Genomic DNA, 144,179 nt, shown 5'->3' with positions numbered 1-144,179 from the left:
TGGGTGGTAGTATGCAGGGTGGTGGTGGTAGGGGGATGGTAGTATACAGGGTTGTGGTGTTGGTGGTAGGGTGTGGTAGTATACAGGGTGGTGGTGGTGGTGGTAGGGTGTGGTAGTATACAGGGTGGTGGTGGTGGTGGTAGGGTGTGGTAGTATACAGGGTGGTGGTGTTGGTGGTGGGGTGTGGTAGTATACAGGGTTGTGGTGGTGGTGGTAGGGTGTGGTAGTATACAGGGTGGTGGTGGTGGTGGTAGGGTGTGGTAGTATACAGGGTGGTGGTGGTGGTGGTAGGGTGTGGTAGTATACAGGGTGGTGGTGGTGGTGGTAGGGTGTGATAGTATTCAGGGTGGTGGTGGTGGTAGGGTGTGATAGTATTCAGGGTGGTGGTGGTGGTAGGGTGTGGTAGTATATAGGGTGGTGGTGGTGGTAGGGTGTGGTAGTATACAGGGTGGGTGTGGTAGTATACAGGGTAGTGGTGGTGGTAGGGTGAAATAGTATTTAGGGTGGTGGTGGTGGTGATGGTGGTAGGGTGTGGTAGTATTCAGGGTGGTGGTGGTGGTAGGGTGTGGTAGTATACAGGGTGGTGGCGGTGGTAGGGTGTGGTAGTATTCAGGGTGGTGGTGGTAGGGTATGGTAGTATACAGGGTGGTGGTGGTGGTAGAATTCAGGGTGGTGGTGGTAGTATTCAGGGTGGTGGTGGTGGTAGGGTGTGGTAGTATTCAGGGTGGTGGTGGTGGTGGTGGTGGTAGTATACAGGGTGGTGGTGGGGGTAGTATTCAGGGTGGTGGTGGTGGTGGGGTGTTGTAGTATTCAGGGTGGTGGTGGTGGTGGTGGTGGTAGTATACAGGGTGGTGGTGGTGGTAGGGTGTGGTAGTATTCAGGGTGGTGGTGGTGGTAGGGTGTTGTAGTATTCAGGGTGGTGGTGGTGGTGGTAAGGTGTGGTAGTATACAGGGTGGGTGTGGTAGTATTCAGGGTGGTGGTGGTGGTGGGGTGTTGTAGTATTCAGGGTGGTGGTGGTGGTGGTGGTAGGGTGTGGTAGTATTCAGGGTGGTGGTGGTGGTAGGGTGTGGTAGTATACAGGGTGGTGGCGGTGGTAGGGTGTGGTAGTATTCAGGGTGGTGGTGGTAGGGTATGGTAGTATACAGGGTGGTGGTGGTGGTAGAATTCAGGGTGGTGGTGGTGGTAGTATTCAGGGTGGTCGTGGTGGTAGGGTGTGGTAGTATTCAGGGTGGTGGTGGTGGTGGTGGTGGTAGTATACAGGGTGGTGGTGGGGGTAGTATTCAGGGTGGTGGTGGTGGTGGGGTGTTGTAGTATTCAGGGTGGTGGTGGTGGTAGTATTCAGGGTGGTGGTGGTGGTGGGGTGTTGTAGTATTCAGGGTGGTGGTGGTGGTAGTATACAGGGTGGTGGTGGTGGTAGGGTGTGGTAGTATTCAGGGTGGTGGTGGTGGTAGGGTTTTGTAGTATTCAGGGTGGTGGTGGTGGTGGTAGGGTGTGGTAGTATTCAGGGTGGTGGTGGTGGTAGTATTCAGGGTGGTGGTGGTGGTGGGGTGTTGTAGTATACAGGGTGGTGGTGGTGGTGGTGGTGGTAGGGTGTGGTAGTATTCAGGGTGGTGGTGGTGGTAGGGTGTTGTAGTATTCAGGGTGGTGGTGGTGGTGGTAGGGTGTGGTAGTATTCAGGGTGGTGGTGGTGGTAGGGTGTGGTAGTATTCAGGGTGGTGGTGGTGGTGGTAGGGTGTGGTAGTATTCAGGGTGGTGGTGGTGGTGGTAGGGTGTGGTAGTATTCAGGGTGGTGGTGGTGGTAGGGTGTTGTAGTTTTCAGGGTGGTGGTGGTGGTGGTGGTGGTAGTATACAGGGTGGTGGTGGTTTTAGGGTGTGGTAGTATTCAGGGTGGTGGTGGTGGTAGGGTGTTGTAGTTTTCAGGGTGGTGGTGGTGGTGGTGGTGGTAGTATACAGGGTGGTGGTGGTGGTGGTAGGGTGTGGTAGTATTCAGGGCAGTGGTGGTGGTGATGGTGATGGTAGTGTGTGGTAGTATACAGGGTGGTGGTGGTGGTAGGGTGTGGTAGTATACAGTGTGGTGGTGGTGGTAGGGTGTGGTAGTATTCAGGGTGGTGGTGGTGGTAGGGTGTGGTAGTATACAGGGTGGTGATGGTGGTAGGGTGTGGTAGTATTCAGGGTGGTGGTGGTGGTGGTAGGGTGTGGTAGTATACAGGGTGGTGGCGGTGGTAGGGTGTGGTAGTATTCAGGGTGGTGGTGGTAGGGTATGGTAGTATACAGGGTGGTGGTGGTGGTAGAATTCAGGGTGGTGGTGGTGGTAGTATTCAGGTTGGTCGTGGTGGTAGGGTGTGGTAGTATTCAGGGTGGTGGTGGTGGTGGTGGTGGTAGTATACAGGGTGGTGGTGGGGGTAGTATTCAGGGTGGTGGTGGTGGTGGGGTGTTGTAGTATTCAGGGTGGTGGTGGTGGTAGTATTCAGGGTGGTGGTGGTGGTGGGGTGTTGTAGTATTCAGGGTGGTGGTGGTGGTAGTATACAGGGTGGTGGTGGTGGTAGGGTGTTGTAGTATTCAGGGTGGTGGTGGTGGTGGTAGGGTGTGGTAGTATTCAGGGTGGTGGTGGTGGTAGTATTCAGGGTGGTGGTGGTGGTGGGGTGTTGTAGTATACAGGGTGGTGGTGGTGGTGGTGGTGGTGGTAGGGTGTGGTAGTATTCAGGGTGGTGGTGGTGGTAGGGTGTTGTAGTATTCAGGGTGGTGGTGGTGGTGGTAGGGTGTGGTAGTATTCAGGGTGGTGGTGGTGGTAGGGTGTGGTAGTATTCAGGGTGGTGGTGGTGGTGGTAGGGTGTGGTAGTATTCAGGGTGGTGGTGGTGGTGGTAGGGTGTGGTAGTATTCAGGGTGGTGGTGGTGGTAGGGTGTTGTAGTTTTCAGGGTGGTGGTGGTGGTGGTGGTGGTAGTATACAGGGTGGTGGTGGTGGTAGGGTGTGGTAGTATTCAGGGTGGTGGTGGTGGTAGGGTGTTGTAGTTTTCAGGGTGGTGGTGGTGGTGGTGGTGGTAGTATACAGGGTGGTGGTGGTGGTAGGGTGTGGTAGTATTCAGGGCAGTGGTGGTGGTGATGGTGATGGTAGTGTGTGGTAGTATACAGGGTGGTGGTGGTGGTAGGGTGTGGTAGTATACAGGGTGGTGATGGTGGTAGGGTGTGGTAGTATTCAGGGTGGTGGTGGTGGTAGGGTGTGGTAGTATACAGTGTGGTGGTGGTGGTAGGGTGTGGTAGTATTCAGGGTGGTGGTGGTGGTAGGGTGTGGTAGTATACAGGGTGGTGATGGTGGTAGGGTGTGGTAGTATTCAGGGTGGTGGTGGTGGTGGTGGTAGGGTGTGGTAGTATTCAGGGCAGTGGTGGTGGTGATGGTGATGGTAGTGTGTGGTAGTATACAGGGTGGTGGTGAAATGTCGTTCAGAAATACAATTCTTCCTCTAAATGTATCTGAAATTATGAAGGCCATAGTCTTTTCCCAAGAAAATAAAATACCTGCTAAGGATATTAGAATTTTTCCATTCCAAACTGTCCAAATTGTTTAAGCCTTTTAAGAATACATTGCCTACATGCGTTGTCCTCGCAGCTCTTGTAACTGCCCTCTTCACCACCTGTGTAGTAAACATCACCTGTCCATGGTTGTGTCTCCGTCTCCGCCAACCGACGTCAATGGAAGAAGTCATTCATCACAATAAGCACTCTGTCATTAACACCAGCTGTCCTCAGGACTGTCAATGGCAAAAATATGTTGTTCTCCCCTCACCTCACTTTACACACAGGGTAATGTCCTGATGTACCCCCATTCACTTTCACCTTCTGCCTCAGTGTATCCTTGATATATTGTGGCCTTTTTGTAAAAGATGTGCATGTTGAGGCTAAATTCTGAGTAAATTCTGAGTGCTTGTTCCTGTGAGTTGGAGGTTTCACAGTGTATAGCGTGTTGTTGTATGAACACCAAACTGCCTTTCTCCCTCTACAGCTAGCAAGGCTGTAGTATAGGAATGGTGTTTACTGTCCCAAGCAAAGTGGACCCAGTAACACTGTTGCTGCGCCACTTGATCAAGGCCTCACAAATCCCCCCCCCACACACACACACACACACACACACACACACACATTCACACAAAAACATATTCCCTCCACCCCCGTCCTCCTCTTCTCTGGCCCCGCTCCTCATTGGCCGCTCGTGTCGTCACGGAGACAACAGCTGTGCCCAGGATGAAGAAGCTTCTTTCGGGGTGCCAGCCAGTCTGCCGGTCTGCAACTGGAGAATCCCAGAGTCCCTCATGGGCTTCCAAACGCACACGGACAGAGGGATACATGATGAGCCAACACACACATACACACACAGCAGGGACAGTGCCCTCTAGAGGCTGTTAGAAGACTCATCATTTTAACTCTGTCATTCACATTGCCCTTGTGTGGAATCTTTTTCACAATAAAGGAATGGGATTTGACAGAGAGAAGACAATTAATAATGTTTTTATTAACACACCATCTTTAGTCTGCATACAAAACCATTTCATCACTTCCCCCCACTGTTGTCAGGCCCTATAGACCAGGACCAAAAACAGTTTGTCTTATCGATAGCACACACTGGATATTCATCCTGCCTGAGATTGCTGGCTCACTGGAGTGTTTCCACAGTGAGGGTGTGTGCGTGTTGTGGCGGACAGTGGAGGCATTTCCAACTGTGGCAGACTGTCCTCCTGTCTGTACAGGACCCCACTAATCTGCATTTGTCTCTCACACACTGTCTCTCTCTCTCACACACACACACACACACAGCAGCCGACCTGTCGATCTGAGAGGCTTCATAAGTGCCAGAGCGACTGAAAACCACACTAACTGCATGACTCCCAAAGGCTCACCCACAGAGTGGCCTTGAGACCCTGTAGCACGCTCCTGTTCTGTATCAGGCCCCTGTCCTGTAGCACGCTCCTGTTCTGTATCAGGCCCCTGTTCTGTAGCACGCTCCTGTTCTATAGCACGCTCCTGTTCTGTATCAGGCCCCTGTCCTGTAGCACGCTCCTGTTCTGTATCAGGCCCCTGTTGTGTAGCACGCTCCTGTTCTATAGCACGCTCCTGTTCTGTAGCACGCTCCTGTTCTGTAGCACGCTCCTGTTCTGTATCAGGCCCCTGTTCTGTAGCACGCTCCTGTTCTGTAGCACGCTCCTGTTCTATAGCACGCTCCTGTTCTGTAGCACGCTCCTGTTCTGTAGCACGCTCCTGTTCTGTAGCACGCTCCTGTTCTGTATCAGGCCCCTGTTCTGTAGCACGCTCCTGTTCTGTAGCACGCTCCTGTTCTATAGCACGCTCCTGTTCTGTAGCACACTCCTGTTCTGTAGCACGCTCCTGTTCTGTAGCACGCTCCTGTTCTGTAGCACGCTCCTGTCCTGTAGCACGCTCCTATTCTGTAGCACGCTCCTGTTCTGTAGCACGCTCCTGTTCTATAGCACGCTCCTGTTCTATAGCACGCTCCTGTTCTATAGCACGCTCCTGTTCTGTAGCACGCTCCTGTTCTATAGCATGCTCCTGTTCTGTAGCACGCTCCTGTTCTGTAGCACGCTCCTGTTCTGTAGCACGCTCCTGTTCTATAGCACGCTCCTGTTCTGTAGCACGCTCCTGTTCTATAGCACGCTCCTGTTCTGTAGCACGCTTGTAACGGCAGTCTAAGTCGTCCTCCTCCTCAGACGAGGAGAGGCGAGAAGGATCGGAGGACCAATGTACAGCGTGGTAAGTTTCCATGATTTAATAACAAGAAAACTAGACAAAATACAAAACAACAAACGTACTAACTGACACAGGAAACAACCACCCACAAATCCCCAACACAAAACAAGCCACCTATATATGATTCTCAATCAGGGACAACGATTGACAGCTGCCTCTGATTGAGAACCATATTAGGCTGAACACAGAAACAGACAAACTAGACACACAACATAGAATGCCCACCCAGCTCACGTCCTGACCAACACTAAAACAAGCACAACACATAAGAACTCTGGTCAGGACGTGACAACGCTCCTGTTCTGTAGCACGCTCCTGTTCTGTATCAGGCCCCTGTCTTGTAGCACGCTCCTGTTCTGTAGCACACTCCTGTTCTGTAGCACGCTCCTGTTCTGTAGCACGCTCCTGTTCTGTATCAGGCCCCTGTCTTGTAGCACGCTCCTGTCCTGTAGCACACTCCTGTCCTGTAGCACACTCCAGGGAGTTTTACCAGTTTCAAGGGACGGTCCACTGACAGACGGACAGACAGACAATTGGAAGGACACCTCATTTTCCACGAAGTATGAAGAAAAAATACTTGAGTACAAGTCCTCAATCGACCACATATGCCTGGACCTGTCCACCATTTCTTCTGGTCAAGTATTCTTAGCCAGCAGCCTCTATGAGTAAGAGTGCCTCAGTGATCCATCAATTTGTTTTCTCCTTTACGATTTAAGCATTCAAATGTTGTGAAATACGGTGTTGTAGTCCTCTGGTTATGTGGAGACAGACATTATCTTGGTTGAAATGAGTTGTGTTGTATCTACAGGACTCCTTTTACCGTGCTGAAATAGTATAGGAAGAACGTTTTCCAATCTCATTGCCCTCTGCCTGTTGGCTGTGTAAAACTAATTTGGAGTAGATGACACTATCAGGCTTAACTGTTTCAATTAACTGATTAAACAGTGACTTATCTCTGCACTCATGTACCCTCTTCACACACAGTTTCTCTCTCTCTCTCTCTCTCTCTCTCTCTCTCTCTCTCTCTCTCTCTCTCTCTCTCTCTCTCTCTCTCTCTCTCTTTCTCCCTCTCTCCCTCTCTCTCACGTGTGTCCACTGAGCCACAGCCCTCTGTAGCCACACGTGCGGAGTTGTATGTTGATTGACAGGTGGGGCAGGTGTGGCCAGTCGGTCTGTTTCCAGAAGCCCCCACATAGCCCACCTGTTCCCTCAGTGCTCCCCTTGGCCCTTGACCCCATGACCAGTTTCCCTATCCCCCTGGGCACTGCAAACACCCCATTATCCCTGGCAACCACATTGACCCAGGGAGCCGAGGCACAATGAATAAGCCATCATCCAAACACAGCTCAGCTCTAGCCTATAGCCAGCCTACCTGACTTTGGGCCGAAGAGGGCCAGGGCCCACCATGGTGTTTACAACCTCCCATCCCACTTAAAGGGGAGAGTGTGGTATGTTGAGCCATTTTTTACATTCAGCATCACTACGTCAAGGGAAATGTAGTATTCTTTCTAACAAAGATATCTACATACAGTGCCTTCAGATAGTATTCACACCCCTTGACTTTTTCCACATTTTGTTGTGTTACTGCCTGAATTTTAAATTGATTAAATGTAGATTTCTGTCACTGGCCTACACACAATACCCCATAATGTCAAAGTGGAATAATCTTTTTTTAAGTGTTTACAAAATCATAAAAAATTAATTGATGAAATGTCTTGAGTCAATTAGTATTCAACCCTTTGTTATGGGAAGCCTAAATAAGTTCAGGAGTAAAAATGTGATTAACAAGTCACATAATACGTTGCATAGACTCACTCTGTGTGCAATAATAGTGGTTCAAATGCTATTTGTATGACTACCTTATCTCTGTATCCGACACATACAATTATCTGTTAGATCCCTGTCGAGCAGTTCATTTCAAACACAGATTCAACCACAAAGACCAGGGAGGTTTTTAATGTAAGGACTGTGGGGTTTATCAGGAAAAAAAAGAAACAAAATAGAGCTAAGCACATGCAAAATATTAGAGGAAAACTTGGTTCAGTTTGCTTTTCACCAGACAATGGGAGATGATTTAAACTTTCAGCAGGATAATAACCTAAAACACAAGGCCAAATCTACACTAGAGTTGCTTACCAAGAAGACAGTGAATGTTCCTGTGTCCGACGCTACAGTTTTGACTTAGATCTGCTTGAAAATGTATGGCAAGACCTAAAAATGGTTGTCTAGCAATGATCAACAACCAATTTGACAGAGCTTGAAGAGTCTTGAAAAGAATAATGGGTAAATGTTGCACAATCCAGGTGTAGAAAGCACTTAGCTCTTAGAAAGCTCAGAAAGACACAGCTGTAATCGCTGCCAAAGGTGATTCTAACATGTATTGACTCAAGGGGTTGAATACTTATCTATTAGTGCTTTACAAATGTTTGAATTTTTCTTACACTTTGAGATTTCAGAGTATTTTGTGTAGATTGTTGATAAAAAAGGACAATTACATCAATGTAATCCCACTTTGTAAAACAACAAAACGTGGGAAAAGTCAAGGGGTGTGAATACTTTCTGAAGGAACTGTATATTTCAGGATGTTGTGTATCCCTGGAAATAATCCGAATTAATGTAAACAGTTTTGGAAAACATAGCTTTCCCCCAAAAAAGTTGTCTCTTGGAACAATTAACCTGGGGTATTGATTAAATTGATGATAGGGACAGGGTAAGTTGAGCCACCTTGGGGTAAGTGGATGGTGATATCCTGTGACAGTGTGTGATGGTGCTGTTAGGCCAAAGTTTCATTCATGGAATGGGGGATGTAGTATATTGTATCTTTAAATGTATGCCTAGATTCAGATACACTAAGTGTAGAAAACATAAGGAACGCCTTCCTTATTGAGTTTCAACCCCTTTTCCCTCAGAACAGCCTCAATTTGTTGGGGCATGATATTGAAAGCTTTCCACAGGGATGCTGGCTCATGTTGACACCAATGCTTCCCACAGTTGTGTCAAGTTAGCTAGATGTCCTTTGGGTGGTGGACCATTCTTGATACACACGGGAAACTGTTGAGTATGAAAAACCCAGCAGCGTTGCAGTTCTTCACACAATTAAACTTCTGAATGAGACACATACAGTATTTGGTCACATTATTAATTTTGTGTATGGTATTGCTAGATTTTTTAAATTCTAAAAACCTGTTTTAGCTTTGTCATTATGGGGTATTGTGTGTAGATTGATGAGGAAAAAGAGATGTAGTGTCTCTTACCCCCGTAGGGACGTAGATGTGTTCTAGATGGCAGGTAGAAGGAGCAGATGTTTTTTGTTTGTCACATCTGTGACGTTGGAGCCAAGGGAGGCCGAGGATTACGTTGTGTACGGGTGCAGTAGTGATGAGGAAGGGAAGGCTTTCCTGGTGCATGGGTCCCATGGTGAGGGTGAGGGGTGCTGTGATGTGTGTGATTGTGCCGGATCCCAATGGTCGCTTATCCAGGGTACGGACCGTAAAAGGAGAGGAGAAGGGGTACGAGGTTATGTTCAGGGAGGAGACGATGACCTGGTTGATGAAATTCCCTGCGGTACCGGAGTCCACTAGAGCCGTAGAGACAACACCAGCCAGTGAAATGGAAACCAGAAAGTGTTTGGCGGAAAACGACGATAATGGAATACTCGCGCCTACCCTGGGAGACGGAAGATCATGTGTGGACCCCGGGTTGGGACGTACCGGAAACCGCTGAAGTTGTTCCCCCTCCTGTCCGCAATAGGGACAGAGCCCCTGCTGTCTCCGGCAAGGCCGCTCTGCCACGGAGAGGTGTGTGGCCCCTACCTCCATGGGTTCAGGCTCTGCCTCAGGACAGCCAAAGGAGGGGGGCGAGTGGCGAGGTGGGCACCAGCATTCCCGAAGAAGGTTATCCAGATGGATTGCCAACGCAATGAGTGCATCCAAGGATAGGTTGTCATCCCAACACGCCAACTCCGTCTGGACCTCTTTGCGCAGTCCTCTCTGGCTCATTCCATCCGCTGGAGACTGCCACAGTCCGAAAGGTGAGGGCATACTCCGCAGCGCTCTGGGCACCCTGCTGGAGTTGGAGAAGTCGCTCACCTCCCTCTCTGCCCTCTGGAGGATGGTTGAAGACCGCCCTGAACAGAGCCATGAACCTCTCATAGGGACCCAGCTCCTCCTCTCCTCTCTCCCATATGGCCGTAGCCCACTCCTTCTCCGGAAGGGACAGTCGGCATCGCTGACCTGGGCGGACGACTGGGTAGGCTGAGGGACTGGCTCACTGTGATGACCAGTGGTAATAACAAATGAACAAAACAGGAGATGTGTACTGAACATGAAAGCAAACCAATACTGCCTGATGACTGAGGATACTGAGGGCTAAATAAAGGGAAGGTAATCAAGGTGATGATGAAGTCCAGGTGTGCGTAATGATCGTTTCCAGGACAGGTGGTTAGTAGACCGGCGACGTCGAGTGCTGGAGAGGGGAAACGGGAGTAGGCGTGAGGGGTCTGAATACTTTCCCAATGCACTGGTCATGGCATGGGGTGGGGGATGGTGGGGTAGGTTGCCATGGCCTGGGGTAGGGGAGAGTGGTGTAACTTACCCCACTCTCCCCTACCTCAGGCCATGGCCAGAGTGCTGGTAGTCAGATGCTCCTCATTACATGGTAACCCAGTTGGATGACTGTCAGTGTTATACGGTACTTTAGTAACGGCAGTTATCGAAGAACTATACGGCCCGTCATCTCAGTCACATCACCACAGTGAAGCATGTCTTCATTATTGATGATAATTACTGTATATGAGCTCCCCAATTCCCAGCTAATACTGACTCAGTGTTAAAAACTATATCATATGGTTTGTGATGTTTCTCAGTGAGTTGTGGTTTGAATCACAGTAAGTGAGGGAGCAAGAATGAGTAAGAAAAGGAAAGAAAAAGAGGAAGTGTGAAGAAAGCGTTCCCATTTGGACGAAGCTGGACTGTTTGGTTGTTCAGGGTGGCCTAATTACCATCTCTCTCCCTACTAAAGTGGAAAGAATGTCTCTCTCTTTGGAACAGGCCGCTCTCCTCCCCTCACCATCCGTGTATAATGGGGTGAGGTAATCACCGCTTTTACAAGCTATGACTTTACTCTCAAAGCATGAGAACATGTCATCGTGATGACTACTGTAGATAAAAGGCAAGTAGAAATAGTTTTGAATGTTCCCCCTTGCCTTCTAAAGCTTGCCAGCATGTTCTGTGTTTTACAAAAAATTATATGTGTAACTGTCATACCAGTTGATATGCAATTTAAACTCTAAACTGTTTTGGGTTTATACTGTGTGTGTTTGTAAATTGCCTCCAGTGTGTCAAAGTGCACTCTGGGCCATCGTAAATTCAGAGCGTTATCAGATTGTCCGTTAGTAAATTTAGAGAGTGTTTCTCTCAGAGAGTGTTCAGTGCACACACTGGATGCTCTGGCCCCGGAGTAGGTTGGATCAGAGCGGTTTGATCTCACCCAATCTAACTGGCTAAAGTTGGCTAGCTTGCTAGTTACTTCCAAACACAAATGAGAGAACACCTCAATCTACTCGCCCTAGCAGAGCTGGTTAGACTGTTTTCATGTTATCAAGAGGGTTAGTGACTGTAACTGTGTCACTGGCATTAATTGAATTCCATTTTTTTGCCAACGTTTACTGACACCTGTCGTAGAGCACGCCCGTTTGTAGTCTTTAAAAAAAGGAAATTATACCTCTAGTTCGTTCAGCCATTCCTATACTCTGAGTTGATTTTCACGTCCTAAGAAGGAATTCTCCTTTACCACGCCCACAAATTGGGGGAAACAAACATTCTTTCCTATTGACCCTCATTGTAAAAGAAACAACTTCGTCGTACATTTTTGTTGTTGTACCGAAATAACAAAACATGACAAAAAGCTACTGTGTTGTTCAATGTACATGTAATCAGGTCAAAAATCCTGACCTTAGGTTTGAAATGCTCTTTTGCTTCAGGCTATTCAGCGTGGGAAATGTGGGGACCCGGTTTTCAAGTAGGTTACACATAGCTCTGCGTGTGGAAAACATTTCATAACAAGTAAGATATTTAACTTGTTTAGTGTAGTCCATTTGTAACGCCACTCACTACTTGTAGCTGTACAGTCTGATTGTTTGTGTTGTTGGTCTTGCCTGGCTTAATGTTCTGGTCGGTAACTAGCTAGCACTTACTCACGTGGCTGCTAGCACCGGGCCTGAGGCAAGCCCTATGATATTACGTTTTTCTGAGGAGCAACGCTGGGGAGCAGGCAATGATGAAAAGTCATCTTTATAAATCTTATACTTTTCTTAAATGTAGTGTTGTAGTTCACAAAATGTGAAAAAGGTGATGTTTTTTGTTGTGAGTCAATGGGGTAACCTAGGTAACCACAGGTTGTTTTCCCCACAAGCGGGCAGGGCCGCAACGTTCTGTCTAATAGCAACTGGGACTATGGACGGAAATAAATGGGGAAAGAAGGGGGTTTTGGAATAAAAGCCAAAAATAAGGTTAACACAGGCTTAGGAGATCGTATACGTTTTGTTCTATGAGTTAATATCAGTCAGTTAACATGACCTTCATGAATTATTACGTTTTTATGTACTTTATGTGCTTATTTTGATTACATAAATGCTTCAAAATGATCTCATAAAACAAAACATATAAGATCTCCTAAGCCTGTATTTAGCACAGACTTTATTTTCAGTGTTTATCCAAAAACCCATTCATTTCCCTATAAGCTTTGGCCAAAGAGACATGGCAGAGTTAGCCTCCATTAGTGCCTACAAAAAGACACCAATAACAACCGAGTTTAGAGTGTCTGTAAATTCATCAATTATATTGCGCTCAGGCACTCTCAAACCAAATTGGAGTAGATTGGCAGTGTGAAATTACAAACGCACCCTGTGTGATAATGGCAATGAATGTGTCATAAATAACAATATATTCCACACACAGTCTGATGATACTAGGGAACATACACTCAGTGCTAGTGTATTAGGGTTTGTTGTTGTGTTGTGTATGTATGATGTATGTGTGTGTGTTGTGTGTATGTATACTCACCAGCCGGTGTATTAGGTACACCATCCCATTCACCCCATACAGTACAACAGTGGTGTGCAGAACGACATCTTGGAACGCACAACTCGTCGGTCCTTGTTCGTTCCGAGATGCCGTTCTGCACACCACTGTTGTACTGGGCCGTTATTTGCATGTTTGTGGCCCGCCTGTTAGCTTGCACGATTATAGCCATTATCCTTCGACCTCTCTCATCAACGAGCTGTTTTCGCCAACAGGACTGCCGCTGACTGGATGTTTTTTGTTTGTCGCACCACTCTCTGTAAACCCTAGACACTGTCACGTGTGAAAAGCCCAGTAGTCCGGACGTTTCTGAGATACTGGAACTGGCGCGCATGGCACCGACAATCATACCACGCTCGAAGTCGCTTAGGTTACTCATTTGGCCCATTCTAACAAGCTGTTTTCGACAGGTTTTTTGTTTGTTGCACCATTCATGGATGGGCTATTGCAGCAGACAACCAGTCCATGGCCCCATCCTGCCTGGTGTCAATGGTACTGGCTGGTGGCGGTGGTGTAACGGTATGGGGAATGTTTTCCTGGCACACATTAGATCCCTTGATATCAATTGAGCAATGTTTGAACACCACACCTTGTAGAATCCACGCCCCGAAGAATTCAGTCTGTTCTGGAAGCAGTGGGGGTCTGACCCAGTACGAGATAGGTGTACCCAATAATCTGGCCACTGAGTGCATATTCTAAAGCACCCCACTGGGCACAGACATCAATTCATTGTCTATTCCACATTTCATTGAAATGACGTGGAAACAATGTCAATTCAACTTGTGTTTGCCCAGTGAGACTTTTGTTCTTTTTTCTTCTCAACTTGAGTACTAGATACAATACCATTCAGAGACTTGTCTCATTCAGTGTTGAGTTGTATCACTTACAGTAAGATTCATGTCTCTTTTCTGAGAGAAGCACTCCTAAAATATAGCTGAAGTCACGTCAGAGTCTAAGGACAGAGAACCCAACAACATGCCGACTGTTCCTCACCTCTCCTCGCAGGTCCCAGTTTGGGTGTGTGACTGGTCCGACCGGCACGCTGAAGCCTCGCCAGCCCACAAACACTCACCCTCCTGGATTAGCCCCCAGCCACGCCGGAAAAGATGTGTGAAATTGTGACAGGCTTGAAAATAAAATGACGAACTTTGTGAGGGTGTGTGTGGAGGAGCATGTTAGGCGTTGGCATGCATGGTGGTGTGTAAGCTGATACGTATGCATGTGTGCGTGTGGGATGTCATTGCTTTAGGCTCGTTTGTAAAGCCAGCCTGCCTGCTGCCCAATGCTGACCACTGTGAGTCAGTCAGGGCCAGTCAGGGCTTGGGAGGACAATAACACTGTACTCAGACTCAGACTGGCAGGTGCTGTAAAATGGAAATGTGATCCCTACCACACACAAGTGCTGTATTTATAACAAAAATAAGGGGTTAAATACATGTACATATCTCTCAGATATAGGATATAGGACAGACACTTCAGAACAAACTTCCTTTAGACATTTTGGGGGACTATCTGTTGCTCCATGTAGTAAATCTGTTATTTAATGTGTTTGTATGGGCTAACAGTAAGCATGAGAGAGCTAGCAGGCCAAAAATACTTTTCTTCAAATCATTTTTGCGTGATATATTTTTTGATACTTCAAGGGGTCTTAAAATTCAAAATCAAAGAGCTAAATGATCCTTGGTATAACCTTCTTAAAACAATTCCATAGCTTAGTAGAGCCCCCTCCCCCAGCGTAGACAGGGCTTAGACTCTTATGGCTTAATTTATTGTTTTATTACAGTCAGGGTTTAGCCATATGGTCCATTATGAATGATCAGAGATTCGCGTGTGCCCTCTGAATGCGTTATTACTCACTGAGATCCCCCTCTCTTATATCTCTCTCTCTCTCCTTTCTTTTTCCTTTTTTTCTTTGTTTCTAATTGCAAATAAACTGATAAATCACCTCACATGCAGAACATGACATCTTGAAGACCCAGATGTTAAACTGGCTTTTGAGCTCCTCTTTAGCACCTTTCCATTACTGTCTCTTTACTGTCACATCAGTATCCTCCTGAGAGGGTTGAGCGGTGGTTGTGTATTCATTCTCCTTATGTCTTCATCTCACCTCCTCTAGCTCCTGAGCATGTGTCCCCATTGACACCATTGTCTCCTTTGATGCAACATATATTCACATACAGCTAGAAGAGAGAAAGTGATCCCAGGAACTGGCTCTCTCATGTTTGCATTGCTAATCAGGATGTCACCAAGGTGTCACAGTGTGTCACTAGCATTTAGATGTTAATGACATTATTAGAGAAGCTGTCACTTTGTAATCGTTGACATAAATGGACTCCATGCCATACATTTAGCCACAGACTGTGATGTCGTTGCAGTGGTTTCATTCATTGTTCTGCAGATTAATCCCTCCAGCCTCCACCCTGCTGTTCCAGACATCTCTGACCTCCAAACTCCACGCAGCTATCTTCACTCTGTTAAGCCCCGTCTAATGAAACCTTACTTGTCAAGGTCAGCTAAATTCATAACATGGAGAAATTATCCCCAAAATGTCACCTGTGGGTAAGCTCCTTGTGGTCGTCGGCTTCAATGTGAGATATGCTTTTAGCATCCCTTATCCATTCATTTCCATATGGCAAGTCGCCAATTTAAGGGACAACTTACGGTAAACATGAAAATACAAGTGTTTGGTTTTGTAAACTTGTCAGTGGGACTGTTTTGATCAGGGGATGAGGAAGTCTTGCCTGAGATTAAAGGATTGGTCAAGAATGTCAATTCTCCCCGGCCGGCCGGCAGCACTAGAGTGATGTAGTTTGGTGTGGGGTGAGTGAGTGAGGACAGAGTGGGTAGGGAAAAGGAAGGGTATTGGGTGACTGAGGAGAAATTAATAAAATAATAAGGCGCAGTGCGTAGTAAATTGTAACACTAATACCTACAGTATAGTAGTTGAAATGATAAATCATTGAAATCAATGTTTTATAAGAAATCCATATTTTGAAATAGCATGTTGAACAGAAGAGCAGTTCACAGACACACAGACACAGACACACAGACCCACACACAGACAGACACGCACACAATCAGAAGCACTTCACAAGCTGTCTCTCTTCAAAAACTGCCAACAGCCGCACCGACCACCAAATCCAGTAGAGCATCTGTTGCTTATCAAACATCGTTGTTTTTCTGTCTTTGTCTTTTCTCCCCCATTCTTTCAACATTGTTCAGCAACACTAGCTGGCCAAGGCCTGTATGGCTGGCAGCTTTCATTTCAAAAGCCTCCACAGCATTATATTGTGAAAAATGTGCTATGGAATACAGCTGGTTTCTGAAGACTTTGAAATTGGATCCGGCTACAGAGTAGTTTGCTTACCGTTTGCGAGCGGCGAGTGGATTCCGAGGGACAAGCTTAATTAATGGACAGGATTGCAGATTGGGTCCCATGAGACATCACTTCCCATTTCGTCTGGCCTCACCAGTCTTCTAAACATTTTAACATAACTTTTAAAGTGACTCGTAATTCGCCTTCGGTCTTCTTTGTTGCAGGACACGTGTCAAATCAAAAGGCCTCTATGCCACTACTATCATCATGTATTGTGTGACATGCTGAACAATAACCCCTAAAGTTCGAAGCTATCCCGTATTTCCTGTGTAAAATAACGTTTTGTTGACTTTGGATGTTTTTAAGTTGTCATTTATGTGGATTTTCCATACACAATGTCGCCTCATCGTAGAGACCATCATCAACCCCCAACTGGTTGTGTCTAGTGGCTACTGTTGATGTTTTGTGCTGTCAGGCGTGCGTAACAGTTGCTGCTGTATAGTGACAGAGTGAATGTTAATGACACACAGCCAACACACACAGCTGCTGTTGCTAGGGCCGTGGTGTCTGGGCCTCAGCTCGTTTGACCACCACCCACACGGAATGAATGCATATGCATTTTCATATGTTTTCATATGTCTCTGTCTGGCTGTACCCCAAAGGGCTTATCAGTGCTTACGCACAGCAGTGTTCACTTTCAGTCAGTCAACTTTGGTACAACATACTATGGGGAGTCGCACTCTCGCGACTTCCGTTGAAGGATCCACAGGTGATAAGCCTAAGGCTCGGATTCATTCCTTCAAGTATTCCGCTCTTCACCTTGGAACAGGAGACTGTCTTACATTGTGCCACCTAAACTGTCCCTTAGTGGTAGAGCGTGCTCACCCCCTGGACTTTGTGTGCTAAAGATTGTATGGCTCTCATCATTTTCCTAATCATTAACAATTAGTTATTCTTTGGATTGCTTGGCCTGGCTATTGCAATAAGTCATTTTATTTATTTAACCCTTATTTTACCAGGTAATTTGACTGAGAACACATTCTCATTTACAGCAATGACCTGGTGAATAGTTACAGGGAGGGAGGCAATGAATTATTATTATTATTATTATTATTATCATTATCCAAGATGGCATAGCAGTCAGACGTCCTTTGTTCTCGTCTTGTCGTGTCCCGTGTATACAGTGGGGAGAACAAGTATTTGATACACTGCCGATTTTGCAGGTTTTCCTACTTACAAAGCATGTAGAGGTCTGTAATTTTTATCATAGGTACACTTCAACTATGAGAGACGGAATCTAAAACAAAAATCCAGAAAATCACATTGTATGATTTTTAAATAATTAATTTGCATTTTATTGCATGACATAAGTATTTGATACATCAGAAAAGCAGAACTTAATATTTGGTACAGAAACCTTTGTTTGCAATTACAGAGATCATACGTTTCCTGTAGTTCTTGACTAGGTTTGCACACACTGCAGCAGGGATTTTGGCCCACTCCTCCCTACAGATCTTCTCCAGATCCTTCAGGTTTCGGGGCTGTCGCTGGGCAATACGGACTTTCAGCTCCCTCCAAAGATTTTCTATTGGGTTCAGGTCTGGAGACTGGCTAGGCCACTCCAGGACCTTGAGATGCTTCTTACGGAGCCACTCCTTAGTTGCCATGGCTGTGTGCTTCGTGTCGTTGTCATGCTGGAAGACCCAGCCACGACCCATCTTCAATGCTCTTACTGAGGGAAGGAGGTTGTTGGCCAAGATCTCGCGATACATGGCCCCATCCATCCTCCCCTCAATACGGTGCAGTCGTCCTGTCCCCTTTGCAGAAAAGCATCCCCAAAGAATGATGTTTCCACCTCCATGCTTCACGGTTGGGATGGTGTTCTTGGGGTTGTACTCATACTTCTTCTTCCTCCAAACATGGCGAGTGGAGTTAGACCAAAAAGCTCTATTTTTGTCTCATCAGACCACATGACCTTCTCCCATTCCTCCTCTGGATCATCCAGATGGTCATTGGCAAACTTCAGACAGGCCTGGACATGCACTGGCTTAAGCAGGGGGACCTTGCGTGCGCTGCAGGATTTTAATCCATGACGGCGTAGTGTGTTACTAATGGTTTTCTTTGAGACTGTGGTCCCAGCTCTCTTCAGGTCATTGACCAGGTCCTGCCGTGTAGTTCTGGGCTGATCCCTCACCTTCCACATGATCATTGATGCCCCACGAGGTGAAATCTTGCATGGAGCCCCAGACCGAGTGTGATTGACCGTCATCTTGAACTTCTTCCATTTTCTAATAATTGTGCCAACAGTTGTTTCCTTCTCACCAAGCTGCTTGCCTATTGTCCTGTAGCCCATCCCAGCCTTGTGCAGGTCTACAATTTTATCCCTGATGTCCTTACACAGCTCTCTGGTCTTGGCCATTGTGGAGAGGTTGGAATCTGTTTGATTGAGTGTGTGGACAGGTGTCTTTTATACAGGTAACGAGTTCAAACAGGTGCAGTTAATACAGGTAATGAGTGGAGAACAGGAGGGCTTCTTAAAGAAAAACTAACAGGTCTGTGAGAGCCGGAATTCTTACTGGTTGGTAGGTGATCAAATACTTATGTCATGCAATAAAATGCAAATTAATTATTTAAAAATCATACAATGTGATTTTCTGGATTTTTGTTTTAGATTCCGTCTCTCACAGTTGAAGTGTACCTATGATAAAAATTACAGACCTCTACATGCTTTGTAAGTAGGAAAACCGGCAAAATCGGCAGTGTATCAAATACTTGTTCTCCCCACTGTATACAGTATATCAATGATGTTGCTCTTGCTGCTGGTGAGTCTCTGATCCACCTCTACGCAGACGACACCATTCTGTATACTTCTGGCCCCTCTTTGGACACTATGTTAACTTCTTACGGCTGAAATCCCGTTAACGGGATCGATTTGACAACAGCCAGTGAAAGTGCAGGGCGCCAAATTCAAACAACAGAAACCTCATAATTAAAATTCCTCAAATATACAAGTATTATACACCATTTTAAAGATAAACTTGTTGTTAATCCCACCACAGTGTCCGATTTCAAAAAGGCTTTACGACGAAAGCACACCATCTGATTATGTTAGGTCAGCGCCTAGTCACAGAAAAATACAGCCATTTTCCAGCCAAAGAGAGGAGTCGCAAAAAGCAGAAATAGAGATAAAATGAATCACTAACCTTTGATGATCTTCATCAGATGGCACTCATATCAAATCAAATCAAATCAAGTTTATTTTATATAGCCCTTCGTACATCAGCTAATATCTCGAAGTGCTGTACAGAAACCCAGCCTAAAACCCCAAACAGCAAGCAATGCAGGTGTAGAAGCACGGTGGCTAGGAAAAACTCCCTAGAAAGGCCAAAACCTAGGAAGAAACCTAGAGAGGAACCAGGCTATGAGGGGTGGCCAGTCCTCTTCTGGCTGTGCCGGGTGGAGATTATAACAGAACTATGCCAAGATGTTCAAAATATTCATAAGTGACAAGCATGGTCAAATAATAATCATGAATAATTTTCAGTTGGCTTTTCATAGCCGATCATTAAGAGTTGAAAATAGCAGGTCTGGGACAGGTGGCGGTTCCATAACCGCAGGCAGAACAGTTGAAACTGGAATAGCAGCAAGGCCAGGTGGACTGGGGACAGCAAGGAGTCATCATGCCCGGTAGTCCTGACGTATGGTCCTAGGGCTCAGGTCCTCCGAGAGAGAGAAAGAAAGAGAGAATTAGAGAGAGCCAAGATTTTCAAAATGTTCATAAATGACAAGCATGGTCAAATAATAATCAGGAATAAATATCAGTTGGCTTTTCATAGCCGATCATTAAGAGTTGAAAACAGCAGGTCTGGGACAGGTAGGGGTTCCATAACCGCAGGCAGAACAGCTGAAACTGGAATAGCAGCAAGGCCAGGCGGACTGGGGACAGCAAGGAGTCATCATGCCCGGTTTGCCGTGACGTATGGTCCTAGGGCTCAGGTTCTCCGAGAGAGAGAAAGAAAGAGAGAACGAGAGAATGAGAGAGAGCATACTTAAATTCACACAGGACACTGGATAAGATAGGAGAAGTACTCCAGGTATAACCAACTGACCCTAGCCCCCCGACACATAAACTACTGCATGTATGTTTTGTTCGACAAAGTTCATATTTATATCCAAAAATCTCAGTTTACATTGGCGCGTTATGTTCAGTAATGTTTTGCCTCCAAAACATCCAGTGATTTTGCAGACAGCCACATCAATTTACAGGAATAATCATCATAAAAGTTGATAAAAGATACAAGTGTTATGCATAGAATTAAAGATATACTTCTCCTTAAATACAAGTAAAACTAAATGCATGCTCTTCAACCAATCGCTGCCTGCACCTGCCCGCCCGTCCAGCATCACTACTCTGGACGGTTCTGACTTAGAATATGTGGACAACTACAAATACCTAGGTGTCCGGTTAGACTGTAAACTCTCCTTCCAGACTCACATCAAACATCTCCAATCCAAAGTTAAATCTAGAATTGGCTTCCTATTTCGCAACAAAGCATCCTTCACTCATGCTGCCAAACATACCCTCGTAAAACTGACCATCCTACCGATCCTCGACTTCGGCGATGTCATTTACAAAATAGCCTCCAATACCCTACTCAATAAATTGGATGCAGTCTATCACAGTGCCATCCGTCACCAAAGCCCCATATACTACCCACCACTGCGACCTGTACACTCTCGTTGGCTGGCCCTCGCTTCATACTCGTCACCAAACCCACTGGCTCCAGGACATCTACAAGACCTTGCTAGGTAAAGTCCCCCCTTATCTCACCTCGCTGATCACCATAGCAGCACCCAGCAGGTATATCTCTCTGGTCACCCTCAAAGCCAATTCCTCCTTTGGCCGCCTCTCCTTCCAGTTCTCTGCTGCCAATGACTGGAACGAACTACAAAAATCTCTGAAACTGGAAACACTTATCTCCCTCACTAGCTTTAAGCACCAGCTGTCAGAGCAGCTCACAGATTACTGCACCTGTACATAGCCCATCTATAAGAAGAGGTAGTTGTTTAGCCCAAACAACTACCTCTTCCCCTACTGTATTTATTTGTTTATTTTGCTTCTTTGCACCCCATTATTTCTATTTGTACTTTGCACATTCTTCCACTGCAAATCTACCATTCCAGTGTTTTACTTGCTATATTGTATTTACTTCGCCACCATGGCCTTTTTTTGCCTTTACCTCCCTTATCTCACCTCATTTGCTCACATTGTATATAGACTGATTTTTCTACTGCATTATTGACTGTATGTTTGTTTTACTCCATGTGTAACTCTGTGTTGTTGAATTGCTTTGCTTTATCTTGGCCAGGTCGCAATTGTAAATGAGAACTTGTTCTCATCTTGCCTACCTGGTTAAATAAAGGTGAAATAAAATAAAAAATAAGGTGTGAGGTCAAGTCAGATGCAACCTCAACCGAAACGAAACGACAAAGGCTGACATGCCGGGTTCGGGATTGCTACCATGCCCCAATGAATTAAAAGATACGTTTGTTGTCTTGTATGTCTTGGCTCGGTGCATGCTCAGGCTGCCCTCGCTCAAATCAGTTTGTGTGTGAGACTAGGGGCACTCTTCCCCTGCTAGTGTGAGGAGCAGGTTCTCTTGACAATCGTGTAGCATTCTTTAACGGGCTTGGTGTTTCCTATAGTGACTTTCTCTCCCTGGTGCCCATACATCGGCTGAATCTGAGTTGCGGAACGCGGAGATGGATTGGGTCGTTGGTTGGGTCAAATGTCTCCCGGCTCGGATGCGCTCTGTCGCCGGTTAGAGGTGGCTACTTGTAGAGAGTACTGTGGGTATCCCCCCGCCGCCTGTGTCTGCATTGTTTAAGCACTGCTTGTCTCTTCCCAGAAGGGTCCGGGTCCCACTTAGGTATTCCGATGAGGAAGTAGCATCAGGGCACTTGGCTCGGTAAACCCCGGAGTGGGAGGCCTTATGACCAACCGGTGCGCCCCTCCAAAAAAACAATACTGTGATTTCAGTGCCCACACGTTATGGTTATGGCCATCGCCTGTGTCCATGTAGGTCTGGGCTTCATCCAGGCTATACAGTCTCACAGAAGCACAACTTAGTGTCCCCTCTCTTTTGGTAACCAGTTCTCAATGTTCACGGAGTTCAAGGGGTATGTCAATCTCCCCAGGGTGAGAGTATTAAGTTGGGCGATTTGCTCTCTATGCACAAGGAGACACTCCTCCCCCATAGGTGGCTTATTACTGGGATTCATTGCTGATTCCTGCCTGTAACTAACTAGTACCTATGAGGTGCTTAGTGATACAGGTCATGGGTTGTATAGGTGATTGGTGTCATTCCTGGGAATTAGGTTAAATTACAATTATCGACCCTGTATGTTACTACTAAAGGGGTAAATCTTTCAGAGCTGTCTGTCCTTTTCCCAGCTGGGTTACAAGGTGGGACAGGTACCTAGTGGGTATGATAACCTTCATAATATAGTTTTTTCCCCTGGGTCTATTTTTAATGGTTGTGGTCCAGCGTGAGTGCCAGCCGGTTATTGGGACGCATTTTAACGCCTAAACCGAGTGAGGCTCGATGTGACAGAGGTAACACTAAGGGGCACTGCCAATCGGTGTACGTAACTGATTGCCGGAGCTCCTAAACACAGAGTGGAACGAGCTTCAGGCAAGCCTTGGCGCATAAACACAGTTCTGTCAACCCAAAGTTCCACAGTGTTCACGGGTGTCAAAACTGTTGCGTCTCCCACATGTGGGTTCAATGAAAAGTGTCCCTTTTCCACCTTCAGACACGTGGGGGTCGAGGGGAAAATAACCAATCTTTCCCAGTCCACAAGGTGACGTCCCACCCTTTCAGATGGCACTTGAAGGGAGGCTTGCTGTCTGCTCCAACCAATGGCGTGCATGCACAGTGTTGCTATGGATCATGTGAACAGTGACGTTGGGGTACAGGCTACAAATTGTTCTATGTCCCCCACGCTTCAGCCGTGTCATCACATCAACTGTTCCCGAGGCCCCAGTGCCAGTTTTATGAGAGGCAACAGTTTTTAAGGGAGGATTGCCTGCCTCAAGGTGCGGGCAATCCGAGTGGTTTCTATGTCGGATCCAGGGTGACTGGTACAGCCGGTATTTCTCACTCTGCGGTCCAACTCATCCCAAACCATCTCAATTGGGTTGAGGTCGGGTTATTGTGGAGGCCGGGTCATCTGATGCCGCACTACATCACTCTGATTCTTGGTCAAATAGCCCTTACACAGCCTGGAGGTGTGTTGGATTATTGTCCTGTTGAAAAACAAATGATTGTTTCACTAAGCGCAAACCAGATGGGATGGCGTATCACTGCAGAATACCTAGGTAGACATGCTGGTTAAGTGTGCCTTGAATTCTAAATAATTTAACAACAGTGTCACCAGCAAAGCACCCCCACACCATCACACCTCCTAGTCCATGCTTCACAGTGGGAACCACACATACGGAGATTATCCATTCACCTACTCTGCATCTAACAAAAACATGGCAGTTGGAATCAAAAATCTAAAATTTGGACTCATCAGACCAAGGGACAGATTTTCAACGGTCTAATGTCCATTGCTCGTGTTTCTTGGTCCAAGCAAGTCTCGTCTTCTTATTGGTGTCCTTTAGTAGTGATTTCTTTGCAGCAATTCGACCATGAAGGCCTGATTCACGCAGGTTCCTCTGAACAGTTGATGTTGTGATGTGTCTGTTACTCGAACTCTGTGAAGCATTTATTTGGGCTGTAATTTCTGAGGTTGGTAACTCTAATGAACTTATCTTCTGCAGCAGAGGTAACTCTGGGTCTTCCTTTTACTGTGGTGGTCCTCATGAGAGCCAGTTTCATCATAGCGCTTGATGGTTTTTGCGACTGCCCTTGAAGAAACTTTCAAAGTTCTTGAAATTTTCTGGATTGACTGCCCTTCATGTCTTAAAATAATGATGGACTGTATTTTCTCTTTGCTTATTTGAGCTGTTCTTGCCATAATATGGACTTTCTTTTACCAAATAGGGCTATTTTCTGTATATCACCCCTACCTTGTCACAAGCCAACTGATTGGGTCAAACGCATTAAGAAGGAAAGAAATTCCACAAATTAACTTTTAACAAGGTTAAACCTGTTACTTTAAATGCATTCCAGGTGACTACCTCATCAAGCTGGTTGAGAGAAGGCCAAGATGGTGCACATTTGTAATCAAGGCAAAGAGTGGCTACTTTCAAGAATCTCAAATATAAAAATAAAACAATTTTATTGGTTACTACAAGATTCCATATATGTTATTTAATAGTTTTGATGTCTTCACTATTATTCTACAGTGTAGAAAATAGTAAAAATAAAGAAGAACCCTGGAATGAGTAGGTGTGTCCAAACTTTTGACTGGTACTGTAAATGCTGGTGTCCTATACTCAGTCTCAAGGCTAAACCAGAAAAAGAGCTGTTTGACTTCATCTCAGCACATTCCGTGCCTGCTGGGAATGATGACTTCCATGATAGAAGCCGTTCCCCTTGGGCTATTGTTGCTGCGCCCTTCCATGATAGAAGCCGTTCCCCTTGGGCTATTGTTGCTGCGCCCTTCCATGATAGAAGCCGTTCCCCTTGGGCTATTGTTGCTGCGCCCTTCCATGATAGAAGCCGTTCCTTTGGGCTTTTGTTGCTGCGCTATTCCATAATAGAAGCTGTTTCCCTTGGACTATTGTTGCTGCGCTCTTTCCAGCGCTGAGTGCTAGCGCTAGTACCAGCCTAAACCGGTGGTTTGGAACGTATTCATCGGGCCAGGGGTGGGACCCCCTCTAATTGTCAGGGGGCTCCAACGGTTTCAGTTGTACCCGCAGGATGATCAGGCCAGACGCAGCCCCCCGAAGGTGGGGTGCACTGTATGATGACAGCTCAATTCGGGCGGTATGGACAGTGGCGCTATGCACACTGGATATCAATTATTTTGGTATGGTTACATAAGATATAGATGGTTGGTTCAGGCGAAAACATAAGTAGGGTGGTTGGTCGGGGTGGATGTGGGTGCATATAACACAGACGTCTAGAAATCCACAGGTTGCGAGTTCGAATCTTTTAGATAATTAGCAACTTTTCAAGTACTTTTTAGCTACTTTGCAACTAGTTAGCATGTTAGCTAACCCTTCCCCTAACCCTAACCTTAACCCTTTAACCTAACCACTAAATGTAACCCTAACCTTTACCATAACCCCTAGTGTCACAGCTGTCTTCCTCTTCTTCCTCTGAAGAGGTGTAACAAGGATCGGACCAATACGCAGCGTGGTAGGTATCCATGTTTTAATATAGAAAACTGAACTATGAACACCAATACAAAAACAATAAACGTGAACAAACCGTAACAGTCCCGTGTGGCACAAACACTGACACAGGAAACAATCACCCACAAAATACCCAAAGAACATGGCTGCCTAAATATGGTTCCCAATCAGAGACAACGATAAACACCTGCCTCTAACTGAGAACCAATCTAGGCAACCATAGACTTACATAAACACCTATAATGAACACACCCCCATAACTCTACAAAAAAAACCTAGACAGTACAAACACCCTAGATGAGACAAAAACACACAAACCCCCCTCGTCACACCCTGACCTAACCAAAATAATAAAGAGAACAAAGATAACTAAGGCCAGGGCGTGACACCTAGCTCCTAGCCTAGCTAGCTAGCGTTAGCTAGCTAGACACCTAGGTAGAATTTCATACATTTTGCAAATTCTTAACAAACAAGTTTTGCAATTTTGTAACATATTTCCCTTTTTTCTTCCTCCTTTTGCTTCTGAAGAGCAAGAGTGGTTGCATGCCCTGTGTCTGGTACAAGATTTACGCATGTAGATTGAGTGGACTGGGATATCCGGTTATGTGACCAGCTTTTTGTCTGTTTTGCTAATCTAGCTTGAGGCAGGGCGCTCTCTAAGCTCCTATCTCTCACTGGAACATTTCCTTGGCAAATAGCAGCAAGGGGCAAGGGTTACCTAACAGTGTACAAGCGCACTCTACCAGGGGTCTGGCAGCATATTGGGCATTATTTAAAGGGTTGTTGACTGTATGAGATATTTGTGCTGTGGCAAGTTGGGCATCACCACACACTTTTGTGAGATTTTACTGATTGGATGTCACTGCTCCCAGTGTACTTACAGCTGGGACAGAGGAAAGTCACTAGGCAGCACGCCGTGTGCACAATAACCAGACTGTGACATCTTGCAGGGTCAGGTCTTTGTGGTCTGCTATCGGCCATTTCATTTAGTATCCGCAGGGGTCAGCTTGGGGCATTTCTATTTCCCCATAATATGTTGTACTGAAGTTGACTGACTGAAATGGAACTGCTCCCTGAAGAGGGAAACAAGGTACAACACCTATTTGGCCCGCACAGGCCATTCCTGTGGTCATTGAAGAATGGTATTCAACTGAAGGAATGATTCCGAGCCTCACATTTATCACCTGTGGAAGGCGGGGCTTCCAGAGGGGAGTGGATTTCATTGGCCTTGTCAGGGTGATTTAAGATCCTTCAACCGAAGTCACGAGAGTGCGACTCTCCATAGTGTGTTGTATCTTGTTTCCCTCCTTCAGGGAACAGTAGATATAGCCATAACGTTACATTGTAGAATATTGGACCACTGGCTTTCATACTTTTCTAATTGTCAGCGCGGCTCAAGTTATTTCTCCAACTGTCAACACATTCAAATGAATACAAGACATGTACGTGGAGCCACGTTGGTTGGGAATTTTGCAGAGGTGCGGATTCGGGCTGTGTCTCCCGCAGATGGGGGTCTCATAGCCATGTAGGTATGTCACAATAGGACGCCGGACTATCGTGTATCTGCATCTGTGGACTCTGAATTAGGCTTCAGAAATGCTTTTGACTTTAATGTTTTTAGCAAGGCTATTGCTATCTCTGTCTGTGAAGATCATCCTGCCCCAAGCAGTCAGTGAGATTGGGGGAGTGGGCGTGTTGGGGGATTGTAGGAGAGGATGGGGGGTGGCACAGAACGAGGTAGCACAGCTAACAGTGTTTGGCTGGGCCCCTCTCTCATTATCCAGTGCAGATGTTCTCCACAGCCCGCGGTATCAGGTGGCCTCAAATATAATCGATATCAAAACTCCAGCGGGAGAACCCTAAGCCCCTCTGACGGCTCCGATTACGCCCTGTTATAAGACCAGGAGACTTCTGACAAGCATTGCGGGTCGAAACACAAACTGTCCTCACATCAAAGGATGTGGGCATCAGAGAGAATGTCTCGATCCTCCCCAGCCCACCACCACCTAGGAAGATCCTCCGTTCTGCCCTGTTTTCCTGGATTAGATCCTTCCAGTTATACGACTAATTTGTGACTTAACCGCCTATTCACATTATTCATGCCGGGGCTTTTATCTCCTTGGTGGGGCCATTTGTTTTGGCACGGCTGTAACACAAGCATTAATAAATCAAGTTAAATGATATTTGTCCCAAGCTTCATAAACAACAGGTGTAGACTAACAATTAAATGCTTACTTATGGGCCCTTCCCAACAATGCAGAGAGAAAAACAGAAAACTTATAGAAAAAATTTCAACACAAGGAATAAATACACAATAATATTACTATATACTTGGCTATATACATGGGGTACCAGTACCTAGTCTAGGTTATTGAGGTAGGTAAAGTATGTAAATATACTGTAGGTAGCGGTAAAGTGACTAGGAAACAGGATAGATAATAAACAGTAGTAGGAGTGTATGTGATGAGTCAAAAGATTTAGTGCAAAAAGGGTCAATGCGGATAGTCCGGGTAGCTATTTGGTTAGCTATTTAGCAGTCCCATGGCTTGGGGGTAATGGTCCTGCTGATTCCAGATATGTAGCATCAGTAACGCTTGCCTTGCGGTAGTAGAGAGAACAATCTATAACTTGGGTGGCTGGAGTCTGACAATTTTTAGGGCCTTCCTCTGACACAGCCAGGTATAGAGGTCCTGGGTGGCAGGGAGAGATGTACTGGTCCATACGCTCTACCCTCTGTAGTGCCTTGCGGTCGGATGCCAAGCAGTTGCCATACCAAGCGGTGATGCAGCCAGTCAAGATGCTCTCAATGGTGCAGCTGTAGAATATTTTGAGGATCTGAGGGCCTATGTCAAATCTTTTCAACCTCCTGAGGGGGAAGAGGCGTTGTCGTGCCTTCTTCACGACTGTGTTGGTGTGTGTGGACCATGTTAATTCCTTAGTAATGTGGACAATAAAGCTCCCTACAGAAGGTTTTGACTAGGTGGTATACAGCTGTGACTTTTCCGTAGCAGGTTAGGAGAACTTACACTGCAGCAAGGAGAAATAACCTAGCAGGTTAGGAGAATTAGGTTAAGATTAGGAAAAGGGTTGGGGTTAGCTAAAATGCTCTTCTAAACTGCTACGAAAAGTCACTTCCACTTGTAGCTGTACTCCATCTAGTCACAATCCCTATAGAGAGCAATGGTAATGGCATCTTTTTGTAGGCACTAACGAAGGCTAACTCCGCCATGGCTCGTTGGCCAAAGCTTATGGGGAAATGAATGGGGTTTTTGTAGCGTTTTTGTATAAACACCTAAAGTAAGGTCTGTGGTAAACACAGGCTTAGGAGATTTGTTCTATGAGATAATCTTCATCAGCTAACATCCTTTTTGTGAAATTTGAAGCATTTATGTAATCAAAGCATTTATGTAATCAAAGCATTTATGTAATCAAAGCAAGTAATAAGCTGACGTTGTGCTAACATGTAAAAAAATAAAACTATACCTCAGGTCTTATGCCTTTGTCTAGCTAACATGCTTAGCTTACCTTATCAGACGGACCCACAGTCTCCTCTGGACAACATAGTTCGGGAACTGATAAAACAAGCACCTTCCCGCTGAAGATATACTGTATGGTTGCAGCCTGGAGCAAAACAATATACCATCCTTGCATTTTCGTTCGAGCTGATAAGCAGAAAGCTAACTAGGATAACTAGCTTTCTGGCGGACTAGTGTAGTGTAGACTGGTTTGCATGGTCGGCGTAGTGACGTGAACAATTTTGGCATCTAATGTTATCGTTCCATTTCTTTAACAGTTAGCAACTCGTTAGTAACTGACTTACATTATTTTGAGCACATAAACGCTTCATAATTCATAAAGGTCCTGTTAGCGGACTGATATTATCTCATAGAACAAAACGTATAAGATCTCCTAAGCCTGTGTTAACCTCAGACTTTATTTTAAGTGTATATCCCGAAGCCCCATTCTCTTCCCCATTCAATTCAGACCAGAGGTAGAACATGCTAACTAATTTCCGGTTGTTAGGACTACAAGCTGGCAAAATCTATTGGCACAACACTAACAGTGAGTTTAATATGGAAAAGTGATCCCTGTCTGGTGTTACAATGGGTCTGGGAGAGGGGAATTGAAAGCTTAAGGAGAGGATGCGAGTGTAATGACTTTAAGGCAGATAATCCACCACATCTGGGTCCGGACATTGTTTGATATTTATGGTTGATCATCAGACACTAGTAGGTTTATTATTTTTATCATGAGCAGAATATGAGTCGGTTGGGGCCCAATTTGTTTTGTTTTAATATGGGTGCTTTGTTCGAGCCATGGTGATCAGTTTCAGGAGGTTGGACTGTTTTTTTTTTTATTCTGTGTTTTGTGGTGTGAAGGGAACGTGGAGGTGCCACTGAGATACCAGAGGGAGGAGAGTCAGGCCTTTAAGCTGACAGAAAAGCACCAGCACCTCTTCTCCATGTCTGAGACTAAAATAAGATTAGGTAGAATGAAGTTGTGGGAGTTTCTCAACTAGAAGTAGATGGACATTGCACATATTATGGATGCTGTTCACATATCAGCTCCATACATTACCGTACAAAGCGTTTTTACACATGGCATAAGACATATGACATCAGACGTTACATGGTCATGACAGTCTGTGGAGCCTCTATGTCAGCCACATAGCAACAAGGGCAGATATGGTTACCCAGTTATCTGACAATATTGATCTCATTGTCTCCCATTTTAGCCTCTAATTTTTACGTCTCTCTTTCTCTTTCGCCGTCTCCCTCCCTCCCTCCCACTCTCTCTCTCTCTCTCTCTCTCTCTCTCTCTCTCTCTGTCTCTCTCTTTCCATACATTTACTTTAGTTTTGAGACGTCATGGAGACATTCATGATTGAAGAGCAGTTCAGTTTTTTTATGTGTAAGGTTCCACCATTGCTATCCCTCGGTGCCACTGGCTGCCAGTGCCTGACCCTTGACCTACTTGCTTGATGGATGACTTTATGACACTATTTTGGTACCCAGCGTCACAGCCAGCCCAACCACAGAGAGCAGAGAGGGCTCTGTGACCTTTCTCTTGCTACGTCTTGCCTGGATAAGATGGCAGCAGAGGACGAGGTAATACTTAGTGAATCCACAGATCACGTCGAGCATGCATGTAGGGAGCTCCACTAGAATGTTCCAATCTCCACCCTGGAAAGTTCCACTCCACTATGGCCACCCATGAAGGTTGATACAGTTGAAGCCTAGCTATAACCTGGTAAAGAGATGGCAACTGAGGTTTCACATGAATTCATATCTCAACATGGCTTTCATGATTTGGCTTCCATAAAAGCAACTGGGGAAAAAAGACTTGAAGAACTTTGAAGATTTTTTAAACATTTTACATTAGGTGTCATACATTGGGGGAAAACGACTTGTGTAGGAGACATTATTTACATTTTTTTTACTTGAATAAGAGGAAGCCTTGCTACACATTCACCATCTATCTCGGAAATTCTCAATACTTTGTACCACTAGATGGCACTCCTCCTTACTTAGAGAGTATGAATGTATTGTACGTAAGCTCCCCCTCATAATGGTTGAATTTAAACATTACCATGAAATTCAATGTTCCAACTTTGCAATACATTCCCATTTGAGCTAATATATTAGAGTCGTGTGAATCGTATCTGTATTATATGAAATGTCTTATAACAGACTATGAATGCTGAGTGACTAAACTCTACATCTAGCTGTTGATGAAATCCCCATGATGAAGCATGTTAGAGCTGTAGGCAGACAGACAGACAGACGATCAGACGGACAGACGGACAGACGGACAGACGGACAGACGGACAGACAGACAGACAAGTCCTTGTCCTTCATCAGACGTGTGTTTCCCCTATGGGGCTGGTGACAGCCACTGCAGTATGTTTTGTCTGGTCAAGCCTCTAACTGGCATGGCATCAGTGGCATGCCTGTAAATGTGTCTATTAATACCATCTGAGACCAGGGTCATACCAAGAATGTATGGTCAAGGAACGCCACCACGCCACCTCACAAATAGACCCAACCCACCTCGGTCTGCTTTCATGTGGTCGCCCCCGTCAACAACAAAAAGGTAATGTGTTGACTGGTCAGCTAAGCGTCAGCAAAGATAATGGACTTTCTTTTGCTATTTTGATGAGAGACAGTTAGACAATACAGTCAGACATTAAAATGGAGTCTGGGCATTAGGTTATACATGATCTGGACTGAATTTGTTGTTGACAGAAACTGTACCAAAAAGACAATAAAGGGCATAGCAAAAATGTGTTTACATCCCTGTTAATGAGCATTACTCCTTTGCCAAGATTATACATCCACCTGACAGGTGTGGCATACCACAAAGCTGATTAAACAGCATGATCACTACACAGGTGAACCTTGGGGACAATAAAAGGCCACTCTCAAATGTGCAGTTTTGTCACATGACACAATGCCACAGATGTCTCACATTTTGAGAGAGCGTGCAATTGGCATGCTGAATGCAGGAATGTTTACTAGAGTTTTTGCCAGAGAATGCTATGTTAATTTCTCTACCATAAGCCATTTTAGAGAATTTGGCAGTCTAACCGGCCTCAAAACCGCAGACCACATGTAACCACACCATCCCAGGTCCTCTACATCCGGCTTCTTCACCTGTGGGATCGTCTGAGACCAGCCACCCGGATAGCTGAGGAAACTGTGGGACACTGTGGGTTTGCACAACCAAAGAATTTCTGAAAAACTGTCAGAAACCGTCTCAGGGAAGCTCACCTGAGTGCTTGTCGTCCTCACCAAGGTCTTGTCCTCGGTGCAGTTTGGCGTCATAAACTACATCAGTGGGCAAATGCTCACCTTCAATGGTCACTGGCATGCTAGAGAAGTGTGCTCTTCAAGGATGTATCCCGGTTTCAACTGTACTGGGCAGATGATGGTGTTGTGTGGGCGAGCGGTTTGCTGATGTCAACATTATGAACAGAGTGCCCCATGGTATTATGGTATGGGCAGGAATAAACTATGGACAATTGCATTTTATCGATGGCATTTTAAATGCACAGAGATGGCGTGACGACATCTTGAGGCCCATTATCGTGCCATTCATCCACCGCCATCACCTCATGTTTCAGCATGATAATGCACGACCCAATGTTGCAAGGATCTGTACACACTTCCTGGAAGCTGAAAATGTCCCAGTTCTTCCATGGCGTGCATACTCACCAGACATGTCACCCATTGAGCACGTTTGGGATGCTCTGGATCAACGTGTATGACAGTGTGTTCCAGTTCTCGCCAATATCCAGCAACAGCCATTGAAGAGGAGTGGGACAACATTTGACAGGCCACAATCAACAGCCTGATCAACTCTATGCGAAGGAGAAGTGTTGCGCTGCACGACTCAAATGGTAGTCACACCAGATACTGACTAGCTTTCTGATCCACGCCCCTACTTTCTTTTTTTAAGGTATCTGTGACCAACAGATGCATCTGTGTATTACCAGTCATGTGAAATCCATAGATTAGAGTCTAATAGATGTATTTAAATTGACTGATTTCCTTATATGAACTGTAACTCAGTAAACTCTTTGTAATTGTTGCATTTATATTTTTTGTTCAGTGCGGTTTACAAATTTCGAGAGAAAAAATGTATTGTCTTAATGACATCCCTCTTGTGCTTTGCAGCAAACAGCAGGTAACTGAACAGTGTTATTCTGCATTAATCCATATTTCATCTTGAGGACGTGTGGAGGATGGTGTCACATTTAGGCTCTGGGGAAACTCTCGTACAATTTGGGCCTTGGTCAGTGGGACGTGCAGCGTGCAGTTCTGCTCAAACATGGCCCGGCACCCTGCTGGGTGCTATGCATCGTTAGGTTCTCCATGCATGTTCTGTTCCTGGTAGAGCGTTTCATGGAACAGATCTTGAGTTCAGGGTGAGGAATCTTCTGTCTCCCCGTCCCTCATTCTCTCCCTCTCTCTCTTCCTTCCTTCCTTCCTTCCTTCCTTCCTTCCTTCCTTCCTTCCTTCCTTCCTTCCTTCCTTCCTTCCTTCCTTCCTTCCTTCCTTCCTTCCTTCCTTCCTTCCTTCCTTCCTTCCTCCCTCCCTCCATGTGTCATCATGCCAAGTGGCTGAGTGCAGTGATTCACTGTGCACACTGAACAGATTCACTGCGGGCTTGAGACACACATTGTAGAACGTGTTTTCTTTCACACAGCTGCTCATTAGTTGCCTTATTTTGTTTAGTGGAGAGAGCGAATGCTAGGCTACTAACTTTTACTCTCCATTGTCAAGTGGGCACTGAGAGCAGTTCCATTGGGTGCAGTTCCATAAACAAATTTCTAGACGGATTAAAAAAATATTTAAGCAGTCATTATAAAACAAAATTGGGTGTGGGAAAAACCTTGATGAGTTTTACTTTTTGAGTAATTTTGAGCTGAAATAAGTAACCTTAAAATACCTTTGTGCTCAATCTTAAAATAAGGGATCAAATTAGCCTCATTCATGACTTGAACACGCAAATGCAATTACCGTCAGGGGATTTCTACCCCTATTAACAACATGCCATGACTGTGAACTACGTGCTCTTTATCTAAACATTACAGCGGTATCAGATTTTACATTTAAATGCTTAGTTACCTTCTTTTTTGATTTTCAACCAGTTCTACTGTATTGCTCTGAACAGTCTGAGACAGACAGACAGACAGACAGACAGACAGACAGACAGACAGACAGACAGACAGACAGACAGACAGACAGACAGACAGACAGACAGACAGACAGACAGACAGACAGACAGACAGACGCTGTTGGGGTTTATAGTACAATGTACAATCATTTTACAATTTGAACGGTGTACTAAAGTATTAGTTTGGCCAATTTGGCAGGGCGGCAGTGTAGCCTAGTGGTTAGAGCGTTGGACTAGTAACCGAAAGGTTGCAAGTTCGTAATCCCCGAGCTGACAAGGTACAAATCTGTCGTTCTACCCTTGAACAAGGCAGTTAACCCACTGTTCCTAGGCTGTCATTGAAAATAAGAATTTGTTCTTAACTGACTTGCCTGGTTAAATAAAATATAGATCCTTTTTCGAACCTCTCTTGATTATAACCGAATTATGATAAATTTACCGTATAATGTTTTGGATCTCCAAGAAATACAACTTTTACATTTCAGTGTAGTTAATCAATAAAAGGGACCGACGGAGTAGCGGACATACTCTGTATTCATATCCAGAAAATGTTTTATCTCACTACAAGGAATGCTAATAGAAAGTTAGCCAAATTAGATAAGCATTCGCTACCATGTAAAGGACAACACCTGTATATTTCTCATAAAATCACCCTGATTAATTCATTAGTCATATCCCAGTTTACCTACAGTGCATTCGGAAAGTATTCAGACCACTTTACTTTTTCAAAATGTTGTTACGTTACAGCCTTATTCTAAAATGTATTTAAAAAAAAATCTTAAATCTACAAACAATATCCCATAATGACAAAGCAAAAACTGTTTTTTAGAAATTTGTGCAAATGTGTTAAAAAAAACTACTGAAATATCACATTTACATAAGTATTCAGACCCTTTACTCGGTACTTTCTTGAAGCACCTTTGGCAGCGATTACAGCCTCGAATCTTCTTGGGTATGATGCTACAAGCTTGTCACACCTGTATTTGGGGAATTACTCCCATTTTCCCCTGCAGATCCTCTCAAGCTCTCAAGTCAGGTTGGATGAGTCGGTGTGTCCAAACTTTTGACTGGGTACTGTCTATTTACAAAAATATATATTGGGCGATTGGAAATGATGCAGCCAATTACACTGATAGAAGCCACAATCTATCTGCAATATTAAAGCTGATCTACCCCCCCCCCCCAAAAAAAATTAATAAATAAGTTTAAACATGAAAAGTTAACCTAGAATGTCAAATCAAACTAAAGTTTTAGAACAAATACAACTTTTTGGTTAACCATAACTGGTGGCCGATACAGTACATGAATCAAAGGTTTAATCAGTAATTCACGCTATAAGCCTACTTTTGTCCCTACTGTTATCTTCATGTCAAGGCATGTGAATTAGGAATTATATGGACATACATTATCTTGCTTTCATGTCAGCTTGCTTTTATCTTGCTTTAATTTGGTTTTAACACAGAGGCATTCTCAGAACCTCTGTGTGCCAACGTTCTGCTGATGCGTGACCTGGCTGGCGGTAAGCGTGCCAACTGCACGGCCTGTTTGGATTGTGTCCGCTTTCAGCACCCCCCCCCCCCCTATCTATCAGAAGGGCACACTGCACCGCACTGTACGCAGTCCTCCACCAATCCCCAGTCTCTGGCCCCCCTGGGCTCACCTCCCAGCCTCCTGCCTCCCCATGGTGGTAATCTTTCACTGTTGAATCACTCGTCTTAGACCATGCACTCAACCCCTCTGACATGCCCCCTCACCCTGTGCCTCACTCCCCTAAAACCTCTGGGCCCCTACACCCGCCTCCCGTTCTCCCCCCTCCACATCACCCCATTGGTCCAGCACAGGGCTGTGAAGTTTGCTCTCGCTCCCTCCGTGACATTTGTTCTTGCAGCTGAACATGTGCAGGAGGACAATTTCTCGATTCTTCCAGGGGCGGACAGCTGCAGTGCACATTACACTAAAGCTGTTGCTTTGGGGGGGATTAGGGTGGTGCAGTTTGTGTATGTATGTGTAAGCAGGGGTCCAAGAAGCACCCCCATGGGGCACGTTAACGTTGTGAAGCCAAAGGCCCGTCCTCGTGTCACGTATGCAATGTACTGTACTGTTCATCACACTTCCTCTCTACAGAGATAGAGATAGAGCCCTGCTGTAAGTAGCCTACTCTCATTGCGACAGAGGGTGTTTGTTTAAGCCGCTGGCACAGCATCAACCAATCATCTCTCTCCCCCAAAAAGGTTTTTCCATCTCTTTTCTCTTCATAACAGTGAAAAAAGGGATATAATTGACGTAAACACGTCTTCACATAAGGTCTAAACCTTTTTAAAGCGTGAGCGTCTGATGCTGAGTTGAGTTCACCGTGTTTCCGACTGACCCCTGACGACCAGCGAGAGGAGAGGTGGCAGGCATTGGCTCTGGCTCTCTAGGTTGGGTATCTTACCCCTCTGTGTGAGTGCTCTTCTGCCTTCACCAGTTGATTATGGCCAGCTTTTGGTTAGTGCTTATAGATGATAGAGTAAACGTCCAAGGTTTAATGTTTTGGTTCAGAGTTTTATATTGTAATAAATATGCCCAATGGATGCCCTATTATTTGCCCTTAAATAACATACAAAATTGGATAGGTCTCTAAAATGAACCATTATCATTGATAGACTCATTTACTGCTACTGATATTGGAGGGACATTCTTGGCATCTATAATTAACACCATTTAATAACATTCCGTAAATCTGTTTTTAACATCCAGGGAGTTTGACACTGTCAGTCCAGGAGTATTTTAACAGTGAAACCATATCATTGCCTCTGTATGGTCATTGGTGTAACGTGTCTGTCTCTGAGTAAGTTAGAAGGGATTTGTGTTTTACCTGTTATAAAAACCCTCAACCCAAAAGGTTAGAGGTCAATGGTCATGGTTTGTGGTGGGCAGATGTGTGGCCACATGTGGCCATGTGTCTGTAGCCAGTGGAGCACGGTAACTGAGGTAGAATGACATCACAGTTGTAGACTAGGCTCCCAGTGCGATGAAGACATGCAGTTTGGGTGATATGGTTGGAAGATGGTTTTGGTCCATATTCCCCAAAAGCTAGCATATATTGTGACATGACATGCAGGATATTGACTTAGCAGATACTTTCGATCAAGGTTGCCACTGAATGAATTGGAAGACACACATACACACACTCTCTCCTCCCTCCTCTTAAAACCTTATGCATGGATGACTTCCAATAAAACACCAGAGAACAACATTTTTCCACAAGCCTCATTGAAGATGCATGTAAAGACAGTACTTGACCTCAGCCCAAGCAGTGGGAAATCCAACACCAGCCCCCAGTACATTACAAGGTGAATAAAACCTGTTAGAAGTGCCACATCTGTGCTGAGACAATCGTATGGGCCTTTTCAGACGCTTCGTTATTGAAACACAGGCACGCAGCTCACCTCAATAGTGAAAAACCATTCTGGGGGTGCGGAGGGTTATTGTCTCTGATGGAGGAGGAGGGGGAGAAGAGGAGGACCTAGGCCAGGGCGAAGGTAACAGGCTTTTTAACTGGGCGGGTTATGTGTGTGGCAAGTGGCAGCGGCCCCGGTTGACACGAGGACAGGTTTACGACTGAGTGCCCACACAGGGGGATGTTTACAGACCTACTAGGCCTCTGGTTTGAAGGAGAAGAGAGGCTGCTCTGCTCTTTAAGGTCACTTTGTTAAGGGCATTTTATAGCCAGCGATCAGTGGCGGCACGGGGAGACGCAGGAGATATGGGGATCAGCTAGACTGAGAGGCGCGTGGGTGACGAGGAGGGCCTCCAAGGGGTGCCTGCTATGATGATCTAGACTACGAAGCTACAAAACAAACAACTGTTCAGGTTATGGATGTTTTAAATGGTGTGTGTTTTGTAAGGTTGGGACGTGTAAGAATGAGTCACTGGATGACAGAGAGGAAAAATATCAGCTCCTGTACCTATCCCCATAGTACCCACTCCTGCCCATCTAATAATTCTAGGGAGAGAGAATGTTTTTGTAATGTTATCTGTTCCCCTAATGTTTGAGTGCCAAGTTTTACGTTAGTTAGGGGAACGTTCTATCTATGTTAGTAAAAAAAACTTCTGAGGACCTTTTTAGCGTGTTTTGGCGTTAGAGTTAGGAGAACATTCCCTTAATGTCAATCAGCGCTTATCTAGAACCTGGTTACAATGTTCTCAGAATATACAACATTAATGTTCTGGATGCTTTTTATGGGACATTGCCAGAACGTTCATGTGTCCAGTTTTCTGAGAGTACATCGTCAACGTTCCACCAAACATACACAAAACATGTTGTAATGTTTTCAGAATGTAAGATATTAATGTTCTATACACGTTTCATGGGAACGTTGCAAGAACATTTCTGTGTATCAGTCCCAAAGAAGCATTCTCATTTCATTATCACACGTAATGTGGTACCACATCTTTGGCAGTGATTACAGCCTCGAGTCTTCTAGGGTATGACGCTACAAGCTTGGCACACCTGTATTTGGGGAGTTTCTCCCGTTCTTCTCTGCAGATCGTCTTAAGTCTTAAGTTAAAAAGGTGAAATCAATGATCAAAAATGAAAGACAGGGCTATGTTCAAGAACACAAAGAAACAGGGCTACATTCAAGAACACAACGAAACAGAACCCAAGGTTGACTAAGAAAATGAATACTGAACCTTACTTGTAAGGTTTAAAACATGAAAAGGGGTAAATGCCGATGGTCCGGGTAGCTATTTGGTTAACTATTTAATGAACTATTTAGCAGTCTTATGGCTTGGGGGTAGAAGCTTTTAAGGGTGCTGTTGGTTCCAGACTTGGTGCATCGGTCATGGCCCTACGGTCTTGTGAATGTTAAGATTGGTGGGTCCCCTGCGGGACGGTTGAACTAACATAGGCTAATGCAATGAGCATGAGGATGTAAGTAACAAGAACATTTCCCAGGACATAGACATATCTGATATTGGCAGAAAGCTTAAATTCTTGTTAATCTAACTGCACTGTCCAATTTACAGTAGCTATTACAGTGAAAGAATACCACGCTATTGTTTGAGGAGAGTGCACAGTTTTGAACATGAAAAGATATCAATAAACAAATTAGGCACATTTGGGCAGTCTTGAAACAACATTTTGAACAGAAATGCAATGGTTCATTGGATCAGTTAAAAACTTTGCACATACACTGATACCATCTAGTGGCCAAAATCTAAATTGCACCTGGGCTGGAATAATACATTATGGCCTTTCTCTTGCATTTCAAAGATGACGGTACAAAACAATATACAAAACATTTTTTGTTTTTGTCTTTGTATTATCTTTTACCAGATCTAATGTGTTATATTCTCCTACATTCCTTTCACATTTCCACAAACCTCAAAGTGTTTCCTTTCAAATGGTATCAAGAAAATGCATATTCTTGCAAAAATTGAAAAAAAGGGACCGATTCTTAAGAGATCCTTAACCTGTTCGAAGGTCTTACTCACATCGGCTACAGAGAGTGTGATCACAAAGTTGTCCAGAACAGCTGGTGCTCTCAAACATTGTTCAGTGTTGCTTGTCTCGAAGCAAGCATAGAAGGCATTTAGCTCGTTTGGTAGGCTCACATCACTGATGCCAGTTATACCAAAACAATAAACAACACAGAGTTCCATCTCTAGGTTTTCATGTGGAAAAATAGACAAATTGCAAAATAATCACTTAGGACCAGTGCTGGGGGTAATAAATACTTACAGTAATATGTCCCTAACCTTGCCAACAGACAGAGCTGTGAATGGATCAGTGGTTCACCAATCAGGGCCTTGATTGACTCGGCATTGACACATAAATGTTCTTGCAACATTCCCATGAACTGTGTCTAGACGATTAATATCTTATATTTTGAGAATAATGGCAACCATGTTCTGTAGAGTATACGTTTGGTGGGACGTTCATGGAATATTCCCTGCAATGTTCTCATTTGTGTTTGTTTTTGTATTTCTTATGGATCCCAATGATCTGCTTTGGCAGCATCTACTCATCCTGAGGTCCAGCCAAATGAATGCAGTTATACAATTTTAAAAACATCACAAACATTCTCTGTGTGTTTGGTGGGACATTAATGGAATATTCTCATAACCCACAGACAACTGGACACATGAATGTTCTTCCAATTAATTGTTTCTAGAACATTAAAAGCTTAAGTTCTGAGAGCATGGTAACCACGTTCTGGGTAAGTTCTATTTGACATTATGGGAATTGTTTCTTGGAAACATTCCTTGCACATCACAGGAACATTCCAGTGAAAACGTTAGCTAATGACTTAATGAGACTCTTAAGGGAACATTCTCTAAAGTTGTGGGAACATTTGTTGTTAGCTGGGTGGACACTAACATCCAAGAGAAGTTGGTGGACATCTGAATCATGTCCACTTTCACTTTCATGCTTAGTAAAAAAAAAAAACACTCTACACAGACAGACCTAGGGGATAGATAGTCAGGCCTCTTTACTCTCCAGACTTGGGTATGGATGAACAGAGAGCACAGATCAGGGGTCTCTACTCTTTACAGAAGGGGTTCGGCCACAGGCCGGGCATAGAGGGAGGGGGGCCGTGTGGACCGCAGTAGCCGCGCCAGAAGTGACAGCTGCAGGTGCCGACAGACACAGGGCTGGAGGGAGCAACAGGCAGAACGAACGGCAACTGTTGGCCTAATGCCTGGGGATAAATAATAAACCAACTGTGAGATAAGCACTGTTCTTCAATCGGGGAGAAAAGGCTTCTAGAAAGGGGGGAAAATGCATGACTTGATGCAGAATTGTAAACCCCTGGCACCGGCGGTTTGGCACAGAAGATTAGTATCTGAAGATTAATTAAGCAGATGTCGCCATGAATATTTCAACTTTTGAGTAACCTGATATTGGACTGCGGGGTGATGTAATATGCACAGGGATCAGTAAATAATCCAGAGAGCACGTGCAAAATGGTCTCTCTCTGGTTGGATCAATTTCATGCTCATCTTGAAGCAGGGCGTGTGTGGACTGTGGAGAACAATCCATTCAAAGGACATCAGGACCGTATGTGTGTGTGTGCGTGTGCGTGTGCGTGTGCGTGTGTGTGTGTGCGTGTGTGTGAATGTACATACTGTGGAGATAAACCCATTCAGAAAGCATCACGATAGACTGAATGCCCTCCATAGGGTGACCTCCCCAAGATATGCCAAAGACTCATAATTGTGTCATTGTGTTATGCCACTTTGTATTGAATAAGGAATGTGTCACTAACATTCATGAAATTCAGCATCATCAGTACAAACATTAATGGTGTCAGCCACATGGAAAATGAGATGGAGTGATGTGTGATACTGCTGCAGAATCAGAATGCAACACGGAAATGTCCGTTCTAGGGTTAGGTTAGGTTTAGGCTTAGGTTAGGGTTAGGTTTAGGCTTAGGTTAGGGTTAGGTTAGCTAGGTTAGGCTTAGGGTTAGGTTAGGGTTACAGCAAAGCAAAATATGACCAGTCTACAACACATCCCATATCTGCACCCTCTACTTGTTTCACTGTGGGGGTCGCAGAGAACGATTCCTTGCACGGTACAGAGCTCCATGTACATACAGTGCAGGCGACCAAAATTACCTCAACATGCAACATTCAAACATTGTATCATCATGACACCTTTTCTGCAGTGTCGCCAGAATAGTTGAGGCTCTTTGCCCCTGTTGCTACCTTAGACCCTAGAGGATGTCACCTTCTTACCCTAACCCTTTGAGCCTTGCCCCTCTCAACCCTTTTTCTGGGCTGCAATGCCAGGCATCCAGCTCTGTCAGCAGGGTAACCCTATCTACCTCTTTTCCTGTGCCTGTGTGTGTGCGTGTGTGTGTGCGTGTGTGTACACTGCACTGCGGTGGGTACACTGTGGCTGCACGACCAAACCCCCTAGAGTCGATGTACACGGCCTCACTGAAATCGAATTAGCATAATAAAATAATAAAACGTTTCAGCTAAATATATTTTTTGCATTTGATGCGTCTCAATCCACCACATCCGCCGATGTCGCACTTCCGTATCTGCGGTGAAAAGCTACAGAGCTACAGCGATGTTCGTCAGACCATGAGACATCTCGAAAATCGGTCTTCTCACAAAATCGTCTGTAGCGTCTGAACATTTTGGGCTACAAACCGTTATGACCCCTCTATGGAAAGAGGTGTCTTGGGACGCATCTGAAGTCGGGAAAGGTGAAACTCTCACAAACATGTCTGTTGTTTTGCTCTGATGCCCACAGGCCTCAGAAGACTCGTCTGAAGGTCCCCCTGTACCAGTAGAAAAAATATATGGAAGTATATATGGAGACTGTATTGTTCCAAAAATAAGGGGTTAAATACATGGAGGAACTTCCTTTAGATATTTTAGGAGTCTATCTGTTGTTCCATTTAGTGAATCTGTTATTAAATGCATTTGTATGGGCTAATAGCAGTACGGCCACATTATTCATCAAATAATTGTATTTGTACTTCAATTCAAAATCAAACCACTAAATGATCCTTGGTATGACCTTCTTAAAACAATTCCATATAGCTTAGTAAACCCCCCGGCCCCGCCCCGCCCCCCTCTCCCTCCCAGATTAGACAGGGTTTAGACTGTAATGGGTTAACTCTAACAAGTCCTGCAGTATTTTTAGCGTCTGTAATTACCCATGTCTCAGTATGCCCCCCTCTACGACACACCTCTCCCCAGAAACCTCTGACCCCGTCCTCCGAAATGTAACTGGAACCTGGGATCAGACAGTTAACGTGACGTCTGTTTCTAAACACCATAGTAAATCTACAGCAAGACTTCACCCCTTTCCTCCAGCCAGATCACTCTGCTCAATGCAACAAAACAAAACAAAAATTTAAAAAATACATATATTTTACCATTATTTAACTAGGCAAGGCAGTTAAGAACAAATTCTTCTTGACAATGACGGCCTACATAGGGTTGAAACTAGGCCTAGTTCTCATTCGATCTTGCAGACAAGACCAGACTGCCTCTGGAGAATGCCGAGCCCAGAAGGGGATGTGTTGTCTCTGCCCACTGAACAGCTGGGTGCCTGGGGCAGACTGAGAGGACAGACAGGGTGAAGATGTTAATGAAAAGGTGGATGGGTGGATGGGTGGGAGGTGGGTGGTGGGTTGTGTACCATCCCTTGTTGCCCAGCCATGCATCCATCACTCCCTCCCTCCATCCGTCCCTCTATCAGTGGAACTCCACTCCCCACATCTCCACATGCGCCCTCGATGAAAGAGCCGCGACAGGCACCACCACACCACCCTCTCCACATGCAACATGCAGCAGCAGGCCACTTGGCACTAACATAAGCTGTCGTGTCTCCCTGAGGCCGGAGTGTGCCAGGCAACAGCTGCATGGATCAGGCCCTGGGCCCCGTGCCCCGCCTGCCTATTGGCCCCCTGTTGGACCTCACTGGTTGGCCCTGGCTGGTCTCCGAGGGCCGGGGCTATGGGGGACCACTCTGTACTTCTCAATAGGAGCATTGTTCTGGGGAGTGCTGGATAAGCCCCCATATCAGAGAGCTACAGGGGTCATGGTAGAGCGGGTACATGGTGTGTTAACAGTTGGAAGAGAGAGTGGAGACTGGCACTGTGGATCAGATGAGCTTGATATATTGGTTGTGTGTGGGTCCATGGGTCCATGTCAACCAACATTGACCCTACTGCTGACTCACAAACGTGGGGAAAGGAATGCAATTGTTACCTCGAATGTCAAATCAAATCAAGTTTTATTGGTAACATGCACATATTTAGCAGATGTTATTGTGGGTGTACGAAATGCTTGTGTTCCTAGCTCCAACAGTGATATCTAACAATACACACAAATCTAAAAGGAAAAGAACGGAATGAAGAAATATAGAAATATTAGAAATACAGTACCAGTCTAAAGTTTGGACACACCTGCTCATTCAAGGGTTTTTCTTTATTTTTACTATTTCTACATCGTATAATAATAGTGAAGACATCAAAACTATGAAATAACACATATGGAATCATGTAGTAAACCAAAAAGTGTTAAACAAATCAAAATGTATTTTATAATATAAAATTCTTGAAAGTAGCCTTATGACAGCATTGCACACTCTTGGCGTTCTCTCAAACAGCTTCACCTGTAATGCTTTTCCAACAGTCTCGAAGGAGTTCCCACATATGCTGAGCACTTGTTGGCTGCTTTTCCTTCACTCTGCAGTCCAACTCATCCCAATCCATCTCAATTGGGTTGAGGTCGGGTGATTGTGGAGGCCGGGTCATCTGATGCAGCACTCCATCACTCTCCTTCTTGGTCAAATAGCCCTTGCACAGCCTGGAGGTGTGTTGGATCATTGTCCTGTTGAAAAACAAATGATAGTCCCACTAAGCGCAAACCAGATGGGATGGCGTATCACTGCAGAATGCTGTGGTAGCCATGCTGGTTAAGTGTGCCTTGAATTCTAAATAAATCACAGACAGTGTCACCAGCAAAGCACCCCCACACCATCACACCTCCTCCTCCATGCTTCATGGTGGGAACCACAGATGTGGAGATCATCCTTTCACCTACTCCGCGTCTCACAAAAACACGGCGGTTGGAACCAAAAATCTCAAATTTGGACTCATCAGACCAAAGTACAGATTTCCACCGGTCTGTCTACTGCTCGTGTTTCTTGGCCCAAACAAGTCTCTTCTTATTATTGGTTACCTTTAGTAGTGGTTTCTTTGCAGCAATTCGACCATGAAGGCCTGATTCACGCTGTCTCCTATGAACAGTTGATTTTGAGATGTGTCTGTTACTTGAACTCCATGAACCATTTATTTGGGCTGTAATCTGAGGCTGGTAACTCTAACAAACTCATCCTCTGCAGCAGAGGTAACTCTGGGTCTTTCATCATAGCGCATGATGGTTTTTGCGACTTCACTTAAAGAAAAGTTAAAAGTTCTTTACATTTTCCGCATTGACTGACCTTCATGTCTTAAAGTAATGATAGACTGTCATTTCTCTTTGCTTATTTGAGCTCTATTTACCAAAATATGGACTTGGTCTTTTACCAAATAGGGCTGTCTTCTGTATACCACCCATACCTTGTCACAACACAACTGATTGCCTCAAACACATTAAGAAGGAAAGAAATTCCACAAATTAACTTTTTACAAGGCACATCTGTTAGTTGAAATGCATTCCAGGTGACTACCTCATGAAGCCGGTTGAGAGAATGCCAAGAGTGTGCAAAGCTGTCATCAAGGGATGGGGTGGCTACTTTGTAGAATCTCAAATATAAGTATATTTTGATTTGTTAATCACCTTTTTGCTTACTACATGATTCCATATGTGTTATTTCATTGAGTTGATATCTTCACTATTATTCTACAATGTAGAAAATATAAAAAACTTAAGAAAAACCCTTGAATGAGTAGGTGTGTCCAAACTTTTGACTGGTACTGTATATAAACAGTTTACATACTGTGATAGGATGTATAGACAATATGGACAATATATGGCTATAATATGTGTATATCTGAATAGCATACAGTTTGTACAGAAACAGTTAAATAGGATAGGCCTTGACTAGAATACAGTATGTTAACATTATTAAAGTGACTATGTACATAGGGCAGACGCCTTGAAGGTGCATGGTTTGAATAACTGGCTGGTAGCCGGCTAGTGACAATGACTAAAGTTCAGGGCAGGGTACTGGTACTGGGCGGAGGCCGGCTAGTGGTGACTAAGTCTGTTGTCCTTGAGAATGAAGACGTTTTTCCCAGCTTTTTATGCACCTGTACTGCCCTCGCCTTCTGGATGGTAGCAGGTTGAACAGGCTAGGGTGACTTAGGTATTTGAGGAACTTCCTGTAACTTCGGTGCTCCATCCACCTGGAGGGCAGGCAGTGAGCCCCCGGTGATGCCCACCACCCTCAAATACTTTGAAAAGTAAGCTGAAGTTAAATAAATATTCAGTAACTCTTAGGGAGATGAGAATGAAAGTGAATACCTACGGTATATTATGTTAAATTGTTCAAACCAACACATGCCTACTGCTAAGGTGTCAAACACACAGATGCGCCTGAAGTTAAGCACAGCAACAGCTAAATAAAACCAACCCGTGGCCTTGTGGTTACGTAAGAGCAGCAGGCGGCTCTAAAAGTTATTGTATGTATTGATGAAAGTGAGTGTTGTATGTGTTGAAGGGTAGTTCCATGAAATGAGTGCCTTTTGAGTCCCTTTGATATTTTAAGTAAAATTTTGAATTTTAAAAGCCTGTTATATTAAATGAAGTGCCCTTTATTATAGACCACATGGAAAATGCAATAAATCAGATTTGATATATGAATTGCTAGTGCCAAAATTCTGCATTGTGAAGTCCCTCTATGCATCCTCTGTGACTTCCACTTAATCCAAACATTTATCCAAGTTTTCACCATCATTGTAAAGCCCTAGTTATTTTCTTGCTTTGACAAAGTCATTTCTGAAGATTCTTATTTATTTAATGTGATTATATATATTTAATAAATCTAAAGCTGTCTCTCATTTTTAGGTCAACCCTGTTATGTGAACTGAACCCTCGTTTAAAAATGTTGAAACTATTCCTTTAAAAAAAAAAAATCTGAAGAAATATTGAACATCTAATAGTTCTCATAATAGTCAAATAATAGTGTAAAAGCAGGTGAGCTGGTTCTACTCTTTTTGGTCATTTTCTGATGTTTTGTGTTGGAAAACTGAGTGGGTCGAAAACAACACGTCAACCCTGTTGCCCATAGATTAAACAGGCTAGAAATATTTCAACAATATAAATGATTTAAGATGAAGTAGTCAACCCTGCTACCGTCGAAACTGTTGCTCTATTTTTCACTTAATAGGCACTTACTATAGTATTTTTGAAATGGGAAAACATGTTTTCTATTAAGTTGAACATGTGCTCTCTATGTCAGAAAACAAAAATTCACCAAGGTACTGTACACTACTCAAAATGCACCTAATTGGTGGAACGACCCTGCAGTTGTTACGTAATGCCGCATTCACGTGCTAGTCGAAACTAGGACACTCAGAAATGTCAGACTTGCTAACTAGTTGCAGTTATACATGTGATGCGTTCAACCAGTTAGCGAGTCAGATTCAGGCACAAACTGTTTTACCGGCTACTAAGTTGCAGTGAAAATATTGGACATTTTTTATGTATTTCTACAGCTGACCTATATTTTGACAATACATATCGTATTCAGGAAGTACACAGAAATGTTACTTCTAATTATTTTCAATACCGGAAACATAGGAATTGGGTTTACTCTCTGAATTGACTGGAACTTAAATGGAATTGACCTCAACATTGATAACCACACTTTGGACATAACCACACTTTGGACATAACCACACTTGGGACATAACCACACTTGGGACATAACCACACTTGGGACATAACCACACTTTGGACATAGCCACACTTTGGACATAACCACACTTTGGACATAACCACACTTTGGACATAACCACACTTGGGACATAACCACACTTTGGACATAACCACACTTTGGACATAACCACACTTGGGACATAACCACACTTTGGACATAACCACACTTTGGACATAGCCACACTTTGGACATAACCACACTTGGGACATAACCACACTTTGGACATAACCACACTTTGGACATAGCCACACTTTGGACATAACCACACTTGGGACATAACCACACTTGGGACATAACCACACTTTGGACATAACCACACTTTGGACATAACCACACTTTGGACATAGCCACACTTTGGACATAGCCACACTTTGGACATAGCCACACTTTGGACATAACCACACTTTGGACATAGCCACACTTTGGACATAACCACACTTGGGACATAACCACACTTGGGACATAACCACACTTGCGACATAACCACACTTGGGACATAACCACACTTTGGACATAACCACACTTTGGACATAGCCACACTTTGGACATAGCCACACTTTGGACATAACCACACTTTGGACATAGCCACACTTTGGACATAGCCACACTTTGGACATAACCACACTTTGGACATAGCCACACTTTGGACATAGCCACACTTTGGACATAGCCACACTTTGGACATAACCACACTTTGGACATAGCCACACTTTGGACATAGCCACACTTTGGACATAGCCACACTTTGGACATAGCCACACTTTGGACATAGCCACACTTTGGACATAACCACACTTTGGACATAACCACACTTTGGACATAACCACACTTTGGACATAGCCACACTTTGGACATAACCACACTTTGGACATAGCCACACTTTGGACATAGCCACACTTTGGACATAGCCACACTTTGGACATAACCACACTTTGGACATAGCCACACTTTGGACATAGCCACACTTTGGACATAACCACACTTTGGACATAGCCACACTTTGGACATAACCACACTTTGGACATAGCCACACTTTGGACATAGCCACACTTTGGACATAACCACACTTTGGACATAGCCACACTTTGGACATAGCCACACTTTGGACATAACCACACTTTGGACATAGCCACACTTGGGACATAACCACACTTGGGACATAACCACACTTGGGACATAACCACACTTTGGACATAGCCACACTTTGGACATAGCCACACCTGGGATTTTAACTCGCAACCTCTGAAAAGGCAGTAACCTGAGTTGCCTGCTTCGCCACCAGGTCTGTGGCCCTGATAGAGATCACCCACAGATTTATTGGCAAGAATACATTTCTGCACTTTGCTAAAAGTTGCCTGGAATGAAGTCAATAATTGTGTGATTATCTGACAACACCAACTAAAAAGCAGCAATGCTCATGGAAACTTGCCAGTAATGCCTAGATTCAATCAGATCAAGCGTTAGCACATGCTAGCCGACATCCACATAGCAGGTGTTTTGGCGGTGTCGGAGGTGTAACTGCGTTAGCGCTGTCAAATCGGTGAGCGGCTGCTTGTGTGGTTATTGTCATGAAGCCACACCATCCTACTCGTGTTAGAAGTTCAGAATGAGAAAGTGTAGGCTATATAGAAATAATGACACTCAAATAGAAAATCACAAAAGAAAATCATTAAGATTTTGATGAGTCATATCGTGGTGTACATTACATATCATATTCCAGTGTTTCAACTTGTAAACAAGGCTGCATGGGATTTCTCTTAATGCAGCACCGTGCACCGCCAAAAGAACCCCTATGCAGATGTCTGCTACAATCTAGCCCTAAATGTGCATAAACTCTCTCGGGATTTGAACTTGCAACCTTTAGGTCTGGAGTGCATTAATGTGTCAGCAGTGCCACCAGATGGTTATTTGTTATAATGAACATATATTCACACAGTAAAAAAAAAAAAGAGTACAGTTACGGTATAGTGTTGTTCCCTGGTGCACAAAAACATCAAATGTACACTCAGAGGTACACATAGGAACTCACATGGTACTGGTCGGTACCTTGAAGGGTACAGTATATGTGCGGATAATCTAGTGTAATGGTACATTTATTTACCCAATATATTAAATATAAAACTGTGTTCGTAGCCATGTGGGAGTTGGGAATGTACCAGTTGTGAAGTCGTAAATACCAGTTGGAGTCATTCATGTGGTTTGAAATTGTTGGGAAATGCCAATTGGGTAATTACCAACAAGCTGCATCAACCATACACTAAAAGTACAGCTATCATGCTTGTAAACCAAGTATGGAGTTAAAAAAACAAATTAATAGATTTGTTTTATAAATAATGTTCTGTTGTTACATTTAACTGCCGAAAATGCTGTTATCGAGGTAATTTTCTTAGTAGCTGATGTCAGAGATCAGCATGTGGGAGAAGTTGTAGCTCAGGGATGATAGACGTGTTTCCCACTAGTAATTACCAGTCAAGAGGCTTTTTCCCAGTTGTATGTTGTAAATTCCCGCTTCCCACTTGGTTACGAATGCAGCATTAGGTACAATCATTACTGCACATTGAAATGTATGTGGAGGCAATGTGCTGATGGGGTATCATTAGCATATTTAGGGGCATGGTCTAAAATATGTTGTATTTGTGCCAACCATCAGTAGATGAAGTTTGAGCACCTGTTTTGACATTGTCAGTGCTGCAGTTTTTGTAAGAACTTGTGACAATTAAGAGCTGCACTGTTAAGATGTTGTTGTGCATTTTTCAGTAGCTTAATGGCAGCTACCTAACAGGAAGGTAATGTTTAAAGTTCAATAACTTAGTGTCAACTAGTTACAAGTGGGTTATTGTAAAATTCACAGTAATTTACTGTAGCTAATCCATCACACTAACTGACCTGACAGTCTGGTAGGGAAGTGAATGTTATAATTACATGCAGACTAGCTATAAATGAAATATTGTATGGCTCTTTGGAATAACCTGCACTTATGACAGCCTTCAGAAATGCTACAGAACTGACAGTATACAAGCTTAATGTTTATGAACAGAGCACATTAAAATAGGATGACATTCCCGCTTACGGAAGACCAAAAACAGCTAGCTGAAAGCCACACTTCAAATAAAGCACAGCTGGTTACAGTATGCTGCCAATCAGCAAGTGATGTGCATGTTGTCAACAGAAGAGTCAGTGAAGGCACAGTAGGTTACAGGCAACATTTTGCAAGTAAGTTATTGTGACTTTAACATAAATTAGAGACAGATAGTTTCTAGTTAATAATTGACAATTTCACAGAGCAGCTCATTATTGACACATTCAGAACAGAGGGTGTCAACGTGTGTTGCTTGCATCGGCATAACCATGAAATACTTAAACACTTCCACTGACGGTTAGCACAAATACACATATATGTGACCACACCCCAAAATATTCAAATGTAACCCACCTGTACATTGCTCCCACCTATGAAAGCACAGTGATGATTGTACCTTATATTCAAAATATTGGGTAAAAAAATATCCCATTATAACTACAAGGTACCAAACTGTACAATATGAGTTCATACGTGTACCTGTGAAGTATACCTTTGACCTTGTTGTACCCCAGGAAACAGCACTGTAGTATACCCTAACCACATGCTTATTTTTCGATAGTGTGATAATACATGTTCCAAGAAACATTGACGCACTCTCAACCAAGAGGTTGGAAGTTCAAATCCTCAAATAATTGATGTACACTCTACGGACAGTTTTATGTTGGTGATAATTGGACAATTATTTACTTGATTCTTGGCCGGTTTTAGCAAAGTGCAGAAATGAATTCTTGCCAATAAGTCTATATGCCTGGCTATATCTCTGTCACACTCACAGATCTTGTGGTGTAGAACTACACCGTAGCAGGACATCTTAGGTTGAGTTAAAATCCCAATTTAAGGCTGATTCACAGTAAGGATCTCCTAAAAATATCCTTGGGGATGCACCTGTAACAAACTGGGAATGAGACAAAACCTGCTTTGGGACCATGACTGCTAAAATGTAATTAATGTAAAAAAAAAAAAAAAAAAAAAAAAATTTACCAGGTAAGTTGACTGAGAACACGTTCTCATTTGCAGCAACGACCTGGGGAATAGTTACAGGATGAATGAGCCAATTGTAAACTGGGGATTATTAGGTGACCTTGATGGTTGAGGGCCAGATTGGGAATTTAGCCAGGACACTGGGGTTAACACCCCTACTCTTACGATAAGTGCCATGGGATCTTTAATGACCTCAGAGAGTCAGGACACCCGTTTAACATCCCATCCGAAAGACGGCACCCTACACAGAGCAGTGTCCCCAATCACTGCCCTGGGGCATTGGGATCTTTGTTTAGACCAGAGGAAAGAGTGCCTCCTACTGGCCCTCCAACACCACTTCCAGCAGCACCTGGTCTCCCATCCAGGGACTGACCAGGACCAACCCTGCTTAGCTTCAGAAGCAAGCCAGCATTGGTATGCAGGGTGGTATGCTGCTGGCCATTATGCCTGTCAAAGTAAAATATTCTAAATTACATTTGACACCTGGGTTTTCAAATGTTGTCCCATGTGTAGTGTCATGCACATGTTGAAATTGTGCATCCCCGTGTTGTCACATTTTTGTCAAGTTCACATTTTTGTCAAGTTCATTCTCACGTGTGCTCACATATTGTATTGTCACGTGTAGTTTTATGTTATGACATGTTGCTTCACATGTTGTCACATGTTGCTTCACATGTTGTCACATGTTATCCCATTAACTTCACATTAAATCACGCATTCATAGAGAAGGTACACCTTTATGTCCTCCTGTACGGCCAGCTCAAGACCGCTGTCCCAACACTTTTTACTAAGATACATTTTAATTGACCCAGAATAAATTCCTCAGGTTCTGTTGCAATTCGTATGCTTCTTTTCAAATTAGAATGTTTTTACAATTAGTATGGTTCGCACAACGATTCAGGGTAAGCTTGTTCTTACATTCATACGTTTGTCTGTGCAGTTTTCCAGTGTGGGTGTATGCCATGTAACTGGGGGTGATTTATCCTTTCACGCTGTGTTTTGGGCCAAGAGCACGGCTCTGGTTGCTGCAGGGGCGAACCAGACACCCAGGCCACCGTGAGTTACTACAGGTGTGTCACTAAACCTAACCTCTCAACAGGGACACAGAAACGTCCCGACTCCCAAATGCACTGTACAAAAATAAGTCTTCTGAGAAAGTTAACTGGAGTAAAATGCTCTTTATTGTCTTATTGGTGGGTGGGAGCCATTATTTTCCCTCTGTCTCAACATCCCAGAATGAACACCATTCAGAACAGAGAGTGTCACTTTTTTATCCTAGGTTACAGTACTGCTTGCTGGGGTGAATTATTCTGTAATGTATCCATATCCCTTCACGGAGATATACACCTGCATGTTTCCTCACATGCCAGCAGAGGGAGCTATTGTCTTGACTTCATTCTCTACCATGGGCAACTGAGAGGACTGTGTAATGTGGGTTGATGGATTTAGCTCAATGTATCATTTTAGCAATTTACCATCTTTGGTTGGTGCCAAAGGCTCCATTTGTGGACTGCAAAACCATTTCAAAAAAAACGTTTGGGAGTCTAAACCCTATGCCCTACTCAAGGTCATGGTCTGAATATGAGATACTATGAGATCCCATAGGCCAGGAGAGTAGAAGCTTAGTGCTCTTCTAATAGTTTTTTTTAAGGAGATTTTAAGGAGATTAGTCTTAAAGACCCCCTACTTGACGTCCCACTGATACATCCCTTATCACTTAGCCTCACTGCAGCACTCTCCAAAGTTGTATCAAGACAAAAGTACAAACACGCATAGATTATCCTAATAAATATTTTTTTAATCGCTTTGGTACTATTTTCACAAGTATGTGGTAAAACTCGAAGTACAAAACTCAAAACAGATCATCATAAACAAAAAAAATTCTCTCACAACTTTAAGCACATTTTCAATTGACTAAGTACATCACACAAAATCACACAGTAACATTTTGACCAAACCTAATCACTGTTTCGTCGAGAAATACCTTTCTTATAAAGTAATTGCCTTTCACAATGCAATGCTCACAATACTTTTCGTGTTATTCTCTTCTCATTTGTTTAAATACATTTGACCATCACTTAAATCCAACAGCGCTTAATGGTTAAAATCACTTAACCGTTTGGTAAACCTATAGATTTAAACTGGTTTGCTATATATGTATTTTGAGAACTACCGAAATAAAATGTACAGTCGTGGCCTAAAGTTTTGAATGACACAAATATTAATTTCCACAAAGTTTGCTGCTTCAGTGTCTTTAGATATTTTTGTCAGATGTTACTATGGAATACTGAAGTATAATTACAAGCATTTCATAAGTGTCAAAGGCTTTTATTGACAATTACATGAAGTTGATGCAAAGAGTCAATATTTGCAGTGTTGACCCTTCTTTTTCAAGACCTCTGCAATCCGCCCTGGCATGTTGTCAATTAACTTCTGGGCCACATCCTGACTGATGGCAGCCCATTCTTGCATAATCAATGCTTGTAGTTTGTCAGAATATGTGGGTTTTTGTTTGTCCGCCCGCCTCTTGAGGATTGATCACTAGTTCTCAATGGGATTAAGGTCTGGGGAGTTTCCTGGCCATGGACCCAAAATATCGATGTTTTGTTCCCCGAGCCACTTAGTTATCACTTTTGCCTTATGGCAAGGTGCTCCATCATGCTGGAAAAGGCATTGTTCGTCACCAAACTGTTCCTGGATGGTTGGGAGAAGTTGCTATCGGAGGATGTGTTGGTACCATTCTATATTCATGGCTGTGTTCTTAGGCAAAATTGTCAGTGAGCCCACACCCTTGGCTGAGAAGCAACCCCACACATTAAAGGTCTCAGGATGCTTTACTGTTGGCATGACACAGGACTGATGGTTGTGCTCACCTTGTCTTCTCCGGGACAAGTTTTTTTCCCAAACAATCGGAAAGGGGATTCATCAGAGAAAATTACTTTACCCCAGTCCTCAGCAGTCCAATCCCTGTACCTTTTGCAGAATATCAGTCTGTCCCTGATGTTTTTCCTGGAGAGAAGTGGCTTCTTTGCTGCCCTGTTTGACACCAGGCCATCCTCCAAAAGTCTTCGCCTCACTGTGCGTGCAGATGCACTCACACCTGCCTGCTGCCATTCCTAAGCAAGCTCTGTACTGGTGGTGCCCCGATCCCGCAGCTGAATCAACTTTAGGTGACGGGCCTGGTGCTTACTGGACTTTCTTGGGTGCCCTGAAGCCTTCTTCACATCAATTGAACCGCTCTCCTTGAAGTTCTTGATGATTCGATAAATGGTTGATTTAGGTGCAAACTTACTGGCAGCAATATCCTTGCCTGTGAAGCCCTTTTTGTTCAAAGCAATGATGACGACACGTGTTTCCTTGCAGGTAACCATGATTGACAGAGGAAGAGCAAAGATTCCAAGCACCACCCTCCAATTGAAGCTTCCAGTCTGTTATTCAAACTCAATCAGCATGACAGAGTGATCTTCAGCTTTGTCCTCGTCAACACTCACACCTGTGATGTCAGCTGGTCCTTTTGTGGCAAGGCTGAAATGCAGTGGAAATGTTTTTAGGGGATTCGGTTCATTTGCATGGCAAAGAGGGACTTTGCAATTAATTGCAATTCATCTGATCACTCTTCATAACATTCTGGAGTATATGCAAATTGCCATCATACAAACCCTGAGGCAGCAGACTTTGTGAAAATGAATTTGTGTCATTCTCAAAACTTTTGGCCACGACTGTATGTTTGTAAAGTATAAACATCTAAATTTCATGCATGATACATGATAACTATACATAATGACTAGTCATTATTGCTAATTGATTTCACAGTGTGGTAACCACAACGGTCACCATATAATAGGATGTGTGTGAACACTTGCAATTTCTTCCAACATGGAGCAGATAGACAGCAAGGGAGAGGAAGAAATCAAAGAGCTCATGGACAAGGGGCCCATCAGAGAGGTGGGAATGAGCCTGTCAAAGAGGTGGGCGTGGGCCCTGTCAAAGAGGTGGACATCAGAGAGAGGGAGGCAGACGGCAGGGAACTGTTGTGTCTAATTAAGTCCGGGCCATCTTCGTTGACCATGTGGTAAACAGAGGCCTTACCATGGCAGAAGCTGCCAGATTAGTTAACCCCAATCTGAAAAGATCAACTGTCAGTTTGATCATGAGAACATTCTACCAAGAAAACCAGTAAGTCTGCAGGATATGCACTATGCTTTACCTTTACATTTACAGTAAATGACATATTTCAATGCATGTCAATTCACAAAACATGTTACAGTATTCGTACAGTATGATCTATTGACTGTATACTTTGTTCTACCCTCAGAATTGACAGAAGACCCCATGGTGGTGGCCGTGGCCGTGTGCTGACCGACCAGGAGGAGTGGGCAGTGGTGGAAATGGTGAGGGCCAGGAATGACATACGGCTGTCCGAAATAAAGCAGGCCATTGAGGAGAGCGATGACACCTTTGCTGATGTGGCATCCATCAGCCTTTACCAACAATCGCCCGCCTTTAGAAGAGGCACCATGTATCTATGAAACACATTTACCTGGTGCCTTTTGAGAATCAACGACCTGATGAAACAACCCGCTGGCCGAGTATGTTCAGGTACAGCACTATATACTGTGTTACTGTTACTGTTAATGCACATGGTATTTCACAATATCATACTGGAACTATACTGTAAAAATAGCTAATCAAATACATGTTTAAAGGGTGTTGGTGCTTGATGCTGCTGTGAACCATTCCATGTATATCTTTGTTGATGAAGCGGGCATCAACCTGGCCAAAACTCAGCACAGTGGGCGGAACCTCATCGGCCAACGGGCAACCGTCCAAGTGCCTGAACAACGTGCGGGAAACATTTCAATGTGCGCAGATATCTCTGAAGATGGTGTGGTAGGATGTAGGCCATTACTTGGATCCTACAGTGCTGCACACCTCATTGTGTCTCTCAATTAAATTGAGCAGGCCTGTCAAGGTGAAGGGGTCACCTATGTCATTGTGTGGGACAATGTCAGGTTCCAACATTCAGAAGTGGCCCAGGCATGGTTTAGGGCCCATCCCTGATTCGTCACCCTACAGTAAACCTTTCCCCATACTCTACTTTCCTCAACCCTATTGAGGGTCTTTTTCAGCATGGAGGTTGAAGTTATTTGATCGCCATTCCCAGGAGCGTGCCAAAAGGTTTACCTCGTGGTGCATGAAGAATGAGGACATTCCCTGTGATATGGATGAGAATTTAAGGTCAAATACTGAAGACAAGCTGGATGCAAATTAACCTTTAGCACGCATTGTTTTATGTATTTTAATTTGTTTCATTTAATTTCTTACATTTGAATTCAGAATGTACACCTACAGTGGGGAGAACAAGTATTTGATACACTGCCGATTTTGCAGGTTTTCCTACTTACAAAGCATGTAGAGGTCTGTAATTTTTATCATAGGTACACTTCAACTATGAGAGACGGAATCTAAAACAAAAATCCAGAAAATCACATTGTATGATTTTTAAGTAATTAATTTGCATTTTATTGCATGACATAAGTATTTGATACATCAGAAAAGCAGAACTTAATATTTGGTACAGAAACCTTTGTTTGCAATTACAGAGATCATACGTTTCCTGTAGTTCTTGACTAGGTTTGCACACACTGCAGCAGGGATTTTGGCCCACTCCTCCTTACAGATCTTCTCCAGATCCTTCAGGTTTCGGGGCTGTCGCTGGGCAATACGGACTTTCAGCTCCCTCCAAAGATTTTCTATTGGGTTCAGGTCTGGAGACTGGCTAGGCCACTCCAGGACCTTGAGATGCTTCTTACGGAGCCACTCCTTAGTTGCCATGGCTGTGTGCTTCGTGTCGTTGTCATGCTGGAAGACCCAGCCACGACCCATCTTCAATGCTCTTACTGAGGGAAGGAGGTTGTTGGCCAAGATCTCGCGATACATGGCCCCATCCATTCTCCCCTCAATACGGTGCAGTCGTCCTGTCCCCTTTGCAGAAAAGCATCCCCAAAGAATGATGTTTCCACCTCCATGCTTCACGGTTGGGATGGTGTTCTTGGGGTTGTACTCATACTTCTTCTTCCTCCAAACACGGCGAGTGGAGTTAGACCAAAAAGCTCTATTTTTGTCTCATCAGACCACATGACCTTCTCCCATTCCTCCTCTGGATCATCCAGATGGTCATTGGCAAACTTCAGACAGGCCTGGACATGCACTGGCTTAAGCAGGGGGACCTTGCGTGCGCTGCAGGATTTTAATCCATGACGGCGTAGTGTGTTACTAATGGTTTTCTTTGAGACTGTGGTCTCAGCTCTCTTCAGGTCATTGACCAGGTCCTGCCGTGTAGTTCTGGGCTGATCCCTCTTCTTCCTCATGATCATTGATGCCCCACGAGGTGAAATCTTGCATGGAGCCCCAGACTGAGGGTGATTGACCGTCATCTTGAACTTCTTCCATTTTCTAATAATTGCGCCAACAGTTGTTTCCTTCTCACCAAGCTGCTTGCCTATTGTCCTGTAGCCCATCCCAGCCTTGTGCAGGTCTACAATTTTATCCCTGATGTCCTTACACAGCTCTCTGGTCTTGGCCATTGTGGAGGTTGGAATCTGTTTGATTGAGTGTGTGGACAGGTGTCTTTTATACAGGTAACGAGTTCAAACAGGTGCAGTTAATACAGGTAATGAGTGGAGAACAGGAGGGCTTCTTAAAGAAAAACTAACAGGTCTGTGAGAGCCGGAATTCTTACTGGTTGGTAGGTGATCAAATACTTATGTCATGCAATAAAATGCAAATAAATTATTTAAAAATCATACAATGGGATTTTCTGGATTTTTGTTTTAGATTCCGTCTCTCACAGTTGAAGTGTACCTATGATAAAAATTACAGACCTCTACATGCTTTGTAAGTAGGAAAACCTGCAAAATCGGCAGTGTATCAAATACTTGTTCTCCCCACTGTATATTACAATTAAACTCAGCAAAAAAAGAAATGTCCCTTTTTCAGGACCTTGTCATTCAAAGATAATTCATAAAAATCCAAATAACTTCACAGATCTTCATTGTAAAGGGTTTAAACACTGTTTCCCATGCTTGTTCAATGAACCATAAACAATGAATGAACATGCATCTGTGGAACAGTCGTTAAGACACTAACAGCTTACAGACGGTAGGCAATTAAGCTCACAGTTATGAAAACTTAGGAAACTAAAGAGGCCTTTCTATTGACTCTGAAAAACACCAAAAGAAAGATGCCCAGGGTCCCTGCTCATCTGCATGAACGTTCCTTAGGCATGCTGCAAGGAGGCATGAGGACTGCAGATGTGGCCAGGGCAATAAATTGCAATGTCTGTACTGTGAGACACCTAAGACAGCGCTACAGGGAGACGGGACAGACAGCTGATCATCCTCGCAGTGGCAGACCACGTGTAACAACACCTGCACAGGATCAGTACATCCGAACATCACACCTGCGGGACAGGTACAGGGTGGCAACAACAACTGCCCGAGTTACACCAGGAACGCACAATCCCTCCATCAGTGCTCAGACTGTCCGCAATAGGCTGAGAGAGGCTGGACTAAGGGCTTGTAGGCCTGTTGTAAGATAGATCCTCACCAGACATCACCGGCAACAATGTCGCATATGGGCACAAACCCACTGTCGCTGGACCAGACAGGACTGGCAAAAAGTGCTCTTCTCTGACGAGTTGTGGTTTTGTCTCACCAGAGGTGATGGTCGGATTCGCATAAATCGTCAAAGGAATGAGCATTACACCGAGGCCTGTACTCTGGAGCGGGATCGATTTGGAGGTGGAGGGTCCGTCATGATCTGGAGCGGTGTGTCACAGCATCATCGGACTGAGCTTGATGTCATTGCAGGCAATCTCAATGCTGTGCGTTACAGGGAAGACATCCTCCTCCCTCATGTGGCACCCTTCCTGCAGGCTCATCCTGACATGACACTCCAGCATGACAATGCCACCAGCCATACTGCTCGTTCTGTGTGTGATTTCCTGCAAGACAGGAATGTCAGTGTTCTGCCATGGCCAGCGAAGAGCCCGGATCTCAATCCCATTGAGCACGTCTGGGACCTGTTGGATCGGTGAGGGCTAGGGCCATTCCCCCCAGAAATGTCCAGGAACTTGCAGGTGCCTTGGTGGAAGAGTGGGGTAACATCTCACAGCAAGAACTAGCACATCTGGTGCAGTCCATGAGGAGGAGATGCACTGCAGTACTTAATGCAGCTGGTGGCCACACCAGATACTGACTGTTACTTTTGATTTTGACCCCCCCCCCTTTGTTCAGGGACACATTATTCCATTTCTGTTAGTCACATGTCTGTGGTACTTATTCAGTTTATGTCTCAGTTGTTGAATCTAGTTGTGTTCATACAAATATTTACACATGTTAAGTTTGCTGAAAATCAATGCAGTTGACAGTGAGAGGACGTTTCTTTTTTTGCTGAGTTATTATCTGAAAAATAACATGGTTGTTTTGCATGAATGATTGTAGAGGTTGTTGTCATTGATCACACCTTTGATTACACATTGATTAGATATTATGAAAATTATAGGTTTTCTGTCGGTTTTGTTGTGTATTGCCTAATGTGAACTGTAATGCACTGTAGCATATATGACTTTTAGCACTTCTAAGGGCGATTTGAAACATCTCTGCATTGTTTGTTATTGTTAACTGGTAGTTAAAACGACTAAATTTAGAAGATATCATTATGTTGTGTTTTGGTGATTAAACCAATGTTCTCATTACATTTCACAAACTATTACTTTGAATCAATGTTTGTGGTGAGAGATTTTTACAATCTAAATTAATGCACATCGATAGGTTTTTAATGAAAGACTGACTGCATTACAAGTTAGAGCTGTTTGACGTTTTGTACTGAGAGTTGTGAAAATGTACCACATACTTGTGAAAATAGTACCAAAGCGATAAAAAAAAATCCTAAAGGTGTGTGTGAGTGCGTGCATGTATCTGAGCATGCTGTGTATTTGTGCCGTGTGTGTGTTCATTCGGTAATGCTCCCTCCTGCTTAGTGGTGCTCCTGTGCCAGAGTGCCACATTGCCAGAGTGGCCGGGCGGGATTTGGCTTGGCAAGCATGTGTATGTTGGAGGGGAGTATCAGGCTTCATTAGATATCCTAGTCCAGCACTGCCTTCGCAAAAAAATCGTTGGGGCTTTTATTTATCATCCACTGATTGGATGGACAAGAGCCTGTCTCCAGAAATCACTATAATCCTCTTAGATAAAACAAACCCCTCATCCAATCCTCCGCTTCGATCCCCCCTCGCTCCCTCCCTCCTCCTCTCTACTTTCCCTCCATCCACCCCTCCCTTCCTCTCACTCTCCTATCCCCATCTCGGTTGGGGTGGGGAGTTTTAATCCAACTAGGTTACGCCCTAAATTTGATGACAGAGTAGGCAGCGTCGGAATGCCGACAAATCAATGGCTGCTGCAAGCCTCCCTCCCATCATTTTCCTGTGGGTTATTTTCATCTCGTTGTTGTCAGTGTGACGGCACGTCTGTCTGGTCTGTGCATAACCTGTTCATCTGCTTTGGTATTCCAGAGACCAGGAAGGGATCCTTCACCGCCAGGATGCAGAGAGGAACTACAGTATCTAGATCTTGTGAATGACCACCATGCAACTTCTGATGAATAGCTCTTAGAGTGTCGTCTTCATGGTTGATCGACGGGTCACAGTGATCTAAACAGTGCCTCTTCGTTGTGTCATGTTGGAGTGTTTTGAGATTCTAAAGTTCTAACACTAGAAGGCAACACTTCTAACACCAACAGGAGAATGCTGTAGTGCTTTAGGATTGGAAAAAGGAGAGGTTGGCCTGTGGTTTTGAGAGAATGAGAAGATAACGAGAAAGACTTGGGGGATGACAGAATCCCGAACTGCGGGTATTTACGGACTCAGAGGAGGACAGTATTCCAGTTCACATATTCAACACAGTCAACAATGACGTCATGGGGCTTCCACTTCCTTTAGCCGACATGAGAACACTTTCCCCCACAGACTCATTGGGATGTTCATCGACACTTTCCTGAGGCTTGCTGATCCTGAGGTGTGTTGTCGTTGTTTTGTTGTGTGCTGACTGAGACATTGGAGAGGAGCCATAGATACCACCGGTACAGATGTCTTCCTCAGGCGACACAGTGGGCCCAGGCAGGATGGGACTACTACCCAGGGCTGACACAGTGGACCCTTACAGGATGGGACTACTACCCAGGGCTGACACAGTGGACCCTTACAGGATGGGACTAGGGCCCAGGGCTGACACAGTGGACCCTTACAGGATGGGACTAGGACCCAGGGCTGACACAGTGGACCCTTACATGATGGGACTAGGACCCAGGGCTGACACAGTGGACCCTTACAGGATGGGACTAGGACCCAGGGCTGACACAGTGGACCCTTACAGGATGGGACTAGGACCCAGGGCTGACACAGTTGACCCTTACAGGATGGGACTAGGACCCAGGGCTGACACAGTGGACCCTTACAGGATGGGACTAGGACCCAGGGCTGACACAGTGGACCCTTACAGGATGGGACTAGGACCCAGGGCTGACACAGTTGACCCTTACAGGATGGGACTAGGACCCAGGGCTGACACAGTGGACCCTTACAGGATGGGACTAGGACCCAGGGCTGACACAGTTGACCCTTACAGGATGGGACTAGGACCCAGGGTTGACACAGTGGACCCTTACATGATGGGACTAGGACCCAGGGCTGACACAGTGGACCCTTACAGGATGGGACTAGGACCCAGGGCCGAGCCAGGTGGAGTAACGAACAGGCTGGGACCCAGAGGGACTCCAGCGGGGCTGAGGCTGGGCCTGTGGATCCTGTGTTTCAGCTGGTTCTGCTTCACTGCTCACGCTCAGATGAAGATACCACCTGAGACGTGAGTAGCCCCTTAGTGCTATCATGTAGTACTGCTCACCTCCAGCAGTCTCTCCTTTAAAGTTTCTATTCATACAGGCTACTGAGGCTTTGTGTGTCAGCTACACCTCAGATGTGGAGGCACAAGTGGGCTAAATCTATCACTTGGTGCAGTGGTATTCTTACTGTACTATCTCAAATATATAATTCCCTGTTGGTCCAGCACTGTGTGATATGTAGCAATCCTCCAGTTGGCCTTTGATGTTGATGAGTCTCCACAGTTTTATCAGCAGCTTGTCACCCTGAGATTCAAGTGACTGGCTTTTACAGTACGCTTCTAACAAATGTAATTGTTGCACTTGGTAAATTTTTGAGGAAGTACGTTTTCTGACCAGCCGAATCCAGCCATTTATAGTAGGGGGACAAAAGTGTCTGCTAAAAGGCATATAAGGAGGTGGATTTCTAGATTGAACCTCTATTCCAATACGGTCTGTCTGACTGACTGGCTGGTTATTGTTGTTTATCTGCAGTCAATCTGCTGTTTGGTTTGTTTCAAGGCCTGATTACACATTGACCCTGATTCCTCTCTCCTCTGCCTCCGCTTCACTCCCTCCGCTATAATTGAACCCCATCCAACTGTCACCAAAATCACAGCACCTAAAAAGGTCCCATGAGCCAGGGAGATTAATCACGCTCGAGTCCCACACTCTGCACTCTGCTTGTCAGCCCGTCTGGCCCTGTGTTCACATTCATCTCTCATCCCACCATATTAGGGGACAGTGCCAGCGGTCAGCCAGGCCAGTTCCACAACATGATTTGATGTGATGTGATTCATCATCCGGCGTCAAAGCCAGGATTTTTTCCCCCTTGCTTTCAAAATCCAGATTTTCTCCACTTGTGGAAATTCAGCCACCATTTTACTTTGCTGGAAGAGAACAAACATCGTCATCAGGTCACTCAGTGTGCTGATGTGATGGAGTGTTTGTCACGTGGTTTACTACATTACATTTCGCTTCATCCCATGTGGGACAAGGCTAGCCTTGTCTTTGTGATAAAATGCATTGCTGTTTCCCCAAGGCACAATGGGGAGTGCTGGCTGTTCTGTGCTTGTCTGTGTTTCTGTAGATTAGATTTGTAGGCTAATACAGGGCTGGCGTTGGACAAACGGGATATTCTCCTGAGCTTACATACATTTAAATCCTTGAGTCAGGCCGAATATCATATTGATTGACCCAAAGCTGTCTCGCTCTTCAAAGTTGCCAACAGCTTATTGCTGGCAGTTCCACTGGTTTTTAAGCCAGTGTGTTATAGATAAAATATACTTGGCCCACTAACAGGCAACATTTGGCATAGGACGTCATTGTCTTGCTTTTGCAACCAGTAATAAATCTGACCATGATGAAACGAAAGACTCCATAATGACATCCGTGCAACCGGTTTTACCAACCAAGTTAGTTTTTTACCAAGAAGCATTTCTCCCATAGGCTGCCAATTCCCAGTAAGCAGTGGTCAGTTCAGTCACTGCCAGTGGCTGTTTGTGCAGGTAGTGGTCCAAAGTGCCGGTCATATGATCGGTTGACCACTGTTTTTTTGCAGGACTCTTCCCTCACCCATTTGGGCCGGGCCAATAGCCAGGGGTATCACACCACATTGGTAGACAGATGGTCATGCAGACCGGAGTGTGTTGTCAGAGGAACCTCCTGTGAGCAGACCTGCATGTTAACTTGCCCCACACTGGGTCCATCACTGCCTGAAGCCTCAGCAGGACTGTGGTAGTCTGATCCAAGGTGTTATCACTGCAGACCTGGATTTGATTTGATCTGTAGTTTTAACTGTGCTTTGCGGAAAGTAACTATTTTTCCCGGGGGAACCAACAGTTACTTTGGAGGGTGACTCCAACTATTTGAAAACAGATCTCAGAAAGTGACTACTTTTCAAAACTATATTAATACAGATCTGAGAAAGCAAAAACTTTTTCAAAATATTTTAGTACAGATCACAGGAAGTTACTTCAACTAATGGCAGGGCTGTATCTGGAACTGCATGTTGATGATAGAAATATAATGAATAGAGCACACACAATCTCATATAGTATTCCAATCTAGCTGACAGCCATATTTGATCTACACAATACATTTCTATACATTTCAATACATTTCTAACATTCGGTAAATGTCCATTCTCAATATCCATTAACCCAGGTGTATATAATCAAGTTGTCACGTTCGTCGTTTGGTGGAAGAGAGGAGGACCAAGGCGCAGCGTGATAGTAATACATTCTTCTATTTATTAAACGAAACGAAGAACACTTAAACAAACTATATGTCACGTTCCTGACCTTATTTTCCTTTGTTTAGCTTTGTTTAGTTGGTCAGGACGTGAGCTGGGTGGGCAGTCTATGTTATGTGTTTCTATGTTTAGGTTCATTGGAAATTAGCCTTATATGGTTCTCAATCAGGGGCAGGTGTTTGACGTTTCCTCTGATTGAGAACCATATTAAGGTAGGCTGTTCACACTGTTTGTTGGTGGGTGATTGTCTTCCGTGTCAGTGTTTGTACCACACGGGACTGTTTCGTTTGTTTAGTCTGTACCTGTTCGTGCGTTCTTCGTTATATGTAAGTTCACATGTTCAGGTCTGTCTACGTCGTTTTGTTGTTTTGTAGTTATTCAAGTGTGCTTCGTGTTCGTCTTGTTTAATAAATCAACATGTATTCATCACCAGCTGCGTTTTGGTCCGATCCATGCTCCTCCTCAGACGAGGAGGAGAACAACCGTTACAGAATCACCCACCAACCAAGGACCAAGCAGCGGTGGAAAAAGCAGCAGCAGCGCAAGAAGGAGGAATGGACATGGGAGGATGTTTTGGACAGCAAGGGTTGCTACACATGGGAGGAGATCCTGGCTGGAAAAGATCGCCTCCCATGGGAACAGCTGGAGGCAGTTAGGAGAGCAGAGGCAACCGGAGAGAGGAACCGGAGTTATGAAGGTACACGGCTAGCACGGAAGCCTGTGAGTCAAGCCCAAAAATTTCTTGGGGGGGTGGCTAAAGGGTAGTGTGGCGAAGTCAGGTAGGAGACCTGCGCCAACTTCCCGATCTTACCGTGGAGAGCGAGAGTACGGGCAGACACCGTGTTATGCGGTAAAGGGCACGGTGTCTCCTGTACGTGTGTATAGCCCGGTGCGGGTTATTCCACCTCCCCGCACTGGTAGGGCTAGATTGGGCATTGAACCAGGTGCCATGAAGCCGGCTCAACGCGTCTGGTCTCCAGTGCGTCTCCTCGGGCCGGCATACATGGCACCAGCCTTACGCATGGTGTCCCCGGTTCGCCAACACAGCCCAGTACGGGTTATTCCACCTCCCCGCACTGGTTGGGGTACGGGGAGTATACAACCAGGTAAGGTTGGGCAGGCTCGGTGCTCAAGGGAGCCAGTACGCCTGCACGGTCCGGTATATCCGGCGCCACCTCCCCGCCCCAGCCCAGTACCACCAGTGCCTACACCACGCACCAGGCTTCCTGTGCGTCTCCAGAGCCCTGTTCCTCCTCCACGCACTAGCCCTATGGTGCGTGTCTCCAGCCCGGTACCACCAGTTCCGGCACCACGCACCAAGCCTCCTGTGCGTCTCCAGAGTCCTGTGCGTCCTGTTGCTGCTCCCCGCACTAGCCTTAAGGTGCGTGTCCTTAGCCCGGTACCTCCAGTTCCGGCACCACGCACCAGGCCTACAGTGCGCCTCAGCCGGCCAGAGTCTGCCGTCTGCCCAGCGGCGCCTGAACTGCCCGTCTGTCCTGAGCCTTCAAAGCCGCCCGTCTGTCCTGAGCCTTCAAAGCCGCCCGTCTGTCCTGAGCCTTCAAAGCCGCCCGTCTGTCCTGAGCCCTCAAAGCCGCCCGTCTGTCCTGAGCCTTCAAAGCCGCCCGTCTGTCCTGAGCCTTCAAAGCCGCCCGTCTGTCCTGAGCCTTCAAAGCCGCCCGTCTGTCCTGAGCCTTCAAAGCCGCCCGTCTGTCCTGAGCCTTCAGAGCCGTCCGTCAGACAGGAGCCGCTAGAGCCGTCCGCCAGACAGGAGCCGCTAGAGCCTTCCGCCAGACAGGAGCCGCTAGAGCCTTCCGCCAGACAGGAGCCGCTAGAGCCTTCCGCCAGACAGGAGCCGCTAGAGCCTTCCGCCAGACAGGAGCCGCTAGAGCCTTCCGCCAGACAGGAGCCGCCAGAGCCGTCAGCCAGCCATGAGCAGCCAGAGCCGTCAGCCAGCCATGAGCAGCCAAAGCCGTCAGCCAGCCATGAGCAGACAGAGCCGTCAGCCAGCCATGAGCAGCCAGAGCCGTCAGCCAGCCATGAGCAGCCAGAGCCGTCAGCCAGCCATGAGCAGCCAGAGCCGTCAGCCAGCCATGAGCAGCCAGAGCCGTCAGCCAGCCATGAGCAGCCAGAGCCGTCAGCCAGCCATGAGCAGCCAGAGCCGTCAGCCAGCCATGAGCAGCCAGAGCCGTCAGCCAGCCATGAGCAGCCAGAGCCGTCAGCCAGCCATGAGCAGCCACAGCCGTCAGCCAGCCATGAGCAGCCAGAGCCGTCAGCCAGCCATGACCAGCCAGAGCCGTCAGCCAGCCATGACCAGCCAGAGCCGTTAAACAGTCCGGAGCTGCCCCTCAGTCCGGAGCTGCCCCTCAGTCCGGAGCTGCACCTCAGTCCGGTGCTGCCCCTCAGTCCGGTGCTGCTCCTCAGTCTGGTGCTGCCCCTCAGTCTGGTGCTGCCCCTCAGTCTGGTGCTGCCCCTCAGTCTGGTGCTTCCCCTCAGTCCGGAGCTGCCTCTCAGTCCGGTGCTGCCCCTCATTCCGGTGTTGCCCCTTAGTCCGGTGCTGTCCCTTAATCCAGGTGGGTTAATTTGGAGGGTGGCCATTGGGAGGAGGCTACGGAAGCGGGGATTGACTATGGGGACAACGTCCAGAGCCAGAGCCGCCACCGTGGACAGATGCCCACCCAGACCCTCCCCTATAGGTTCAGTTTTGCGGCCGGAGTCCGCATCTTGGGGGGGGGGGGGGGGGGGTACTGTCACGTTCCTGACCTTATTTTCCTTTGTTTAGCTTTGTTTAGTTGGTCAGGACGTGAGCTGGGTGGGCAGTCTATGTTATGTGTTTCTATGTTTAGGTTCATTGGAAATTAGCCTTATATGGTTCTCAATCAGGGGCAGGTGTTTGACGTTTCCTCTGATTGAGAACCATATTAAGGTAGGCTGTTCACACTGTTTGTTGGTGGGTGATTGTCTTCCGTGTCAGTGTTTGTACCACACGGGACTGTTTCGTTTGTTTAGTCTGTACCTGTTCGTGCGTTCTTCGTTATATGTAAGTTCACATGTTCAGGTCTGTCTACGTCGTTTTGTTGTTTTGTAGTTATTCAAGTGTGCTTCGTGTTCGTCTTGTTTAATAAATCAACATGTATTCATCACCAGCTGCGTTTTGGTCCGATCCATGCTCCTCCTCAGACGAGGAGGAGAACAACCGTTACACTATACAAAACAACAAAACGAACGTGAAGCTAAATACGAAAAGTGCAGGCACAGGCAACTTACACATAGACAATAACCCACGAAATCCCTAAAGAATATGGCTGCCTAAATATGGTTCCCAATCAGAGACAATGATAAACAGCTGCCTCTAATTGAGAACCAATCTAGGCAACCATAGACATACAAACACCTAGACTAGAAAACACCCCATAAACATACAAAACCCCTAGACAAGACAAAACACATAAATCCCCCATGTCACACCCTGACCTAACCAAAATAATAAAGAAAACAAAGATAACTAAGGCCAGGGCGTGACACAAGTGAAACCAATTAACCAATAATATTTTGTACAGATAAGTATAAATAAGTTGCGACGCTCAACTACTGTATGGCTCTACGACATGACACTGAACATTTATTTTATGATACTTGAAAAAACTGTAATTCAAAAGCCAATTGTAAACAATGCATACAGCAAGTTGGATGCTTACACAGCAAACTCTCAAGTGTAATAAATAAATAATTAACAACACCAAAAGTGTGGAGTCTGTGGACCCAAATAGACACCAGAACAGTGTTAAATTAAATCCTTATTCAAATATTTCCCAGAGTGCATTGCCTTTCGAGTAAATTGTAGAGTTACCACTCATGACTATATTTGTTAGTGGCAGAGACATGTTTGTTGCATTCATCCATTTTCGATCCTATGGACTACACCAATTGAGTTCCTAAGCTCTTACATTTTTTTAAACACAATACCACACTCTAAATCAGGGATGGGCAACTTTGATGGGGGTGGGTGTCACAAGAAATCGTAACTCATCATGAGGGGCCACAGTTTTAGAGTTAATTTTGTGCAGTTCCATTTTGCCATGAGGCAAAGAGAAGGTTTTTCAAACTAATTTCATGCATATTTTTAGTTTTCGTGTTAATTCTGTGCAATTCTTCACATTTTGCCATGGGGTGTAAAGAAAATGTTGATGTTTTAAAGCTAGTTTGATGCAATTCTACACATTTTGCCACGGGGCAGAGAGACATGTTTGCAGTTTTTAATATGATATCTGAGTGAGACTGACTAGAAAATCAATGGGGGTCTAATCAAGCTCTAATTCGGCCTAGCTGGCCACTAGACTAACTTACCAAACAAACATTTGGCGGATGCATTGTTACCTACCCTTACCACCTGGGGGTGGCCCGTCAGGAAGTCCAGGATCCAGTTGCAGAGGGAGGTCTTTAGTCCCAGGGTTCTTAGTTTAGTGTTGAGAGTTGAGGGCAATATGGTGTTGAACGCTGAGCTGTAGTCAATGAATGGCATTCCCACATAGGTGTTCCTTTTGTCCAGGTGGGAAATGGAAGTGTTGAGTGCCATAGAGATTGCATCATCTGTAGATCTGTTGGAGCGGTATTCTAATTGGAGTGGGTCTAGGGTTCCTGGGATAATGGTGTTGATGTGAGCCATGACCAGCCTTTCAAAGCACTTCATGGCTACAGACGTGAGTGCTACGGGTCGGTAGTCATTTAGGCAGGTTACCTTAGTGTTCTTGGGCACAGGGACTATGGTGGTCTGCTTGAAACATGTTGGTATTACAGACTCAGTCAGGGACAGGTTGAAAATGTCCATGATTACACTTGCCAGTTGGTCAAGCCATGCTCGGAGTACACGTCCTTGTAATCCGTCTGGCCCCGCGGCCTTGTGAATGTTGACCTGTTTAAAAAGTGTTACTCACATCGGCTACGGAGAACATGATCACACAGTCGTCCAGAACAGCTGATGCTCTCATGTATACTTCAGTGTTACTTGCCTCGAAGCGAGCATAGAAGTAATTTAGCTTGTATGATAGGCTCGTGTCACTGGGCAGCTCGCGGCTGTGCTTCTCTTTGTAGTCTGTAATAGTTTGCAAGCCCTGCCACATACGACGGGCGTCGGAGCCGGTGTTGTACAATTCAATATTAGTCCTGTATTGACACTTTTCCTGTTAGATTATTCGTCAGAGGGCATAGCGGGATTTCTTATAAACTTCCGGGTTTGAGTCCCACTCCTTGAAAGCAGCAGCTCTACCCTTTAGCTCAGTGTGGATGTTGCCTGTAATCCATGGCTTCTGGTTGAGGTATGTATGTACAGTCACTGTGGGGACGACGTCATCGATGCACTTATTGATGAAGCCAGTGACTTATGTGGTTTACTCCTCAATGCCATCGGAAAAATCCCGGAACATATTCCAGTCTATGCTAGCAAAACAGTCCTGTAGCTTAGCATCTGCTTCGTCTGACCACTTCCTTACTGACCGAGTCACTGGTGCTTCCTGCTTTAGTTTTTGCTTGTAAGCAGAGGGGATAGAATTATGGTCAGATTTGCCAAATGGAGGGCGAGGGAGAGCTTTGTACGGATCTCTGTGTGTGGAGTGAAGGTGGTCTAGAGTTTTTTTCCCTCTGGTTGCACATTTAACATGCTGGTAGAAATTAGGTAAAACGAATTTGAGTTTCCCTGCATTAAAGTCCCCATACACTAGGAGCGCCACCTCTGGATGAGCATTTTCCTGTTTGCTTATGGCTGTATACAGCTCATTGAGTTTGAGCTTAGTGCCAGCATCAGTTTGTGGTGGTATATAGACAGCTACGAAAAATACATCTGAAAACTCTCTTGGCAAATAGTATGGTCTACAGCTTATCATGAGATACTCTACCTCAGGTGAGAAAACCTTGAGACTTCCTTAGATTTCGTGCACCAGCTGTTGTTTACAAACATATATAGACAGCCACCCCTTGTCTTACCAGAGGTCATTGTTATATCCTGCAGAAAAAGCTTAAAACCCACAAGCTGTATGTTATTCATGTTGTCGTTCAGCCACGACTCGGTGACACATAAGATGTTACAGTTTATAATGTCCCGTTGGTAGGATATGCTTGATTGTAGTTCGTCTATTTTATTATCGATTGATTGTACGTTGGCTAATTGGACTGTCGGTAAAGGTAGATTACCCTCTCGGCGTCGGATCCTTCCAAGGCACACGGACCTTTGTCTCTTTCTCCTGCGAATGACGGGGATGAGGGCCTTGTCAGGCATCTGAAGTAAATCCTTCCTGTCCGAATCGCTGAAGAAAAAGTACTAGTCCAGTACGCGGTGAGTAATCACTGTCCTGATATCTAGAAGCTCTTTTCGGTCATAAGACACGGTGGCAGAAACATTATTTACAAAACAAGTTACAAGTAACACGACAAAACATACACAATAGCACAATTGGTTACAAGATTGTAAAACGGCAAGCATCTCCCTTGGCGGCATTCTTTGTAATGAGGTCGTGAGGAGCAAACAAATAGCATTACGCCTCATTCTATTTGATTTCCATAAAACACCACATTGGTAGTCTGTCTGTTGACATATAAAGAGAAAGTTCTATAGGTGCCTTAAAATCATAGCCGCGGGAAGTAGGGGTGCTTAGGGTGCTGCAGCACCCCCTGAAAAATCTGAATTGAAAATTAATAAAAAAGAAGTAGTGCACTGGGCCTTTACTTTACTACTATTAGCAGACCGGTGTAGCCGTCTGTAGCGGGGGCACAACATATTTCTCAGCTTCCCGCGCCTATGCTTAAAATCCAATCGTGCTTGAGGGGCACCTGGAACCTTCTACTGACCCACATCAACCATGGACAGATTAAACAAATTTGGCATTACAGTTGTGATATTCATGGCCTTTTTTGGCACATGAGTCCAGTCTGGGTTTAGAGTGTCATGTAAACAGCAAGGCCAAAATCTTGATGATTATATTCTATCATGGACAGGATGATAGATTATCTATCATCCCTCACTATCCATCACCTCTCTCTCTCTCTATCTCTCTCAGGGTCCAAGTTTGGGCAAATGTCCTTTCAGTGCAACTACGCGAGGCTGCCACAAGATACTCGGGAGCTAACATTCTGCAAAAGGTAAAAAAATATGGGTTTTATTTGGGGGTTGTTCCCTAAACGAGAATGAGACCGAATTAACATCTACCACAGGACAAAAACAGCTCCACTAACCACACATATGATCTACCATTTCAACCCACTGATCACCATCTTCCCCATACTTTCCTTGTCTCATCACATGTATAACCTCATGTGGTGCCCCATATTCTCTTCTAACACCACACACTAAAAACAAATGGTTCTACATTATATAGTTCCAAATAAGGCTTATTTGGTTGGTAACCATAGCAGAAGGTTATTTTCTGAAGGTTCTAAATGGAACCTGTATGGTGCTATAAAGAACCTTTTCCTAAGGTTATATAAAGAACCATTAATAAAATGTTCTATGTAGCACCCAAAAAGGTTATTTATACATGGTTCTTTATAGAACCTTATAGAACCTTTATGGAGAATGGTTCTATAAAGAAAATGTTTTAATCTCAAAAGTTAGTCTGGAATAGTGGCCATATTATATTCTTAAAATGCCAGTGGATTCATTGTATTTATTAACAAGTTGAATCAGGTGTGCTAGCTCTGGCACAGCTGGGGGTCCCTGAGGAGAGAATTGAGAACTACAGCCTTAGTCAACGTTTTTCAATAGACACAAGGGCATACATCTTTCATTAGACACCGTCACTGGTCGTAGTCACACATACCATCCAATTGCACAACACCACAGATTACATAAACTGTAATGACACTCTCACTCACCGTTGAACAAAAAGAGTTGTGCCCAAACCATTCCCTAAAATATTCGAATGAGCTGCTGTCCCTACATTTTAATTATCACTAAAAGAGGAAAGAATGCTTTCTTGAACCCTTCCCAAAGAACCCTTGAGGAACCCTCATTTTTTTGTGTTCATCCGTCACCTGTAATCTTATCATGTCCACTAAGGTACAGTGAGCCAGCTGGTCACACTCTTTCTGCAGTGCACACTGTAGAGTGGAGTGGAGTGGAGTGGAGTGGAGTGGAGTGGATTGGAGTGGATTGGAGTGGAGTGGAGTGGAGTGGAGTCAAGGGAAGGGAGATACTTGGCACAGCTAGTGGCCCAAGGCAGCAGACAAAGACACACATGGTACAGGGCAGCTAGGCTACAAATGCGATCACACTAATATAATGTAGGAACCAGGAACTCTTTACCATAATGATAATCAGGATGTTGTGTCCTCCTGTACTTGTTTCAGATGGTCATGTTCCAATCTTGTCTTTACTATTTAGTTTGTTTGCTTGTCTCTACTCTTAGTTATAATAATTCAATTTCAATTTTCAACTACTATTTTATGGTATGCTGATGTAGTCTATGCTACGTACTGGATCTACCTCAATATCTGATATTCCTGACATTATGATGACCATTGTGTACTCATTGTACCTGTGAATTGCCAGAGGAAAAATACCTGTATCTAGCATAGCTGAACTCTCTCCCCAACAGAGCTATTCAGTCATGACTCCTCTAATAGCTTTAGAATACACAGTATGACGCGTTCACCCTTCAGTATATGGGTTGCTTGGATTAATTAGGATTAGTGAGTGACTTAATCGAGTAATTAAGATACAAGTAAAGTCAGAGAGCTCTGTTTCGTCTTCAAATGGCTTTACCTAATGGCTCACACTTAACTCTCTGAATCAATCAGCTCCAAGAGAGAATGATACGTGCCACGTTAGCATGACAATGCTGCAATTGGAGCTGTATTTCATTTTCTGTACAAATGGGAAACCAGATGATCAAATATTACATATCAGGCAAACTTAAAGACGTGGTTCAACATCTCCCTTGTTCTTTTCAGAAATTCAGAGATGTAGAGTCCATTATCAAGATAGTGGACATCGATGGTAGAGCCCAAGTGAGGGACTTTTCAGAGGACATAGAGAGAATGCTGGGGTCCAAGATGAAGTCTGTTAAGGTGAGTACCACGGTCGGATACAAGCCACACACACGTTTATTTTTATTTTTTTTAATTCCATAAGAAAACTTTGGCGAGCCACATTAGATCCCCTCGCAGACCAGAATTTGCCATTGGACCATCTGTTGATGTCCCCTGCTGTTATACACTCTTTGCAATATGAGAGTAGCCACCCCCAGAACTTTAACCATGAGTATTGTGGTTGGGCTTGTGGTTTGCAAAACGTCTTTAAATGAATATCTCTTTATTTTCTCCTCAGCGGTTGGCTGAGTCTGCGGAGGATGCAGATTTGTACCACGAGTTCAACAAAACTCTACAGGTTTGTCATTCTGTCTGTGGGAATGTGAGGTCTCAGATGTATCAAAGTAATGCTACTATGAGTATCACAAAGCTGTTCTACAGTACCACAATAGAGATAATGAAATGTCTAACTATCATGCACATTTTGATGACCACAAAAACACACAATGCCATGAGAAGAAGCTAGTTTCTGATAGAATATACACTGCTAACTTACCCGACTTCCAATCACACTTGATGCATTTGAATGCAACTTTTCCACCTACCTCGTGCTTTTTCCTTCTCCAGTTTGACTACTATAACTCCATGCTGGTGAACACAATGAATGACGATGGTAACTTCATAGAGCTGGGTGGGGAGTTTCCTCTGGAGGAGAATGAGCATTTCAACAACATCCCAGTCAACACAATGCAGAGTGACGTACAGGTCCCCACCAATGTCTACAACAAAGGTGTGTGTGTGGTGAAGTTGAAACAGGCCTTTTGCAGGCCCTTGGATCCAAATCCTCACTTGATGCCCTTGGATGCAAATCCTAATTTATATATGCACGTAACACATATGTTTACATAAATCACACATTGAATTCAGCGAGTAGCATGTAAGAACATTGGATTAGGTGTGGCGTAGTCAGCCTTTAAAGTGAAAGGTATTGCTATATGTGATGTTACATGTTCCATCTCACTCATTTGCTGCTCTCTCTATCTCCCCTGTGTAAAGATCCCTACATCCTCAATGGAATCTACATGTCGGAGGCTCTGAATGACGTGTTCATCAATAACTTCAAGAAAGACCCCACCCTCACCTGGCAGTACTTTGGCAGCTCCTCGGGTTTCTTCAGAATCTACCCTGGTAAAGGACTAGGCAGTCGCCCACACAATGTTGATGTCATACGCCCACAGCTCCGTACAGCTGATAGCATAAATCAGCACAGAATTATGTTTAAATCTAGAATAGAACATTTCAGAAAAGATAGCACAGCAAAACATAAAAGCATACTAGCATAGATAAATCATGTCAACGGTCTCTTATGATGTAAATTGCAGCGGTGTTGTAGAATTTAATTGGATGCCATGATGTTTGCTGACTGTGGAGATTGTGTGACTGTATCATTTATACAGGTATCAAATGGACTCCAGATTCAAATGGTGTGGCTGCTTTTGACTGCAGGAACCGTAACTGGTAAGCTACTATCTCTGCATTTAGTAGTGTCTAGGGTGGCCTTGCCCTTGACCAGAGTAGGAAACTGACAGGTATCACGGTGACAAGAGTAAGAGTAAGAGTTAGACACTAATACTGTGACCTCTTACACCCTTAGACTTCCCTTACGGAAATAACACATGATTTCACATGTTGAAAATCACATTATTTCACGTGACATTTCCACATGTTTTGCACATGTGAAGTCATGTGAAACCATGTGTTTTTGGAACATTTCACATGTGATATTTCACAGTGGTAGTTTCACATGTGGATGTTCACCTCTGAAATCATGTGAAAACCTGTGTTTCTGGAACACTTCACATGTGATGATATTTCACATGAAGTTTCACGTGGATTTTACATGTGAAACCATGTGTTTTTGAAATGCTTGTGATGATATTTCATATGAGGTTTCACATGTGATGCCCTGCAAACAAAAATAAGATGTTATGATACACACACAGTGGTTTAAACATAGCGTTTTCAACTTACATATTTGACATAGTGCATTCAGAAAGGATTCAAACCCCTTGACTTTTTCCACATTTTGTTACATTACAGCCTTATTCTAACATGTATTAAATCATTTTTCTCCCCTCATCATTCTACACTCAATATGAGACTCAAAAATTAGCTCAGGTGCTTTATCTTTCCACTGATCATCCTTGAGCTGTTTCTACAACTTGATTGGAGTCCACCTGTGGTAAATTCAATTGATTGGACATGATTTGGAAAGGCACACACCTGTCTATATAAGGTCCCACAGTTGACTGTGCATGTCAGAGCAAAATAACAAGCCATGAGGTCAAAGGAATTGTCTGTAGAGCTCCGAGACAGGATTGTGTTGAGTCACAGATTTGGGGAAGGGTACCAAAACATTTCTGCAGCATTGAAGGTAACACAGTGGCCTCCTTCATTCTTAAATGAAAGAAGTTTGGAAACACCAAAACTCTTCCTAGAGCTAGCCGCCCAGCCAAACGGAGCAATCGGGAGAAAGGGGCCTTGGTCAGGGAGGTGACCAAGAACCCGATGGTCACTCTGACAGAGCTCAAGAGTTCCTCTGTGGAGATGGGAGAACCTTCTCTGCAGCACTCCAGCAATAAGATCTTTATGATAGAGTGCCCAGACGGAGGTCACTCTGCAGTAAAAGGCACATGACAGCCTGCGTGGAGTTACCAAAAGGCACCCAAAGGACTCAGACCATGAGAAACAAGATTCTCTGGTGTGATGAAACCAAGATTGAACTCTTTGCCAAGCATCACATCTGGAGGAGACCTAGCACCATCCCTACGGTAAAGCATTCGAATGGCAGCGTCATGCTGTGGGGACGTTTTTCAGCGGCAGGGACTGGGAGACTAGTCAGGATTGAGGGAAAGATGAACGGAGCAAAGTACAGAGAGATCCTTGATGAAAACATGCTCCAGAGCGCTCAAGACCTCAGACTGGGGCGAATGTTTACCTTTCAACAGGACAACGACTCTAGGCACACAGCCAAGACAACGCAGAAGTGGCTTCGGGACAAGTCTCAGTGGCCCAGCCAGAGTCTGGACTTGAACCCAATCAAACATCTCTGGAGAGACCTGAAAAAAGTTTTGCAGTGACGCTTCCCATCCAACTTGACAGAGCTTGAGTGGATCTGCAGAGAGTGGGAGATACTCCCCAAATACAGGTGTGCCAAGCTTGTAGCGTCATACCCAACAAGACTCTAGGCTGTAATCTCTGCCTAAGGTGCTTCAACACAGTATTGAGTTATGGGTCTGAAAACTTGTGTTATTTCATTATTACGTTTTTTTATACATTTCTCAAAATTTCAAAAAAACGGTTTTGCTTTTTCATTACGGGGTATTGATTGTAGATTGATGAAGTATTTTACTTTTTTTAAATCCATTTTAGAATAAGGCTGTCACGTAACAAAAAGTGGAAAAAGTCAAGGGGTCTGAATACTTTCCGAATGCACTGTACATGACTGTATTGTGCATGTTTATTTATACAGTAATTATTATGATTCAACATGTTTTTACCTGGGATTTTAACTCATAACCTCTTGGTTCACGGCATTATGATCTTCCTGCTACGCCATCATGTCTATGTCAGTAAAGGATTTCACCTGTATTCCTACACTTGGGACTTCAAAGTAAATCTCTTTGTTAAAAATACACGTAAGAAAAACAAATATATTTATCATATTGATTCAGCAGTAACATTAAAACTTAATCATGTGCCCCATCAACATTACTGAACTATACAGAAAACCCTCAAATTGTTGATATTAGTCAATTAAATTGTCAATTAAATTGCAGATGGCACTGCAGAGATGTATTGTAGGTAAAGAATGTTTAGGGGAATGCTACAGACTTTGTGGAAGAGCAGAAGGATTAGCGTACCTTAAATCCAGCGGTTGTGTGTTAAAATCCCAGGTAGGGAAATATTTGAGCTTTTAACAGTGATAACACATGGAATTGCACATTTGATCAAATGTGAAGTGCTTCAAAAGCCTTTAAAAGTCTTTAAAAATACGTATTTTTTTAATGTTTTCACATGATTTTAGTTGTGAAATGTCACATGTGAAGTGTTCCAAAATAAACTAGCTTCAGTCTGACTGCTAAAACAAATCATGCAGGGAGTTGGTGTTTCATTTAAACTTTGTTGGTAAGTAAACATGTTTCAATAAAAATAGATTAGTCTGTCAATATACCAAATAAGTAGACATGGCTTATATTTTTTCTGGAGACCCGGTTGTTTACACAGCAGGATGCAGGAACAGTTATGGCAATGTATGACATATATACAGTATAAGAAAAATATACTAACGCTTATAATAAATAAAACAGTTCTACAAAGGGAATACTTGCATATGGTGTGTTTTTGGGTAGTGCCGTGAGTTCGGAGTCACTTTTATACAATGGGAGATTGCTGTTATGGGACCTTTCACATCGCCTCTTGAGAGTCAACTTCTTTTTATCAAACGGTATTGTCTGTGAGAGAAAGACGAAAACTTAGTTACACATTCATTGGCAATCATTGTGTACTCTCTGTACTGTAGCAGCATGGTGTAGAATATGAGACATCTCACAGACACATGTTAGCTAGCTAGCTACAACACACAGGTATAATTAACTCCAAGACTGATATAAATCATAAAGACAAAGTCATTCCTGTACTCCGCCATCATCATCAAAACAATTCTCCAGTTTTGCTCCAAATGAAAGGGCACTGAGGCTAGCTAGGCTAGATAGCTAGCTATAACGTTAGACTACAGACTGTAGTACAGTATATTTTAGATATAGCAAATACACAGCTAGCTAGCTAAACTTGGCTAGCTTGGCTTGTAGAGGTACTAGCAAGCCCCGTTATGGCCGAATCGATCACCAAATTGTGCTGTACTGAACAACACTGCCTTATGTAAAAAGAAAGCTTATATTGCTAGCTAGCTACTGACAGCAAAACAACTTAATTTGTCATTTGCTCTCCTGAGTGCTGGTCCATCTGGTCTAGGCTGCTGCCGCTGCTTGCTGGTCTCGCAATAGTTTTTCTCGTAGTCTCAACTCCTCTTAAATGTATTCCGACTCAAATAAATAGTATGTTACTATGTAAAAGAACATAAAAAAATGTTTTTTCAGAAGCAGCCATTGTACCCAATTATTTAGCATGCTTCTATGAACCTATAAACTACTACCGCTCCATTTTGAAAAGCCTGCCTTCAACGGTGGAAACAAGGAAGTAGGGCTGCAGTCTTTACAAAGCCAGGGGAAATTAGTGAACCTAGATATAGAAGGTTACGTATGTAACCACAGTTATGTGAGCTATATGGATCACTCCAATATATTGGTATCACTCCCTGGCCGAGGGATGCATCTGAGGTGAGGATTTAAAGATTTACTCCCGTATACACCTGTGTCACGGCTAAAGTCCACCCCTATATATAGACCCCAAGGCCGCAACACGCGTTCTCTACATCATTTTTGAGGCACCTCTAGCACTGTAGAGGATTGGAGTGATCCATATAGCTCACATAAATCTGGTTACATACGTAACCTTTGTTATGTTTCACTATATTGGATAACTCCAATATATTGGTATACCCATACCAGATTTAGTCGATGCTAGAGGGACCTGGCCAGCCAGCGGATAAGACGCAGGGGCCGTCAATGTGGAAGGGGGGTCCGGGCACAAGGGATGTTCACATGCCTGATAAAAGGGATGTTCACATGCCTGTCTGACAGAACCTTTGGGAGGAATGAAGGATTGGGATGGAGAGATATACTCCTCCCACCGGGGTCCATCCGGTAGCACTCAGAACTTACTGAAAGAGCATAGAGCTCACCCACCCTCTTCATGGAAGTAATCGCAACCAAGAAAGCCAGAGAGGTGATTCAGGGAGGCAGACTCCAACGGTTTGAAAGGCGGCTTTGCCAAAGCTGCCAAGACCACATCCAGATCCCAGTTCACCATTGAGCGGGACCTAGCTGGACGCAGGCGATGAACCCCCTTCATAAACCTGGAGACCAAGGATATGGCACCCCACTGGCCTGTCCATCCACCGCACATGGCAGGCAGATATAGCGGCCAAATACCCTCTCAGAGTAGAGGCTGCCAAACCCTCATCGAAGTGAGACTGCAGGTATTGGAGGACATGCTGCACCCCGCATGACTCGGGCACAACCAGTGCACCAAGAGCAGAACAGCCGCAGTTGTAGCCGGTGCCCTTGCGCTCTGAATAGTGTTCATTAATTCATTAAGCCCTCCTGTAGTCCTAACATGGACCTTTGGTGGCGTTCAGCAGCTCCTCTTTGCCCTCCTGCAGCCGGGGCAACAGAGTCTGCAGGTACAGGTAGGCCTGCAGCAGCATAGCCATGTTGATAAGGCGGCCAAGAGAGCAGAGGGAGCAATATGTGGCTTTCAAGTCTGCATCAAAGACTCTGGGGGATCCCGGATTCAGTTGCGGGTTCCGCCCTATAATCTCCCAGTCCGGGTGGACCGTGGCAGCTATCATGGTGTCCATGATCGGGTACTCCTGGGAGGCAGAGTGTAATGTTAACGAAATGCAAGTATGACAAAGATACAGATCAACCACACACAGCGAGTGGAGCACTCAAGAGAAGGGGCTGGCTATGTGGCCAGTGAGTATAATTCCACGCAAGATATTACACTTACCAGTGACTTAACAAGCAAACTTCAGAAAGTTTGTACCTCGAACCAATAATTGCTACAAAACATGACTCGTCATAGACAGCTATAGTGCATAATTGTATTATTACATTTTTTTAAATAATATTTAATATTTATTTTTGTACAACACAAAAACATACATAGCCAAAAACAATAGACAACTCAACATTTACAGACACAAATTTCAACAAACATTAATGACCTCACAATTGCTCAGACCCACCTGATCCCACCATCCTGCCATCTCACAATAAAACTTTCTAATTTCTCATTCCCTGGACCTGTGCTTGCAGTACTTCATGCCATATAGCTTCAAACTGCACTATTCTGCTTCTCTCTGTAGCCCACATTTTTCTATATTTAGAAAATAATCCTTTTGATTCATCCACTGACTTAACGATGGATGGTTATTTGATTTACAGTTTTCAAGCAAATGTTTTTTCAAAATGATTGACAACCCATTGGATCTTTCACCGCACCCTCATATGCCATATCTTGAAATATGCAAATAGACAGATTAAAAGTACATTTAAACTCAGCAAAAAATAAATGTCCCTTTTCAGGACCCTGTCTTTCAAAGATAATTTGTAAAAATCCAAATAACTTCACAGATCTTCATTGCAAAGGGTTTATTAAACACTGTTTCCCATGCTTGTTCAATGAACCACAAACAGTTAATGAACATGCACCTGTGGAACAGTCGTTAAGACAGTAACAGCTTACTGTAGGCAATTAAGGTCACAGTTATGAAAACTTAGTACACTAATGAGGCCTTTCTATTGACTCTGAAAAACACCAAAAGAAAGATGCCCAGGGTTCCTGCTCATCTGTGTAAACATGCCTTAGGCATACTGCAAGGAGGCATGAGGACTGCAGATGTAGCCAGGGAAATAAATTGCAATGTCCGTACTGTGAGACGCCTAAGACAGCGCCACAGGGAGACAGGACGGACAGCTGATGGTCCTCGCAGTGGCAGACCACGTGTTACAACACCTGCACTGGATCGGTACATCCGAACATCACACCTGCGGGACAGGACCAGGATGGCAACAACAACTGCCCGAGTTACACTAGGAACGCACAATCCCGAACTCAGTGCTCAGACTGTCCGCAATAGGCTGAGAGAGGCTGGACTGAGGGCTTGTAGGCCTGTTGTAAGGCAGGTCCTCACCAGACATCACCAGCAACAACCTCGCCTATGGGCACAAACCCACCGTCGCTGGACCAGACAGGACTGGCAAAAAGTGCTCTTCTCTGACGAGTCGCGGTTCTGTCTCACCAGGGGTGATGGTCAGATTCACGTTTATTGTCGACGAAATGAGCATTACACCGAGGCCTGTACTCTGGAGCGGGATCTATTTGGAGGTGGAGGGTCCATCATGGTCTGGGGCGGTGTGTCACAACATCATCGGACTGAGCTTGTTGTCATTGCAGGCAATCTCAACTCTGTGCGTTACAGGGAAGACATCCTCCTCCCTAATGTGACACCCTTCCTGCAGGCTTATCCTGTTATGACCCTCCAGCATGACAATGCCACCAGCCATACTGCTCGATCTGTGCGTGATTTCCTGCAAGACAGGAATGTCAGTGTTCTGCCATGGCCAGCGAAGAGCCCGGATCTCAATCCCATTGAGCACGTCTGGGACCTGTTGGATCGGAGGGTGAGGGCTAGGGCCATTCCCCCCAGAAATGTCCGGGAACTTGCAGGTGCCTTGATGGAAGAGTGGGGTGACATCTCACAGCAAGAACTGACAAATCTGGTGCAGTCCATGAGGAGGAGATGCACTGCAGTACTTAATGCAGCTGGTGGCCACACCAGATACTGACTTACTTTTGGTTTTGACCCCGCTTTGTTCAGGGACACATGATTCCATTTCTGTTAGTCACATGTCTGTGGAACTTTTTCAGTTTATGTCTCAGTTGTTGAATCTTGCTATGTTCATACAAATATTTACACAAAATATTTTCAGGCGTGCTGAAAATGAACAAAGCTGACAGTGAGAGGACGTTTCTTTTTTTGCTGAGTTTATATTGTAAAACACCCTCTCATCATTCATAATTATGTAGGGATACTGGAAAAACACTCCAAATAGTGTCTGACGGTGAAGTTTCCCTTTAGTCTTTATGAACAGAACACATTAAATGGGAAGACATTCCGTAGCTGAAAAGCCCCGCCTGCAATTTTCTGATAGGCTGCAGCTGTTACAGTATGCTGCCAATTAGCAATTGATGTGCATGTTGTCAACAGAGGAGTCAGTTTTGGCACAGTATGCTACTGGCAAGATTGCTAGTGGCAGCAAGTGTTTCCAGTTAAGAAATGACAATTTGCCATTAGTTTACTGGAAAATGCACAATAACCTCTTCACAGTGCAGCTCATTACTGACATATTCTTGTACAAAGGCGTTGCGTGTTGTTTTTCCATGTTTTTCTATAAGTTTATGTGAAATCTATACGCAAGCTTTTTTCTGGTTTAGTAGCATCATTTATTTACTTTTTGCTAATTATAATATGTTCAATTGAGTTTGACTTCACTACAGCATTCATACTACCTTACTTTACTTAGCCAGAGGAAAGAGAGTATATAGGATGGTCAATGAAAATAGGATGCACCTGAGCTCAATTTCAAGTGTCATAGCAAAGGGTCTGCTTTGTCATTATGGGGTATTGTGTGTAGCTTGAGGAGGGAAAAAATGTATTTAGTCAATTTTAGAATAAGGCTGTAACGTAACAAAATGTGGAAAATGTTAAGTGGTCTGAATACTTTCGGAGGGCACTGTATATATAAAGGCACAGCTTTTAAAGAAGGAACCACTGTAAGGGAATTTGTCCCAATACTTTTGGTCCCCTAAAATGGGGAGACTATGAACAAAAAGTTCTGTCATTTCTAAACAGTTCACCCGATATGGATGAAAATACCTTCAATTTAAAGCTGACAGTCTGGACTTTAACCTAATAGTCATTGTATCATGTATCACAAACCTAAAGTACTGGAGTACAGAGACAATACAACAAAACGTGTCACTGATCAAATACTTTTGGAGCTCATAGGGCGTTACAATGATGGTAAAAACTTGGAGAAATGTTGGGATCAAATGGGTTGAAAACTTCCTAAAAGTCACAGAGGGTGCACGGAAGGACATGTCAAAATGCTGCATTTTGGCACTTAAGCAAGTCTTTATTTATATAAAAACATAAGATTTATTGAATTCTCCATGGCTGCGTTTTGACAACCAGCCCAATTCTGATATTTTGTTCACTAATTGGTATTTTGTCTGTATAATCTTTTTTGGTATGTGTTCGGAATCCATTGGCATCGGCTAATGGACTCTGAAATAGAGCTGATGTGAAAAGATCTGATGTGATTGGTCAAAATAATTGGGCTGCCCATGTGGTCTATATTAAAGGGCACTTCCATTAATTATTTAGAGTCTAAGAGGTTGGGGGGGCTAAGTTGACATTATATTTTTTTACGATGGTCATACTATGGATCATATAGCTAATTTATTTAGAATTTTAGGACCCCTTTAGGCATAAAAAATATACATAAAGTTTATATTTGATAAAATATTGATTTTGACCTTTACTATTAAAACCCATAGAAACACATTGAATAACACATTCATAAATAGCAAAATGGACAGTCAAAAAAGGTTTTGAAGTGTCTGTCCTAAATCTAGGAGATGTACATACTACACATATTTAACCCCTTTTTCTTTGTAAGCACAAAACTACCTTCATACTTCCATCTGTTTTTTTTTACCAGTACCGGTTACCTTCAGACGTCTCCTGTGGGGGATGTAGAGCAAAACAGAGAACACCGTCGTATTCGTGAGAATCTCCCCTTTCCACAGTGGAGTCCCATTAGTTTGCAGCCCAAAAGGTTCGGAAGCTACAGTACCAAACAGAAGATGGCACATTGACGGTACCGCGAAACAGAGAACACCATCATGCTCGTGAGAGTATCCCCTTTCCATGGAGTTTTTGGGATGTCTCATGGTCTGACAAACATCGCTCTAACTCTGCCATCTTTCACCACAGATGTGGAAGTTCGACACTGGCGGATGCGGTGGATTGAGACGCATCCAACGCAAAAAAACTGACGGATTTTGATGGGGATTCTTTTGTTGTGTAATTTAGATTGACACACCGGTGCGTCAGTCGACTCTAACAGACTTCGAAATTAAATATTGATTCACAACTTCTACTTAAAACGTCAAAGGGCACACATTTTGTGGAATGACCCTGATAAGTTTTAGGTAGCATATGGCTGCCATCCCTATCTTTCCTCTCAGTTAAAAGGTGTCCTGGGCCTGGTTTTCAGATACTGTGGTTGTGATGTTATACAGTGCCTATACTGCAGGCCTAGCTTTATATTTAATTGTCAATTGTTATGTAATGGGTTGTGAATTTTATGGGGAGAGTATTTTCATGACGCAGTGTAAAAGAGAGATCGAGCCTACTCCCTGTACCACAAAAGCTGTAGCGGTGGTAGAACCCTCTCATACACCATAGAGTTAAAGTCCTGTTTCTCTCCCCCTGTCCCCCAGGTATATTCAGGCGGCCACCTCACCAAAGGACATTATCATTGTGGTGGACATCAGTGGCAGTATGAAAGGCTTGAAGATGACCATTGCCAAACACACCATCAACACCATCCTGGACACGCTGGGGGAGAACGACTTTGTCAACGTCATTGCTGTGAGTCAACCCTCCACTAAGCACCAATGGCCAGGCAATCTCAAACAGGGTCTTCTGATTTCCATGGATTGAAATGTGAAAGATTCACAGCCATCCTCAGTTGATCTTTGGTTGACTAAGACAACACCATTACACCATCACACCTATACACATTACCCTTTATAGCACAATACTGTTGCATTGCAACACTGTTACAGTACACTGTTGCCAGGACTACAGACTGACTTGACAAGACCCGTGCTTGTCATCTTTTCTCCTCACAGTACACTGACTACGTGCGCTACGTAGAGCCCTGCTTCCAAGGCACTCTGGTGCAGGCTGATTTGGACAACCGTGAGGTAAGTCCATTATCTGCTTCAGGTAAACTGTGGACCTAAGCCACAGAGCCCTTACCTCTCAGCAGGGCTCTAGCAACTCAAAGTGTTCTATTATGACATTACACCCCTATGGAGGGAGAAGAGTGAGTTCCCCCTTGGCTGCCAGGCATGCTTCTGGGCTAGGTGTGGCATAGTTGGCTCCACCTCTTGGCCTAGGCCCTACTTCTTGCATCAGACCAGTGTGGATCAGAGAGCAACCATCAGCCTACTGTAGATAATATATAATATATATATATATATATATATATATATATATATATACTGTATGCAGAACACAAAATTAGATATGATACAGAATTATAATGTACTGTGTGCATAAAATGTATTGATAAATCAATCCATATGATTTTAGCCTGCAGGATTTGTGCGTAGGTAGTGCAATGTGTGAGAGGTATAACCTCCTAAAAAGTTATATTTCATCTGTCAATAATTCACTCTCTGCCCATGTACTGTACCATAGCAGTAAACATATAGTAAAATGAGTGAGGGCTGGGCAGGCAGGGGGGCAGGCAGGGGGGCAAGCAGGGGGGCAGGCAGGGGGGCAGGCAGGGGGGCAGGCAGGCAGTGAGGTAGGCAGACAGGCAGACAGGCCCGTCGACTTTGCGCTTGGGGCTGATAGGTTTATGAGCAGACACTTTAAACACTTTTAATGTTTTTCTGAGTTTTAAATATGCTCCTACATCCTACAACCAGATCTTCTCAGGAGAATTTTGGAAGCCTCTGGCACGTTAATGGGTATAACCTCAGGAATGAGGTACGCACTATGGTTACCCTTAGGACCTAGTAGAATTACTCTCTCTTGTTAAGGTTAACCATGCCTGTGTAGTTACCAGGTGTGTTATTAAGTAAACAAATGTACAGTAATACACATTTCCTTATTTGCATTATAATTTTTCCTTAATCAATCAATTAATCAAAAACCATTGGCATAGTGTATTTAATAAAATTGTCACAGAGTGATTAATAGCCAGCAACCAGAGACAGCAAACAGGTCATATTGGCCATAAAAAAACTCCCTTGGTATACAGTCAACTAGACTGGTTTATTTGACCTTACAATGTCCTGTCTTGTCCTGTCTTGCTCTGTGCTGTCTTGTCCTGTCCTGTGCTGTGCTGTGCTGCATAATTGATAATTATTATTTGACCCTGCTGGTCATCTATGAACATTTGAACATCTTGGCCATGTTCTGTTATAATCTCCACCCGGCACAGTCAGAAGAGGACTGGCCACCCCTCATAGCCTGGTTCCTCTCTAGGTTTCTTCCTAGGTTCTGGCCTTTCTAAGGAGTTTTTCCTAGCCACCGTGTGTCTACACCTGCATTGCTTGCTGTTTGGGGTTTTAGAAGGGTGTAAGAAGGGCTTAATAAATACATTTGATTGATTGATAATTGTCTGTACTTCACATTGCATTCTCACCATAAAAAGTGCTGACTCTCTCTCTCTCTCTCTCTCTCTCTCTCTCTCTCTCTCTCTCTCTCTCTCTCTCTCTCTCTCTCTCTCTCTGTCTCTGTCTCTGTCTCTGTCTCTCTCTCACTATCCAGCATTTTAAGGTGCTGGTGGATGAGCTGCATGTGAAGGGAGAGGGTAAAGTTGCGAAGGCCATGAAGGAATCGTTCAAAATCTTGAACGAGGTTTGCCTCCAGCACACACACACACACACACACACACACAATCACATACATAACAACCACCCACACAAACATACTTCCACACAAATGCTATTGGCCCAGTATCAGTTCTTCCTCTGTGTGGTGCTTCCTCCCAGGCAGCGACCAAGGGCCAAGGCAGCCTGTGCAACCAGGCCATCATGCTGATCACAGATGGAGCCATGGAGGACTTCAAGGACGTGTTTGAAGAGTTCAACTGGCCTGATCGCAGGGTACTGTAGGGCAAAACTACTATTTACTCTATATGAATAACTACACACCCACTTGACCTACAGAAATACCTATTTGCTGTACTCTACTTCTCTGTTTCCCTACTGACCCAGAAAAGCTAGATCTATAATAGAGGACATTACTCTAACGGCCTTTACAATGTAACCTGTTCAGTATTTACTCAATGAACTTACTGAATTGGATATCAGTCTCCAATACTGTCTCTTTCAGGTGCGGCTCTTCACTTACCTAATAGGCAGAGAGATGACCTTTGCAGACAACACCAAGTGGATAGCCTGCAACAATAAGGGTTACTACACACACATCTCCACTCTGGCTGACGTACAGGAGAATGTCATGGAGTACCTTCATGTCTTGAGTCGACCAATGGTCATCAATCACAATCATGACATCATCTGGACGGAGGCCTACATGGACTCAGTGGTGAGTACGGCAGCTGTACTTACCCAGTGTGCTTTGCCTAATAACTACGTTCTGCCGTTCTTACAGAACTGCACTTTTTGGGCTTCAAAGGCAAAGCATTGTTGTTGCGTTTGATTTAACCTCATGGTTGTCACCTCACATTGTCCTGTTTGAAAGTCAACTGTCTGCTGTATTCTCCTGGGTGCTGCCAGTTACAGTACATTCGTTTATTCATTCTGTGTACCTGTGTTGTTCATGAGTCCTCCCTGTGTTTGTCTTCTGTCCTGCTACTGCGCTCATTCTCTCATCTCACCTCACCTCTTTCACCGGACCTGACACTCACTCACTCACACTGACAGCTGCCCAATACGAAGGAGGTAAAAGAGCCACTGTGGGAAATACAGCTTGTCTAATAGTGAAGCTCTTGTAGTGCATTCCTCTTCTGATTAGTCGTTGTGGTAATATTGAATGCATTCTCCCAAGCTTAAGATAGGCTACCAACAACTGCAACTATATGGCACCCTCTAGTGCAGCGATTTTTTATTGCAGGTATTAGTAGTGAACATGTAGTAGTAGTACCAGACCCAACAGCTTTTTGATTTGGTTTATGATTAACAAAAGATAATTAATGTTGCCATTTCTCCTTCAGCTCTTTGCCACAAAGGCTCAAAATTTACTTCTCATGACCTCCGTGGCAATGCCTGTCTTCAGCAAGAAGAAAGAGACGGTCAGTGGACTAAAAACTTTTGTTAGAATTCAAACGTATTTTAAACATAAACATGGTGGTAATCAAAGTAACAACAGTAGAATTTGTAATTGTAGTCTTATGCACCAGACACTTCTTCCCCAATAGCCTGGGGACAAGGTCACGACTGTAGTAAAGTACAGCTATAAAATGTATGTGTTACATGTTTGAACCAGATTAAGCAGCTCTCTGTGTGTACCATACAGCAGTGTTGCAGTGACATTTTGCAGTAGTTGTTGCCATTACAAGTGTTATAAACCCATCTCTCCCCCTTTCTCCTCCAGCTGTCCCATGGGATTCTGCTGGGTGTGGTGGGTTCTGACATCCCCCTGCTGGAGGTCATGAAGTTGGCTCCCAGATATAGGCTGGGTCCACATGGTTACGCCTTCCTCATCACCAACAACGGTTACATCCTGGCACACCCTGACCTACGACCTCTTGTGAGTTCAGCTGCTGTAGAGCTTGTGCTTGTTTCTGACTATAGTCACTACTATAGTATTACAGTCACTACTAATACTACTACAGTCCCTATATCTACGACTATAGACATGACTGCAGTCACCAGTACTGCTACCACAGTAAAAACTACTACAACTCTAACCTGGGCTCAAATCAAATCCTTCAAATACTTGTTTCAGGCTACCTGAGAGTGCCAGTCGGTCTATTGTGTTTAACAATTATCACAAACTTTTACACGGTTGCTTTTTTCCCATTTTTAATATAGATAATATCGATTTGATGTTGTAGAATCCAGAGACATTTTTTTTTTATAGAAATGAACCGAACGAAAGCGAAAGACAAATCACAATGGGAAAGGAAAGACACTTAATTCAGCCGTATAATGCGAGAGAATCAACTCCGCAACATCCTGAAACATACAGTGGCCAATAGCATTCACATGAGCACACACTTCAAACATGCAACCATATTAAAAGCACATATAGGATGTTTTTCCCAAACATATCCAGTGGAACATAGCACTCACATAAACATTTATATCTGTATTATGATATACAGTGGGGAGAACAAGTATTTGATACACTGACGATTTTGCAGGATTTCCTACTTACAAAGCATGTAGAGGTCTGTCATTTTTATCATAGGTACACTTCAACTGTGAGAGAAGGAATCTAAAACAAAAATCCAGAAAATCACATTGTATGATTTTTAATTAATTAATTTGCATTTTATTGCATGACATAAGTATTTGATACATCAGAAAAGCAGAACTGAATATTTGGTACAGAAACCTTAGTTTGCAATTACAGAGATCATACGTTTCCTGTAGTTCTTGACCAGGTTTGCACACACTGCAGCAGGGATTTTGGCCCACTCCTCCATACAGACCTTCTCCAGATCCTTCAGGTTCGCTGGGCAATACGGACTTTCGGCTCCCTCCAAAGATTTTCTATTGGGTTCAGGTCTGGAGACTGGCTAGGCCACTCCAGGACCTTGAGATGCTTCTTACGGAGCCACTCCTTAGTTGCCCTGGCTGTGTGTTTCGGGTCGTTGTCATGCTGGAAGACCCAGCCACGACCCATCTTCAATGCTCTTACTGAGGGAAGGAGGTTGTTGGTCAAGATCTCGCGATACATGGCCCCATCCATCCTCCCCTCAATACGGTGCAGTCGTCCTGTCCCCTTTGCAGAAAAGCATCCCCAAAGAATGATGTTTCCACCTCCATGCTTCACGGTTGGGATGGTGTTCTTGGGGTTGTACTCATCCTTCTATTCCTCCAAACACGGCGAGTGGAGTTTAGACCAAAAAGCTCTATTTTTGTCTCATCAGACCACATGACCTTCTCCCATTCCTCCTCTGGATCATCCAGATGGTCATTGGCAAACTTCAGACGGGCCTGGACATGCGCTGGCTTGAGCAGGGGGACCTTGCGTGCGCTGCAGGATTTTAATCCATGACGGCGTAGTGTGTTACTAATGGTTTTCTTTGAGACTGTGGTCCCAGCTCTCTTCAGGTCATTGACCAGGTCCTGCCGTGTAGTTCTGGGCTGATCCCTCACATTCCTCATGATCATTGATGCCCCACGAGGTGAGATCTTGCATGGAGCCCCAGACCGAGGGTGATTGACCGTCATCTTGAACTTCTTCCATTTTCTAATAATTGTGCCAACAGTTGTTGCCTTCTCACCAAGCTGCTTGGCTATTGTCCTGTAGCCCATCCCAGCCTTGTACAGGTCTACAATTTATCCCTGATGTCCTTACACAGCTCTCTGGTCTTGGCCATTGTGGAGAGGTTGGAGTCTGTTTGATTGAGTGTGTGGACAGGTGTCTTTTATACAGGTAACGAGTTCAAACAGGTGCAGTTAATACAGGTAATGAGTGGAGAACAGGAGGGCTTCTTAAAGAAAAACTAACAGGTCTGTGAGAGCCGGAATTCTTACTGGTTGGTAGGTGATCAAATACTTATGTCATGCAATAAAATGCAAATTAATTACTTAAAAATCATACAATGTGATTTTCTGGATTTTTGTTTTAGATTCCGTCTCTCACAGTTGAAGTGTACCTATGATAAAAATGACAGACCTCTACATGCTTTGTAAGTAGGAAAACCTGCAAAATCGGCAGTGTATCAAATACTTGTTCTCCCCACTGTAAGTGTATAAGATGTAACTCCTAAACCCTCCTCATCCTCCTCCTGAACACTCTCTCTCCACCTGTCTCCATTGTTTTACACAGAACTCTTGGTTACAGATCATATTGACAGTAAAGTTGATGAAAAGTGCCACCATGAGCAACACCATCATTGTGACATGCAGGATACTCCCTTGCTGAGACAAGGGAAATGACACAGTTTGCTCTTGTAGTAGTACACAGGATACACGGTAGATTACTGGCACCAGCTGCAGTGAAAACATGCAAAGGTAGAAGGCTCCGGTGCAACAAGCACGGAGTTGTTCAGTTGGAGGGCCACAACAGCCTTGCGTGCCTCATTGTACATACGCCCAGAACTGTATTTGTATTTATTAAGGATTCCCATTAGCTGCTGCTCTTCCTGGGGTCCAGCAACATTAAAACCTCTACAGGATCGGTGTCCCCCCCACGGGACGGTTGAGCTAACGTAGGCTAATGTGATTAGCATGAGGTTGTAAGTAACAAGAACATTTCCCAGGACATAGACATCTGCTATGGGCAGAAAGCTTAAATTCTTGTTAATCGAACTGCACTGTCCAATTTACAGTAGGCTACTATAGTGAAAGAATACCATGCTATTGTTTGAGGAGAGTGCACAGTTATGAACTTGAAAATGTATTAATAAACCAATTAGGCACATTTGGGCAGTCTTGATACAACATTTTGAACAGAAATGCAATGGTTCATTGAAACAGTCTATAACTTTGCACATACACTGCTGCCATCTAGTGGCCAAAATCTAAATGTGCGCCAAACCTGGAATATTACATGTTGGGCTTTCAAAGACGATGGAACAAAAATGTTAAATAAACACATGTATTTTCTTTGTTTTATCTTTTATATTCTCCTACGGTAATTTCACATTTTCACAAACTTCAAAGTGTTTCCATTCAAATGATATCAACAATATGAATAGGCAGTTAGATTTGAGTATGTCATTTTAGACGAAAATTGAATAAAAGGGTCCGATCCTTAAGAGGAACCTTGGTGAATTCAGCATGTCAACACTTCTTACAAAAACAAGTAATTATGAAGTCAATCTCCCCTCCACTTTCAGCCAGGAGAGATTTACATGCATATTATTCTTAGTTCTCCGTGTACATTTAAGGGACAGCCATGCTGCCCTGTTCAAAGCCAATTGTAATTTTCCGAGGTCCTTCTTTGTGGCACCTGACCACACGACTGAACAGTAGTCCAGGTGCGACAAAACTAGAGCCTGTAGGACCTGCCTTGTTAATATTGTTGTTAAAAAGGCAGAGAATCAGTCTATTATGGACAGACTTCTCTCCATCTTAGCTACTGTTGTATCAACATGTTTTGACCATGACAGTTCACAATCCAGGGTTACTCCAAGCAGTTTAGTCACCTCAACTTGCTCAATTTCCACATGATTTATTACAAGGTTTAGTTCAGGTTTATGGTTTAGTGAATGATTTGTTCCAGATACAATGCTTTTAGTGCTTTTAGTTTTGAAATATTTAGGACTAACTTATTCCTTGCCACCCATTCTGAAACTAACTGCAGCTCTTTGTTGAGTGTTGCAGTGATTTCACTCGCTGTAGTAGCTGATGTGTATAGTGTTGAGTCATCCACATACATAGCCACACTAGCTTTACTGAAGGCCAGTGGCATGTCATTAGTAAAGATTGAAAAAAGTAAGGGGCCTAAACTGCCCTGGGGAATTCCTGATTCTACCTGGATTATGTTGGAGAGCATTCCATTAAAGAACACCTTCTGTATTTTTTTAGACAGGAAACTCTTTATCCACAATATAGCACGGGGTGTAAAGACATAACACATACATTTTTCCATTAGCAGACTATGATTGATAATGTCAAAAGCCACACTGAAGTCTAACAAAACAGCTCCCACAATCTTGTTATCATCAATTTATCTCAGCCAATCATCAGTCATTTGGGCAAGTGCTGTGCTTGTTGAATGTCCTGCCCTATAAGTGTGCTGAATGTCTGTTGTCAATTTGTTTACAGTAAAATAGCATTGTATCTGGTCAAACACATTTTTTTCCAAAAGTTTACTAAGGGTTGGTAACAGGTTGATTGGTTGGCTATTTGAGCCAGTAAAGGGAGCTTTACTATTCTTGGGTAGCGGAATTACTTTTGCTTCCCTCCAGGCCTGAGGGGACACACTTTCTAGTAGGCTTAGATTGAAGATATGGAAAATAGGATTGGCCATATCGTCCTCTATTATTCTCAGTAATTTTCCATCCAAGTTGTCAGACCCCGGTGGCTTGTCATTGTTGATAGACAACAATAGTTTTTTCACTTCTTCCACACTCACTTTACGGAATTCAAAATTAAACTGCTTGTCTTTCATAATTTGATCAGTTATACTTGGATGTGTAGTGCCAATGTTTGTTGCTGTCATGTCATGCCTAAGTCTGCTAATCTTGCCAATGAACAATCATTAAAGTAATTGGCAATATCAGTGGGTTTTGTGATGAATGAGCCATCTGATTTAATGAATGGTGGAGCTGAGTTTGCCTTTTTGCCCAAAATTTCATTTAAGGTTCTCCAAAGCTTTTTACTATCATTCTTCAATGAATCTATCTTTGTTTCATAGTATAGTTTGTTCTTCTTTATATTCAGTTTAGTCACATGATTTCTCAATTTGCAGTACGTTTGCCAATCGGTTATGCAGCCAGACTTATTTGTCATTCCTTTTGCCTCATCCCTCTCAGCCATACAATTTTTCAATTTCCTCATCAATCATTGGGGATTTAACAGTTTACAGTAATTTTCTTAATGGGTGCATGCTTATTAGTAACTGGTATAAGCAATTTCATAAACGTGTCAAGTGCAGCATCTGGTTGCTTCTCATTACACACCACTTATACACCATATTAGGCCCAGCCTTTGGAACTTTAGTTTTCCTAGATATGGCTACAACAGTGGCAAAAAAAATTATGTGAACCCTTTGGAAATACCTGGATGTCTGCATAAATTGGTCATAAAATTTGATCTGATCTTCATCTAGTTCACAACAATAGACAAACACAGTCTGCAGTTTCTGTAGTTTCTGGATCAGACCTGCACAACAGTCAAGAGGAATTTTGGACCATGGACCAGAATCAAAATGAATGACTGCCCAGAATCGTCCCAAGTGCATCGCGCCATTTCCGTCTACTGGAATTCAGTCGACTTTGCCGGCATTTTACCAGAATCCCCCCAGAAGTGGCCAGATGCAAATTTAAATAAATGTATACATATTTACCCGATTTAGTAATTTTATATATTATTATACATTTTATACATACAAATTATACCCATCCACAAAAAAAAAAATTGTGTCAAAGGAAGCACAATACACCTGTTGACCGTGTCAGCGTGCATGGGCCTGGCCCGCTACAGGAGTTGCTACAGCGCGATGGGACAAGGACATCCCGGCCGGCCAAACCCTCCCCTAACTCGGACGACGCTGGGCCAATTGTGCATCGCCTCATGGGTCTCCTGGGCGGGTGCGGCCGGGAGCATATGTAACAACGCAGTTTGCACTGCGATGCAGTGTCTTAGACCGCTAAGCCTCTCGGGAGGCTCCATCCAGAAAGTTTTAAATGCTTATCAATTGCCTTGCACAACGTATCAAAATACTTAAATACTACACAGGAAATTTAAATGTTAATTGTATTTTTTGATCAATAAATAATGAAATGTTAATTATATAAAACAGCCCATGTAATCATTTGCCAGAGAGTAGCCCCAATTGGCCCGAGCCCCAAGTAATACATTTGGGCCAGATAACTTTCACCGGAATCGTCCCGAACTCAATCCCCGCATCCTCGCCATAAGTAATACTGACAAAGGCGGCCCAGACTCGGGCCACATGATGTCGGCCGAGTCTGACTCTCAGCCGAGTGCCCCCCGACTCTCAGCCGGAATCGGCCCAGATCCACTGTTACGAGCTGGGACCCCCAAAGATCATGGTACGTTGGAACAGAAGAGCGTACAACACAGGGAATGCTGTAATAATGCTGTAATAAAGCCAACAGACGGCTGCCAGACGGCTGCCAGAAGCACTCTTTAAGTCTCATCAATCCAATGAGTAGGTAGCTGTTTATCGCCCGAGTGAGGAGAAATAGAATGAAAAGCATCAGAAAGAAAAAGGTTTTCCCTTCAACGATGTGCCAGAAAAAAAGTTGTAGAAAGAGTATGCGGTACTGTTGAGCGTTGTTGAAGCCATGGTGTAGGACTGACTGATCAGTTGCAGTAGTACAGTAGTCCTTAGATCTTGGAGGGAAAGTGCCAAGTGTCTGCAGTCCTCGGACTCAGCAGATGTATCTTCTACGACGTACTCCGTGTATGCAGCCCATTGGTGGGAGGTCATTCAACAGTGATTGATGAACTAAAACACATTCAACCACAATTCTTATCAATCCATGTCTGGTCAAAGGAAAGGCATGTTCAGCTTAGCCTGGTCCCAGATCAGTCTATGCTCTTCCCAGCTCCATCAATCATCATTGTCAATGGACCTGCTCGAACCGCCCAAACAGTTTAACCTCACGACAATCTCGGGGCTTTATTTTCAGCTGGCGTTAAGCCAGCGCAAGTGTCAAACGCACGCTCCTTGGCAATTTCCTCTGGCGCTCGGCTATTTTCGATCACTTGTGCCAGGATTGGTAATTGACCTGTCTTGTAGGAGCTCTCTTGCGCTGAGGTGGGAGGAGTGGGAATATCTGATGTGTGTCGTTATAAAACATCCACCAAAGTGCCAATGTCAGGCTGTGCTGGTGGGGATATTCTAGACCAACCAATACCCGGTCTTAGCGGTTACATGACTGGTTATGGCACGGATTTTGACAGAGGAAGCACAGCCTATCCATACATGATACACACTGCCCATATGTGCATGGAACAATAGAGATGTGCTTTTTGTACCCATTAAGCTTGTATTTAGAAACATAAAAAATTATGTTTTTCTCCAATTAGTTTCAATTGATTCAAAACCAAGCATAGCCTCCCCTCCTGCTTTTGTCCTGCCCAATGCATTCGCCAAGTAGTCAAGTCTATCGATAAAGGGTCGCTTTCAAATAAATCTCAATCTACAAAGCTGTGTTAGACGTTTGGGAGCATCGAAAATGTGAGCGGACTGCCCCTTTTTATCTGAAGGCTTACATTATTTAAGCCAGCTCCTGTTATTATTTTGGATGTACATAAAACCACTCATGTAGGCTACATGTCCATATGCTGATCATGGATCGAGAGATGAGCTGAGCGTTGTGACCCTATTTAGAAACATTTAAGTTATTTTCCTGTAACAATTGCTTGTTTCCCCTTTCATCTGATCGAAAAACAAGCCTTCAGTAGGCTACCCTTACCCTATTATAATGAAAGCTGTTTCAACAGCAATGCGTCGGGTGTATTTCTTGTCCTGGCCATGCATTAGCAAAGGAGCCTATCCATAAAAGGTTTCTAAATTAGGCTTTTGCCGTCATGCTTTTGCATTATTCACAATTCACATAGGCCTACCTGCAGTGCATACTCCATTTGGCTTGTATCCATCCCCATTTCCAAAGAGCGCCTCTTGTCAGTTTACAAAGATGCGCTCCACCAAACATATTTCAATTATTCAGTCATATAACGCCATATCAACGGTAGGCCTAGGATATTTCTTGCTTATTGAGAACGTTCCTCGCACATACAATACAATTTATGGGAACCTAGTCTTTTTTATTTGAGGAGCAGTGCAATGCTTAGATATGCCTATGCTCGTTGAAGCCAATTTCAACTATGTTGACTGTCAACACTCCAAACATATTGAGCAAACACTGGATGTATTTTATATTTATATATTGTTATTACTCGTTACTGTAGCCTATGCTATTTAATAAACCGTAGTATAATAAACTGTAGTATAATAGACTCAATGAGAATATTCCCTGCCCCCAGCTGAATTGGAGTTGATGACAACGAAAATACCGTCAATAACCTACAGAACTTGAGACAACAACATGCAGTATTAAGCCATGAAACGCATTGATTGGTCAGTGAGTGGCCAAACCCTCGTCACACCTCCAATAAATGTTTTCATCAAAACCCAGCCCTTTCGCGCCACCGCCAGGTATTGAGCTCATAATTCCCTCTGTGAAAAGAGCAAAAATATTTCTGACACCCCCAGGCCTATAGTGCTACTGCCAGTGCTAAGATGTACCTTTGTGTTAGGTTTGTTAAAATAGAGCCCTCTGTGTTCAAGTCGCAGATTTTGTAAAGAATCACTGATTGGTTGTTGATCAGAACATGAATAATTCCATTACATGGTTAAAAAGTGTCTTGTGACAGCATCATGCTCAACATCTAGAGCATCACAGTGCAGGGTCGTATTCATTATTGCACACCACACACAGTACAATCGCAAAAGTTCATTCAACTCTTATGGAGTCAAATTTAAAGACGCACTATGCAGAAATCTCTCCACCATTTCCTGAGTGCTAAAATTCTAATAGTTTTCTTAATTTCATTTTATGTGACAAAACAAGCAAGTATAGTATAGAGACTCATTCTACCATCTAAACCGCTGTGAAATATATTTTTCATCACAAAAATATTGTATTTTCAGCTGTTTAAAGCTGGTGTACCAAACCGAAAAGTAAAAGACACAAAACTAAACTTAAGAACGGGAAGCATAGAAATAGCTCACACAGAACATGTATACCGCTTCTTATACTTGCTTTCAATGAGAAGGACAGATCTATAAAACACATGTGAACTTGGTCAGGTCGCCCAAAAAGTTACATACAGTTAATTCGGGAAGTATTCAGACCCCTTGACATTTACACATTTTGTTACATCACAGCCTTATTCTAAAATGTATTACATTATTTTACACAGAATACCCCATAAAAACAGGTTTTTAGAAATGTTTGCAAATTTATTAAAAAAAAATGAAATATCACATTTACGTAAGTATTCAGACCCTTACTCAGTACTTTGTTGAAGCACCTTTGGCAGCGATTACAGCCTCGAGTCTTCTTAGGTATGACACTACAAGCTTGGCACATCTACAGTGGGGAGAACAAGTATTTGATACACTGCCGATTTTGCAGGTTTTCCTACTTACAAAGCATGTAGAGGTCTGTAATTTTTTATCATAGGTACACTTCAACTGTGAGAGACGGAATCTAAAACAAAAATCCAGAAAATCACATTGTATGATTTTTAAGTAATTAATTTGCATTTTATTGCATGACATAAGTATTTGATCACCTACCAACCAGTAAGAATTCCGGCTCTCACAGACCTGTTAGTTTTTCTTTAAGAAGCCCTCCTGTTCTTCACTCATTACCTGTATTAACTGCACCTGTTTGAACTCGTTACCTGTATAAAAGACACCTGTCCACACACTCAATCAAACAGACTCCAACCTCTCCACAATGGCCAAGACCAGAGAGCTGTGTAAGGACATCAGGGATACAATTGTAGACCTGCACAAGGCTGGGATGGGCTACAGGACAATAGGCAAGCAGCTTGGTGAGAAGGCAACAACTGTTGGCGCAATTATTAGAAAATGGAAGAAGTTCAAGATGACGGTCAATCACCCTCGGTCTGGGGCTCCATGCAAGATCTCACCTCGTGGGGCATCAATGATCATGAGGAAGGTGAGGGATCAGCCCAGAACTACACGGCAGGACCTGGTCAATGACCTGAAGAGAGCTGGGACCACAGTCTCAAAGAAAACCATTAGTAACACACCATGCCGTCATGGATTAAAATCCTGCAGCGCACGCAAGGTCCCCCTGCTCAAGCCAGCGCATGTCCAGGCCCGTCTGAAGTTTGCCAATGACCATCTGGATGATCCAGAGGAGGAATGGGAGAAGGTCATGTGGTCTGATGAGACAAAAATAGAGCTTTTTGGTCTAAACTCCACTCGCCGTGTTTGGAGGAAGAAGAAGGATGAGTACAACCCCAAGAACACCATCCCAACCGTGAAGCATGGAGGTGGAAACATCATTCTTTGGGGATGCTTTTCTGCAAAGGGGACAGGACGACTGCACCGTATTGAGGGGAGGATGGATGGGGCCATGTATCGCGAGATCTTGGCCAACAACCTCCTTCCTTCAGTAAGAGCATTGAAGATGGGTCGTGGCTGGTTCTTCCAGCATGACAACGACCCGAAACACACAGCCAGGGCAACTAAGGAGTGGCTCCGTAAGAAGCATCTCAAGGTCCTGGAGTGGCCTAGCCAGTCTCCAGACCTGAACCCAATAGAAAATCTTTGGAGGGAGCTGAAAGTCCGTATTGCCCAGCGACAGCCCCGAAACCTGAAGGATCTGGAGAAGGTCTGTATGGAGGAGTGGGCCAAAATCCCTGCTGCAGTGTGTGCAAACCTGGTCAAGAACTACAGGAAACGTATGATCTCTGTAATTGCACACAAAGGTTTCTGTACCAAATATTAAGTTCTGCTTTTCTGATGTATCAAATACTTATGTCATGCAATAAAATGCAAATTATTTACTTAAAAATCATACAATGTGATTTTCTGGATTTTTGTTTTAGATTCCGTCTCTCACAGTTGAAGTGTACCTATGATAAAAATTCCAGACCTCTACATGCTTTGTAAGTAGGAAAACTTGCAAAATCGGCAGTGTATCAAATACTTGTTCTCCCCACTGTATATTTGGGGAGTTTCTCCCATTCTTCAATGCAGATACTCTCAAGCTCTGTCAGGTTGGAAGGGGAGCGTCACTGCGCAGCTATTTGCATTGTCTCCGCTGTGTAAATAGGGTCGTTCTCCTGTTAGAAGGTGAACCTTCACCCCAGTCAGGTCCTGCGTGCTCTGGAGGAGGTTTTCATCAAAGATATCTCTGTACTTTGCTCCATGCATCTCACCCTTGATCGTGATCTCTGTCCCTGCCGCTGAAAAACATTCCCACAGTATGATGCTGCCACCTCCATGCTTCACGTAGGTATGGTGCCAGGTTTCCTCCAGATGTGACGCTTCGCGTTCAGGCCAAAGAGTTAAACTTGGTTTCATCAGAACAGAGAATCTTGTTTCTCATGGGGGCTGTCATGTGCCTTTTACTGAGGAGTGGCTTCTGTCTGACCACTCTACCCTAAAGGGCTGATTGGTGGAGTGCTGCAGAGATGGTTGTCCTTCTGGAAGTTTCTCTCATCTCCACAGAGGAACTCTTGACCTCTGTCAGAGTGACCATCAGGTTTTTGGTCACCTCCCTGACCAAGGTCCTTCTCCCTGATTGCTCAGCTTGGCCGTGTGGCCAGCTCTAGGAAGAGTCTTGGTGGCTCCAAACTTCTTCCATTTAAGATTGATGGAGGCCACTGTGTTCTTGGGGACCTTCAATGCTGTAAAATTTTTATGGCACCCTTCCACAGATCTGTTCCTCGACACAATCCTGTCTCGGAGCTCTACGGACAATTCCTTTGACCTCATGGCATGGTTTTTGCTCGGACATGCACTGTCAACTGTGGAACCTTTTATAGACAGGTGTATGCCTTTCCAAATCATGTCCAATCAATTGAATTTATCACATGTGGACTCCAATCAAGTTGTTAAAACGTCTCAAGGATGATCAGTGGAAACAGGATGCACCTGAGCTCAATTTCGAGTCTCATAGGGTCTGAATACTTAAGTGAATAAGGTATTTCAGTTTCATTATGGGGTATTGTGTGTAAAGTGATGAAGGAAAAAAACTATTGAATCTATTTTAAAATAAGTCTGTAACGTAACAAAATGTGGAAAAGTCAACTCCCTTCCATTTGACTATTTTCTGTGTTGTTTTGAATTAACAATCAACTACAGCAGAGTACATTTCTTTACTTCATTTGAGTTGTAAGGGTGTAAAGCCTTACTTCAATATTTCTTAATATTTCTGGTGGTTTGCAAATGTGATATCCAATCTCTGTTGGAAGCCAAATTGCAGGAGGTATCCAGCAGGTTCAAATCAACCTGCAACAGAGCATGCTGAGAAATATGACAATGAGGCCCCTCCCACATCTTTGGTTAACTCCATAGATGCAACTCCCTGTCTCTGGTTACTCTACATGGAGTTAAAAGTACTGCATCCCAATGAACTCCAGTTATCAACACCAGGGAGCGTATCACCCTAATTAATTTAACACTGATTTCAACTATCCTTGATTTAGGTCTCTGCTCAGCTTTAACAGATTCCACGATAGAAATGTAAAGGTAGTTTCCGTTTGAGCTGACATATGGAGCGTTTACCGTGAATGTAGTCTCCACTAAAGCAAGAACATTGCCTTTTAAATTTCAATCACGCTGCAAAGCTGAACTTCCGCGATGCGGATTGAATAGAGCCCTTACTGTGTAGCAAATCGTTTTGCAACAGGTAATGGAAAACAAGCCTTTCTTATTTGACAGCTTCAGCTTGTCCCTCCCAGGCAACAATGAGATGTGATTCTGGGTGGCAAGGTTAAGTGGTCAATAACACGCCTACTTGTTTCATTTGGAGCCGGTAGTTGACATGGAGCCTTTGGATTCAGGATACCATGTCACAGAGATGCCCATTAAACACATTTGGCCTAAGTGATCCTCTCATCTTACAGAACACACACACACACACACACATACAGACAGCTGAGGTTCGATCTGTCCTCTTCTTGATCTTTTCCCCCATATTGTCTTCCTCATCTTCTCCTCTCCTGTCCCGCAGTATAAAGATGGTAAGAAGCTGAAACCCAAGCCCAACTACAACAGTGTGGACCTGGCCGAGGTGGAGTGGGAGGACATAGATGAGACAGTGAGTATTAGCAGTAATAATAATACATAGATCTTCTATAGCGCTTTTCTAAAACCCAAAGATGCTTTACAATAATAAACAACAAATGAGTGAGGCTGGGTATAAAACAGGAAGGAAACACAGAATACACATGTACAGGGGCGGGCTTAGCGATTTGGGGGCCGGTTTAAAAATCACATTAATGGGAATTTTCCCAGGGATATTACCTGCAATGATCATTGAAAATATTTATTCTATGTACGATTTTAATTCCAGGTTATTTTTAAATACAGCCTATATAAAGTTGTTTTTAACACATTTGCATTAAAAATCAGTCAGTGGGGTCGTTTCATTTGAAACCTTTGAAACATAGCAAAGTCCGCCCTTGCATACTATATCACATTATTCACCGACAACACAATTAATATAGTCAATACAGTAGAACAGCTGTACCTATTCTAGGTATGAATGTATTGTTCTGGGCTTTAACTGTGCTGGTAAGGTAACTGAATAAAAGTTCAACAGAGATTGTGTTCCTTAATGTGTCTGTTCTTTCCAGCTGAGGACAGCCATGGTGAAAGGGGAGACGGGCACTCTGTCCTTAAACATGAGAGCATCAGTGGACAAAGCGGTAAGTGAGACCTTGTGTGTGGGGAGATTAAATGTGGCTCGGTGGTTTATGTAAAATGATTTAATAATGTTGATTGAAACAACTGTCTCACAACACATTTCAAATGTTTTATTTACAACAGAAAAGGCCTATGTTCTTAACAAATGACTATTTCTACACAACCATCAACGACACCCCATTCAGGTAAATGTGATACTAGGTTAGTGAGTGTGGAATGTTGGCCTATTAGATTGAATAAAGTCATTGAACATCTCACTCCACATTGTACCTTATGTATTTCCCTACACAGTTTTGGTATGGTGCTGACCAGAGGTCACGGACAGCTGATGTTCATGGGGACGGTCTCTGTGGAAGAGGGTAAGTGCCATTGGCCACTCTCTCTGCCACTCATCTACTGCAGAACAATCTGGTTTAGTGACTGGTTTTCATCCAATCTCCTCTCAGGCTTGCATGACCTGACGTCCCCTGATCTATCCATAGCCGCTGAGTGGTAAGCATGGATAAATAAATGAAAATTGGACAATAATATTATAGATTATAGATTGTTGGAGTGTAACGCTTAAATGATTGAATTGTAATAATCTAAATCAATGGGTATTGAACTCTAATACTCTAAATGATAGAGTATTGGACTGTAATACTTCATTGGCCTTTAATGGCCCTTGGACTTAATGGAGTGAAAACCCATCATCCATTCAGGGCGTACTGTATCCTTTCTGTTCAGGACATACTGTGAGACAGACATTGACCCTCACCACCGCAAATACTCTCAGCTCCAGGCTGTCATTCGCTACCTGCAGGGGAAGGAGCCTGACCTGGAGTGTGAGTACTGTCTCTACAACCCGCTCCATCCTCCAAAGATAACCATTTATTCAACGCTAACCCCAATGCTAATGTTACCCTAACCCTAAATCCAAACCTTTTTTTGTGGATCCACAAGAAGACTAGCGGTCGAGAGAGCATCGGCTAATGGGGATAATAAAGACTATTATTAAGACAAATAAACAAATATAATATCAGGCAGATGTCAGGTTTGATGTTGACTGAGTGTCTGTGACTTCCAGGTGACGAGGTGCTGCTGCAGCAGACCCTGTTTGATGCTGTGGTGACAGCCCCTTTAGAAGCCTACTGGCAGGCAATAATGCTCAATGCATCTGGGTAAGACTACAAAATGATTATTTTCACAAATGTCATTTTATGTTAGCTAGTATTTATGTGTGTGTGTTGTGTGTGCGCATGTGTGTTTAAGTGCATTAAAGACCAATCTGTGTATTTGTGTATGTTCAGGATGGAGGCGGGTGTGGAGACAGCCTTCCTGGGAACTCGCTCTGGCATCATCCGGCTGACCAGATACACCGGCATGGAGACCAGGGTCGCCAAGTGAGTCAAACAACCTACATTAGCCCTACATTATATTATACATTCACTGTGTCCTTTGAGCACAGAAGTATTCACTAGGCACCAAATTAAAGAAACAGGAAGGCACTACCTGAACTTGTCCAATAAGAAACAATGTTTTTTTGCGTTGCAAAACGTTTTGCTACATTGTGCACTAATGAATGCGAACAAGGAATTTGATCTCTCTTAACTTCCTGCTCCAAAGGAAGTTCCTGACTCCAGCGGATAAGGACAACCTGTTCACCATGGACCACTTCCCCCTGTGGTACCGTCTGGCCATGGAGAACCCTCCCGGAAGATTCCTCTACTACATGCCGGTGGAGGACAACGACAACAAAGACAAGACAGGTACTGTAGGCCTACCATGTGATCCATGGTTGAGTTCAATTCCTAGCCTGGTCACACATCTGTTTGTGCTGTCTTACTAACACTTGTCATGACAATGACCATAGGTGTTGGTAAGCCGACCTGGCACCGGTCTAGTGAATTCTGTCTTCTACTCAATCACTATTGAGAAATGTCATAATCAAACCCAAACTGGCAGGAATTTTAGCTGAATTGACCCTAACTCTAATATACAGACATACAATAGGTCAGAGGTTAACTTGCGTACCACGGGCCCACGGGCTCTTGCATAAGTAAAATCAGGACTATGCCTCTACTGCCATTCATTCTCATTAGACTGGTTTGGATTTCTCCCTGACCAATATGGCTGCCATTTCCCACCCATTCTGGAACTTCAAGGGTTTATGACATAGTCCCTCTAGTGATTTCCCCTCCCCACTTCCCCAGATAGGATATGAACATGTCATAAGCCATGTAAAAAAAAAAAAAGAATTGCAGGAAATTAGCTGTAAAACTGCTAAATGTTCTCTCAGCCTCATGCAAAAATGGTAGAATAGCAGGAAATTAGCTTTAAAAATGCAAAATTCTCTAAGCCTCATTGCAAAATGTGTAGAATAGCATGATATTAGCTGTAAAACGGCACATTTTTCTATTTGCAAAATGTGTAGAATTGTAGGAAGCTAGCTGGGTTGGAGGGGGGTTTCTCAGACCTGGGGGGGGGTCCGCGAAACTGCAGTATGCCACTGCAGAGGTGGTGTGAGACTGATTGTTGATTCTGTTGTGACAGGGGCGTCGAAGTATGTCATAGCTGTCACAGCTGTGACTGTGTCATCGGGAGGCAAGACAGCCATGGCTGGAGGTAAGCTTCTGCTGTCTTTAACTCTCTCTGAAATGTCTGGCTCCTTTACACAACTGCTGGAGGCGTTGATGCATCTTGTGGCTTCTATGTGTATTGAAGTGTTCATACTGGTAGTAGTACTCTCTGGGGTGCTACTGCTAAATGTTTGACACACATTCTCTTGTGGAGAGGGAAGCACTCCATTTGTCTTGTCCCCAAAAGACCATGGTTACTGTTGATTGTAATGTTTCTGTGACAACCGTGATGGTTTTCACATCTTCATCGGCTTTTTTCATGTCCCGTCTCATAAATATAGCTATAATGAAAAATTCAGCCGGAATAAATTGTGACGGGCAGCATAGATAAATAAATGCTTTATTTTCATCAGCGTGATGAACAGAATATCACATTTCTCACTTCGTCTTCTCAAGCAAACCTGAAGAGCAGATACTGAATGTGCTTAAAGGCCCCTACACACTTTACGTAAACTATGCAAACCCAGTGCTGGAGCGTTGTTTCCTACGTAGTTCTGTGTTCTTTTGTGTGGCTCTTTGGAAGGGACTGTATACGACGCTCCGTCGCTCTGTTTGCATAGTATGGCCCTTAAAGCTGGAATCCGTAGCGGTGAAACTGCTACTTCCGTTTGCGATATTACAACAACAACAAAAACAACCACCACTGTTTTTTCCCCCTCAGACATCATTGCACGTGCGATAGAACAGTAGAGTACGTATTACCATTTTATTTTACCATGATGCTGGATGCTCCTCTACTCCATTTCATGAACAAAACAAAAACAATAACACCTGGGGGCGAACCGGTGGCGCTGTTTTACATAACGCAGATTTCAGCCTTAACATAGAGACAAAAATACGGGTTAAATAAATAAGGAGATAGTTATATATACACACCTGTTTTAGGGCAGTGTTGATGATCTCTTTTACGGTTCTAAATGGTTAAATGGAAAGAGCTGACAACTAGATTCAGTTTTTGTAATGAATATGGCTGCTATCCATGGAACTGATACTCTTCAGCTGCTGTTATCATAACATCCTCTAGAGGTCAGTAGTGTGCTGTTGTATTGTATGGCTTTGGAACATTGAAAGCAGGCTAACTGCATAGATATGATTTGGAATATTAAATTAAGCAACTACACATGAGCACAGGTCTAATACACAAGAAAGACTGCTTTAACATGAATTTCTCAGTACATTCATATCAACTATTTGTTTGTTTTCTCTCATCCAACTAATTGAGCGACAACCACTACTGGGATTGTTAACCTGGGCTTATTGTAGCGAAACATTAGGCGCAGTTACAACACAGGGATATTGGACAGGGATATTCAATATGTTGACTTAATCTATGATCTATTGACATGTTTTGCTTCAAACACAAATAACTTTGACAACGGTGGGATCAAAGAATAATAACAATTTCAAAGACAACTTCTAGGAAAGTCTCTTAACCAAGGTGCAGAGGTGCCAAAATTATTAACACACAGTTGGAGAGCTGACTAAAGAGTCACAGGGCAGAACAAATCACAGAGCATCCACACGTCTTGAAGCAAAGCAGGATTCCAGTTTTTCCTCTATACGATCACCTGTATGATCATGTCTGTATGACTCCACCACCAGCAAAGTGCAGCAGGGATATTCTTTCTCAGCTCCATACATTCCCTCACCTAGAATGCCCTAGCACAGAGGAGTACGATATGCAGTTCAGTCCACTGAATCCTTCTAACAGGAATTTCAGCCAGTCAGAAAAACAATGGTCATAAGCCTGTTATTCTGTATCCGTGGACTATCGGGCTGGACTCCTTCAGCTCTGGCTCATCTGGTGACGTTGGGGAAGACATACACGCTCCGTCCTCAGCATCTGTCTCCCCCCCTCCCTCCCCCGCCATCAGCGGCTGCCCTCTGTTCTTCAGCCCCCTCTGGTACTTGGCCATGAGAGAGGCGTAGATACAGCCGTAGGTGGCCGCCACCACCATCAACACGCACACCACGCCACACACACACGCCGCCACGATCTGAGTCCCCCAGGCCCTGCGCACGCTAACGGGCCGGTAGCGCTGGCGCACACATTCTTCTTGGTTAACCTGGGGCCCGTTCATGGGCCCGTTAATCTGACCGACGCAGGGTGGGCGTCCTCTTCTGGGCCCGTTGTAGCCGGGGACACTGTCCTGGTTGTCCAGCTGCAGGCAGTAGTTGAACATCTCTATGGGGATGCTGCGGATGTCCTGCCCCCTCAGCTCTTTGGGGAGGTTGCACTTCACAGCATCCACCTGCCCGTCTGAGACACAGAGAGCAATGCAGTGGATCATTAACACAATCAATAGCTAATCAATCTCATTTACAGACTTGATACAGTATCAGAGTAGTACATGACATGGAACGAAGGCGAAATGACTTGACTGTACTTGAAACATTGTAGCCTTAAAGCCTTTCAATACACAACATAACACTCACGTCTGTACAGCATCCACTCCATCCAGTGCTTGAAGTCCCTCAGGTTGCAGTCACACTCCCATGGGTTCCCTGCCAGTTGGAGGCTCAACAGGCTGCCCAGGGGCTGGAAGGTAGCTCTGTCCAAGCTCTGCAGCTTGTTTCGAGCCAGAGACAGCCAGGCCAGGCCCTGGAGCTCGTCCAGCAGGCCCATGGGCAGAACAACCAGGCCGTTCAGCGACAAGTCCAGCCCTTTCAGTGTCCACAGACCCTGGAACAGCTCTCGGCTCAGCCCCCAGCAACTCCTGTTACTCTGTGTCACCTCCGTCTGGTTACTGGGGTCCGGAGAGGTAGGAAGGGGGCAATCACCCAGGTTGTTACCAGAGAGGTTGAGCCACTGGAGGCTGCTGAGTCCAGAGAATGCCCCTGGCTGCAGGCTGGAGAGGTGGTTGTCGGAGAGGTCCAGGAGCTCCAGAGCGCTGAGGTTGGACAGGTCCCCATCGCCTAGGGAGGAGAGATTGTTGTGGGGCAGGCGAAGGGTGCGGGTGTCCTGGGGCAGCAGGGGCAGGACGGTGGTTAGGGAGAGCAGAGCTAGGCCTGTACAGTCTGTGCCATTGCTTTTGCAGATGCACACGGTGGGACAACCGCTAGCCGCCTCTAGCAAACCGAGCAGTACCAGCAGCAGACTGGGCAGGGCTGCATAGACTCGGGAGAGAGGAGAGGAGAGATTTAAGGAGAGGAATTTGATTATGCATTTTAATGACATGACCAGTGCAAGATTTCGCCAAATGTCTGAGGAATCTAAATCAACCCCCAGAATTTGTTGAATGCCAAGTCAAAACTACGTACAGGAAATTCTGAAATCAATTTAAAATATGAGTAACTAAACACTTCTGCCTGTCAATCAGCCCACTGCGGTAGTCACTCACCCAGGCTCTCCGGGTGGGTCCTGTCAAGGGGCTGCATGTCTGCTCTGCCCACTCTGGTTCCACCATAGACTGGCACTGGCAGTAGGTGCCGTCCTTGTGCCACCCACCAGCTATGCAGAGCCCTGGTAAATGGAAAACAGAAAGAAAGAATAAAAAAGCGAAAGAGAGCGGGAGAATGAGAAATAGAGAAAAGGAGTCATCAGATGAGCAATACACATTGCGTATTTGGATGTGTAGGAGAGAGATTGTTGGCAGTTTAACTCTCTTCTTATATAATAATGAATATGATAATATGCCACATGTACAGATTAGGAAGGACAACAATCTCTTCCTTCTGATTTGGAACAACATCATTCTATACTTCACCCTCTTATCCCTCTGACTGTTAAAGACTTTGTTTCCCTTTTTATCACTTTTGATTCCATTTTAGTTCCTTGGTATTTCAAGCGGGGGGGGGGGGGGGGTTCAGTCAAAAAAGAGCTTGATACTAAGTAAATGCAAATACTGTACAGAGATGAAGTCAAAGTTAACTTTCTACTGAACACAGACAACCCTCATCTTTCACCTGCAGACAATCACACAGGAGCGAGAGAGAGAAAGAGAGAGAAATGTGTCCTAAATTTCATGATTAGAGAGAGATTATGTAGCTCCATCATGCGTGCCTCTGCTGCCACTTAGTAGAACCAGTTTAGAGGAGCCTCAAGGTCCTTCTTTTGTCATCACTCCACAAAGGCTCTGCATCACTCTCCTCCTCTTCCTTTCCTCTTACATTCTCATAGACTGTACTCTATATATGTGTAGACTGACACTAGGGTTATACAACATTATTTCCTGTATTCAACTGTAGGTAGAGTTAGGAGGCATTGAGGGCACTTGCAGTATTGTTTGGTTTTGTGAAGTCTGACGCCTGAGGTGTACGCATCAGTATTGGGTGTGCTTGGTTATATCTGTGTGTCTCAGTATTGGGTGTGCTTGGTTATATCTGTGTGTCTCAGTATTGGGTGTGCTTGGTTATATCTGTGTGTCTCAGTATTGGGTGTGCTTGGTTATATCTGTGTGTCTCAGTATTGGGTGTGCTTGGTTATATCTGTGTGTCTCAGTATTGGGTGTGCTTGGTTATATCTGTGTGTCTCAGTATTGGGTGTGCTTGGTTATATCTGTGTGTCTCAGTATTGGGTGTGCTTGGTTGTATTTCTCAGAATTGGGTGCATTTGGTTCTGTTTCTCAATTTTCAGTAGGAAGTGTAGTTGCTTCTGTTCCTCAAATTTTGATATGAAGTGTTCTTGCTTCTGTTTCCCAGTTTTAGGTGCACTTGGTTATATTAGCGTATCTTCGTTGGGTGTTCTTCTGTTTGACATGTGAGGTATGCGATGCGTGTCCTGTTTAATCAGAGCATGATGAGTACATCTGATCTGGAGTCAGATGAACCACAGCGTTCTGTCACTGACTGGAGCTGTCACCAGTGCAGCAACACCACACTCAAAAAAAATGCTGTGTTAAAAACAATTTGGGTTCGTTGGTAACCCGGCGCGAGTAAATATTGGACAGAACACATAAAAATAAAATTCTGACAGTTGGGTTGAGTGTATACTCAGTTCACTTTGAGGCTTTTCCAAACATGGGTTAATTTAACCATTAGTTGGGCATTTTGTCCTCTCATGCTGGTTTGACCTAGCAGCTGGGTCATTTTTTAACATAATCCTTTGGTTATTTTCAGGAGGTGTGGCGTATTCAAGGTGTGGATCTAGATCTAATTGGCCACCAGTGAGAGTAAATGACATTCCTGTTCATCATGTTAAGTTTATATAAGGCAAATAAGGAACTCAAACACTTCTATAAGCCTTATTGAAACTACAAACTTCTTGCTTCTGTTTCCCAGTTTTAGGTGCACTTGGTTATATTAAAATATACATATAAATAAAATCTGAATGTACACTTTTGGAATTACAGTAACACTGCAATGCTATCTAAGTATGTGCTCAGAGCACAATGGATGATAAGGACACAAGGACAGTGCATGGAATTACTCAAAAGAAGATAGCAATAACCAATGAAATGGCAACAAATGTTTACAATGTTCAACTTTGCCATGTATTAATTATACAACAAAACAGATGAACAGGAATGACTTTTACTCTTATGGATGACCAAAAACAACTATCTGAAAGCCACACCCATACTGAGCCATGCCTCCAATCATTTGATCTGACCCAGTGAGTCATATCTCAATAACCTAACATAATCACCAATAAACCCTTACCCAGCATCAATAACCCAGCAGTTTTTAAAGAAAAAAAACCTGACTAAGTGACCCAATGCCTGCAGTTATGCAGTTGGGTCAACCAAACTACCCAGCATTGTTTGAGTGCAGCTTAACCAGCCTTAAGAAGATGAGGTAATCCTTGTTCCTCCATTAGTGCTGGGGCCTTGAGAAGATTACCCTGACCTCTCTGTCAGAGGGCCAGCATCAAGGACGTTATAGCAGATGGAGATGAAATGGGAAGATCTGATAAAAGGCGTTTTGAGCGCTTTCATCAGAGACCTGGCCGCGTGGTGCCAGGACAACAACCTCTCCCTCAACGTGATCAACACAAAGGAGATGATTGTGGACTACAGCAAAAGGAGGACCGAGCACGCACCCATTCTCACCGACGGGCTGCAGTGGAGCAGGTTGAAGGCTTCAAGTTCCTTGGTGTCCACATCACCAACAAACTAACATGGTCCAAACACACTAGGACAGTCGTGAAGACTGTTGGTTGGGAGTGCATCGATGTGTCTGCAGTGCCACCAGGTTCATACTAATTGCTTGGAACATACAGTACCAGTCAAAACTTTGGACACACCTACAGTACTTATTCCAGGGTTTTTCTTTATTTTTAGTATTTTTGACATTGTAGAATAATAGTAAAGATATCAAAACTATGAAATAGCACACATGGAATCATGTAGTAGCCCAAAAAATATACATTTTAGATTCTTCAAAGTAGCCTTGATGTCAGCTTGGCACACTCTTGGCATTCCCTCAACCAGCTTCACCTGGAATGCTTTTCCAACAGTCTTGAAGGAGTTCCCACATATGCTGAGCACTTGTTGCCTGCCTTCACTTTGTGATCCAACGCATCTCAATTGGGTTGAGGTCGGGTGATTGTGGAGGCCAGGTCATCTGATGCAGCACTCCATCACTCTCCTTCTTGGTCAAATAGCCCTTACACAGCCTGGAGGTGTGTTGGGTCATTGTCCTGTTGAAAAACAAATGATATTCCCACTAAGCGCAAACCAGATGGGATGGGGTATCACTGCAGAATGCTGTGGTAGCCATGCTGGTTATGTGTGCCTTGAATTCTAAAGAAATCACTAACAGTGTCACCAGCAAAGCACCCCCACACCATCACACCTCCATGCTTCGCGGTGGGAACCACATGCGGAGATCATCCATTCACTTATCTGCGTCTCACAAAGACATGGCAGGCGGAACCAAAAATCTAAAATTTGGACTCATCAGACCAAAGTACAGATTTCCACCAGTTGTGTATCTTGGCACAAGCAAGTCTCTTCTTATTGGTTTCCATTAGTAGTGGTTTATTTGCAGCAATTCGACCACAAAGGCCTGATTCACGGAGGCTCCGCTGAACAGTTGATGTTGAGATGTGTCTGTTACTTGAACTCTGTGAAGCATTTATATGGGCTACAATTTCTGAAGCTGGTAAATCTAATGAACTTATCTTCTGGGTCTTCCTTTCCTGTGGGTCTTCCTTTCCTGTGGCGGTCCTCATGAGAGCCAGCTTCATCATAACGCTTGATGGTTTTTACGACTGCACTTGAAGAATCTTTCAAAGTTCTTGAAATGTTCCGGATTGACTAACCTTCATGTCTTAAAGTAATGATGGACTTTCATTTCTCTCTGCTTATTTGAGCTTTTCTTGCCATAACATGGACTTGGTCATTTACCAAATAGGTCTATCTTTTGTATACCATCCCTACCTTGTCACAACAGAACTGATTGGCTCAAATGCATTAAGGAAAGAAATTCCACAAATCAACTTTTAACAAGGCACACCTGTTAATTGAAATGCTTCCAGGTGACAACCTCATGAAGCTAGTTGAGAGAATGCCAAGAGTGTACAAAGCTGTCACTAAGGCAAAGGGTGGCTACTTTGAAGAATCTCAAATATATTTTGATTTGTTCAATGCTTTTTTGGTTACTACATGATTCCATATGTGTTATTTCATAGTTTTGATGTCTTCACTACTATTCTACAATGTAGAAAATACTAAAAACAAAGAAAAACCCTTGAATGAGTAGGTGTCCAAACTTTTGACTGGTACTGTATATTAACAGTTAAAACATAATGGTATGGTTAGGTTACACTACAGTGTTGTTACCTGGGGTACAAAAAGTAGATACAATGGGAAAAATTTTCAATCCAATATTTTGAATATATGGTATGATCCTCACTGCACTTTTGATAGGTGGGGTAATTAGCATATCTGTGGGTGTGGTCAACTATCTATGTATTTGTGCCAACCGTCAGTGGAAATGTTGTAGCAGTTTGTGTTTGATGGTCATGCCAATTCAAATTTGACGTTATCTGTCCTGTAAATGTGTAAAAGAATTATGCATTTTCCAATAACTTAAAAGGTCCTGAACAGTTATTATGATTCCCTTGTAAAATAGGCTTTTGAGTGACTATGATATCACTTGTCATAATTTTGGGGGATAGAAATGTATAACTTTTTCTCTCATGCTAACTGCCACGAATGTTGAAAAGACAGGCTCAGTGGGCGGGGAGCTTATATTCATGAGCTCAACTTGACTGACAACTCTTTGAGACACCTATGTCAAGAAACTTGGATGCTTTGAGCCGTGTTGAAGTAAAATCAGCTCAAGCAAATTTGGGGATACAGAAAGCAACTCAAACAACGTTGAAATTGCATAAATAGCTAGTTTTCCATCCAATTGGCGACAGATTCTCGTGAATATTCTAAAATCTGCATAAAGTTTGTGTTTCCACCAACCTGACTTGTTGAGGATAAAAATCAGTGTGTGATGTAGTGCAAACAAGATGTACTTTTTCGCTTAAGTTTTCATATACAAAATAAAAATAGAATGTTCAATGGATTTCCATCGAATTGTCAACTCTACCATTAGTTGCAAGTGAGGCATGCCAAGTTAATTTTTAGGACGGGCCAAAATGTACCCAAGTGCATTGCGATTGGCAGTAAATATATTGTATATCAAAACACTGATAAAGTATCCTATTACTGTAGAAATTGACTGTATAAAGACCACAACATCTACCACAAAATTAGCAGCAATAGCTAACAGTGTAGTTTCATGTTATCACATGTTGAACTACATGATTTTACGTGAAAAATCACATGATTTCACACCTAAAATGTGAAATTTCACATGAATTCATGTGAAAATGTGTTTTTGGAACACTGTGTGTGACATTTCACATGGTAAATTATGTGAAAACGTGAAATCTGAAAACATATGACGTGGAACATTTCACATCACATGTGACACATGTGACCCCAAAACATTCATTACCTATAATAAATATCTGCACTGCTATTTTAGTTATCAGTTATTTTGACTCTCAGAATTTATCTAAGGTACTTATTTCAGCAATTTGAGGGTTTTCTGTAAAGTTGTCCAATGTTGGTGGGGCATATTATTTTGTTTTCATGTTACTCCTGAATCACAGTGATAAATACAGTGCATTCGGAAAGTATTCAGACCCCTTTACTTTTTCCAATTTTGGTTACATTACAGCATTGTTCTAAAATTGATTACATTATTTTTTCTCTCTTCAATCTATGCACAATACCCCATAATGACAAAGTGGAAACAGGTTCTTAGACATTTTTGCAAGCGTATAATAAAAAAATAAAAACAGACATACCTTGTTTACATATGTACTCAGCCCCTTTGCTATTTGACTCAAAATTGAGCTCAGGTCCTGTTTCCATTGATCATCCTTCAGACGTTTCTACAACTTGATTGGAGTCCACCTGTGGTAAATTCAAATGATTGAACATGATTTGGAAAGGCACACACCTCTCTGTACTTTGCTTCGTTCATCTTTCCCTCGATCCTGACTAGTCTCCCAGTCTCTGCCACCGAAAAACATCCCCACAGCATGATGCTGCCACCACCATGCTTTACCTTAGGGATGGTGTCAGGTTTCCTCCAGATGTGACGCTTGGCATTCAGTCTAAAGAGTTCAATCTTGGTTTCATCAGACCAGAGAATCTTGGGTTTTCATGGTCTGAGAGTCTTTAGTTGCCTTTTGGCAAACACTAAGCGGGCTGTCATGTTCCTTTTACTGAAGAGTGGCTTCCTTCTGACCACTCTACCATAAAGGCCTGATTGGTGTGGCAGGTAGCCTAGTGGTTTGAGAGTTGGACCAGTAACCGAAAGGTTGCAATATCGAATCCCTGAGCTGACAAGGTAAAAATCTGTCATTCTGCCCCTGAACAAGGCAGTTAATCCACTGTTCCTAGGCCGTCATTGAACATAATAATTTGTTCTTAACTGACTTGCCTAGTTAAATAAATGTAAAATTTAAATAAAAAAATTGGTGGAGTGCTGCAGGGATTATTGTCCTTCTGGTAGGTTCTCCCATCTCCGCAGTGGAACTCTGGAGCTCTGTCAGAGTGACCATCGGGTTCTTGGTCACCTACCTGACCAAGGCCCTTCTACCCCGATTGCTCAGTTTGGCCGGGCGGCCAGCTCTAGGAGTATTGGTGGTTCCAAACTTCTACCTTTTAAGAATGATGGTGACCTTCAATGCTGCAGAAATGTTTGGGTACCCTTCCCCAGAACTGTTCCTCGACACAATCCTGTCTCGGAGCTCTACGGACAATTCCTTTGACCTCATGGCTTAGTTTTTCCTCTGACGTGCATTGTCAACTGTGTGACCTTATATAGACAGGTCCAAATCATGTCCAATCAATTTAATTTACCACAAGTGGACTCCAATCAAGTTGTAGAAACATCTCAAGGACGATCAATGGAAACAGGATGCACCTGAGCTCAATTTCGAGTCTCATAGCGAATGTAAATAAGGTATTTCTGTTTTACATGTTTTATGAATTTGCAAACATTTCTAAAAACCTGTTTTTTCTTTGTCATTATCGGGTATTGTGTGTAGATTGATGCCATTTTTTTTATTTATTTAAAAAAAAATAGAATAAGTCTGTAACGTAAAAATATTTGGAAAAAGTCAAGGGGTCTGAATACTTTCTGAAGGCACACACACACACTGCCCCAAGCCAAGGACAAGTATAAAAGAAGGAACACTCAGATTGAGGGGCGGTACATAATTAAATGTATTTAAAATGTTCTGTGGTTATGGTTTTGAACAGAAGGTGCCTCTGGCCACACCCCTGCCATTTACGTATCACGCACACACACACACACACAGTCTTGTACAGCTAACCTTGTGGGGACATACAATTCAGTCCCATTCAAAATCCTATTTTCCCTAACCCCTAACCCTAACCCTAAACCTAACCCTAATCCTAACCCGTACTCTTACCCTAACCCTAACCCTAACCTTAACCCTAAACCTAACCCAAAAACCTAAACTTTATCCTAACCCTAAACCTAACCCTAGCTCCTAACCCTAACCCTACAACTAACCCTAGCTCCTAACCTTAATATTTAACTTAATTCTAACCCTAACACTAATTCTAACCTTAACCCTAAACCCCCTAGAAATAGCATTTGACCTTGTGGGGACTAACAAAATGTCCCCAGCTGGTCAATTTTTACTTTGTTTACTATTCTTGTAGGGACTTTTGGTCCCCACAAGAATAGTTAAACACGTCCACACACACACACACACACACACACACACACACACACACACACACACACACACACACACACACACACACACACACACACACACACACACACACACACACACACACACACACACACACACACACACACACACACACACACACACACACACACACACACACACACACACACACACACACACTATCCCACATCAGAGCACTTTTCATTCAGTCAGCTTTCACTTCCCTACTGGGGTTCTCACTCACTCAATGGATTGTCCTAATTTTGGGGGGAAGCATGCACGTCCAGTACAGTAGCCAAGTTGAAGTTATTGAAGCACTTGGGAGTCCATTCCAGTGGAGGGCTGCCTTTCATTGAATTACAGTACCAGCCACTGAGAGAAGCTTTTGGGGTGGTGGGGGGAGGGGGACAACAACAAAAAGCTAGCATCAATAATTTAGTACAGACTTGCCCACAGAAGGAGGGTAGACAGACGTGTTCGTGTTTGGACACATGGTCATCTGTACAGATGTGTTTAGGTGTATCGGCACCCTTGCATAATTGACTAGTTCTTAAAAAATCTTCAAATTCAAAGACTTCAAAGTCTTCAAATTCAAAACCGTTTTTCTGTCCACAAGTGTATTCATTTGATTTACAGCTACACAGGACTAAGAAGAAGTAGAAAAACATCTAAACTGACATTGAGATTGTTTACATGAAAGGCCCAAAAGAATCTTGGTCTAAATTATTCAGAATTCTCCTTCATTTGGTTGGAGGCAAGTTATTTTGTTTACTGTGTAATTGATCTCACCTGTGGTAAGTTGCAGGTCTCTACAGGGTACAAAAAGCCATTCAACCAGCTTTAAGAAGAGAAAACATAACATTTTGCTCCATTGCACTCCATTTTAAAGTGCCAGGGAGCCAATATATCTGATTTGTGTAAGCAAAGGTTCCAGCTCAGGGGTGAGCGCATCACAGTATCACACATTATTTATACCAAGTGTTTAATTACAAGAGATGGTGTTTACGAACTGCGCTTGACAGCTTGTCCCATCAAGTGCACCATCACACAGATCACATCAGATTAGGCCTCCGTCCGCCTCCCACTTATGTGACTAACGCATTGACGGGTTGTAAATGTGGAGTTATTCCTGCCCCAGATTAGGACCGTGGTCTAAATCCTCCGTGGCAGCAGGGTTTAGACTGCAGCACAGATGCTAGTTATGATTCCAGTATGCTGTCCGGCGGGTGGTGGAACACAGAACACATAGAACAACACATAGGCCCCATTGTTGAACTCTACATCTATAGTATCGCATGTCCCTTATTCTATGTTATTTCTTGTCCTAAACTGTGTTGTTGTCAGACCCCAAAACCGGTTAAGTCTCAATGTACTGTAGAGCAGTGGTTCTCAAACCTCTCCTCGGGGACACCCAGACGTTTCATTATGTTGTTGTAGCCCTGAACTAGCTCAACCTGAACTCACCTAGTCAAGGCGTTGCTGTGGAATAGTTCAAATACATGGAACGGCTGAGGTTCCCCAAGGAGAGGTTTGAGAACGACTGCTATGGAGTTTATAAAGAAGGTAAGACAGTGTGAACTCATGCTGTATGGAACATGTCCATTTATGTTATTTATCTTACTAACTACCGATACTGGAAGTCTGCATGCAAAGTTTATATACAAGGTTATTCAGCTACGTACTCTGCTGTATGTCCGCGGTCTTCTTTCACATTTTATAAAGCCCCAAAGTTTGTGTTTTCATCCCGGTGCACACTGCCTGCATTGCAATGATACCTTTACTGCAGCTTGGTCAATGGCAATTCCCCTTGGTTTCATTTTGCTCCCACAAGTTTATGGATTAGTTTACTCTGATAATTGCACTGGAATGAGGGGGAGAACAGTCAGCCTGTTTTGTGGTAACAACCACTTTCTTATTGCGTACAGACTCAATGTGTTAGCCTAGTAGTTGTAATATTCTCTCACAAGAAGCCTAAAGAAAGAGAGAACCTATCCAACAACAGATACTTTTACACACACACACACACACACAACAGGAACACACACACAGCACAGTGCAGTACTCACCATCTGTTTCAGCCTCCAAAGTGCTATAGCTCTTAAAATAATTCTACAGGAAAAGTGCTACAGTAGTATCTTTTATCCTCCCCGTGTGGGAAAAAGAATATGCTTCATCTGATAATGCTGCTAACTGAGGAGCTTGGGGAAAGGTCCTTTAGCTGCATTCGGTTCAGCCGTTTGTCCTGCTTTATGCAGATGTTGGGCTCCCAAGGGGAGATGTTCTTGGTTGAGAAACACATGCTCCAGTCTTCCCTTTTGCTTTCTCTCTCTCTCTGTCTCTCAGAGCAGTGGCTCACCCTCTCCTCTCCTCTCGGGTCCTCTTTCCAACTCTGCTTTTCCTTGTAGTCTGAGTGCACTACTGTCCAGAGGTTCAGTCTAGCTCAGTGTGTGTGTGTGTGTGTGTGCGAGAGAGCTAACGCACTGTCGCTCTTGCAGGATACACCATGTCTTTATATGATCCTGGGTGAGAGTGCTGTGCCGTTTCTATGGCATATATATGCGTGCCATGTGGGTGTGTCTGAGTGTTTGTCTGTTTGTGTGTGTGTGTGCATGTGTATGCATTACGCCTGGTTTGGCCAAAATAGTAAAAAATAGTACAGTGTGTTACAGCTGAATGAAAAAGGAGAGGGAGTGAGATAGGGGGGGGCGACAGAGAGAGAAAGAGAGAGAGGCAGCGAGGGCGGGTGGAATCAGCTGATATAGCTCAGTACCTCACAGAAGATGAGTGTCTCTATAGGTTGTTGTAAAGGCTGTACCCTGAGCTGTGTCGGGGTCTGTCCCAAAATGCCTACAGTGAAGGTCGTTGTGTGTGTGTGTGTGTGTGTGTGTGACTGCAGCAAAGCAGCAAAACAATAAAAGCACCACTGCTGCACCAGTGGCTAATGCAAGGCAGTCTGGAATTCCTCCTGCTACTGACAATGATCATGTCATTATGAGATGACTCATTCTGCTGTGTCATTGGTCTCTCAAGAAAGGTAGGCAATGTCTGACAGGGAGGTAGGTATACAGTAGGTCTTCTGATTGGCATTTCCTCTTCTGTCCAATAAGATGTCACCACCAAGTTACTCTACTCCAAGAGGGGGTTTAAAGGTGTATCTCTGTCATCAACCTATCATCCCATACTATTGGTGATGCATATCACCTTGTGTCAAAATCAAATCAGATCAAATCAAATGTTATTAGTCACATGCGCCGACTACAACAGGTGTTGACCTTACAGTAAAATGCTTACTTACGAGCCCCTAACCAACAGTGCAGTTTCAAAAAAATATGGATAAGAATAAGAGTTAAAAGTAACAAGTAACTAAAGAGCAGCAGCAAAAAATAACAATATATTCAAGTCGGGTGCCGATACAGAGTCAATGTGCAGGGGCACCGGCCAGTTCAGGTAGTATGTACATGTAGGTAGAGTTATCAAAGTGGACCATGCATAGATGACAACAGAGTGGCAGTGGTGTGGAGAGGGGAGGAGGGGGGGGGGGGGGGCAATGCAAATAGTCTGGGTAGATTTTGACTAGATGTCCAGGAGTCTTATGGCTTGGGGGTAGAAGCTGTTTAGAAGCCTCTTGGACCTAGACTTGGTGCTCCGGTACCGCTTGCTGTGTGGTAGCAGAGAGAACAGTCTATGACTAGGGTGGCTGGAGTCTTTGACAATTTTTATGGCCTTCCTCTGACACCGCCTGGTATAGAGGTCCTGGATGGCAGGAAGCTTGGCCCCAGTGAAGTCCACAATCATCTCCTTTGTCTTGATCACGTTGAGGGAGAGGTTGTTGTCCTGGCACCACACGGCATCAGTCAGTTAGTGTGTGTGGGTGGTACTCCTCAGTTCCCCAGACTGCAGATGAGCTACGGTTTGGATAGGACCACTATTTTTAGTAGAGTGACCAGACTGTGTGTGGTTTTGTGTGCATCGTGGCTACCTGCCTGCATGTGTGTGTGAGCCATTATGAACATTAGGGTAAATTGTTACTAGGTGACTTAGATTAGTTTGGATTCAATTAGATAGTACTTTATTGTCATTGATTCACAGAAACGTGTATTAGGTATAGATATTTCACTGTGTCAAAAAATATCCACAACAAAAATAGAGACATGATATAAACAAAACATCAGGCATGCTATGTAAAACATCAGACATACTATGCAAAACGTCTGATATACTATGTAAAACATTCAACATACCATGCAAAACATCTGAAATACTATGCAAAACATCTGATATACTATGCAAAACATCTGATATACTTTGCAAAACGTCTGATATACTATGCAAAACATCAGACATACTACGCAAAACATCTAATATACTACGCAAAACATCCACATACTATGCACAACATCTGACATACTATGCAAAACATCTGATATACTATGCAAAACATCTGACATAATATGCAAAACATCAGACATACTATGTATAACATCCAACATACTATGCAAAACATCAGACATACTATGCAAAACATCTGATATACTATGCAAAACATCTGATATACTATCCAAAACATCTGACAAAACATCAGACATACTATGCAAAACATCAGACATACTATGCAAAACATCGGATATACTATGCAAAACATCAGACATACTATGCAATCAGTAGGTGATTACCATTTTAACAAGTAATTTCTAAGTAACCAGCTGGTTAAATAAAGTATTACCAGCATTAGTATCTCACAACACAGAATACTGCAGAGGTATCAACAACAACAGGCTACCATGAAAGCAAGGCAGATATTTGCATAGTCTCACCCCACCCAGACAAGATTTACTTGTACCACACGCCTCACGCTACCTCATCAGTGTTTACACAGTGACCATTTGCATGCAAACAGCAGCAGTCTGGTGCTAACTGTGCAAACTGCATAGAGGTGAACTGAAGGCCTAATCGATTTCCTGTCCCACTGTAATGCCCAACCCCACACCCACCCAGCCTCTCAATATAGTTTCACAGATGGTCACAGTAAATTTAGGGTTAAGGCTTTTTGCAGAGTCCATATTTTCCTCTCTCAACTGACCTGGGTGTGTGTGCGTGTGTGTGTGTGTGTGCGCGCTTGTGGTCTATTTTTAGCCATCGGGGTGCAGATGTCCTTGGAAATGCTGGAGAAGAGGCTATGGGCCATTACCTTTCAGGTAAGGGAGCAACACACACACACACAAGCACACACACAAACACACAAAAACATTCAGACACACACAAACTTACACAGACACACACACACATACACACACTCAGCTCCCCATCGATATATCAGACTACTGACACAAATCCATCTCTGGCTCAGTTGGTAAGAGCATGGCAACGTCAAGGTCACAGGATCAGTTCCCGCAGGGATCACATACACATACGAAAATGTGTGCACTACATTTTGGATAATCTGCGAAGTGCTAATATTTGATCATCTCTCTGTCTTTCTCCTCCTCTGCCTCTCTGCCTCTCACCTCCACTCACAGCCCAATGACACAGACGTAAGTAAACAGTGACCTTTCACTTTCTGTTGATACAGTACATTAACTCCTCTCTCTGATTATGAAGAGGTTATCACACTCTATTGACTCGGCTATAGAGCTGTTGTTACGGGTTGTGCGTTCCAAATCCACATAGGTCTCTCTCTCTCTGCTGTCAGTCAGTCACATGATTCATCTGTATCTAACGGGTGGTCGACCTTCTGACTCACGACCTTGACCTTTATCCTCTCTCTCTCTCTCATCTCTATCTGTCTCTTTCTTTCTCTCTCCAGTGTACTGAAGTGGAAGGTGTCTGCCCTCTCACCTGTCAAAGCATTGTGAGTACTGAGCCTATTCTACAGGTTTGGGGTCAGTTAGGATTCAATTCATGAATGACAATGATGTTCAAATATTATTGAATAAATGCTAATGATGCTTCATTTAATGTCCTGTCTTCTTTCCCTCCAGGATGTCAACTGTTTCCTTGTGGACAGCAACGGTTTTATCATAGTCTCGAAAGAGAGGTCAGAGGTAAGTGACCGACATCATGACCACCCAGTGACCCGAACATATTAAATCAATCCATACGGCCATCCTAACACCGCCATCCTAACACCACCATCATACACCACCATCCTAACACCACCATCCTAACACCGCCATCCTAACACCGCCATCCTAACACCACCATCATACACCACCATCCTAACACCGCCATCCTAACACCGCCATCCTAACACCGCCATCCTAACACCACCATCATACACCACCATCCTAACACCACCATCCTAACACCGCCATCCTAACACCGCCATCCTAACACCACCATCATACACCACCATCCTAACACCGCCATCCTAACACCACCATCCTAACACCACCATCCTAACACCGCCATCCTAACACCGCCATCCTAACACCACCATCCTAACACCACCATCATACACCACCATCCTAACACCGCCATCCTAACACCACCATCCTAACACCACCATCATACACCACCATCCTAACACCGCCATCCTAACACCGCCATCCTAACACCGCCATCCTAACACCGCCATCCTAACACCACCATCCTAACACCGCCATCCTAACACCGCCATCCTAACACCACCATCCTAACACCACCATCCTAACACCGCCATCCTAACACCGCCATCCTAACACCACCATCCTAACACCACCATCCTAACACCACCATCCTAACACCACCATCCTAACACCACCATCCTAACACCGCCATCCTAACACCGCCATCATACACCAGTTGAAAATTCTAAAGTAACCCCTCATCTGTACTATAGTACATCATATGTGGTTTGTTATATAACGATTGCACCATAATAACATGTTTAGCCTTTTGATAAGCAGATCAGCAGATCAGGGATCAGCAGATCAGGGGAGGGATCATTTATATAATCACGATCTGGTCGGCTTGACCATGTAAATACACATAAGGTCAGGTGATTGCATCTTAACACTCTTCCTAAGGGGCGTGTTAAGTGCTGGTAGCTCCTTAGCAACAAGAACGAGAGAGGGGGAGAGATCGAGAAAGAGAGAGATTGAGAGAGCAATCGAGAGAGAGAGAGAGAGAGAGAGAGAGAGAGAGAGAGAGAGAGAGAGAGAGAGAGAGAGAGAGAGAGAGAGAGAGAGAGAGAGAGAGCAATCGAGAGCGATCGAGAGAGAGCGAGAGGCACATTGCGCTGCAGAAAGTAGGTAGCAGGCCAAAACAACATCTGGAGCACTCATAGGATTTGAGAACACTTATGGTCCTAATCCCTCTTAGACGCATTAGCAGAGACTGACTAACTGGGGCTAAAGGCACCAAACGGCCTGCGCCACCTCATCACTTGACTTCACTGTAGAAAGGCCTTGACTGGAACAACCACATTACTGAGCATTAGAATAGTGTGGTGGAAATGGGCAAGGAACATAAAGTGTTTATAAATTAACATAGCAGTGTGCTGGGTATGCGGCGGCCTGTACATCTTAGTATACATTTGAAGACTACAACAGTGAGTGAGGGCCTATAAGACCCTATTATACTGCACAATATAGTAGGGAGTCAGTGTGGTACCTTATCACATGTATGTAATGGCCTAGGATTACCACAGCCCTGTGAGAAGAACGAATGCAGATGGGATTACCACAGAGTCCACCGCTGCACTGTGCTGCACTGCACTCACTCGTTAACTCCCATACAGACAGACGCTAAGGGCATCTGTCTGTCACTGACTGACTGGAGGTGGTGATGGTGGCCCATCACGCGCAGTATGGTCAGTGATGGGCTGCAGCTTAAAGCCCAAGCTGCTGCCCCATGCAGCCAGGGTCCCAACAGCAGCCCCAGATGTGCAGGTCCAGCGGGCTCCGCTAAGGGAAGATGAGGCTCGCCCTGTATGGATCTGGATCTTGACCCCTATAGCCTGTCACGGCGTCGGTCACGTAGGCTACCGGGGACTCGTTCGTGGGATCTATTTTGTCCTTGTTCGATTGACCATGGCCTCTTACCACTTGTAATAGGGAGACCTTTTGGGTTGAGGAGGAGCGCGGGCTGGAGGAGAGTGCACAAACACACAAACACGTAGGCTGAACACACACACACAAATGCACACACACACACCACATCTTGTTTACCCAAGCAGTTCCTCCTGTATAAGAATTCCTCAAATTCAGGTCAGTTGTGAAGAGTTTTTTTTATGTCCCAATACCTTGGCATCGGGTCTATGAATTGACATTTAAAACAACATTTGACACTTGAATATGTTTGTTTCAATTTAAGCTATTATAAAAAACACTTGCTACAAAAATAATGCTCAATACACTGAGTGTACAAAACATTAAGAACAGGACATAGACTGACCAGGTGAAAGCTATGATCCCTTGTTGATGTCACTTGTTAAATCCATTTCAATCAGTGTAGATGAAGGGGAGGAGACAGGTTAAAGAAGGATTTTTAAGCCTTGAGACAATTGAGACATTGATTGCCATTCAGAGAGTGAATGGGCAAGACAAAACATGCCAGTGCCTTTGAACGGGGTATGGTAGTAGGTGCCTGGTGTACCGGTTTGTGTCAAGAACTGCAATGCTGCTGGGTTTTCATGCTCAATCGTTTTCCATGTGTATCAAGAATGGTCCACCACACAAAGGACATCCAGCCAACTTGACACAACTGTGGGAAGTATTGGAGTCAACATGGGTCAGCATCCCTGTGGAATGCTTTCAACACCTTGTAGAGTCCATGCCCTGACGAATTGAGGATGTTCTGAGGGCAAAAGGTGTGTGTATGTGTGTGTGTGTGGGGGGGGGGGGGGGTTGTTATGTCATAATATCAAGGTTCAGATGGAACTGCAAACTGTATTGTTAGGAGATCTGAAAAACCACGAGTCAATGGGGAATATTGTTATACTCTTGGGTAAAGTATTTATTTTTATGGGAATATCGGTAGAAATTTTACAAATAGGGAGGTTCAGGAACCCTCGTAAAGTATAATAGTAAAATGGAGGGATGTCTTGCAAAAGGAAATAGCAAAGGGCATTATACTGGGAAAGATTAGTTAATCTGTGGACATCGGAGGGTTGGAGTTAAAATCAGAATGAATAATGGATTGGCCACTGTGGGTGAAAATCCTGCACTTGAAGGAGAAAAGTATAATTATTTAGGAATTGTAGGGTAGGGATAGTAGGGTAGGGGGGAAAATATATATAGAAAAAACATTAATAAGGGGGATTAGAAATGATGCAAACAATTAAATTGATAGAACCTACAATCAATCTGCAATATTAAACCCTCTTAAGCTGACAGTCCCCGAAATCTGGCACTAGAATTACTTAAACAAATATTTTATTGATTTCCAACCGTTTTATACATCAGAAGACAGAAATCCAGACCTTCCTAAAACCATGTAAAGGTCCTTAGTCGATTCAACTTTTATTTGCCCCCCTCTTGTGGTCTGCTGCATCATTACATCGATTTATGTCACTTCACTGCGACATCACGTCAAAGGGGCGGTCCTTAGAAAAACATTTATCCAGCTCGACTGCGTCATGGCACAGACATGGCAAAGCAATTGCTGGGATTTGTCTCGAATAGGTAGATCTAAATGCATAACTTCCATAGCTCTACTATAAATAATACGACCTACACTCTTCCTAAAATAAGTAAAGTAATAATTTTGTGTGGAAGTCGCACATTTTCTTTTACGTCACATTGCATATGCTCAGAACGACAAAATTGAGCCCTTTACATAGCCCTTCTCAATAGGAGGGACACACACTGTTTAAATTGCCCATTTAATGTTGATTTAGACGTTCATAAATTTAACATTTATCACTAATGTCATGATATGTTTGGTAAAGTAATAAAGAATGTGAAATGTTTTGGGTAGATGTTCCTAAAACAGATTGTAACTATATACGGACATATTATAAAGTATGAAAAGGCTTATTCATTCACTATTTATTTGTATTTTATCATATCATCATATTTGTATGTTTTATTATACTTTTATTGTATACTACATCATATGGGTTGAAAAGTGTTTTTTTCTCAGACATAAATGAACAATTCAAAGTGAAAGCCAAAGGTCATAGCTTTCTAGGGGGGAAGCACTACTACATGAATAAAATATTGCCCTCTTGCTAGATTGATGACTACAGCCATAGTCAATCAGTGCAAAACAGCTGTCAGCTCAACTTTAAAGCTGATCTACTCATAAAAGTACTCTTGCTGCAATCTCTGCCAGTCCCCGGTGAAATAAAACAGTCACTAACATTAAGGCTACTCAGGCCAAACCAAGGATGAAGTATTTACATTTTCCCTTTTAATTGCATATGTTTATGTCTCAGTAAGGCACTAAAGCAAACCTTAGTAAGCAGACAGTATGATTTAGTGCTACCCCGTAACATTTTGCTGAGGTTAGGACTTTGATAAAGTTATGTGGAAACACCAAGAGTATCCCTCCCTTTTTATTCCGAGAGAGGGATTGGGCTGAGGCAGAGCTCTAAATATTTAATCATCGGAGATATGGAAGCAGTGATGACTTCAAGAAATGGGTCATACATAACTTCTTTAAAATGTACCAAGGTATTTATTTTATTTAACCTTTATTTTATCAGGGAGACATAATGAGACCAAAGTCTATTTTATAGATGAGTCCTAAATTACAGAAAATACACATCAAAATACAACTACAAAATGCAAGCAGAAAGAAAAACACAGTCATAAAAAACAAACACGTTCATCAGTAATAAGGTCCTCAATCAGCTTTCTGAATCGCCCTAGAGGCACCAGAACATCACATTTAAGAACATTTTGAAGATTGTTCCACAAATAAGGTGCAAGAAACGCTGATTTACGTAACTCAGTACAGACCAAAGGAGTTTCCAGAGTTAACTATACCTGAGACCAGGTGTGGTAACTCGTATGTCTAAAGTTTAATAATGATGTTATGTACAGTGAGACTTTTTGTAAAAGGGCTTTATAAATGAAAGCAATGTATCAACCTAAGTGACATCAAAGAGAGAATCCAGTGATGATTGTTCAAACTGGCGCCCGTAAATAAAGTGCAGTGCACTAGGATACACTGCATATAATGGTTTTAATGAAGTAGCAGCTGCGTTTATATAGATGATGTTGCCGTAGTCCAGGGCCGATAGGAACGTCAACTGAATAATCTGCATTCTACTATTTAGCGAGAGGCAGGACCTATTTCTATAGAAGAAGCACATTTCTATTCTCAGCTTCTGAACTATCTAATGTATATGCTTTTTAAAAGAGATTTTCAGCTATACAAATGCCCAGATATTTGTAAGCAGGGACATGATCAATATGGACACCATCCAAAGTACATACAGGGCATTCGGAAAGTATTCAGACCCCTTCACTTTTTCCACATTTTGTTACTCAGTACTTTGTTGTGGAAGCACCTTTGGCAGCAATTACAGCCTCGAGTCTTCTTGGGTATGACACTTCAAGGTTGGCACACCTGTATTTGGGTAGATTCTCCCATTCTTCTCTGCAGATCCTCTCAAGCTCTGTCAGGTTGGATGGGGAGCATCGCTGGACAGCAATTTTCAGGTCTTTCCAGAAATGTTTGATCGGGTTTAAGTCCGGGCTCTGGCTGGGCCACTCAAGGACATTCAGAGAGGTGTCCTGAAGCCACTCCTGCGTTGTCTTGGCTGTGTGCCTAGGGTCATTGTCCTGTTGGAAGGTGAACTTTCGCCCCCAGTCTGCGATCCTGAGTGCTCTGGAGTAGGTTTTCATCAAGGATCTCTCATTGCTCTGTTAATCTTTCCCTCAACCCTGACTCGTCTCCCAGTCCGTTTCCACTGAAAAATATCCCCACAGCATGATGCTTCCACCAACTTGCTTCACCGTAGGGATGGTATTGGACAGGTGATGAGCTTTGCTGGGTTCTCCAGACGTGACACTTGGCATTCAGGCTAAAGACTTCAATCTTGGTTTCATCAGACCAGTGAATCTTGTTTCTCATGGACTGAGAGTCCTTCAGGTGCCTTTTGGCAAACATCAAGCGGGCTGTCATGTGCCTTTTACTGAGAAGTGGCTTCCGTCTGGCCACTCTACCATAAAAGCCTGATTGGTGGAGAGCTGCAGAGATGGTTGTCCTTCTGGAAGGTTATCCCATCTCCACAGACGAACTCTGGAGCTCTTTAAAAGTGGCCATCGGGTACTTGGTCAACTCCCTGACCAAGGCCCTTCTCCCCCGATTGCTCAGTTCTAGGAAGAGTCTTGAAGGTTCCAAACTTCTTCCATTTAACAATGATGGGAGCCTCCCGGGTGGCGCAGTGGTCTAGAGCACTGCATCGCAGTGCTATGCTGCGCCACCAGAGTCTGGGTTCGCGCCCAGGCTCTGTCGCAGCCGGCCGCGACCGGGAGGTCCGTGGGGCGACGCACAATTGGCTTAGCGTCGTCCGGGTTAGGGAGGGTTTGGCCGGTAGGGATATCCTTGTCTCATCGCGCTCCAGCGACTCCTGTGGCGGGCCGGGCGCAGTGCGCGCTAACCGAGGGGGCGGGTGCACGGTGTTTCCTCCGACACATTGGTGCGGCTGGCTTCCGGGTTGGAGGCGCGCTGTGTTAAGAAGCAGTGCGGCTAGGTTGGGTTGTGCTTCGGAGGACGCATGACTTTCGACCTTCGTCTCTCCCGAGCCCGTACGGGAGTTGTAGCGATGAGACAAGATAGTAATTACTAGCGATTGGATACCACAAAAATTGGGGAGAAAAGGGGATAAAATTTTTAAAAAAAGAAAAAAAAAAAAAAAAAAACAATGATGGAGGTCACTGTGTTCTTGGGACCTTCAATGCTGGAGAACATTTTTGGTGCCCTTCCCCAGATCTGTGCCTCGACACAATCCTGTCTCGGAGCTCTACGGACAATTCCTTCGACCTCATGGTTTTTGCTCTGACATGCATTGTCAACTGTGGGACCTTATATAGACAGGTGTGTGCCTTTCCAAATCATGTCGAATCAATTGAATTTACCACAGGTGGACTCCAATCAAGTTGCAGAAACATCTCAAGGATGGTCATTGGAAACAGGATGCACCTGAGCTCAATTTCGAGTCTCAAAGCAACGGGTCTGAATACTTAATTTTTTTATACATTACCAGTCAAACGTTTGGACACACCTACTAATTTCAGCGTCTTTCTTTCTTTTCACTATTTTCTACATTGTAGAATAATTTGTGGAATTTCTTTCCTTCTTAATGCGTTTGAGACATCCATTGTGTACAAAGTAGGGGTGGTATATAGAAGATACCCCTATTTGGTAAAGTCCATATTATGGCAAGAACAGCTCAAATAAGCAAAAAGAAACGACAGTCCATCATTACTTTTAGACATGAAGGTCAGTCAATACTTTGAACGTTTCTTCAAGGGCAGTCGCAAAAACCATCAAGCGCTGTGATGAAACTGGCTCTCATGAGGACCGCCACAGGAAAGGAAGACTCAGAGTTACCTCTGCTGCAGAGGATTAGTTCATTAGAGCTAACTGCACCTCAGATTGCAGCCCAAATAAATGCTTCACAGAGTTCAAGTAACAGACACATCTCAACATCAACTGTTCAGAGGAGACTGCGTGAATCAGACCTTCATGGTCCATTTCTGCAAAGAAACCACTACCAAAGGACACCATTAAGAAGAGGAGACTTGCTTGGGCCAAGAAACATGAGCTATGGACATTAGACCGGTGGAAATCTGTTCTTTGGTGTGATGAGTCCAAATTTTAGATTTTTGTTTCCAACCGCTGTGTCTTTGTGAGACGCAGAGTAGGTGAACGGATGATCTCTGCATGTGTGGTTCCCACCATGAAACATGGAAGAGGAGGTGTGATGGTGCTTTGCTGGTGACACTGTCAGTGATTTATTTAGAATTCAAGTCATACTTAACCAGCATGGCTACCACAGCATTCTGCAGTGATACGCCATCCCATCTGGTTTGCCCTTAGTGGGTCTATCATTTGGGTAATTTTTCAACACATCTCCAAGCTGTGTAAGGGCTATTTGACCAAGAAGGAGAGTGAAGGAGTGCTGCATCAGATGACCTGGCCTCCACAATCACCCGACCTCAACCCAATTGAGATGGTTTGGGATGAGTTTGGACCGCAGAGTGAAGGAAGAACAGCCAACAAGCCCTCAGCATATGTGGGAACTCCTTCAAGACTGTTGGAAAAGCAGTCCAGGTGAAACTGGTTGAGAACATGCCAAGAGTGTTCTAAGCTGTCATCAAGGCAGAGGGTGACTACTTTTAAGAATCTCAAATATGTTTTGATTTGTTTAACACTTTTTTTGGTTACTACAGTGAGGGAAAAAAGTATTTGATCCCCTGCTGATTTTGTACGTTTGCCCACTGACAAAGAAATGATCAGTCTATAATTTTAATGGTAGGTTTATTTGAACAGTGAGAGACAGAATATCAACAAAAAAAATCCAGAAAAACGCATGTCAAAAATGTTATGAATTGATTTGCATTTTAATGAGGGAAATAAGTATTTGACCCCTCTGCAAAACATGACTTAGTACTTGGTGGCAAAACCCTTGTTGGCAATCACAGAGGTCAGACGTTTCTTGTAGTTGGCCACCAGGTTTGCACACATCTCAGGAGGGATTTTGTCCCACTCCTCTTTGCAGATCTTCTTCAAGTCATTAAGGTTTCGAGGCTGACGTTTGGCAACTCGAACCTTCAGCTCCCTACACAGATTTTCTATGGGATTAAGGTCTGGAGACTGGCTAGGTCACTCCAGGACCTTAATGTGCTTCTTCTTGAGCCACTCCTTTGTTGCCTTGGCCGTGTGTTTTGGGTCATTGTCATGCTGGAATACCCATCCACGACCCATTTTCAATACCCTGGCTGAGGGAAGGAGGTTTTCACCCAAGATTTGACGGTACATGGCCCCGTCCATCGTCCCTTTGATGCGGTGAAGTTGTCCTGTCCCTTTAGCAGAAAAACACCCCCAAAGCATAATGTTTCCACCTCCATGTTTGACGGTGGGGATGGTTTCTTGGGGTCATAGGCAGCATTCCTCCTCCTCCAAACACGGCAAGTTGGGTTGATGCCAAAGAACTCCATTTTGGTCTCATCTGACCACAACACGTTCACCCAGTTGTCCTCTGAATCATTCAGATGTTCATTGGCAAACTTCAGACGGGCATGTATATGTGCTTTCTTGAGCAGGGGGACCTTGCGGGCGCTGCAGGATTTCAGTCCTTCACGGCATAGTGTGTTACCAATTGTTTTCTTGATGACTATGGTCCCAGCTGCCTTGAGATCATTGACAAGATCCTCCTGTGTAGTTCTGGGCTGATTCCTCACCGTTCTCATGATCATTGCAACTCCACGAGGTGAGATCTTGCATGGAGCCCCAGGCTGAGGGAGATTGACAGTTCTTTTGTGTTTCTTCCATTTGCGAATAATCACAGAAACTGTTGTCACCTTCTCACCAAGCTGCTTGGCGATGGTCTTGTAGCCCATTCCAGCCTTGTGTAGGTCTACAATCTTGTCCCTGACATCCTTGGAGAGCTCTTTGGTCTTGGCCATGGTGGAGAGTTTGGAATCTGATTGATTGATTGCTTCTGTGGACAGGTATCTTTTATACAGGTAAGAAACTGAGATTAGGAGCACTCCCTTTAAGAGTGTGCTCCTAATCTCCGTTCGTTACCTGTATGAAAGACACCTGGGAGCCAGAAATCTTTCTGATTGAGAGGGGGTCAAATACTTATTTCCCTCATTAAAATGCAAATCAATTTATAACATTTTTGACATGCATTTTTCTGGATATTTTTGTTGGTATTCTGTCTCTCACTGTTCAAATAAACCTACCATTAAAATTATAGACTGATAATTTTTTTGTCAGTGGGCAAACGTACAAAATCAGCAGGGGATCAAATACTTTTTTCCCTCACTGTACATGATTCCATATGTGTTAGTTCAAAGTTTTGATGTCTTCACTATTATTCTACAATGTAGAAAATACAAAAAATAAAGAAAAACCCTTGATTAGGTGTCCAAACTTTTGACTGGTACTGTATATAAATTAGCAAACATTTCTAAAAACATGTTTTTTCATTATGGGGTATTGTATTTTTGTATCTTGATGAGGATTTTTTCAAATCAATTTTAGAATAAGGCTGTAAAGTAACAAAATGTGGAAAAACTGAAAGGGTCTGAATATTTTTCAAATGTACTGTATACTTAAATCATCAGTTATTTTTTATGTGTTCTAGAGAACAACATATACTTAGTTTTACCTTACCTTCAATACTAATTTCAGGTCAATAACATTTTTCTGTTATACAATGAAAGCACAGTTCAGAAAGAGCCTGGTCAACCGTGGGGGCAATAGCATACACAACAGTATCATTGGCATATATTGTTAATGTAAACAGTAAAAAGTACAGGACCTAGAATCGACTCCTGCGGGACACCTTTTGTAATATCCAGGAAACCTGATTTAACACCATCTGTAGTTACACATTGAGTTTTATCTGTCAAGTACATTTTAAACCAGTTACATGCAGCCTGGTCGAGACCAATTGAGGAAAGCCTGAGTGATCAACAGTATCAAAAGCCTTTGACAGGTCAATGAAGAGGGCAGCACAATGTTGCCTTTTATCCATACAGTTAACAACATAATTTATAACTATGGATGCAGCAAAGATAGTGCTATGACCTGGTCTAAAACCCGACTGATGTACATTTATGTAGAATACATTTCAAAGATAAGAAAGATCATAGCTGAGAATTAATCAAGGATTCTAATAATTTAGCTAGGCAAGAAAGTTTAGAAATAGGGCGATAATTACTTAGGTCACAAGGGCCGCCACATTTGTGAAGGGGGAGTACATGGGCCGCGTTCCAAACCTTAGGGATAGTACCAGATATAATCATCAGGTTAAAAATATGGGTTAATGATTCAGCATTCAGGGAGGCAGAGAGCTGCAGCAAAAATGGATCATGCACATAAGCCCCAGTGGATTTTTATACCTCAGTCTTAAGCAAGGCATCTAGCACATCACAGATAGCAAATTGTTGAAATGAAAACAAAGATTCACTAGAAGTTGACGGGTTAACCGTCAAGTCAGCTAGAGGCTTGCAGAGAGAAGAGCAGTCGATTGACTGCCCAGCATCAATTAAACCACTGTTTCTCTGAAATAAAAAGCCTGCCGAGATAAAACTCTGATTAAAAGCATCACTTATCCCATTCTTCTCAGGTATGATACCAGAGTCAGAAAGAACTGCAGGGAAGAAGAGGAATTTGTACACCTCAATGCAAATACTATTTTCTCAAATTTAGAAGGATCACCAGCAGAGTCCGAGATGTAGCTTGATTTAGCTTTCTTAATCGAGATAGTATATCGTTATAGGGCAGCTGCTAGCCTAGTGGTTAGAGCGTTGGGCCAGTAACCAAAAGGTCACTGATTCAAATACCTGCTGATGTGTCTTGAGCAAGGCACTTAACCTTCATTTGCTCCAGGGGCGCCATACAACTATGGCTGACCCTGTAAAACAACACGTTTCACTGCACCTATCCGGTGAATGTGACAATAAAACATTTTATTTTATTTTACTAGACCATGACTAAGCAGAAACAAAGTCTAGATGCTGACTACACAACATGTAGTATGTCTGTAATAGATTTGATAAAGGACACTGTTTTGGAACTGCATTGGATTCCCATAATTTGATGGATGCGTTGTTTACAATGCTTTCCACCGAAACGTTGTTGCAGTTTTATTTCACAGCATTTCTGACAGGTAAATAGAGCGTCAAGTTCCATTCCGAACTCTGGCCTCGGTGACCGAAGTTCACGCTTGGCAAACACACACACACTCAGCAAACACTGAATCGCTTAAAAAAGCCACTGGGAAATGATTTTCCTCTTCTCCCCTTCTCCCTGTGATTGAAATAAAGTGTCAGCCGCAGTTAGAGAGAAACGGGAGGAGGAGTGAGGATGACTTGTAAACTTGGACAGTGTTGCTAAAACAAAGTGGCCTTGAATAATTCAGGTGAACAGAGATGTGCTACAGTAAGACAAGAAAGACAGAGGAAAGAGAGAGGGAAGTGTATACTGTACTTTAGGTTAGCCTCTCTCTGTCATATTGAATAAGCTGTGACACTCATTCACAGACAACAGTACTCTAACATGACATGAACATACAGTACATGATAGTAACAGGTAAATACATAGAGTAGAGGTACAGGATACAAGATGGAGATAACTGAAAGGAAAGTTTACCCATTTTGAGTGTTATATTGTTTTTGTGCATCTCTGAGTGATGTTCTATCGATTCATGAGTATCTGAGTTATTGGCGTTTAAGCAGGCAGAAATTCGGCCGGTATGACGTAGCACCGTGATAAAGTCGCTCTCACTACACTGGAAGTTAATAGGAATAGACTTTTAGATTTTGAAAATGTCTCTCATACATGTCAGATTTCAATACTAGCCGATATCAAAACTCTGGAGGATGTCTTCTCTCAAATGAGCCATTGATCATATGTTTGTGATAGTCCTACCTCGAAAAATGTCTAGCACATTTTTTCAATTGTCTGCCTCTTTAGTCCAAGGTGCATTACGTGGTGCTGTTGCCAGAGATATTATACAAAGGAGATAGAAATCCAATGAATAAAGGAACTTACAATGCCTCACCCAGCAGACTGTCGACCAATTGCGTTCACATTGTCATGTTGCGTCACGCGGTTGCTAAGCTAATCGTCTCAAAGTCAGTGCACATGTTGAGAAACATGGCTATTTTTTCTCCAAACTACATAATGTCACCATTCCAAAGTTATACGATACTACAGATAGTAAGTGAATTATCTCACGTCTTGGAAAACATTTGTAATGTTTTACTTCTTGTTGACGGAATTCGTGCTAATGTTTGGTTTTTGAGCAGTTAGCGCCCAATAGACTCCCATTCACTCCTTGAAGGAGAGCGCTGCTTGTCCCTAAATTGCCCAGAATTCACCGCGCTGTCCATTGACGTAGCATGGGCAACGTTTCCCATCTCCTCAAAAGTATATCTCCGGTTGCGAACGTTAGACTCCACTCTGTGCGGCACATCGACCTACAGGTTGAACATGGTGATATTATAGACTCCCAAATTAATAGTACAGTTTGTTTGGGCCATTCTACAGCTAACTAGCTACGTTACATGCTGATATTGTCTTTGGTATTACTGTGTGTAGCTAAGTTTGCTAGCTAGCTAGGCTACCAGCCCATAGAGACAGCATTGCATTGTGGATTTTGTTGACTTGAGCTGCAACAGATTTCCACAACGATTTTCCATGTTGCTAACAATCATAATTTTAAGCCAAAATGAAACATTTGTTTTTACAAAAAATATTGTTCTCACATATTTGTGTTAATTAAAGGAATGAGTGGTTTTGGGTCCAATGCAGACATTTTTTTAAATCTCAATTTCAAATCATTTCTCGATAACAATTAAGTACCTTACAGTAATTGTTTTCAATTAAAATGGTCAAAAAGAAACAAAACAGCTAATTATCAAAGAGGAATTTCTCAAGCAAGAATTTTGCTAGTACTGTCTGGGAGTGGTCTGAGAGTGGGGTGGGGAAAACTGAAAACTAGCTGTTATTGACATAGAGGTTAAGAACTCTCTTTCTTATTGGTCTATTAACTAATTCATCTACTGGTGATGTCACCAGGCAGGCCAAAACTCCATCCCACCAAAACAACTGAAATTTCGGGCGATGCTTTCAAACAGCTCTTACACCAAAAGTGCATTATCATAATTCTCAAAATTTCACAGTATTATTCCAACCTCATAGTATGGAAATATATTTAAAACTGAGGAAAATCACATTGACTGCAATGGGCCTTTAAGCCATTAGGATCCAATAGATGATGTTCACGTTGGGTCATGCTGACTATAAAACATGTGGAAGTGCTTACTAACAGCTTACTGACTGCTTACTAACAGGGCAGCTTTCATAAAGTAAGATACAGAATGCCTTTTTGGTGTAACAGAATCTCCTTGCATAATGATAAAGCTCTGGGGTGACTTAGATCTTGATATTGTCGTCGTCACTACAGGTCGGACGTTTCTTCGGGGAAGTGGACGGGTCTGTGATGACAGCGTTGATCAAGTCAGGCATGTTCAAGCAGTAAGAGAAGCTACATTATGTGGTACATATTATACCATTGATTGAACCTATTGCGCAATGTTATCTAACCCCTGACTACCTAATTGTTGTGTGTTTGTGCAACAGGGTGTCGCTGTATGACTACCAGGGTATGTGTAGATCAGGACACAGTCATTCCAGTAGTGCTCGGCCTCTGCTCAGTGTAAGTCATGCCATATGAGCATGTTTATCAATTGCTCAACCATGAAGAAGGCACTACAAGTCGAAACATTGGATGCGTTTACCCATTCAATTGTTAGGAGCATATATACAGTATGTGACTTCATTTACTGATCTTGAATCAATTGCTCACTGACAATAATAAATATCGTTATCAAGGTTAACAAAAATTCAGCAAATCATGAACATTAATTCTAAATGGTCTACAAATGGCTTATGATGCAAGTCATTATAAAATCTCATCTGCTGATTGAATAATATGGTAACTTAGCAGATGCTCTCTTCTTGCTCTCTTTCACCTGACTTACCTGTAGTTTTCTTCTCTCTCTCTCTCTCTCTGTCTCTCTCTGTTTCTCTCTCTGTCTGTCTCTCTGTCTCTCTCTCTCTCACCGTATCTCCATCTCTCCTTCCTATAGCCTTTCTACGGCCTTGCGGCAGTGATCAAATGGTTCTTTTCTCACATGTTGATGTAAGTATGAGATGCACTTTTTGGGCTGATTTTGGGAGAAATTCATTGGTTTTTTAAAACTTTATTTTCTCTCCAACAACTCTACTTCTGTACAGGTTCTTAATGGAGTTCAACTTCTGTGGGTTGTGGCACTCGGATTACATCGTAGACGGTAAGTTATGCTCTTAATACTTTATGTGACAAAAGCCATCGCAAAGAGGATGTTTGCATGCATACCTGTGACGGGAGAGTCACTTTCAAATGAATACATGTTTGTGCTTTCATATACCCTTGATGAATCATCCTGCAGTTTTCATACCATGTCTGAATGTCTTTGTCTCATTCACATGTCATTGTCTCTCATCCAAATGCTGTCTCCCATCCCATTTTCTCACCCATGGTCATCATTTGACTGTATGCCGCTCCCATTGCCATGTTCATCTGTCTGTGGTCCATCGTGAACGGTGCCCCATCCATCTCCTCTCCACTGTGATTCCCAACACACAGCCAAGGCTGGCTACCATACATGTGAGTAGGCGGGTGCCTGTAGATGTGGGCGGGTGTACGCACTGTATGTGTGTGAGTGTGTATGCACTTCTTTGAATCAAACAAAAATTACATTCACGCTGACTTTATCCTCGTTAGCCCATAAAGCCAAGAAGGTTGACGCGCTGCAGCCGTGCGACACAGAGTATCCTGGCTTCGTGTACGATTCCTCCATCAGAGAGACCAACAGCCTCATCAAATGTGGCCGTTGTCAGAAGTAAGAACCTCCATCTCAGACAACCAAGTCCACTGTGGGGGTGCCCTCTTATGGCCATGACACCTACCTGCAATTATCTGAACTGAGCCTTTTGTATTCCCGAATGCAACTGAATCGTGTTCAACTGACCTTGTGTTCCAGAATGTAACGTTAACGGAATGTGTTGTGTTCCAGGATGTTTGTGGTGCAGGCGGTTCCTGAAAGTAACCTGGTGTTGATGGTGGTCCAGGCGGACTGTGACTGCTCCCGCCAGTACTCCTCCATCACACTGGAGCCCAAGGAGGTCAAATACAATGCATCAGTCAAGTGTAACAGGATGAAATCTCAGAAAGTCCGCCGGCGCCCAAACTCCTGTCACGCCTATCATCCTAAGGTCAGCCCTCTTCCCTCCTCATTGTGTAATTGTGTAATATTGAGTTGATTACTGTCATTGACTACAGGGTTAGCATAGCAGGCATGTTGAAATTAAAATAGGGAAGTGTTTGTTACATTTAAATGGTATGCGATTCACAAAGATGCATAGTCAAAGTAGATGAATGTGTCAATCAATATAAAGCAGTATACTCAAAGGTTCTTGAGGTTTTTTTTGTCAGGGGTAAGGGTGATATGTGTAAAAAAAGAAAAAGAAATGTGCCTATCAGGAGAGGTTCTTTACTGCTGTGATGGTTGTGAAGATTTTACAGTACACTACAGGCAACTGGTTGCACTGAAAGTACGGTAAACAACAACAACTTACTGAAGGGTTGTACCAGTTTAAGTGGTTGATGGTTATGTTGTCAAAGTTTGAGCACCTCCATTAATAGGGTCAGTTCTGCGATCTATGTAAGAGAATGTGACAATAAAGAGTTGCACTGTTAAAAAGTTACTGTGCATTTCACAGTAACTTAATAGCAGTTAGTTGCCTGGAAGTTGCTGTGCATTTTGCAGTCCCTAACTGGCATCCAGCTGTAAGTAAGTTAATGTAAAATTCACTGTAACTTTACAAGATATAGCTTAACATTAGTTGACAACTACTAAGATTATTAGTGATGAGCACACTTGGGACTCAGCCTTGGTTGACAGAAAACGGACCTTGCTGCCACACCATCAGGTTAGTGAGCATGACAGAGATCAGCCATAGTAAGTAACTGTGAATTTTACAATAACTACGTGCAGCAAGTTGACAGTATATTATTGAAAAATAAACATGAACTTCCTGTTGACAAACTGCCATTAACTTACTGCAAAATGCACAGTAACCTCTTAACAGTGCAACTCTTGATTGTCAAAAGCTCTTACAAAGCTTGTAGAACTGGGAGTGGACAAATTAGGTGCTCAACCTTCATCAACACAAGATAAAATCACTTAAAGAGGCAGTACAGTCAAAAACATAATTAACCTGTGTTTTATATGTATTTCCACACTATGAGGTTGAAATAATTATTATGATAATGCACTTTTAGTGTAAGAGCTGTTTGAAAAGACTGCCTGAAATTTCAGCTTGTTTGGCTGGGTGGGTTTTTTGTTAATAGGTTTAAGTTAATAGACCAATAGCAAAGAGAGTTTGCCCTCCACTCTGTCAAAAATAGCTAGTTTTCAGGTTACACATCCCTCCCATTAGGCTCCTCCAAGTAGGCCCCTCTTCCAGACCACTCCCAGAAAGTTCAAGCAAAATTCTTGCTTGAGAAATTGCCCTTCGCTAGGAAAGCAATTTTTGTTCCTTTTTGACCATTTGAATTAAAAACACAGTAAGGTACTTAATTGTTACCCATAAATCATTTGAAATTGCGATAAAAACAGCAGCATTGCACCTTTAAACTGGTCCACTAACGGCTGGTACAAATACAACATATTTCAGACTATGCCCCCAAATATGCTAATGAGCCCCTACCAGCACATGGCCCCCACCTACATTACAAAGTGATTGTACTTTACATTGAATATAAATTATGTTTTCTACTAGATTTTGCAAGTACCTAATAGTGTGTGCCATAAGCTCATCTGAAGTATCCTATAAGTATAACTACAGAACCTGTCATTGGTTCTACCTGGAACCAGAGGGTTCCTCATGATACGTTTCTATATGGAACTCAAAAGGTTTCCCCTACAGGGACAAATCAAAGGGTTATACATGGCACTCAAAAGGATTCCCCCATAGGGGCAGATGACAGAACCATGGAACCAGAGGGTTCTTCATGAGAGGGTTCTACGTAGAACCCAAATTGGTTCCCTTACAGGGACAAAACAAAGAACCCACCTAAAAATCAAAGAGTTCTACATGGGGCCAACAAAATGTTTCCCCCATAGGGAGAAATGACAGAGGTGTAGATTCAATCAGATCCAGCGTTAACCGGCGATAACAGACAGCTGCATAGCGGATGTTTTGGCGGTGTCAGAGGTACAACTGTGTTGGAGCTTCAAATCTGTGAGCAGCTGCTCTTGCGATCATTGTCACAAAACCCCACCCGCCCCCCACTCATGTTAGAAGTTCAGAACGAGAAAGTGTAGGCTATATAGAAATAATTACGCTCAAATTGAAAAATCATTCAACTAAATAATGAGGAATATGTATATATAATGTGGACACCCCTTCAAATTAGTCGATTTGGCTATTTCAGCCACACCCATGTAGAATGGCCTTACTGAAGAGCTCAGTGACTTTCAACGTTGCACCGTCATAGGATGCCACCTTTCCAACAAGTCAGTTTGTCAAATTTCTGCCCTGCTGGAGCTGCCCCGGACAACTGTAAGTGCTGTTATTGTGAAGTGGAAGCGTCTAGGAGCAACAACGACTCAGCAGCGAAGTGGTAGGCCACACAAGCTCACAGAACGGGACGGCCGAGTGCTGAAGAGTGTAAAAATTGTCTGTCCTCGGTTACAACATTCACTACTGAGTTCCAAACTGCCTCTGGAAACAACGTCTGCACAAGAACTGTTCGTCGGGAGTTTCATGAAATGGGTTTCCATGGCCGAGCAGCCACACACAAGCTTAAGATCCCCATGGGCCATGGCGTTGACAGGAGTGCTGTAAAGCTCACCGCCATTGGACTCTGGGGCAGTAGAAACACATTCTCTGGAGTGATGAATCACGCTTCACCATCTGGCAGTCTGACAGATGAATCTGGGTTTGGCGGACGCCAGAAGAACGCTACCTGCCCGAATGCATAGTGCCAACTGTAAAGTTTGGTGGAGGAGGAATAATGGTTCGGGCTAGGCCCCTTAGTTCTAGTGAAGGGAAATCTTAACCTACAGCATTCTAGACGATTCTGTGCTTTCAACTTTGTGGCAGTTTGGGGAAGGCCCTTTCCTGTTTCAGCATTACAATGCCGCCATGCACAAAGCGAGGTCCATACACAAATGGCTTGTTGAGATCGGTGTGGAAGAACTTGACTGGCCTGCACAGAGCCCTGACCTCAACCCCATTGAAGTCAAGTCTCCGCATCAACGTTCCAAAATCTAGTGGAAAGCCTTCACAGAAGAGTGGAGGCTATTATAGCAGAAAAGGGGGGACCAACTCCATATTAATGCCCATGATTTTGGAATGAGATGTTCGACGAACAGATGTCCACATACTTTTTATCATGTAGTGTACCTTAATCCATCTCTAAAAATACAGTTACTTTTTGTATATTTGCCGTATTTTCACTGCAACCAGTAGCCAGGACTCTTTACAGTGTAATGAAGAACCCTCTGGTTCTAACATTGTAATGAAGAACCATACACATGGCTATTCAAAGGGTTACTCAAATAGCCAATATAAAAATGGTCTGCACAGCCCAACAAAAGGCTTCCCCTACACAGACAAAACATACTAACTAGCAAGTATTTTTTTAACTTGTATTTTAGCAATTCATTTTGAAATGTTCCTATCTTCTTGCTGATTGTAGGAAAATGCCAAGGACTGTGGAGGAGCTTCAGAGATCAGCCTATCGGTGGCCGTCTTCTTGACTTCTCTGGCCACTTCATTGGCCTTCTGAAGATGGACATAACAAGGCTCCACCTCTCTTATGGCCGTTCACATTTCCTTTTTGTATATTTTCTGAAAGACTTTTAACTACATAAAGGACCTACCAACACAGTAGTTAAAGTCAATTCCGGAGCAAGGGCTATTTTCTAGTAAGACTCCTTTTCCCACAATGAGAGAGAAAGAGACTCAACAGTCCAAACAAATGCCACATTTCTATGCTTGGGACTCTTTTGCATGAGCCATGGGATATGAACTTGTGGACATGCGAGGCAATGAGAGACTGTTATTTTCATGGAGACACTAATATAGTAGGACCTACCCTGCCCTCTGCTGGACAATCCATCTGAGTGCAGACTGAAAGACAACCACCCTGACAAACTCACTCAACTGGAGAACTGTTGCCACGTGCAAATCAACAGGAAAATAGAATGTTTGCTTATTTCTGATTTTTATACACAGTAACATTAAGCTGTATTGTATTAAAACTATTTTTTATGTTGAAATGAACTACTGTACCAAAACTGTGTGCTATGAAATAGGAATATTCATATTTTTGTGGTATACTTGATGAACATTTGCAATAAATAATAAATAATGTATGTCATTACATTGGTGTTTAGACCGGGAACATGCTGGTGACCATTCCCTTACCATCAGAACTAAGTCAGAGGCTAGTCTAGTAGACACTACATATAAAAAGTATGTGGACACCCTTTCAAATTAGTAGCTGCCGCTCTTTCAACCACAACCATTGCTGACAGGTGTATAAAATTGGGCACACAGCCACGCAATCTCCATAGACAAATATTGACAGTAGAATGGCCTGTACTGAAGAGCTCTGTCACTTTCAACGTGGCACCCTCATAGGATGCCACCTTCCAAACAAGTCAGTTCGTCAAATTTCAGCCCTGCTAGAGCTTCCCTGGTCAACTGTAAGTGCTGTTATTGTGAAGTGGAAACGTCTAGGAGCAACGAAAACTCAGCCGCAAAGTGGTAGGCCACACAAGTTCACAGAATGGGACCACCTAGTGCTGAAGTGCGTAGCACGTAAAATGTATCTGTCCTTGTCGGTTGCAGCACTCACTACCTAGTTCTAAACTGCCTCTGGAAGCAACTTCAGCACAAGAACTGAGCTTCATGAAAATGGGTGTCCATGGCCGAGCAGCCACACACAAGCCTAAGATCAACATGCGCAATGCTAAGCGTTGGCTGGAGTGGTGTAAAGCTCACTGCCATTGGACTCTGGAGCAGTGGAAACGCGCTCTCTGGAGTAATGAATCATGCTTCTCCATCTGGTCGACAAATCTGGGTTTTGCGGATGCCAGGAGAACGCTACCTGCCCGAATGCATAATGCCAACTGTAAAGTTTGGTAGAGGAGGAATTATGGTCTTTGGCTGTTTTTCATGGTTCGGGCTAGGCCCCTTAGTTCCAGTGAAGGGAAATCTTAACGCTACAGCATACAATGACATTCTAGACGATTCTGTGCTTACAACTTTGTTACAACAGTTTGGGGAATGCCCTTTCCTGTTTCAACATGACAATGCCCCCGTGCACAAAGCGAGGTCCATACAAAAATGGTTTGTCGAGGTCAGTGTGTAAGAACTTGGCTGGCCTGCACAGAGCCCTGACCTCAACCCCATCAAACACCTATGGGATGAATTAGAACGGCGACTGCGAACCAGGCCTAATCGCCCAACATCAGTGCCCAACCTCAATAACGTTCTTGCGGCTGAATGGAAGCAAGTCCCCGCAGCAATGTTCCAACATCTAGTGGAAAGCCTTCCCAGAAGAGGGGAAGCATGGACATCAAAGAGGGCACCAACTCCATATTAATTCCCATGATTTTGGAATGAGATGTTCGACGAGCACGTGTCCACATACTTTTGGTCATGTAGTGTAGTTCATGATACTGGTATGCTTGAAGCTTTACGAAAGCGGGAAACTGTTTAACAACAATGACCTATTGTCAAATGTAAATCAGAAATGTGTCTTTTTGCTGTCTTATTTTATTCCCAACCACTCCAGACAACGCACACACACACACACACACACACACACAAAAGTTGGGAGCAGCAGAGGGTTAGCCACAGAGCAGCGTTAAGGGTTAAGTGCCTTGCTCAATGGCACAACGGCAGTAGGTGGGAACTGAAATTCTTATGCTAGTGGTTATTGGCTCACTTCTGCCAAATTCTTCCCCTGTGAAATCATTACAAGCAGTGACGGATTTAGGTATAGGCGACATGGACAGCCGCCCAGGG

The 144,179-nt window shown here is 43.7% G+C and overlaps 2 protein-coding genes across 4 annotated transcripts; one reads left to right on the top strand and one right to left on the bottom strand.

The window, feature by feature from the left end:
- Window positions 1-60,943: 60,943 nt before the first annotated feature.
- On the top strand, window positions 60,944-142,527 carry LOC139530209 (voltage-dependent calcium channel subunit alpha-2/delta-4-like). 2 transcript variants are annotated; one of them, XM_071326406.1, is made up of 36 exons: window positions 60,944-62,525; window positions 71,839-71,920; window positions 73,730-73,846; window positions 74,106-74,165; window positions 74,435-74,597; window positions 74,864-74,995; window positions 75,265-75,325; window positions 85,064-85,214; window positions 85,478-85,552; window positions 87,132-87,221; window positions 87,356-87,469; window positions 87,699-87,911; window positions 88,540-88,617; window positions 88,920-89,075; window positions 101,923-102,009; window positions 102,548-102,619; window positions 102,741-102,802; window positions 102,909-102,976; window positions 103,064-103,109; window positions 103,344-103,441; window positions 103,684-103,777; window positions 103,907-103,999; window positions 104,223-104,365; window positions 105,150-105,221; window positions 121,548-121,609; window positions 121,931-121,945; window positions 122,218-122,262; window positions 122,393-122,455; window positions 136,495-136,565; window positions 136,671-136,746; window positions 137,180-137,232; window positions 137,328-137,383; window positions 137,719-137,739; window positions 137,857-137,974; window positions 138,149-138,347; window positions 141,841-142,527. In XM_071326406.1, exons 1-36 carry the CDS (start codon window positions 61,750-61,752, stop codon window positions 141,928-141,930), a joined length of 3,972 nt encoding a protein of 1,323 aa, XP_071182507.1. In that variant the 5' UTR covers window positions 60,944-61,749; the 3' UTR covers window positions 141,931-142,527. The 2 variants fall into 2 exon arrangements, with proteins under 2 accessions (XP_071182507.1, XP_071182508.1); XM_071326407.1 differs by lacking the exon at window positions 137,719-137,739 and having other exon boundaries at window positions 60,950-62,525.
- On the bottom strand, window positions 105,559-119,139 carry LOC139530210 (leucine-rich repeat and transmembrane domain-containing protein 2-like). 2 transcript variants are annotated; one of them, XM_071326408.1, is made up of 3 exons: window positions 118,481-119,139; window positions 107,672-108,698; window positions 105,559-107,495 (listed from the first exon to the last, which is right to left on the bottom strand). In XM_071326408.1, exons 2-3 carry the CDS (start codon window positions 108,411-108,413, stop codon window positions 106,975-106,977), a joined length of 1,263 nt encoding a protein of 420 aa, XP_071182509.1. In that variant the 5' UTR covers window positions 108,414-108,698; window positions 118,481-119,139; the 3' UTR covers window positions 105,559-106,974. The 2 variants fall into 2 exon arrangements, with proteins under 2 accessions (XP_071182509.1, XP_071182510.1); XM_071326409.1 differs by lacking the exon at window positions 118,481-119,139 and having other exon boundaries at window positions 107,672-108,728.
- Window positions 142,528-144,179: the final 1,652 nt, after the last annotated feature.

The sequence above is a fragment of the Salvelinus alpinus genome, chromosome 9, assembly GCF_045679555.1.
Source record: "Salvelinus alpinus chromosome 9, SLU_Salpinus.1, whole genome shotgun sequence".
Taxonomy (NCBI): domain Eukaryota; kingdom Metazoa; phylum Chordata; class Actinopteri; order Salmoniformes; family Salmonidae; genus Salvelinus; species Salvelinus alpinus.
The sequence above is the reverse complement of the archived record's forward strand: the minus strand, read 5'-3'. Positions and strand labels throughout refer to the sequence as shown.

Coding starts and splice junctions, on each gene's coding strand:
- LOC139530209 (XM_071326406.1), top strand. CDS start 61,750: ATGTCTTCCTCAGGCGACACAGTGGGCCCAGGCAGGATGGGACTACTA. Junction 103,442..103,683: donor GAAGGAGCCTGACCTGGAGT/GTGAGTACTGTC, acceptor TGTGACTTCCAG/GTGACGAGGTGCTGCTGCAG. Junction 137,233..137,327: donor TTCTTTTCTCACATGTTGAT/GTAAGTATGAGA, acceptor ACTTCTGTACAG/GTTCTTAATGGAGTTCAACT.
- LOC139530210 (XM_071326408.1), bottom strand. CDS start 108,413: ATGTCATTAAAATGCATAATCAAATTCCTCTCCTTAAATCTCTCCTCT. Junction 107,496..107,671: donor GGAGTGGATGCTGTACAGAC/GTGAGTGTTATG, acceptor TCTGTGTCTCAG/ACGGGCAGGTGGATGCTGTG.